General features: G+C 44.1%; 2 protein-coding genes and 1 long non-coding RNA gene across 12 annotated transcripts; all 3 read right to left on the bottom strand.

The window, feature by feature from the left end:
- Positions 1–3,595: 3,595 nt before the first annotated feature.
- Positions 3,596–5,034, bottom strand: LOC309542431. The gene is made up of 2 exons (XR_014224238.1): positions 4,928–5,034; positions 3,596–4,522 (listed from the first exon to the last, which is right to left on the bottom strand). It is a non-coding gene; the product is annotated as an uncharacterized lncRNA (long non-coding RNA).
- A 1,319-nt stretch (positions 5,035–6,353) lies between these two features.
- On the bottom strand, positions 6,354–37,758 carry TOM1 (target of myb1 membrane trafficking protein). 5 transcript variants are annotated; one of them, XM_082241201.1, is made up of 16 exons: positions 37,599–37,758; positions 29,239–29,323; positions 26,502–26,580; positions 25,894–26,043; positions 24,944–25,078; positions 23,138–23,281; positions 22,387–22,503; positions 22,019–22,152; positions 21,872–21,905; positions 21,314–21,419; positions 20,746–20,866; positions 14,671–14,746; positions 13,197–13,259; positions 9,063–9,122; positions 7,898–7,937; positions 6,354–7,485 (listed from the first exon to the last, which is right to left on the bottom strand). In XM_082241201.1, exons 1-16 carry the CDS (start codon positions 37,648–37,650, stop codon positions 7,337–7,339), a joined length of 1,545 nt encoding a protein of 514 aa, XP_082097327.1. In that variant the 5' UTR covers positions 37,651–37,758; the 3' UTR covers positions 6,354–7,336. The 5 variants fall into 5 exon arrangements, with proteins under 5 accessions (XP_082097327.1, XP_082097326.1, XP_082097329.1 ...); XM_082241200.1 differs by having other exon boundaries at positions 21,314–21,422; XM_082241203.1 differs by lacking the exon at positions 37,599–37,758 and adding an exon at positions 37,008–37,167 and having other exon boundaries at positions 21,314–21,422.
- Positions 37,759–39,588: 1,830 nt separating this feature from the next.
- Positions 39,589–65,418, bottom strand: HMGXB4 (HMG-box containing 4). 6 transcript variants are annotated; one of them, XM_082241188.1, is made up of 11 exons: positions 65,185–65,305; positions 62,217–62,322; positions 61,481–61,626; positions 60,635–60,710; positions 58,676–59,682; positions 50,148–50,229; positions 48,418–48,482; positions 48,002–48,107; positions 46,594–46,763; positions 43,997–44,119; positions 39,589–41,703 (listed from the first exon to the last, which is right to left on the bottom strand). In XM_082241188.1, exons 2-11 carry the CDS (start codon positions 62,245–62,247, stop codon positions 41,659–41,661), a joined length of 1,851 nt encoding a protein of 616 aa, XP_082097314.1. In that variant the 5' UTR covers positions 62,248–62,322; positions 65,185–65,305; the 3' UTR covers positions 39,589–41,658. The 6 variants fall into 6 exon arrangements, with proteins under 6 accessions (XP_082097314.1, XP_082097315.1, XP_082097318.1 ...); XM_082241189.1 differs by lacking the exon at positions 65,185–65,305 and adding an exon at positions 64,945–65,038; XM_082241192.1 differs by lacking the exon at positions 62,217–62,322 and having other exon boundaries at positions 65,185–65,418.
- Between the last annotated feature and the right edge of the window lie 78,761 nt (positions 65,419–144,179).

Here is a 144,179-nt window from a genome sequence, read left to right on the forward strand (position 1 = left end):
CTGCAGATCTCTCCAGCTGAGCAAACATGTTCTTAAAATAAACAAACCTGTACTGTTTGACTTGTCCTAAATTCAGGGACATATTAGACATGACCTACTCAGAGTCACAAAAGTCATGACATTGTTTAGTAAATCTGTATAGCCGCCTTTCTTGACAAGTTCAGAATCTCTTACAAAGCTTACTGTTCCTGCTCATGCTGCCTTGCATTAGGTTTGAAAGTTTGCCAGCTTATAAACCAATGCAACCCATCTCAGTTTTATTTAAAAAATACATTTTTCTTTCAACAGAGAACACAACAGGGTAAAAACTCTGTATAAGAGTATATAGGTGTAGTTTTATGGGCATGTATTATTCATACTTCCCCTGGAGTATTCATTAAGGAACAGAAAGAGTTAAAGGCACAGCAATCAGATCGCTTGGAAAAATAGTTGCTTCTAGATCATTCTGAAGGTTTAAAAAAGAAGAAGTAGGGATGTGAGCCAATGCATACAGCTGCAATCTCAGGAAAAGCAGCAGGAAACCATTTGATTCAATACAGGCTCACATGTTCTCACCACAGTGACTCAGCAAAAGTGGCCTCAAGACTGGAACAGCTTAGCTTATTCAGCAAGTGTGGAGAGGCAAACAAAGCCTACCATGACACAGCAAGATGTAGAGACAGATGCATGACTTGGAAGGTTCTTGAGAGGGTTAGTCAGCACATTTCAGACCATTAGCTCTTTCTCTGCACATTGTGCTGTTGTTTTGTAGCTGGAACTCATAATGCAGAAAATATGGCTGAAGGGCTCCTCCAGGCCTATGTGGGTTTTTTATGGGTCAGTAAAAGGGGACAGCAAATAGGAAGAGTTGGAACATGGGGATGAGTAGCAGAGCATCCATTTGTCCTAACTCCTTATTCCCCCTCCCCGACACTAATCCTGTACAACACATAAGGATCCTGTTGTTACACCTCCCCTCTGGAGGAATCCTCTTTGGAAGTTGACTTGGAGCTCCTCAAGGCAGACAGCACAGAGGAGCAATCTGGATTGTGAGGCACAGCAGGGGAATCTGGGGACTTCAGGGGTCACAGCAGCTCAACTTCTTCCTCAAAACAAAGATAACCCCTTCACAGAATCAGCAGCAGAAGCTGAACAGCTGTCAAATCCTAAGCAGTACAGGCACTTAAAGGTGAAGTCTCAGCCAGACACTAGAAGACCGAGTGTGTGCCTGAGGAGCAACTCCTCCAGAGTAAATGTATATGTGAGTAAGCTTCACAGGTAAGATGAAATATGCAAGCCACACAGGTATCTTGTGTGTTCTGGGTGAAGCCTTGGAAGGTCAGGTTTCAAAGTCTTCTTCTTCCAGGCTCAGAGTGGTGGAACAACATCTCTGCACCTTGCCACCTTGCTGGTCACTAGACCACCCCTTGTTTGGACCGTGGACTGTAAGAACATAAGATGAGCCCTGCAGGGTTATGCCAATGGCCTGTCTAGTCCTGCATCCTGTTCTCACAGTGGCCAGTCAGATGCCTATGGGAAGCCCCAAAGCAGAACCTGGGAGCAAAGCATTTTCCCTGTGATCCCCAGTGCCTGCCATTTAGTGGAGCCATCAAACCTAGTAGCCTCCGAGAGCTTTATCCACCAGATTGCTTCTGGACCTCACTTCCTGTGTTGTCCCTGCAGCTTCTTGTCCTTCCTTCTTCTTTCGCCCTCCCATTTAGACTATGAAATGGCTCTAATTCTTGGACTTTCTCTGTTAACTCTTAGCTGCTCACCTTGAGGCTTGGTCAACTAATCTTGGGCCATCATGAAATAATGATCCAGTTCTATGTGGATCATACAAGAGAAGAGGGGGAAATGACCTTCCTGTGGGTTAAAAACGGTCATGTGAACTCAGCCCTAAGGCCACTGGCAAAAATAAGAAGAGGAAATCATTTCCGCTACAAGCAGCAGTTATGTGAAAACGCAAGGGTATATACTGATGGACATATCACAAAAGTTGATACTCTCAGCAGTTTCTATTGAGTTCCAGTTCCACTCAGATATGCTCAGCACTTCTAACAGTGGCAGACCATGGCATCTCAGATGTCAGTGGCACTCTGTGAGGCGCCAAAATCTGCCCCTCCCCAATGCCTCTTGCCTTCCATTGGAGTAATAGTGGCAGAGCCTGATCCGGCGTCCCAGAAATTCCATGCCCAGTGTGATTGCATTGGCTGCACTCCCCAAGAGATGCCTCTGCTTCTGAAAAGCTAGGAGATAAATATCCAGTATTTAGGACGGGAGCAAAATGGGATAGTCTGGAGTGCCTAGAGTAGACTGTTCCACTTTAGACTGCAAGGAAGTCCTAAGACCTGAAGTCTGGAATGGTGTAGACCATTCAACTCTTTTCAGATTGTACCACCTCATTCTATTGCATATGTAGGTAAAGGACCCTTGTATGTTTAAGCCCAGTCAAAGGCAACTATGGGGCGTGGTGTTCATCTTGCTTTTCAGGCTGAGGGAGCTGGCGTTTGTCCATAGATAGCTTTCCGGGTCATGTGGCCACATGACTAAACCGCTACTAGCACATGGAGGACTGTGACAAGTGCCAGAGCACACAGAAACGCTGTTTACCTTCCCTCCACAGTGGTACCTATTTATCTACTTGCACTGGTATGCTTTTGAACTGCTAGGTTGGCAGAAGCTGGGACAGAGCAACAGGAGCTCACCCCATTGTGGGGATTTGAACCGCTGACCTTCCGACTGGCAAGCCCAAGAGGCTCAGTGGTTTAGACCACAGCATATGTAGAAGAGACTGAGATCAAATGAAATGCGTAACAGCTGGATGGAGGGAATAAATCAGAAAGAGCAGCAAACCAAAATGGAATAGGCTTGTCCCTGCCATTCGCATGTAAAATTTCTTAAGAGAAAAGGTCATTTGAATTCGGGAAGTTCTGATTTCTCAACTAAAGCTGTTGTGTCTCTACTTGTCTATTATATCTCTGAGAAGCCAGAAAATCAAAGTTTTTAGAAAAAAGGTCTTAGAAACCAGGATTTTTATTTTATTTTAAATCAAAGTTCTGTGGAATGCTCTTCTTGGGAAGACATGTCTGGCACCTTCGTGGTCAGTCTTTACATGCCAGGCTAAGACCTTTAGGCTTCCCCAGGTCTTCAATGTTGCCTCTTATGTTGGTTGCCACCTTTTAAGTTGGGTGTGTGTGCAAGACCCCCTCTCCCCCTCTGCTCACTGCTTTCCCCATTAGTCACTCTGAGCCAGAGAGGAGAGGTGTGATTTTGTGCCCTCTGACACACCCCTGCCCTCACTCAGGCCCATGACAGTTTTATGTATTTTGTACTATTACTGTTGGTTGTACAAACCATGAGATAACCATGAGTTATATCCCATAGACAAACCATGGCTTCTCTCCAAAATTCGGTTTCTTCTCCAGCTGCTAGTCTTTGGTGGGTGTCTGGGTTGGGGTGTCTGGACAAAGCACAGCGAAGGAAGGATGCTGGTTTCACATGTATCATGAAGCCATAGTTAAAACAAACTAAAGCTCGCAAGCCACCAATGAGCCATGGCTTTTTATCATGGTTTGTTGCCAGTAAACGAAGCACAGTTAAACCACTGGGCACATAACACTAAGTTATGATTTAATGAACCATGGTTTAGCATTGCGTGTGAACCAGACCATTGGATACAGCAGCAGTTCTACTGACCCTGCAACAACACATCTCTGGTGCCAGAACAATGCAAGTATAGAATTGCTTTGCCCAATGTTTACAGAATCATAGAATTGTAGAGTTGGAAAGTAGCCCAACATTGGCACATCAACATTTGGGGTGAAACTTAACCGCCTACTCATATTATCCCAGTTACTATAACCATATATTTGTACCCAAAGTATTAAATGCAAAGCTCCTAAAGGATTGCCCCTTAGGTGAATGCAGCCAGTGTTGCAAAACTGTAGTTACCCTCAAAATAATGAGCCAGCTTTGCTGTATTATAAAATTGCTTAATATTTTAAAATGACATTTGCAGTTTTGCTTCTGCTTTCTGAAATTTGCGCTGTGACACAAGTATTGCTCAGCAGTCAAATAGGGTACTGCTGCCACTGTTTTCTGGTAGAGCTCTTGTACCTTCAAAAATTCTTTACAAGGCAGGAATAACACAGGAGCTGTTTTCCCCAGCTTGGAGTAGTAGTCTTAAACATTTTTAGAACATAAAATTCTTGCAACAGCTTGCCTGAAACGCAAAATAGGCACACGGTCATATGCAAGGTAATCCATAAGAGGAGGAAGACAAAGAACTGTAAGGATTAGTCCAAAAACAGTATGCTGCTCTGTACATAGTACAGCTCTGCTGACCTCTGCTGGCCTGTTTATTTTGGACGCAAGCTCTTTTACATGGACAAAGAACAAGATTTATGCATGAAGAAAAAGTGAGAAAATTTTAAGTCTGTCACATGAAGTGGCAATCTTACCCGGATGTATTTCCCAGGAATTATGCAAGTGGATAGGTTGCGATTGGCCAATAGCTCCTAGCATATCGTGGCATGCCTTGCTGTTTAGTCGTTTAGTCGTGTCCAACTCTTGGTGACCCCATGGACCAGAGCACGCCAGGCACTCCTGTCTTCCATTGCCTCCCGCAGTTTGGTCAGACTCATGTTTGTAGCTTCGAGAACACTGTCCAACCATCTCGTCCTCTGTCGTCCCCTTCTCCTTGTGCCCTCCATCTTTCCCAACATCAGGGTCTTTCCCAGGGAGTCTTCTCTTCTCATGAGGTGGCCAAAGTATTGGAGCCTCAGCTTCAGGGTCTGTCTTTCCAGTGAGCACTCAGGGCTGATTTCCTTAAGAATGGATAGCTTTTATCTTCTTGCAGTCCATGGGATTCTCAAGAGTCTGCCCCAGCACCATAGTTCAAAAGCATCAATTCTTCGGCGATCAGCCTTCTTTATGGCATGCCTACATGTAGTGAAATAATGTGTAACTTTATGTACACTCTGTACACTGATTTATTGGGTTTCCCGCTCTAAACAGAAGTACTTTTTTGTGTGAGAAAAGTATAAAAGGGTGAAGCTGTTGCCTGTGAACACTGGCTTTCCCTCAGCCACTGGCAATGGTGCCTGGTTGAATGGCTTTGTGGAAGACAATTTCCTAGAGCCATTTTAAGAGGCACTGTGGCTTGGCCCCTCCATCCCCACCACAGGGAACTAGTTCAGCAGTCATGAATGGAAAGCTCTGGATGGACAGAGGCAGGACAGAAATCTTATGCTCTCCAGGCCTACAATATTTTTGATCAGGAGTAATAGATGATGGAAATCATGGAATACACAGAGAAGGCAAAACTGATAGCGGTGATAAGAGCCACAAGTTTAGAATCTTTCAAGGAGGACTGGAAACCTTTTCGGGTCTATCTAAAATAAAACTTCTCATATGCAAAGTCCACAGTGGGGTTTGAAGTCTAAGAAAAAAAATATAGCAGAACATATAAGAACTTTGTTTGAAAGGATGAAACTGGGTATGATGGAATTTAACAAACACAATTGCATGTAATTGCAATTATAAACACCGAGGTTGAGTGAGTGGGAATTCATCGATGTTGTAGACTAGGATGATAACTGTTGAGTGATGAAGTGTACCTTTGAAACGAAATAAAATATTAAAAGTGTGAAATTACTTTTAGTTTGGATGAGATGGCTCTAGTAGTAAATACAGATGGTGTCTGATACCAGCAAGAGCACCATTGTTCCTTTCCTTCCACTGCCTTCCCAGACAGGACTCTGTTGAGGATGCAGAGCCACCATCTCTTGCTCAGAAGCCCAGAATCTTCTCCTGCTCCTCCCTCTTCCGCACCTTGCAAGGTGACATTTTATGCCAGGATGCAAGGCCCACTGTAGGGATATCGCGGAGTGGGGCAGTGGGGTCTGGAGGGAGCACACTTCCCCACCAGCAGGCAGCCACGGTCGGCCTGCACGCGTGACCTTGGGGTGCAGGGCAACCCCCCTCCCAGACAAGCCACAGCTGTCTGTACATCGTTCCACCTCTGCCTGACCTTTCACGATCTCAGCAGTTTGCGGTGTCCTGTCTGTAACCCTTTTCCATGAGACCTCTGTCTCCATTCGTCATACACAGTGCAAGGGGAAAATGACGCTGTGGAACAGGTGCCAAAATAGCTTTTTACCACCCCCCGATATTGGGACAGAAGATGTGTAAAGGTTACTGCCAAAAATGTATCTGCCTAGCTTGCATATTTGTCTCAATAAAAAGAGGCTCCACAGGAATGGTGTAGCTCGCTCGCTTCAGACCACCTGTGTGCAGCTCACATGATGATCAACCCCTGTCTTGGGCCTTCACTTCAGCCCACACTTCAGTGAAAGCACGCACATCTCTAGTGAAGTCAAATATTGTCTTTAATAAGGAATATAAAAGGCAAGTCTCCCAGTTACATGGAATAATTCGGTATTTCACCCCAACAAGCTCCACCCATTAACACAGTGAACGCTGTTTCCTCGGTGTGTTTTCTGATAATGCACAAAAAGTGTCCAGCCTCTGCAGCAAAGAGGGATAGTTTGTGAGGAGGAGCTCTAAGGGAAGGTTATGGCAGGGATAGAGAGATCATGATCAATGGGGGCCATATGAATTCATTTCAGAAGAGAGGCTGCCTCCTGGATGTTCCTGTTTAGGAGGCAGGGAGAACCCAGTTTTAGAAGGATTTGGTACCACTGAGAAGACATATGCCTCCTTCCCTGTGGTGCTTCATGAGACAGGTACCTGGGCTGGCTACAGTAAACTTGGGTGTTCTCAAAGCAGTCCTTACACAACAGGCAGTGTTGCAACCGAGGCCCACTGGGGTTTTAACGCTATTCCCAACAGTGTTCTCTGGTCATTACAAAGGGTTTCCATCGTTCCTGCTCATCCAGGGGAGGGCAAAGGATGGAAAAGACATAGACGAGCTGCTTGGTTTTACAACGCAGTGCAGCTGCCTGTAGGGCTGGTAAGAAACTACAGAGCCCACTACCGATTTCCAGCATGGCTTCTTAATAGTCTCTTCATCATGAAAGGAACAACGAAACTGTCTTGCCCACAAAGAAGGAAACCCAAGCCCGTCGACTCACCAGGCAGCGACCCATTTGGCAGCTCTGCAAACCCTTCCCGCTTGTTTCTCTCTTGCGCCCCCAAATGCAGCAATGATTAATCTAACCCCAAAGCAGCCTAGAAAAGGAGGCAGGAGGAGAGGAAAGGGGTGGTGGGGGAAAGGTGTCTCTTCCCCAACACATTCTCCTTTTGCTTCCCTCCTCTCCTACCCCAAGAAAGAGGAGTGCAGTGCAGCACACAGGTCCTCTTGAAACCACAGCACACCAGTCCACAGTAGGGTTCATAAAGCAAACATCGCCTCCTCTTCTTTGTCCTTCTTCCGCGGAGGGCCAGAGCTGCTGTTGGAGGAAGGAGCTCCAGTTGGGGGACTGGGAAGTGTAGGCAGCCGTTCTGCCACTTTTGCTCGCTCTTCCAGGAACTTGTCAAACTCTGGCAAGGAAGAAAAAAGGGAGAATGAGGAATCAAATCAAGAGTTGGAAAAGCCCCGAGCATTGCTTCTTATGTAATCGTTTCCATGGACTGGACACATTTATAATTCCAGATACATTTGGAGATTGATAGTTCACATTCACTGTTCAGGGGTGCCAATTATAAACACAACACCTTCATTTCTACATGATTAAACATGGGAGCAATACATCCCAACAGATCTGTGCAAGGAGAGCCACATTTTGGGATTTTTCAAAAATCCCAAAGATTGAGAAGCCATTTGCACAGATGCTCATTCATAGAAATTTTTGCATAGACATGGAATCAATCAGCAGATAGCATCCTATGCCTGCAAGAATTCATTGGAAACGTAACCCTCAAAGGCAGGGCACAGGGTCTGCTAGCAACTTGCCTTCGCTGGTGACACCCTTTGGATCCACCGTGTCGTTTCCCTGAGAAAAGAGAACACAAGGAAGTGTGGAAATTATGGCAGATCAAATGAAAGTGTGCAGGGCTTAATTACATGGACAGAAAATCCAATTTTTATTGTGGCAGGGATCTAGTGTGTGCTTACCCATACCAGCAGAAACAGACAGCATTTTAAGGCAGAAACAGGATGACATATGGATACCAAAAGTCTACTTCCCCAAACTACCATTTTAGTCAAACAACAGTCACTGCCTTTCAGAAAAGATGAAATGCAGAGAAATTAGTTCTACACCAATATCAGAACAGACAAGACAGTGGAAAAAGCAGACCCTGTTTTAGCCAGTAAGTGAGGAGGCTGATTCACACAACCAACTTTCCTGTGGCAGGCAGCTTCAGCTATGGTTGGCCTGCATTTGGTTCATGGCAAACTAGTTATGTGAGAACTGAAAACTCAGGTCATGTTTGGGGTTTACGATGATGTAATCCTGGACTGGGGTGTGCGTAAATGAAATGACCCACGGCAGATAGTGTGGCAATGCAAACCACACCTTAGCTCAATATACTGCAAGCAGCGGGTGCTTATAGTAGTTTGCAAAGTAGTAAGAATGGGAAGGGGCATTAGAAGCAAAGGAAACTGCATAATGACATGCCAGACCACTGATGCATGTAGCTCAGTGAAGTTGGCTATAGAGGCAGGCAATGTAGTGCTTTCCAGATGTTATTGGACTCCAACTTCCATCAGTGTGGGCAATGATCAGAGATGATGTGAGTTTGAAGCAACATCTGGAGGGCATCACACTGGCTATTCCTGCAAAAGGGTTTCCGACAGGCATCTTCCAGCCCTACATGGAAATTCCAGGGATGTGAAACTGTGACCTTCTGATGTGCTTTACCCCTGAGCTAGGACCCCAACTCCAGAGACAGAACACCCAAAGGCTGATTCTAGGTAGCTCTGCTGAGCATCTATTACAGATATTTAAAAATAGAAAACTGCCTCATACCATGTCAGACCACTGGTCCATTTAACTCAGTACTGTAGATACTGACTGGTGGCAGCTCTTCGGGGTTTTAGGCTCTACCACTCACCTAATAACTACGTGCATAATCAGCCACCACTAATAAGTAAGTGCTTTGGCTACGTTACTTACCACATCAGTAGAGAGCCACTGCTCAATATCTTCCATGATGGCAGCTTGGGGGACGGGAACCTGGCAGAGAAAGGGAAAACAGCAAAGAAAGGCAGGGAAGAGCATGAATGAAACCCATCCTTGCAAAAATGCTCTCTTAACTGACAGCCGCTTATTTTACTTAGCACTGTTTTTAGGACCAGTATCTGATGGGAATCCATTTCTTAGCTAATTCCAACATCACTTGAGAATGGTTAGATGATTCTCAGGTTCACCTTTCAAATGGCCTAGGCCTACACCTGACCACGAATGACACTGATAAACAGCTACGTCATGCACTGGGTCTCATGGGTGGTCTCAATTAAGTAGTAGTTTCAGAAGTGACCCTCAAAGATGGCAAAGTTGTTCAGCCACAAGATCTATCGTGCATACATAGTATTATCCAATATTATGCCACCTTGGGCAACTTTGGGAAAAAGGGCAGGATATAAATAAAATAAAGTCAATTGGGAAGCCCTAGTTGTTTTTTAGTCCTTATTAACACAACATGAAAAAAGTTCTTATTTCGATTCTTAGCATGAAACATTCTGAAGGGGCAAGCATTTTTTAAATACAGGATTAGATTTTGGTGAATTGTGACAAGCTGCCTATCACAAACTGCAATGTATTCCAGTGAACTTCAAATACCACAGAGCAAACTCCCTGTAGCCATGGCATTTCAAAAATATCAATATTGCAGTCTTTTGCATTCCTGGTCAATTCAGGACACACCATCCTGTTTTTCGAGCTTTCCCTCCATAAATCAAAGAGCATCAGAAACTTCTGATTTTATTGAATGAAAGCAGCGAATTTGCACATGCTGAACCACATTCCAGTGACACAGGAAAATGCCTCAGTGGATTTAACATTTTGCCACCACTTCCTGATGTTAATGCCACTCAATGCTCTCTCTACCGCAACTGAAACAGGTACATCATTATTAGTCAATTGGGATGTGGCATGTCAGATCTGCTAAGGATTCTTCATTCACTTTCTCTCACCCTTCCTGTTCTTAAAGGGTTCGTTTCACTTTAAAGTAAAATTCAGTGAGATTGTTAAATGCAATGCTGTCTGGACCCCTGCCATTCATATTGTCACTTTAGAAAATTGCTATGTTTACACCTCCAATTTGGAGCACATCTTGGGTCTGGTAGTAAGCCCAGAATTGGTGGGCTGGCATGCAGGGTCCACCTGGCCTATCTGTGAACTCCTGGCTGTCTTCAGTGGATGGCATGCATTGGAGGTTGCCTTCCTGAATGTCTGCATCTTGGGTACTTGAATGTGCCTGCCCATCTCCAGCATGCCACCTTCAAGTTGCTTAAAACAATTTCATGGAAGATAATCTGCTTGAGACAAAGAGCAGCTAATGGCCATGACCTTCATATGCTCTGCTTGTGAACTATCAGCAGCAGACGCCTAGTTATGGCTAGAAACCAAACGCTGGATTATCACTTTATGGACCCTGGTGGGACCCAGGAAAGCATCTCATACAATCTTAACACCCATGGAAACATAAGGCCATGCTAAGACTACTGGACTTAGCTGAGAGGGTGAAGTTGACATGTGCAATTAAGAGAAAAATCATTGTCAATATTTACTAAAGATTGGAAACTCCTATGCATGAAAAAGAATTGAAGTGGATTTGCATGAAGATTGAAGAAATTATTGGTTTATAGAAAGAGGAATTGTTGGGTGTTATCCTGGAGTGGATGTCTTGAATATTTTTCTATATATAGCTGACAGATGAAGAATTGGAAGTTCTATTCTTTTCTCTTTTTTCTCTTCCTCCCCTGGCCTTTTTTCTTTCTTTTCTTTTCAATCTATTTTTGGATTGTGTTTTTATTTAGATTAGTTTCTTGGCTATTTGATATTAACCATTGTATACTTTTTATCAAACTTTAATACAATCTATTGAAAAAAAGAAAAAGAAGGCCATGCATCAATTCTTTGGTATTTTAGGTGAAGAGCTGAGCTATTGCTACTGAGCATATAACCTGCATATGCAGTCTAACAGAATTCTGTTTTGATCCTAAACAGAAGGGAAGAGCCTGTGCGATAACACTGGATTGTCTGGAATTATACTGTAATTCCAGGAAATGAGGAAGAGGTAGGTATGGCAAGGAGAAAGGCTTACTTCCTACAACGATTCCTTCCAAAATTGGACCCTGTGCTAACCCAAGTTATGGGAAACTGCTTAAGGTGAAAAAAGTGATCTCCATAATAGTGAATTTTCAAAAGTGAGATTTTCCCTTTCACTGTGAAGAACTTCTTCTCCCCCGCCTTTGTCAGCAATTAGATGATCTCCCAAATTCACAGATCCTTAAATGCAACAAGAAATTTCTGCTTAAGAGAGAGAGAGAGCACAAGAGCACAGAAGAGAACTAGTAATTCCCATAGGTTACCTTAAGGAGAAGTAAAAGCAAGCGGTTTCTTGCTATTAAGTGTAGGAAAGTTAGCTTCCAAATCAAAGAAAAAGTGTAAAAGCAAAATGTCAGACTCCATCTCACCCAAGAAAGAAAAGATCCCTTTAAAGCCATTTCTCAAGATCCTGAGCTATTCTTGCCTAACCGTCTTTCCTCTGCAAAGGTAAAAGCTCTCCATCAGACTGGTTAGCATAACTGGAGATGTGCTGAGGTTTGAGATGGAGCGACACAATTTAAGAAAATGAAACCAAGACCTCCTTTATCCCTAGAAGAGCTTTCCAAGACAGAGGAAAGACAGGCATACACAAGCCAGTTGGTACAGTGTGTGGGCACACCTTGGACAAAGCATCTCAATGGGTCTTCTAATCCTGTAGCTATTTCCCTCCACTGGTTCAACTGTATATATTGAATTTGGAACCACAGAAATCAAAATGACAGAAAGCCCAATGCTGATCACGTTATTAGTGTAAGTTCCCCTTGAGCTGGCTCTTATTGGGTGTTGTGGAGAAAATAAGCAAAAGTGGCAGAATCCTGAAAGGGTTGGTGCTTCATGGAGGATATGGAAAATGGTGTGTCATTCATGAGTTCCCTTCTGTGATGTGGCAGCCTAAGAGCTGGCCAGTAGTACAAACCGCTCATCCCATAGATGTTCTCACCTGGTGGGAGAAACATCTCTAGTCTCCAGTGCAGGAGGAAAAGACAGCAACGGATCATGGATATTTCTTGTACAATTGTGGTACAGATCCCTGGATTGTGAAGCTAGCTGAAAAAGGCTGGGTGGGGGGAGTTATGCTAATGGATTCAGAGTTCAGTTTTTATCCCACTAACACAGGAATGGAAAATCTCTAGCCTGCCAGGCCGAGGATTATCAGATTTCAAAAATTCCTGACACCCGCAAGGTTGTTGAGCTTTTTTTTAGGAAGACCCCCAAAATTGTTAAGCATTGTTGTTGAGCTTTTTTAGAGAAGGGGAGACCGCCCCCAAAAATAGTGATGTTAAGCTTTTGGACCTGTTTCTACTGCTTTTTCATATGTCCGTTTTTTCCCTTACATTTTGACGCTTGGGCAAAATTTCCCCAACGCCATTTTTACACCTGGAAGCCAGGACATATCAGGAGTTTTCATGACATATGGCAAGCCTAGCTAGGCCTCTCTTTGCTTCTGGCACTCCAATATATGTCCCCATCCCAACCGGCATTGAACTGGCTTCATGACCAGACTGCCATGTTTCAATTCTGTGTGCTGATGAAGGAGCTCTTTTCTCAGTGCACAAAAAGGAAGGCAAAGTAGAGGCATGTGTGTCGGACAGAAAGCATGTGATGTACATAAATATGCGTGCTTTAGCCCCATTCATTGTGTGTGTTGGCCCTGCCCACTTTGGGCATGCAGCCACAAACTACTTTCCTCTGAGGGAATCCCCCCTTAGAGGGGAAAATATTCTGCACTGTTGTACTATGTTGATGAGAATATAAGGCTTAAAAACGGTCCCTTGTTTTCTTCCATTGTCTTAATAAGACTTGTCCAGTTCATGAAGCCTTATGGACTGTGGATTTTATTACTGGGAGAGGTTGCTTGACTTCCATCCCAGCCACATTACTTTCTCTGATGTCTGTCCCCACACACTGTTCAGCCAACACCGCACCCTTGCATAGCAGCCTCTATTTTGCTCTTCCTTGGCAGCGACACATTCTCACCATTCCTTGGCGCATCATCCAGTTTGCAATTGGGGCTCCATCAGTGGAAGCACCTGGCTCCGGCTAATTGAGAGAGAGTTTGCTTTCAAAGCAGCTGGAAAAGGTGGGAAATGTGGGGCAGGGTAGGGAGAAATGCAGGTGCCTTCCAGGATAAAGGGCTCAAGAGCTCAGAAGGGAGAGCAGCTCCCCTCTCCTACACATTAAAGAGAGCTGGAAAATTTCCTTCCTCCTTCCCATTTTTGTTGAGACACAAACAGAGAACAGAGTGCAGGAGAACCCCAAACTGAGCTCATGGCTTATGACCACAAAGATATAGTTGCATTGCCTCTGGGGACGGAAAGATGTACAATCCCAAACCAGTTTCTTTCCCTATGGATGGGGAGGTCTGAGTTGAAGAAGGATGGCCTGCTAGCCTTCTAACCCAGACCTTGAAAGGAAGCAGGATTTTAAAGCCTGTGTGATCGTAGTTAGTCCAACCTCATATACTTAACAATGCACTGGCCCAGGGGCTAATCCGGCTGCATTCCTTGCCAGACTGCTCCACACCCTTCTCAAGTGGCTTAATAATATCTCTTGACAGAGAGACAAGAGAGAGATGAAAGAAACCTCTAATTTTGTGTGGCTGGAATGTAGCCTACAGTATGATGACACGAGTCATATCCTTTGGTCTGCCCACCTTTGCCTCTGGTCCCACCACTGCAAGCCCATCCAATCATTGGCTTGTGGCCCCTGGAAGGTTTCTTAGGATGGAATGCAGCCCTTGAACTGGAAAAGGCCCCCCCACCCTGGGTGGATCCCCTAGAAATTACACCCCCAAACCTCTTTTTACTGATTTTTGTGATTTTAAAATGATTATTTAGTTGCAGGCTTTTAAGGCTTTACATCTTGCGTTTTGATAGCTGCTACTAACTTGTTACAGCTCAGAACCATAATACACATCAGCAGTAACTGAAAATGACTGGAGCATTACTGAATTATAATTATTTTTACTTTTTCGTCTTACTGATCAAGAATTGTTTCGAAACGTTACTAGTTCTCCGTATTTACTGAATTCTTTAATAAACTGTTTGATATGCCGATGCTTGCTTGCTTGTTGTTGTTGTTTTGTGCTGTGCAATTAGGTACTTATGATTTAATAGTGTGCAGTTGCCTGTTCTGCCACTATTGCTGCGGGGACAGGGGAGATGTGTGAGTCCATGTTTAGGTGTTAATGAGATAGGAAAATACACAAAACTATGTAATTAACCTACAAAGCTGCTCTGATGAACTGAGTGAGCAATGACCTAGGTCCTACTCCCACTAGCTCCAGCCAGCATGGTCTATGGTCAGGAATTTTGGGAGTTGTAGTCCCCCCAAAAACCCCATATGGAGGGCATCATGGTATACATGGACCTACAGCTGACATCTTGGGAAGGCAGGGGGCTCATCGTTTACATTGAGTGCTCATGGAATATCTTTATAGTTAGCAACTCACCGCTGCTGTGTTCTGTTGCCGGGCATCCAAGGCTCCAGCTAGTCCTTGCCTGGCCAGAGGGTCTTCATACTTCACCCTGGAAGAGAGAAACAGGTCAACGACAAAAAAAACAAGCAGAGAAGCTACTGAAGGTTATGCACTATGGAATCTTCTTTTAAACTAGATATAAAAAATGGATGTGCCTGGGGATCCTGCTTTTCCTACGTACACAGGATCGTTTACATCCTTTGTCATAAGGAAGAATTACTGAAATCTGGTGAACGTCAACCCCACACTCTCTCATTGACAGCAGGGCCAAGCTGGAATAATTTTTGTGAAAATGTTAATATCAAAAGGCCACTTACTAACCATTCAGCATTTTTTCAGGCTGGATGCACATGTGCTAGCAAGAGCCCTAATGGGCTAGGATAGTCTAAGTGATCATTATCTGAAGTACTGACTTATTTCTAAATGGACACTCTTTGCCCTTCGTGACATAAGCTCATAGCCCAATCGGATCAATCGCAGCACCGCGATGCCATTGGGTCTAATATGTGATGCTGATTGGGTGGGATCACTTGAGGATGGAACGAAACAGAGAAAGAAACAAAGAGCACCAGGGCAAGAGCAGGGGAGCGGTTGTGAATAGTCACAGACAGCCATGAAAGGTTTATAGCATTATAAAAGGTTTTCAGGTTCCAGGTGGTGGAACCTGGACATTGCCCGTACTGAAGTAGGTCTGAACCAGCGGAACAAATGTGACGATTATCTATTTGGCTGCCATGAGTGCTCAAATGCATGAAAGAGTGACCAATGCAATTCATAAACAAATAATAAACAAATCCCTGCGAGGCAGGATAGTCTGAGAACCAGTGACTTGCCCAAAAGGATGCTCTGTGAGCATTATGGCTGAACAGTGGATTTTAGCATGGCTCATCTATATCTCTACCCAAAGCTTTTGCTATTATACTACCTTAGCTCACACATGTATATATGCCTAGTTAAGAGATCCCACTGAAACAGGGACAAGCCCTAAAGTTGCACCAATATTCCATGAGTTTGGGGAGAGTTTATTGTGGGTTTCGTCAACATGGCCCAGCGCTGTGAGTGTTAGCCTTGGTGCTGGTGTCAAACCCAAGCTCAGCCATGTGCCAAGTGGTTCTAGGCAAGCCCTTTCTCTCCATCCCAACCTGTAACATAAAGAGGGGCTGTCCTCAAGGGTTTGAAGGGAAGTAAAATGATATAAGGATATGTGTCTATCATGCACCTTAAGAGATAGGCTATAAATAGAGATTATCCCTTATATATATGCATACTAGGATACTCAGACCATACACAACTCCTTCATTGCTAATATACACCACACATCTAGAGTTGTGTGTAGAAGTAAGTAAGTGGAATAACAACAACAACAACAACAACTTAAAAAGAACATTCTTTGTCCAGACATTCCAATTTCTGGACCAAGAAAATTTCTGCACCCTATAGTGTTCAAATGGAGTACATATGCATAACTTCTCTTATTTTGTACAACAGATGCTGTGATCTTTACAATCTTGCACGCTTTTGTCTGGTATTGCTAATTATGAGCGGAGTCAAGGAAATATGGAGGACACTGAAGCTTTAACCCAACCACCGTTCCACCTCCTGAGATTTCTGCAAACACCGCCTCCATGCTTTCAAGCAGAGCTTTTTAGATACAGGGACTAGAAAAGTGCCATTTATATATGAAAAGGGGAAAAAAAAGAGAAAGCTGGGATTCTCAGAAAACTAAATTCTGCGCTCCTTGTCACATTTTGCACTTTTTCTATGCTATTGCAGAACTGTAACATGCACATAAACATGAATGCACTTCTGTTCTACCTAAGCACATGCCCTTAAAATACATTCTACATCCCTCCACATTTCTATTTTGTTTCAGGAGACATGGTGGGCAAACTTATGCGGTGCAGATGGGCTTGGACAGACTTAACTGTTTCTGATTAATCAGTGCATGCACAGCTACAACAATACCTCTGCAAACATCACGACTGCCCCATTTCCTGCAAGAAAGACCTTCAGTTTCAAGACCATTCCACCCATCCTTTGCCCTCACCCTCCAATCTATGCAGATTATTTCTTACACAGGAAGGCCAAAGTTTCCTTGGGCGATGACATCCCAGTGGTGAGCTCCCCCAAGCCATGTCTCTGTCCCTCCCATGGTTACCGGGAACTGTTCCCTGCTGGGGCCAAGGGGTTGGGCCACTTTTGCTCAAACTTTTCAAAAAAGAGCTCGTCCGTGAAGGGCCCGCTGTGCACAATGGCGTCAAGGATGAAGTAGAGTGCCACCACCATGCCGCTGATGAGGCAGAAGGGCAAGAAGGGTTTGAGGTGCTGCCAGAAAGTCTGCAGGCAGATGTTCATGGGGCTCTGGGAAGAAGCACGAGCCAGCTGTGGTGGTTGCCCACAAAAAGGGTCTCGGTCTGGAAGCGAAGCCGCAGGAAGGGAAGGGGAAAAAGGCACAGGAGAGCATGAGGGGCTGTAGAAGAGACAGTCCTGAGATGGCTTGCTGGCAAGAAAGTTAAAAGTAGGAGGCAGATAGTCCAGTTGGAGAAAGAGGAATAAATAGAAGGAGCCTCTTTATCAGAATGATCACACCCGTCACAGGAGGATCAGGTTTTGCTGGAGAAGTTAACAGCGCTCAGTTCCAGGGTTGGGAGGAGAGTGGCCGGAGTGTGCGCCAAGAGGTTGGGTTTCAGTATAAGATCAGTTGCTTCCAGCCTTCTCGCTCTCTGCCTTGTTTCTTCAAAAATCGACTCCACTCCGCACTCAGCAAACTGTTTGCTGAGAACATTCGGACAGCCTGGTACACAGGCTCACAGCATCCTTCTCCCTGTGTCTGGTGTGCTCGACTGGCTCTTTGGGAGGGCAATCTGTGAGTCAAGAATTATAAGCCCTTTCAGCGGCAGAAAGAGCTGCAGCAACAGCAATTAGAAGGATGCTGGCTCCCAGCCCGGTTTGCTAAGTGTTGGGGGTGGAGTGCATTTCGTGCTCAAGCGTAACCGCACATGCCCAAAACAAACATCTGTTTCTACAATCAGCAGGGGTCACTGAAAGGCTTCTTGCAGGTTTGCATTACCGAGCCTAGGACTTCTCCCTCAGACACATCTGTGGGTTTTGGAACTACAAGGCCGTATTTGCCAAGTACAATGGAAAAGACCAGATCTTCCACACCTAAGTCCTCTACAGAATAACCATGCTTAGCATTATATACTACAGTGGTGCCCCGCAAGACGAATGCCTCGCAATACAAAAAACTCGCTAGACGAAAGTTTTTTCCGTTCGCGATTTGCCTCGCAAGACGAATTTCCCCTATGGGCTTGCTTCGTAAGACGAAAACGTCTCGCGCCTTTTTTTCTTTGACTAAAAACAAAGACATGTTTTGTTTATAAAGTTAATTTATTTTCCCTTAAATTTTTGAACTGCTCTTTACAGTATGTGTGATTTTAAAGAGCAGTTAATAAACTGTTGTTGTACCAAATTTGGCTTTGTTTGGACTTTTTTTGACCATAGGAACGCATTAATTGATTTTCAATGCATTCCTATGGGATTTCGTGCTTCGCAAGACGAAAAATTCGCTAGACGACAAAAATTGCGGAACGAATTAATTTCGTCTTGCGGGGCACCACTGTACTTCCCGAGCATGCAGAGTGCTCTGCATAATTCTAACTAGTAATCCTTCAGGCAGCCAACCTGAAAGATAGGTTGCAATTATAATTAACCCCATATTGCAGATTTGGGGTGGAGGGGGAAAGGGTGGCTGTGAGAATAGTGGCTGCCCTGAAGCCAACTGGTGAATTCATGGCTGAGGTGAAATTGGCCTCAGGAACTTTCTCGTAGCGTTTAGCTGAAGTGCCAGACTCATCCTATTTGTGGGAAGTAAAGGAGATGGGGAATGTTTCAAGGTAAGATCCACTCACTAGTCACTGGCCATCAATTCCTCATCCCCTTGATGTTCCACCATGATGTCCTGTTGCACAGGGGAAGCGTTCTGGGGAAAACATTTGATGGCCCTTCTTCCCAGAAATCCCCACAGCTCAATGGTATATCATGGTATAGCATGTCAAGAGGCTTCTGGGGGAAAAGACTGTGGCTGTCAGAAGGAACACTGACTGCTTCAGCTGTTACTGCCATGTGGTGGCTGTGAAATAAGGCATAAGGATGTGAGCAGAAGGATGTGAACCCTTGAAATTGTCGCCAAGTTGCTCAAAACATTTTCATTGGAGAACTTTTGGCCTACTCTTACATTTCGGCTCTCAAGAAATCTAGATCATTGTGGCTGGGACAGCAGGAGCAAACAAGGTATGTGACTTAAGATACAGATAATGTATGGTGCAGGGGAAAGCAAACCTCCTCTTTACAGGAATATTCATTCCCTGCTTTAAACTCCCCCTCCCCACATAGTTCAAGTCATTTTTGTATGTGTGAGATTTGTTTTCAAAACTAAGGAGGAAAGGGAAATTCCAAAAACTTGAAATTTTCACTCTAGGTTACCCCAGAGAATTTTTAAAAATGCATTTATTTACTTAGTACCACAATAGCTATTTCCCTCTGGGGACTGTACAACAAAATACTAAAGCAAAATATAAAAATTATATGAATTCTGTAATGGAAAGAAGCAATGCTAAGTAAAGTAGGTGTGCATCATGAGATGAGGTTTGTCTCCTTTTCCAGGCTACAAGCATGGCCAACCATAAGAAGCAAAGTACAAGTACTGGGTATGGCTGGTGTTTACTCTCCTGGAGTATTATCTGCAGCACTGAAACACAGCTCTGCTCTCCATTTGGCCCACGCTGTTAACAATAAATTATCTATTTCACTGCTGCTAAAATTCCTGGAAGCCATTAGAGAATGACAACATAACAGACAAGGGGGAAAAAAGAGTAGTGGAGAGAGTTTAAGTGCTAATAAAAAGCCAAGTCTGCCTTCATTAGTTCTGGTGGGGATGGACAACAACAGCAGCAATAAACAAAACCAAAACAAATCAGTCTCCTAAAAGACCAGGGTTTTAAACAACACAGACAGTCTGCTCTTGAACTCCACCACCAAAGAACATTCAGACTGGAAAATCAAAGATGGGTGTGACACTGGAAGATTCACTCCTGCACTACAAGCAACCCTGCAAAAGGGAAATGGAAGCTGGCGAAAGAGCAGGGACAAACATGTAGGCTTTTTCCTATCCAGAAAAACTGGGCATAAGCAGGGCTGAGCCAACACAGTTTGGAAAACAAAATATCTAACAGCAATTCACTGGAAATAGAAACTATTTGTCCCCAAAGGGCTCTGTACTGACACTCAAGTCCCTAGCGGGCTTCAGCTACACCTGCTGAGTACAAGCTTGTTTGTTTGGTATCTCTTATTAAACATACTATTCATCCTACAAGCACCCTTGATTTCAGTTTCTCCTTTTCCTACTTTTGATACACGAGAATTTAGGACTTATCTATTTGCTTAATCACATGGAAAAAATATCAAAGGGCAGAGGGCCATAGTTTCTAGCAAAACAAGTCCTGCTTTTGAAAAAAATAAAAATTCTGCATGGATATAAACCATATTTTGCACTGAAAGCCAAATTCCTCTGTTTCTATACAGTGGTGCCTCGCAAGACGAAAAGAATCCGTTCTGTGATTTTCTTCGTCTAGCGGTTTTTTCGTCTTGCAAAGCAAGCCCATTGACGGATTAGCGGATTAGCGCTATTAGCGGCTTTGAGCGGCTTATCGGCTGATCGGATCAGCTGATAAGCGGCTTAGCGACTTAGAAAAAGGGGGGGGAGGAAAAAACCCCCGCAGGAACTCACAAGACATTGTCGTCTTGTGAAGCAAGCCCATAGGAAATTCGTCTAGCGAAGCACCTCCAAAACGGAAAACTCTTTCGTCTAGCGAGTTTTCCGTCTTGCGAGGCATTCGTCTTGTGGGGCACCACTGTACATTATGCAAACCTACATAACTTCTCTTGTTTTGAGTATGAATGAATGAACGTTCATTATTAAGCCTGAACAGCCAGCATACAACTCTTGTATACAACACCTAATTTGCTGCAGCAGGTGCTGTCACTTACTCTTTGCGCTGATCGGCCAAGTTGCTGCCTCGGGTCAGTGCAAACATGTCAAACTCTTCCTCCAGCTTGCCAGAATTATTGAGGGACTGCAGTCCTGCACTGACGCTGCCAGAACCCAGATCTGAAAGGTGCAAAAAGTCAAGAACAAGGTAACATCTAACACATGTTCAGATCAGCAAAGCATAATGTGATATACATAACTGTCTGAAAATAGGATCACAGGAGGTTTCATTTCTTTTTGCTGATAAGAATAATTTGATGAAGGGTTGCATGAGCCATGCCTCCTCTGTAAACTACCTCTCCCCTCCCTCCAACCCACTCATCCTAAGTGCTGCTATCAGGGTAAGTTATGAACATCAGCATACATTTGCTGGCTCGGCATGATTGATTCTGCTACCTTATATTAAATTAATTCTGAAGTTTTTAAAGCAAGGACTGAGGGAACATAAAGAAGAAAAGATACAGAAGCTAGAAGACAGGTGAGCTAGTGGCTCCCAGAATCATGGGGCTGGGGTAGGGGGCAGACAAGGAAACCACACAGCAGAAGGGACACAAGTAAGTTACTCACTCATTTCTGCAAGCTGAGATGAGAGCGTGGAGGCGGCTTCTGGTTTTTTTTCTACTGCATTAGGTCCCACATCAATCAAATTGCTTGCATTTTCTGCATTGTTTAGCTGCTTAAAAGACAGAAAGTTTGCGTCGCTATTTTGAAACTATTCTCACAGCATTTCTAACCAATCATCATCATTTATTACTTATACCCCACCCATCTCGCCAGACTTCCCCAGTGTGGTTCTGCTTTGGGAGGCCACGAGTTTTGAATAACTGAGGAAATCTAAAACAGCATTCATTACCCAAAAAAGTCTGAGAAATTTGGAAATAATGGAATCAGCCCCACCAAGACAAAATATCTGAATCCGCCACAATGAGGACTGTGCCCCTTGGTTCTAATGTGCTACTATATTACCCTTCTAAGAAACATTAATAATAATAATAATAATAATAATAATAATAATAATAATAATAATAATAATTTTTTATTTATACCCTAGCCACTCTGGGTGGCTTTCAACAGATCATTAAAAACCTTGTTAGCATGCATTAAAAGGAAGGAACACTCATTCACCTTAGCAGGCTGGCCAGATCGGAGCCGTTCGAACCTATGAGAAAGAGAGAGGTGAGCAGATGAGCTCAGGTGGAAGGCTTACACAAGCTGTTTTGCTTGCAAGGGGGTGTGGGCAGGGGAACGAGCAGGGGTGGGGCATGGGAATACCGTTCGTGGCGCAGGAAAATGTTGTTGAGGTTGTCATTGACAATGAGCAGCTCCTCTGTTAGCTGTTCATTGAGGATGCGGGGGATCAGCTCCAGCACGCGCTGCTGCATCGCTTTACATGTCCGGTTCAGCTCCTACCCATGGCAAGAGAACGTACATTGTGAAAACTGAACCAAACTGTCTAGGTCAACAAGTGGCAGCTAGTAACCAGCCCGGGCTAAAAATCCGTTCCTACTGCTCGAGTCACTGGCATGATGGGTTATTTTTGTCGGCATAAGCTAAGCCCACCTCAGCACTTGCTGGCCCGAACCAAATTAAGTCCTAACTCACAGCAGCAGAGGCAAACTTGTGTTGCAGCCGCTTCTTACCTGGAGCAGGTCAAGGTCGGAGGTTTCAGCTTGTCCTGGCACAAGCTCCGTGAGCATCTCAGACATCACTTTCACATTCCCATTCACCACTTCCAACTCGCTGCGTAGTTTCCCAATCTGAAAGCACAAATACACCCATTAAGTCCAGCTGGACTTTCCACTCTCAGAGAAGGACGCAGGAAATTACCTTGTATTATCAGACTATTGATTGACCTAGCCCAGTACGATCTGATTTCTCCAGAGACAGGCTTTCCCCCATCCTGCTGCCTGTGATGTATATCTGTGTATACATACACGTGTGTGTGTGTGTTTGTGTGTGTGTGTATTAGGACCTGGCCATACCCTTGCTAAACAAATGAGACCTCTGACACTGCTCCTTCAGGCACATTTTCATTACTGTTGTAACTGTGGAACTTGCAACCATGGAAGAAGAACTGGGGTTCCTTTTAATGAAACAGTCACTTCTCCATATGAGGAATCGAATGACTTGTGGAATATGGGGGGGCGGGCGAGAACCCCCCAAGCTGGATGTATTGCAATAATATCACTACACTGTAGAGATGGAAAGGCCTATAAAAACCCCAGAAAAATGGAATAGTGTGTGGAATATTCAAACTATATCAAACTGTGTTTTGTTTTGTTTTCAATTTTCCCGGAAAAAAATGGCTTTGGGGAAAAAACAGCCCCCCCCCCCAATTTTCCTGCCCCCCTCCAGGCCTTCCCATCTCTACTACGCTGAAGTTGAACCTACCTGCTCTGGTGTCGGTGTGATGGGGGCATCTGTGGCGGCCCCTGGAGAGACAGGGAGAGACACAGGATGCAAAATAGACTCTATTGCTTGAGGGGAGTCTGCTGCTGGTGAATTCCCAGTAGGGGAGCCCGAGGTATATACGGTCTAGAGAGGAATCCATAAAATAAAAGAGAAAGTGGTTCAGTAACAGCTGAAAAAAAGCAAAGGATATTTATTCCCCCCCCCTACTCTATTAATTCACCCAGCAATGTTCTACAGTGTTTTCTGGTCTTTGGTGTTCCCCTGAGTAATTTGTTTATTAATTACATTTATATACCACCTTCATCTTCCAAGGAGCTCAAGGTAGTGTACATGGTTCTCCTCCCCATTTCATTCATACAACAACCCTGTGAGGTGGGTTAGGCCAAAAGATGGTGACTGGCCCAAGGTCACCCAGCGAGCTTCAGGGCTGAGTGGGGATTTGAACCCTGCTCTCCCAAGGTCCTAGTCCAACACTCTAACCATTACGCCACACTGGCTCTCCAGTAATGAGCTGGACATGAAGCCTGCAAACCTTACATTCTCAGGGCTGACCATTAATCCTCCTCTATGGATTCAGGGACGCGGGTGGTGCTGTGGGTTAAACCACAGAGCCTAGGACTTGCCGATCATAAGGTTGGCGGTTCGAATCCCCGCGATGGGGTGAGCTCCCGTTGCTCGGTCCCTGCTCCTGCCAACCTAGCAGTTCCAAAGCACGTCATAGTGCAAGTAGATAAATAGGTACCGCTCCGGTGGGAAGGTAAACGGCGTTTCTGTGCACTGCTCTGGTTCGCCAGAAGTGGCTTAGTCATGCTGGCCACATGACCCAGAAGCTGTACGCTGGCTCCCTCGGCCAATAAAGAGAGATGAGCGCCGCAACCCCAGAGTTGGTCACGACTGGACCTAATGGTCAGGGGTCCTTTATGGATTCCAAAACAGATTGCCCTCACTGAGACGCACCCCAGCCACAGGTCCCAATGAGCTGGCGGAAACGAGGTTTTTGTCTCCATATGTGCAGTGAGGACTCTAGTAAGCTTCAATGTACTGCTTGCTTTTTAAAACTGAAGAGACTGAATTAGGTCTTGTACTAATGGAGAAACGGCTGAAAATATACTAGGGTCAAACCTTTCAGGCCAGCTTTTCTTCACCATTGTGAAGTAGGAAACCACTTCAGACAAATCCAAATGTTTCCAATAATCCAAATGTTGCTTTATCTTATAAAATAGCAAAGAAACCTATCAGCATTATATCTGAAAGCAACAGCAGCGCATACATTATTGCTGAAAATGCTGGAAATATTCGTAATTTCTACACATCTTGAACACAGAATCTGGGCTCTCAGTTTGTTCCCCCTTTGCAAATGCCTTTCCCTCTGGTTCTTCGCTCTTCACCTTACACCAGCTTTCTATTTAAGCCCTTCCCTTGTCGCCATAGACAAGAAGAAACAGCATGCAGGAGAGTGCCTGGGATTCCATGCAGGCTTGTGAACTGGATGGTGGAGAAGGGGGAGCAGTAGGTCACTGCATCTCTCCCCCCAAGCATGAAAACTAAGTGGGCTGCCAAAGGTGAGAGGGAATCCCCCTCCTCTGTCTCTAGAACAGAACTGCAGCAGGCTGGTGCAAGAGGAATGGACCTCTCTGCCTCTCTTCTGCCAGTCCCTAGCAAACTAGTAAATATGCTTGCAGGCTAGTAACTTTTTGTGGGGTTATTTGCAAGGCTGAATTATACTCTTCCAGGAGCTACGGGCTTAAAAAGACCCTCATGACGAAAGAAAAGTGTTAACCTTACCCTTTGTGGTGTATGGATGGGTGAGAGCATATCCAGATCAGTCATGGGAAACTCCAAACCTTTCCTCCTCAGGTCCTCATAAACAGCCACAACTCCTGTCAGGTCTGGTGTACTACGGAATGCATCTGCCCAGGACTGCAGAGACAGAAAACAGGTACCGCCTCACAGTCTCATAATCTGTCTTCCCTTTCTTAAATTCTCATGGGGGAGAAGAGCAGAGTGTGTTATTGCTAAGAATCTGTAAGAGCACAGAAAAATTGCATAATGTGGTATTGGGAGCTGGATTCAAGTTTCCTGAAAATCCCTGCTTTATTTATTTATTTAGCTTCTAGGCCTTATGGCGTCAAATATATGTATTAAAAAATGTGTCAACTATGTCAGCTGAAACCTCAGCCGTGGCTGAATAATATGTTTGGTAGCTGAAAGCAGGTTTCAGTGCCCTGTCTGCCTTCTTCCTCCTCCTACCTTCCTTCTTCCGACACCGGGATACATTATGCAAAACAGCATATGCTGCAGAACGCATTATGCAAATGAGATATTATATTATGCAAATTGAATATATCTATATATGTGTGTGTGTTGCCGAATTCAGCTTTTCTTGACTGAGGATTTGGATTGTAAAGAGTGTAACTTTTTTACTTTTAAAGGAATGGAATACACTCAGACCTGAAAAAACCTGGGTGTGTGCCTCAGCCCAGGTTCAGACTCAAAATAACTATATATATTGTGGAGGTCACATTTTAATTCTGTGACACTGTTTGCGTGCAGCATGCTAGGCAGCCCCTGAAGGGCAGACACAGCGCTAGAGAGATTAATGCACAAAGTAGCACCTTGCCATCCTTACATTTGAACTGACTTCCTTTGCTCCCTTCTGTTTAATTTGCTGGGAGTTATTCGCCTGCGAAAGAAGGCAACTGTGCACACTTGTGCAACTCATCTCATGCACTCACCTGTATGAGGGTCAGCACCTTGTCGTGTACAATGGCCGGAGGATTGTTTTTGGGAAGAATAGTTCGCACCAGCACACCTTCTACAAAATCCTGGCTAGCGACCAGCATGTGGAAGCGGTGGCCACAGTTTTTGACACATGTTTCAAGGACCTGTAGAACCAAATAAGATGTCAGTGAAGGGGTTTTCGGTCCTCCTTCCCATGCAATCTCAACTGGAAATATCAATCCCAACTGGAAATTCCAGTTCCAAATGGCAGGCAGGCATAAGGATATGTTTTGGTACCCAGGGTATTTCCACTTGCTTTTGACTAAATCAAACACGCACAACATACTTTTGTAGTCTTTTGGTGCTTTCCCACTACTTAATCCAAAATTTAACATCGCAGCTCAAAGGTTATACCCCCTTTTTTGGATATACCTCTGAAAGACTATCTCTGCCATTGATTTACCTACTGAAGTAAACAGAATCAAATGATTATAATGGCACTCTGCCCTATAACTCCCCCTGCAATAGATGACAAGAAGCAAATGCAGAATACTGTTGGGTTGGGGGGTGGGAAGAAATTGACGGGTTCTTGTGGTTATTGGAAAAAGGGTATCATACTCACTGTCAAAGCCAGCATCACCTCATGGAAGTTCTTATTCCCTACAATCCTTTTCTTTATGGCTCGGAAAGCATCTTTGGGGCTAAGAACAGAAAAAACAAGATTACAAAAGAACTAGCATTGGAACAGAGACAAAATATGCAGCTGGAATTTGGCAGGCCATAAGGTTTCATCAGTTTTGTTCCTCAGTCGCTACTGTTAAGAACCCAATTCAACCAGCCAATCGAGTCTGCCAAGCTAGCCATTCCTACAATATCAGTATCTTATCCCCAAAGTGTATTTGCTTGAATCAGAGGCAGAAATGCAGATATAAACAGGAACAAGAATTGCAAAAAATGCAAAGAGCAAGCTACAGATACGTACATCAATTTAATAAAAAAATTAGTAACAAAAAGATGTGAAAGGAAAAGTGTTATTTATGAAACATGTCCAGGTAAAGTCCTGTATTGTTGTCTCCTTTGGAATGAAATGAAAGAGTCATATATAGCATGCCAGTAAGGGACAGCTGTTGGGCAAAATCAGAGAAGAACATAAACAGCCCACCTACTGAAGAATATCCTGTTTCAAAGAGCACATTCATTCTGCAAGCTTGAGATCCATTCCACGAGTAGCTTTACAGGAGTAATAGTGAACATGCTATCTGTTGCCATGTTACGGAAGATGAAGAATTCAGAAAGCAAGACATACAAACCAAACCACCGTTATTTATTTCGGCATGTCTTGCTTTCTTGACACTTTACAAGTTTTCTGGATGAAACCCAAAACTTTAGGAACACCTAACAATCTTTTCTACACAAGGCAAGAAGCTAATTATCTTTGCATTACTGTGTTGTGGGGTGGTTTTTTTGGCAGGGGTGGGGTGAGAAGGTGGAACGAAATTCATTGTAGTATAGAGAATGAGAAGCAGAAGACAAATGTAACCATGCTAGGAGGCAGTGGATTTTGAGGGCAGTTAATGGTGGTTGGGGGCTACCCAGTGGCATCGAAGCCCAACTGCTGTGCTGTTGCCTGGTAGTGATGCCAGAAGACTCACAGATGTGGGGAAAGGATGGACCAGCAGATGACAGCTTGCTGAGGGTCCCCTCAAAGCTGGAGTTAGCCATGAATAGGATTACTAGCCTTCACATGAATAGGATTACTAGCCTACACCAGGCAGAGGGCCTTCTTGGTAGTGGCCCTGTGGAACACCCTCCCATCAGATGCCAAGGAAATAAACAACTATCTGACTTTTAGAAGACATCTGAAGGCAGCTCTGTTTAGGGAAGTTTTTAATGTTTGATGTTTTATTCTGTTTTTAATATTCTGTTGGGAGCTGCCCAGAGTGGCTGGGGAAACCCAGCCAGATGGGCGGGGTATAAATAACAAATTATTATTATTCTTCACATCACCAATGACACTTAGCATATTAAAAGTGCTTCACAATTTTTACCCCGATAACAAAAATTACACTAATGAGCCCTGCATCTCCTGAAAATAAATAAATAAAGGCAAACAACTGCCCACGGATTAGACCACACCATCAGATGCTCATCTTTTACTCTCACAACAAATTCAGATGGGGAGCTCCTGAGTAGCACACAGCTAAGCTAGGATGCAAATCCATTTCCCCCCAATGTCCAAGTAAAATATGGAACCTACTAGAACAGACCCAATGAGCCATGATGGTGTTGTATGAAAAACAAAATTGTGTGTGTGTGAGAGAGATGCAGTCATGCTGAGCTCACGGTGCGACAAAGGCCTAGGGTTGGAATAGACACAGGGGCTGCAAGGCAGGCGCGAGGAGATACAGCTGACAGAAACAGGACAATGCAGCCTGAAGCCATACCACATTGCAATAATGAAAAGAACAAGAAGGCTTCCTTTATTTTCTGTGTGGGGAGATATCTGCAGCCACGTAAGCATTGAGCTGCATTCCAGAGAGGCACCACTCCTATTGCATGTTGTTCTTGCCCTTCCTGAGGTCGCCAGCAAGCCCACTGAGAGTTATTTATAGTGTTCAGCATGGATGGGTTTGGCATTCCTCAGATTTCTGGATGCCTCAAAGCTGGGTTGCTCAGGGTATATGTATGAGAGAAGAAGAAGAAGAAAAGATTGGCAGGGGGAAATTAAGGATTTGGATGGATTGGAAACTTCACACTTCTTTGCACCTCTCGGCTATTACTGTACTATCCCTATACCTGAGAGAACCTCAGTTGGAACTGCATAATGTCAAAGCACTGAATGGGCCAGCTGAGATTTTTCCTGTCTCCGTAGTCACCAGCCTGGAGAGTATTAGACTCCCAGCGAGGGAAAAGAAGGCAGAAACAGAGGAAGAGAGAAAAATGAAGAAGGGAAAGGAGGACAATAAAGAAGGAACCCACTGAGCAGTAAGCTGTCCTTGTGAGAAAAGGAAAAGAACAAAAAAAAAAAAGGAAATGCCAGTGAAAGAATGCAAGACAGAGTTTAATACTATGTGGAAAAAATTACGGGAAAGGGCTAATGGCATATCTGGCAGCTGGTGGTTCAAAAGGCGGCTTCAAGCAGAACGTTGCTCTGGCAGCATTCTCTTCTGAAGGTGTCAAGGGACTTGGGCTTTTAAGACTAATGACTTACATTGTCAACCCCTACTCAAGAGATGTTTTCCTGAACACTTTTTCCACTCATACACATTAGCGTAGTAGACTGACGCAAGTCCGTCAGTGAGCACGTGCAAGCATGTGGATAAGGCCTCTTGTCTTGTAAGCAGCACTGGCTTCCTTACCCTTCTTCTGTCTCATTAATGATGTCACAGATCTCCATGTTGAGGGCCCAGTTTTCGTTCTGTAGGGAGCCATCAGTAGCTTTCTCTGGAGAAGGAAGAAAACAGACAACATCCCTAGATCTGCTTTTGAAGTATAGAATCATAGTTGGAAGTGACCATGAGGGTAATCTAGTCCAACCCTCTGCAATGCAGGAAACCTTTGCCCAGTGTGAGGCTCGAACCCACAACCCTGAGATTAAGAGCCTCTCTTTTTTAATTTTTATCACTTTCATTTTTACAATTTAAACAATAACAATAATAAAAATGTAAAACACATATTTTTTACTTCCCTTCCCCCTTCCATAGTTCATTTTATTATTTTCTTCTTCACTACATATTCTATTTCCCCCAATATCTTCTTTTTCATCGTTTTATATCCCAGTAATTCTTACTGCTGAATGTACTCTATCACTGCTAACTTTTTAATATGTTTACAATAATTGTCAAAACAATCTATAAAACATTCATCTTTAAATACTTTCTCATCCTGATCTCTTATTCTGTTTGTTAATCTTGCCATTTCTCTATTTCTCTATATTAATTTTGTCTGCCATTCTTCCTTTGTCGGTATTGTATCACCTTTCCACTTCTGAGCACATGCCATTTGTGCTGCTGTTGCATACATAACAAGAGATTTTTGGTCTTTAAATACACTTACATCTATTATACCAAAAAGAAAAAGGGTTTTTAACAAATTATCTTTTAAAACATTTTTTTTCCAGCTCATTGTAATGAAATTAAAAGTCTCAGGCTTTATGAATGGCAGCTGCAGCAGAACTAAGAATGGAAGAAAGGAAGAGGCAAGATTCCAAATATACACTCCTGCCCAACAATATTTTCCCACAACAGACCTAGAAATAACCTCCATATGGTCAGAAGCACTGGCAGTCTGTGAGGTCACCATGACATCAGTAGCCTGTGCTGGCCACCGCGAGCCACTCAGCTGCCTTGTACCTGAATGGTGGCAAACCCAGCAGCTGCTAAACCTTTGCATCACAACACCTTCTGGTACAGGCAACAGGTCCCCATCCCTCGTCACCAGATGCTGGTACAGTAGCCTATAAACAACTGCCTCCTGAGCCACTGCTGTTCCCAGGTCTCCACCTAGCGACAGCTTCTGACTGTAACCACCCAACACCTGAGCCCTATTCCAGCTTTCTCTTCGTGCTGCTGGCTTCAGGCCACTCACCCTCTGGCAGTGCAAGGATTCTCCTTGCAGTACAGCATCAAAGACACAGGAGGGAAGACAGTGACTTCCTTGTTCTTCTCTTGTGTTGCAAGGAGAATTGCAATGGGGAGCTGAAGTGAAGCAACAGACAGCTAACATGGCCAGCAGCTAGGAGCAGAATCTCCATGCTGCAAGGCCAGAGAGTAGGGCAAACAACAGGGGGGAAACACAGCAGCCTGTTTGTAAACTTCCAGAAATATCTACAGTGACTTTTGTCTTCTGGGTTTCTGGGGTTTTTCCTGTTGCTATTCTGTCTCTCACAGCTACAATAAACCTACCATTAAAATTATGGACTGGCCATTACTTCGTCAGAGGGCAAACTTAGCAGGGGATCAAATACTTTCCCCCCTCACTGTAGGCTCTTTCACATTCTTAAGGACTCCCAAAGAGGCCCCATAAATCAAGCCAAATCAGGAGTAAATATGTGTGAATGTATAAGGAGGAGGGAAAATCAAGCTTCTTATTTCCACATGGATCATGTCCTATGGGAGCCTTCTCATGAGAGGATAGCTGCTTGCCTTAGACAGCAAATTCTGGGATACTCATTACAAGGCAAATTGTTACATAGTATTTTCATTATATTTTTACTGGGGGGTGGGATGGGGAAGAGACACACCAAAATGTCATGGGTTAACTCTGGTCGTACAAAAATGGAGAAGCTGTTTAACTTCTTAGCCTCCAAATGAGTGGGATGGGTAACAGAATGCAATGAGGGCAAACCCAGTCTTCGTCTGATGGTGTCTCTTTCAGTTGGTGTTACTCACAGCAGAATGTTGAACAGCAAGTTGTTATTACCAGCGTCTCCACCCTGTAATCAGCTCAGCCTTAACCCCTTGTGGCAAGTGGGCCCAGTAAGTCTAGGCAGAATCCTGGACAGTGTACAAAGAGAAAATGGATACCAGCCTAGCAGCAGTGGCGCATGAAAGACTGCAAAATAATAGGCTGAAGGAAAGAGGGAAACAGAGAACAACTCTATCTATTGTTCACAGTAGCATGTACCAGTGGCCAGTGGAGTAGTGGGACAACTAAGCATTGCACTTAGAAGTACAGGTTAGGATGGCCATCAATTGTACATGGAAGTGCTCCTCTGCCTTTGACAGGTCTAAGGTAAGCAGAACTTCCAACACTTGACTGCGTTGCAAATATATATTTAAAAAAAGCTTTCCTGGGAGAATTTCTGAAGCTCTGATGAAAGGGATGGAGAGGCAGACCTATCACTGCTGTCTAAGGAGAAGTCAAGGATGCCAATGAGATAAGGAGGGCTGGAAGTAATCTGCACAGAAAAGGCTTGGCAACAATAGTCCTTGAAGGGTGGTACAGTTGTACCTTGGTTTTCGAACAGCTTAGTTCTCAAACGTTTTGGCTCCCGAATACCGCAAACCCGGACCGAGTGACTGTTCCGGTTTGTGAACTATTCTTGGAAGCCGAACGTCCGATGGGGCTTCTGATTGGTTGCAGGAGCTTCCTGCAGCCAATCAGAAGCCGTGCTTTGGTTTACAAACGTTTTCGAAGTCAAACACACTTCCAGAATGGATTCCTTCCAAGGTACGACTGTAAATGATAGGTAAAATATATAGCTGCTAAAGTCATCAGATCTTGATGATACACTGAAATTATCTGTATCAGAAGCTAGCAATTTTAGTACCTTTTTAAAACAAAACAAAACAAAACCCAAAACACACGTGAGATAATTTTAATTCTATTTTCAGAGTATACCATACTCAAATTTCATTAGGTTATTAAAGTGGGGGATACCACTTTTGAATACCTCTCTGTGTAAAAAGACTCACTGATTGAGCTGCTGAAAAGGGGGATACTTTAATATTCCTCTTCATTACATTTCCCTCTGCCTCGGTTCACTTTGCTAACCTCTACCCCAATGTGAAGAGATCTATTCAAGGTCCCAAAATATTTACTTTCCAGAAAGGAATGCAAACAAACTGCACATACTCCTCTAGCTGCTCAGGAAAGAGGCTTACTAATAAGAAGAAAAGTCCCAAGGAGCAGAACAACTAGATTACTATTAATCCATCAATTTAGAATCCAGTTTTATTATGGCCAACAGCAACAGCTTTAGAAGTTGAAATTTTGACGCATGTAAAGTACACATAGAAACCAGAGCAGAGACCAACACCAGCCAGTACATGGTGAGAGAGGAGTGAGATTAGCAAATAAATCCAAGGACAATGGGAGCAACAATATATAAGGAAGGCTGGGCACATGCTGCATATCCTAAGTAAAAAATAAACACAGAAAATCCAAACTGCTTTCAGAACTAAGGCTGCACATTTTCGCTATGCACACCGATTGTCGGACAGATAGATATAGATACAAATATATTGCAGTATTTCATTTATTTTAATGGAAGTAAATGTCCACATGTTAAACTCCACACAACTTTCCATGTGTTTGCTGGTCAGCACAGAACACACACAGGCAAAGTTTTACAGCGGGTGGCTAGCATTCAGTTCAGTGGGGTTTACTGCTAGGTTTATTGCAGCCCAAGAGCTTAACCATATTCTCACTAGGGACCATAGACTCATATTTTAGACTCAGCCGCATACCTGCAACACTGATATAATACTAGCATAGCTTATAGGATTGTTGGAAGCGTTGCTGTGCTAACAACTGGGAAGCATACTGAATCCAATTTTTCAAAGTGTCCTGTAATATTTATAATTATTATTATGATTATTAAGTTCTGAAAGGAAGTAAATGTGATAGAACAGACATCTGTCTGCGAAGATATAGGCCTAGGACCTATACCTACGTACCTATACCAGAAGTATATGGATGCCAGGATAGAACCTTTGCCACTGAAGGTGTTAGGACATGCAAACTAGGGACAGGGCTCAGCTGCCAGCTTGGGTAAAGGAAGGCCTCCATGAGATCTTTGGGAGAAAGGGGCTGTTCTTCTCCTACCTAGGTAAAGGTAAAGGGATCCCTGACCATTAAGTCCAGTCACGGACAACTCTGGGGTTGTGGCGCTCATCTCACTTTACTGGCCAATGGAGCCAGCATTTGTCCGCAGACAGCTTCCGGGTCATGTGGCCAGCATGGCTAAGCCGCTTCTGGCGAACCAGAGCAGCGCACAGAAACGTCGTTTACCTTCCCACCTATTTATCTACTTACACTTGACGTGCTTTCAAACTGCTAGGTTGGCAAGAGCAGGGACTGAACAACGGGAACTTGTCCCATTGTGGGGATTCGAATCACCAACCTTCTGATCGGCAAGCCCTAGGCTCTGTGGTTTAGACCACAGTGCTACCCGTGTCCCTCTTCTCCTACCTAGCATAAGAGAAAGGGTGACATCTTGTAGATGTAGACCTACCACCCCACAAACCCCTTTAAATTAATTTAAAATAGCATAAAATAGTTGACAAGTAAATTAACCCAACAAAATATAAAGTATATTATTACATTAAATTATTTTTCAGTAACCGAATATGAAGGAAAACAAATTAAAATCATTATCAAACACACTTCTCTTCCAGACCCAAACAGAACATGCTCTTATTACTACTAATTCAGCTTATCATCTGTTTTATGGAAACTGTCATTGCCATTTCCAGCAATTAACAATCTCTCTGACAGACCACAGGCATTCAAGTGGAAGTGGTTGTGGGTGAGTGTGGGTGGTCCAATTCTGACACCTGACAATCTAACTCAGAGGCTTTTTTAACTACTTGATAGGGAGTCTCCTGAAATACCTATATGCAAAACCCTTCAACGTTCACCTCAAATTGTATCATCTCATTGCTCCCATCCTTCATCCGAGTGAATGTGGGATTATCAGATGAAAAAAGAAAGGAGGGAGCATTACCACATGGGACCTCTGGAATGACCTTAAAAACAGAGAATGAGCTACACACCCACTCAAACACTGACTATCTACAAAAGAAGTGGGCCACAGGGATGCTGACAGTGCTACAAACCTCTTCTGTCACTCTAACTGAGCATTTTAAAGAGCACCTTTTTAGATGGATGCTTCATACAGCTGGAATTTTAATCAGTGCCAGATAGTTCCAGCTTCTTATTTGTAATAAATCCATGGGATGGATTTTGAGTTAGTGATGTTTTTTTTTTAAAAAAAGGGGGGGATCCTGGATTTTACTGCTTTGATGAAGATTTGCATAAACACAAAGGCTATTCATTGGTCACATGAAGGATCTGGATGCTGGGCTCTGCTTCAAGAGCTGTAATTAGAACCATCCACACCTTCTGAAAACTAACCCAGGGCAACATGGCTTCCGCAGAGAAGGGTGTATCAGACAGCAGACACAGGAGCACAAATCTCACTGACAACAAACATGCCAAATTGTAGGTTAGCAAATGGAGCACTCCAAGCTTCAGCTTGTGCAAGCGTCTCTGGCTTACTTCAAAGTCAGTTCAGGAGGGTGTCAGTTTGCCTCCAGGGTGTGGCAACTGGCAATTTTGTCGCACAACATTTAAGTGTTATGTTTTACAGGCTGGTCGGGTTATTTCAGATTTCAGGGGGCTCTGGTATGCTCTATAACTGAAGCATTTACTAGCTGTTCTCAAAATAAGGGCCAGGAAGGATGCATCAGTGAAAATTCTCAGTGCAACTATCAGATTAAGAATTTATTCTAAAGACAGGGTAGAACATCAAGGGCAACAATATATTGTTAACACACAGAACTGGCTGCAAATTTTGCAGTTGTAAAACTTGGATTTTAAAATCGGACTTTAACCCTAGGTATTCTCTGTGATATGGTTCAGTGCTGATTACATTGTTGTAAACAATACATGTGCCTCCCTTGAAAGAGGGCAAAGCTTTTAAGTTGGTTTTCAAACTACAGAATAGTGATTTTAGAAATATTACCTAGAAAGAAATATTGCAGCATTTCATTCAGTTTCAAATCACTTTTACTCAAATGATCCATCAGGCACTACTTCACGATGATCCTAATTGGATAGATTTAGTCTTCATTCAGTATCTTATACATTGTTACTAGGATATATTTTCTGAAGATGGACATTCTCAGTACAGTACAGTACAGCCAAATCAGTGTGTGCCATGGGAATGAAATAAGTAACTACGAAGAGAACTGTCATTTTATGCTAGCTCTTCCTCATGTTTCATCTTCTGAATCATCCTTCATTAATCAGTCACAAACCCATGACCAATAACCATTTAAAGGGATTAAGTCTACACTGGACAGAAAATGCACGATTTTAACCATGTAATATCTATATTGTCATCTTAACTTTTTTTAAAAAAAATACAGTAATCTCCACCTACTGGATCCTGACTCACCAGTTGGTCTGATAATCTCCAGAATTTTCCCCTGCACTATGGAAGCTTTAAGTGAACATAGCATTGTCAGAAGATGGATATGAATGACAGAACAGAGCATTTAATTTCTGCCAGCCTTTAGTGCATCCTTAACTAATGAAACCTGGAGAAAATATACAGGATTAGGCATCCCACTCCACTCCCCCCCCCCACTTTTTGGTGTGGGGTGCAGTGGCAGCCAAAATTGTGGCACCCCAAAGCTTTGTGCACAGTGCAACCAAACTGATCATACTCCCCTAAATCTGCCTCTGTGGTGTTCCTGTTTATGTAGAGTTTACAAGGAATCCCGAGGGATTTATCTGCCCTCAGCTTTATAATCACTTGTAGCACACCTCCTACAAATACCACTGGATTGCCTCAGAAATAAAAATTTCCCTGCCTTCCAACTCGGAGCCAATATCAGCGATAGTCATCTGCTAAACATCCTAGCAGGCCCGCCACCGGGATCCACCACTGGCTCTCTTTTTGTGGCTAGACAACCCAAAGTGTCAGGCATTTGGGTCTCACTGCCATTTAAATTTCCCACAATACCCAGTGTAACACTGCCAGCTACCCAGTGCTGCCCCTGCCATCCCAGCACATCAACCCATAGATGAAGGGCCACAACCTGTGCCTACGGCCATGTACACAGTGCCAGATTTACGTATAAGCTAAACAAGCTATAGCTTATGGCCTCACTCTCTTGGGCCCCCCCAAAAATGTATAGGGGAAAAAACTGGATGTACATTTCCAAAATATAAGATAAAAAACAAATAAAATAAAACCTACTTTCAGCAACAGTGTTTTGTGTTGTGTATTACTTTGATAAAATACATATTTTGTTATGTGCAAATGGCTTTAGATACCTATTAGGTCCATAAATTACCATATAGCATATATTCAACACAAAAAACAGCGACAATTTGTTGTTGACAAAGGATAGCTGGACATATAAAAGGCCCCATCACCTTCAGTAGCTTAGGGCCTCATCAAACCTAAATCCGGCCCTGGATGTACACATTTAGTGGTTCCTTGGAAAGAATGTCAAGCCTGTTTCTCTGGAAAGGCGCTTCTCTCTGTGTCTCTCCTCGGAACAACCGTATGTGACTAGCAACTTTTAGGACTGGCTTTTGAGATCTCTAGGTCAAAGACCTGCTTGCCTGGAGTGTTGCACGGAGGTGCAAGCAGAAGGCCAGAAAGCAGCACCTGTTTAAAGTGGCCTGCCAACAAATGCCGTTGCGACACCCGCAGCTTCCTCCACACCTCTACACAGAACCATTAGGTTGGCAGCCGAGGAGGGCAGCGGGACTTTCCTCTCAGCCAGGTACTTTACAACCTCTCCATATTGTCCTCAGGCAGCCCCTGCCCCCCACTCCCCTCGTTTTGGGAAGGTGGTCGGGGTGAGCAGCGAAGAGGCTTTGGCTCCAGGGGGCGTGGCGCCCACTCGGAGCGGGGCGCGGCCCCTTTAAATGAGAAAACTTTTTATCTAGTGCGCGAGACTCCTCCCGTCTCCCCCCCCTCACCACAAGCCCCGATTGGTTTAGGAGGGCAGCCCCGAGAACCCACCTCCTAGCTCGCTCCCTATTGGCTAGCACTCGTTGCCGATCAACATAATCACGTCCTCCCATTGGCCCAGGTACCCTGAACCCCGCCTATTCACCGTAAAGGTACCCCCCCTCCGCCTGAGGTAAGAACCTCGACGGGAGGGGGGAGGGAAGGGAAATACGCGCAAACGCCACAGAAGCGAATTTGCGGAGTTGGTAAAAGGAGGGCCGCGGCGAGGTTCGGCATTCTTACCGATGCGCTGCCCCACGGGAGAGCTGAAAGGGTTGCCCAGGAGAAACTCCATCGCCGCTGCCGCACAGCTCAGAAGAGATCAGCTGACATGGGCCGCGAGAGCGCGTCACGTGACCTCCTCGGGACCGAGAGAGGCGTGTCCGCGGACCTCTCTCCCACCGCCGCCCTCGTGACGTCAGCGCCCCGGCGCGTTCCAAGCTGAACTTCAAAGGCGATGTTGTTGGGGAGCTTTACGGAAGGGATGACTCAGCGGGCCAAGGGGAAGAGCCCGATCCCAAACATGCTCGCCAGGAGAGCAAGCCCTAATGAGTGTGGGACTTGCTTCTTTGCGAGCATGCTTGGGAGTAGAGGTTTTCAGCGGAGAGGTCGATTGGTTTATGACGGTGGCGGGTGACGTCACAGCGGATTGTTAACTGGGACACAAGCACGCCCACACACTCTCCACCCCTGCCCTGTGGTCTAATATGTTCCTTAGGCAGTTGCTGCTTTGAAATAGAAACGTGGCCAGTGCAGGTCTTTTGCAATAGTGCCTGCGGGTTTCATAGATCGTTGTGGCGCCTGCCAAACGAAAATGTTTTTCCTCCGTTACCATCCAGACTAAAGAAGCACAGGAGCAAAAACCTCAGCAGCTGCTGAAACTGTAGCAAACTAGTTTGGAACTACTCTTGGATTAAAAACAGGATACAGATATGATTGCTCACTGGAAGGACAGATCGTGAAGCTGAGGCTCCAGTACTTGGGCCACCTCATGAGAAGAGAAGACTCCCTGGAAAAGACCCTGATGTTGGGAAAGTTGGAGGGCACAAGAAGAAGGGGACGACAGAGGACGAGATGGTTGGATAGTGTTCTCGAAGCTACCAACATGAGTTTGACCAAACTGCGGGAGGCAGTGGAAGACAGGAGTGCGTGGCGTGCTCTGGTCCATGGGGTCACGAAGAGTCGGACACGACTAAACAACAACAACACCACAGATATGATTGGGAAAGATGATGGGCTTCTTAGCCTGGTGCTGACTAAAATATAGTTGGAGAGGCAGGTTTGTCTGTTAACACAGCAATTAAAAACATGCATAGAAATTTTAAACTGCTTCCAGCATTCTCGGTCACTAGAACTTCCTTTCAGAGTGTGTTTAAATCTTGCCTAACCACAAAAAACCTCACAAACAAAAGAATCACCCACAGGAATGTTCACTTGAAGAGTAAATGGTTTCCAGATTTGACAACATACAGTATATAGGTGAACCATTGTGTTCTTCAAATGAACACACTAGGATTCCTCATGGCTGTTCCATATCTAGGCACTGGACACTATTTCAACCTGGGCAGCAGAGGAGGCACAAAGTCATTCAGAATCACAGAATTTGTAGAGTTGGAAAGGACCCTGAGGATCATTTAGTCCTACCCCCTGCAATGGTGGAATATGCTGCTGTCGCATACATGGATCAAACCTGCAACTTTGGCATTATTTTAAAATATTTATATGCCACCTTTCTGAGTAGTACTCTTCCAGAGTAGTTTCATATTAAATTTCAAAAATAGTAGCAATGAAAATGCGTAACATAAAACAAATTAGTACGGTAGTTCCAAAGAACCAGCAATTCATGAAGAACAGGTTAGGAAAAAAGGTCTCCTAGCCAGTGTTGCTTATGTAAAGACAGCTTCTGACAAAGTCTTAAGAATTACACAGAAACCCAATTGCAATCAATGAGTTAACACAGTGACCGTTACTGGTAAATCACACTGCTTGCTTTCAATCTAAAGAAAACTGGTGGAATGAGTGAAAGTAGAAAGATAGTTATGGACTATACTGGGGCATGTAAAAATTACCAAATAGAGAACTTAGATAGTTGTGAAGTGTGGGGTTTATGAACAGGGATGTTGTAAAACTGATTTTTAAAAAATAATAAATAATAAGTAATTTGCCAAGACCAAACATCTCATAGATGAAATATTGGTGGTCATGAGGCAAATGAAATTAATCAAGATTCAAGTTCTGATTTTTAAAAAAGTTTATATACATTAGCAAAACATTTATACAATGCAATTTGGACTAGATGGCAGGAAATAACAAATGTAAAAAAGTATGAGGGGTATATCCAAAGCTCTCCAGTACCAAATGTCACACAACACAGATTATACAAATGTTTACAAATTTTAAATAAAAATACATCAGTACATTTATCTTTTAAAAAGTCAAGTTTGCCATAGTGCAGATGGCAGAACTGCAGTAGAGCCCCTTCGACTGTTTGACTCAAAGCCAAATGTTACACGTCTCCTGTAGAAAGGAAGTTTCTGACAATTATCCAGGTTTAAAGTGATTGCGCCAGGATTCTCTTCAAAGCTCAAATGTTACTTGAGACACAAAAGGCTCTGTAAAAATCAAGATGTTAGCTCCCAGCACATGGGTTTGTTTACAGAATAGCACCTAATACAGCTAGCCTGTCCCCCTTGGGATTAACTAGGGAAAACTTGTGAAGAAAGTGAGAACCTTTTTATTAAAACGTTGCCAAAAAGTTTGGAAAAGGTGGGCAGAAATAGTTTTCATACACTGAGCCTGTGATCCTAAAGTGGGTGGAGCACGTGGAATGCAAAGGTGGTTCTATTGCCATTGTCAATTCCCTACTGGGCTTGAGCCAGCTGGGCGGAATGTGGGTAGCGGCTTTTAAACTGCCAAGACCACCCTAGGGGTCTGAAGACAGAGCATGGAATTTATTTATTTAATTTGCTAGTCCTGGAACCAAAATTATCCCACTGTCTGCCACTTTTCAGTTTCCTAAATAACAAGTGGCAAGGGAACTTAGGGCAGAATATAAAGTTTTCAGTTTTTGTTTCCATCCACCATCCAAATCCCACCGCTACTATTTCCTTCATTGTCAGCCTATGCTTGAAAACGGCAGATAAAATGCAATTCTGGCAGGGTATCCAGGTAAAAACACATAGTTCTCATTTTCCATACATGTTTGGTGGAGGGAATTTTTGCTTTCATTATAGCTATATACAGAAATATACAATATAAATTAATCTACTACAGATGCAGTATATGAAAATGTTAATACACATGTTAAAAATGCCACACTTCATCCTAGGTGTGAGAGAAGTGCTTCCTCAAAGAGGCACTCAAAGCGCTAAATCCTGTGACTGGGATAAAGGACCTGCCCTCTCATTGTCTTCCTCTCAGCTAAAAGCCCTTAAATTTCAGCTTAATCACTGCCTCTACAACACACATTTCAGCACCATGAGAGGAGGACCACGTCAGTTCACTGCTGGTGATAAGCAATTATAAATCAGTATGTGAACTGTAAGGGAGCTGGAGGAGCCCCGGCCCTCAATCTTTTATGGTGTTACCTTAGGTACTAGTTTTTGAAGGGTACTGGGGGTGGGGGTAGAGAGACAGCAGAGGGGAAGAGAAATTAGCTAAATCAGGAGGAGTTGAAAGTAGGGCTTGTGGATCCTCCTCTTTGAATATCCCAGCAGAGTTCTAAAATATCACAATCCATTGATTAGTTACAACCTGTGAAGAAGTGATGCAGGCTTTCACTAGGATTTACTGCTTATCCATATTAAGAAGCCCTTGTTTCTCCTAAGAATTTGAGAATTCACTCACCACACCTGAATCTGTATTTAGCAACCTACTTACAACTGGAAGATTTAATGAGGATTCCTGGTGCCAGCACAAGCCCTCAGCAAAACACTATCCCCTCAACTTTCTTTCCCACCATTATTTTAACAACATGCAAGCCAACTCTTCAACCAAACTTGCTTGATTTTTCCAAGTAAAACAAATTCATTAAAAAAAAAACCACCCCAACCATATTAAGGCTAATCTATCAAAATATTTCCCAACTCTAATTGTAGACACATCCAATCTGAGACAAAACCGATTCCCACAAATTACGGTTGAAACTTTTCGTAAAATCAAAATAGTTACAATTCTATTTGATATATTACAGACAGAAAAACTCAAAGCCCTATACATTGTCCTCTGGAAGAATACCAGGATAGTGTATCTGTACACACTTCAGTTACTTGGCAGCATGTCACTTCCCATTATCCTTTTCCTGTCAGAGTCCAGGCATGATGTATGCAATGTTGTCCAATGTGTTTGACTGGAAAGGTGGTCGGGGGGAGAGAGAGAAATGCATATTAAATTGAATCAGTATCTTATAAAAAAACAAGCATGCCTTTGACATTAATGCAGCAGAACAAATGACTTAGGGAAAACCAAACCCCTAAAGACATGACGAAGGGAGACAGAGTGCTTCCTTTGGAGATGCACAAAAGCCTGTGGATCTTTCAGAGGTACTGGGGAATATTTTCATTTGCCCTGGGCTTTGAAGCCAATAAAGAAATATTTCAGCACCAATGATTTTATGGCACCCAATTCTATAGAAGCCAGGGCCACAACATTTGGCTGGCCTTGGTATCTGGACTAAAATCTGTGGTCCTCAGGACTTACAGCACATGAGCAATAAGCTCCATGATGCTTGCAGAGGTTTGCACCCAGGAAACTAGCCCTAAGATTGCAGTTAGGTCCTATCTAATTCACTTCTGAGTAGACAGTAAGACTGGGTCACTGACGGTGTGCTTTATCTTTGCTACTCATAGCCAAAATGGCCACCTTGCCCCCCAGAGCCAAAGGCTTCATACTGATCACAGAGGCTCAAAATGGCAAGACTCAGCCCTCTGTAGAACTGGAAAGGGGGACAGATATCTTCCTGTAGTTCTGTTGTAACCTCCAAAGCTCACTGCAAGTCTTAAGAGATGATCCCCACTGCTTCCTCAACTCCAAGCTGGAGAAGAAAGGACAATGGAACATTCACCATGGTGAGCGAAACTGGACTGCTGCTCAGAATTAAGTTTTACTGATTTTCTGCTTTTTAGCACTGAATGTATTAGCTTGCTGCATTGCGCTTTAATTTTTAACATGGAAGGTGCCTTGAGCATCCTAGAAAAGGCAGGATATGAATATTTAACATAAATTCAAGACATGTTTTTATAAAATTGCAGTTCTTACATAACACAGCCGCCTGCTGGCAGAAAATATTAACAGCAGGTTGCAGGAGGGACAGCCTTTAATAAATGTTTCAGCTGCCTGGGACAAATGAAGCAACTCTGCACATAATTAGGTGTGCTCCACAGCCAATGTGCTGTGATGGTTAAAGGGTTAGTTTAGAACGGGGGAGACTTGGGTTCAATTCTCATTAGGTGAACTTGAGCCTGCCACCATCTCTCAGGCTAACCTGAGTTGATTTGATAAGGGGACGGGGGTACCATCTATGTTGCCTTGCATTCATTCGAGAAAAAGTAGGATGCGGATGCCATATTGTTTTCTAAAATGCACTATCCTCTATTTATTTTTTTTACTTTACACAAGCTTCATTTCAATAACAAAATCATTATTTATTTATATCCCACCTTCTCCCCCCATGAGCTCAAGGTGGCGTACATAGTTTTGCCCCTTCTCATTTAATCATCACAACAACATCCCTGAGAATTACTGTATTTTTTGCACCATAACACTCACTTTTTTCCTCCTAGAAAGTAATGGGAAATTTCTGTGCATGTTATGGAGGGAATGCCTACGGGTGGCATGCCTACAGATTTTCCTCCTCTAAAAACTATGTGCGTGTTATGGTCGGGTGCGTGTTATAGAGCGAAAAATACGGTATGTTAGGCTGAGAGACAGTGGCTAGAAAGGGCTCAGGTCCTTTCCAACTCTACAATTCTATGACTGACCCAGGATCACCCAGTGAGGTGCAGAGCAGGGTTGGGATTTGAATCCTGGTCTCCTAAGTCCTAGTCCAGCAGTTTAACCACTACACCACACTGGTCCTCTGAAGATTCTATTCATATACAATGAATATAAAATCCGGCATGGAGTGTATATTGCATCATCTCACATACAAAAAAAGTGTGCTTTGAACACAGGGAAAGGTGGGACTGAAGTGCAACAAGGAAGACATATGGACACCACCAACAAATTACATACAAACTGCATGTTCAACCCAGACAATGGGTGCCAATATTGCACCCTCCATATGTTGTAAAGAATACAACTCCCATTGTTACTGACCATTGACCATGCTTGCTAGGGCTGATGGGAGTTGGAGTCCAACAACAGTTTGAAGGCACCATACTGGCTACTCCAGGACTAAAAATACATGATTGTGCAGAAGGAAAAAAAGACAACTTGAATCTTGCTAAGTTCAATCAGCATTTCCTTTCTATAAATTCCTTAAGCTGTGAGAGAAGAGGGTACTAACACGGGAGTATCCTACATATAAAGCAAAGTGCTGAATCTGTGCTACAATTGTGGAAAAAACCATGCCTTTCATGGGCAGAGGGAAGCTGTAAGAAATAGTGTGAGACCTTGGCATTCCAAAACAACACAGAACTTACCAAAACGTGTTTGGGGCAGCCATTTAGTTCAGGGAGCTGGGACGTCAGGCATGCCAAAGGGCCTAGAGCACAAATGATTGAATCCAGGAGCACTGATAAACTTCCTGATACAGCTACCATACCCTGGGAAGGAAAAAAGGAAGTAGTAGTAAGAGATTTGTCTTGATGTCAGTTTGTTATCTTTGTCTTAGGCCCAGCACAGATTCTCTCATTCTCAGGGAGCTGGCAACCCTGATTTGCTTATTGAAGCGCTTGTCAGGAGCTCGTCCTACTCTTGAGTAGGACCCTGGCAGAGACACATGCCCAACTGGCATGTTCTCTCCCTCCTGGTCGTTCGTTTGGGAGCTTCAAAAGCTTTCTTCAGCCTGAACATCACAGCAACCAATGCCAACAGACACCAGCACTTAGGGATCCGCAGAGTCTGCGCAGTTCGCGTGACAGACCTCTGCAACTCAGCATTTTGGCTAATCTACTTTATTTACATATAAACACACCCGGAGCACTGCAACATGGCTTCTTCTCTCTCTAGCATCAGACAGCAAAGAAGAAAAGAACAAAGGACAATAGTCCCACTTCATGGAACACAGTAACACAAACATCCTGTCTCTGTCACTTCCCACTCTGTGGAGTCAAAACATACACCGTCATGTGAAAGACAGCAATCCCATGACTGCAATCACGGAGCAAGAATTCTAACAGCGCTCTTCCCTTAGCAAAGATGAAGCTCAAATGCAGGAATGAAGGAATAGAGATGGATGATATACTTTCTCATTTTTGAAGTTATTTCTGGCCACTTCTACTCAACACACCATGGCTGCAACCCTGCGCCCTATGTCTAAAGCACCAGGCAGAATGATAAATATGGGAGTGCAGCAGATGACAAAGCAGCTTTGCGCAAGATACCAGTAAGGTGCTCCCACCTTGTATTTCCTTACTGTGATGCTTAAATGTTTGATGTGCTGCTGCTGTCCTGCTGTGCACTGTACCTGGAAGCTTCCATATAGTCATCATGACTACAAGCCACAAATTAATGGCTATATGAGGGGTTGGAAAGCCTTTCCAGCTCAAGGGTTTCATTCTGTTCAGGGTGGGGCAGGGGACACATTCTAGCAAAGGGCAGAACAATTAATGTAAATCTTATCTCTGTACAAGAGGCTGGTTTTTTTGAAACTCCCCTCAAGTGCCCATCCAGGCAAGCAAGCAAAAGTCCTTCTCAGAATTCAAGGACTCATTCCAGCCAGACAAAAACAAGCAAGAAGTCTATCAAGCAGGGCTGGTGAGAGGCATCGCCGGGGAAGAGGGTGTATGGATTCACGGACAGGACTGGAGGGTTGCATTTGGCCCCTGGGCTTAAGCATCCACACCCCTGGGCTATGTTAAAACTTCCATGTTCAGAGGCAATAGATCTCAGTTTCATATCCCAGCAGGGTTTCCCAAACTTGGGTATCCAGCTCTTTGTTTGTTTTTGGTCTGCAACTCCCACCATCCCTAGCTAGCAGGACCAGTGATGATGAGACTCGTAGTCCAAAAACTGCTAGAGACCTAACTTTGGCAAAACCCTGTCTTATACTAAGAACATAAGAGGAGCCTGTTGAATCAGGCCATTCTGGTCTCTATTCAGTGTCCAACCACATACCCATGGGAAGCCCAGAAACAGAGCCTGACTATAGCAGAAGTAAGTCATATAAACAAAGTTGGAAACAAAAAAATCACCTGAAAGCAAAAAGTAAATAAATAAAGAATACGAATAAAGGGAAATGTACTCAGGAACTGTATACCCAGACACGAAATGTAGTTAAACTAGTAAATGAGGGTAAAATCAATTTGGGTGGATTGTTACTTCATGCTACTTTACAATGCAAGAGCTTTTCACTCTTAATGGATTCATCATTTCAGGGCAAACTGTTTGGGTAGCTGCCAAAATCCCCATTTGGGCATTTTAATTTAATGTCATTAGCAGTAATGCAGGGCGTGTCATCTTGTTCTGCAGAGGCAGTCATCCCAGAATGATGCCATGAAATGGCTGCGGGTAGTTTGTATAATAGACTAATGTGATCAACAGTTTCCATCTAATCCCTCAAACACAGCAGTAGCCAAGCAAGAGCTGTGTCTTATATGTATTTTGGAAAACATTTATTCTGCTTTATATACCTTAGTTCAACCAAACATCTTGACATAGAATTGGAAACCATGAGGTTTTTTTAAATGATGGCAACTCAGGAATGAAGCTTGCTTAACCTGCAAAAGTGGAGTCTTGATACAGTGGTAACGCAATTCGTTTCAGGGTGCTGTTTGCACCCCAAAAAGTCCATAAGTAGAGTGTCGCTACTGCACGTGCGCTATAGAGTGCAGTTCGCTTCACGCGTGCTGCGAACCCAGAAGTAACCTGAAAAGCCGCAACGTGAAGCAAACGTAACATGAGGTAAGACTGTACACAAATAAGAGCCCTTCGAATAAATAAAGTTTGTTCAATGCAGAACAGGCAAACTTGTCCAATTCAGTTTATTCCAATTAGTTATCTGAACTTTGTGAATAAAATAGCTCTGTTGTTTAAAAATGAAATGACTACATTTGCGTGCGAAGGTTCCTGCACCTACCTCTGTCTCCTGTAGCCTGTGGCCAATAAGACTTAGAGATTCACCCAGTAATTGCAGATGTGCAGCTACATCTATGGGATCCGTTTCAGGAACTTTGACAGGTGATGCAGATAGCACTACAGTGCTAGATGGAGACTTCTTATGGGGTGAAAGTGCCCCTGTTAGAGAAGCTGAAAACAGAAAGTAAAACACTTATTTCTGCATTTTACATATTATGAAAACTCTGCATCAACTGCACAGTTTACATAGCCAAACTGTATGGCCATAGAAGTTTAGCCCACACTATTTCTTTAACTTACTTTATTTTTAATGCAGTTTTATTTATTTATGAATCATCTCTTACATTTGGCTCTAGCTGATTCACAAACATACCACAAAACAGCTAAAAAATAGTTTTCAAAACACTACAAAAAGCAAAAGATAGGTGTTCATTTTTTTACTGTTTTAAACCTTTCCATCCAGAGAGAGAAGCTTGTTGAAACAAAAATGTGTTCAACTGTTTTGCAGCTACAGTAGCAACAGCCTTAAGGAAACTGAGAATCAGTCTGTCCTTAATTATTCAGGTTTCACATTGTTGGCCTAATTTGTACAATCTATTGGGAATTTGCTCCAACAGCATTTGTTGAGCAGCTTTATATTCTGTACCATATACCACATGTGGAATAACTTTCCCCAGAAAAATCTTTTAAGTGCAGATCTTAGATTAACTCCTGAAAGCAAGCATAGTTTAATATGGCCTTACTTATAGGTTTGGAAGTCCTGTGGATACCCAGGTATGATTTTCATTAAACTGCATTCCTAAATATTTTAAGTCCTTAAAGTATTCCAAATTACAGTGGTACCTCTTTTAGGAACTTAATTCATTCTGGAGGGCCATTCTTAACCTGAAACCGTTCTTAACCTGAGGTACCACTTTAGCTAATGGGGCCTCCCGCTGCCACTGTGCGATTTCTGTTCTCATCCTGGGGCAAAATTCTTAACCCGAGGTACTACTTCTGGGTTAGCAGAATTTGTAACCTGAAGTATTTGTAACCTGAGGTGTTGTAACCCGAGGTACCACTGTAGTATTACTGTCTGTGTATGTGGCCTAGGCCTTTTATCAAGCAAATTAAGTTTTGTTTTAGCATAGATCAAAGGTAGATGTTCTTTTTTTCAAAATGAAAAGAATTCAAAATCTTAAAAGGGTCCCTCATACTAAGCATGGATGAAGATACAAAGGGCATGCCATCTGCATAAAGCAACATGGAGGGTCTGCCATCTAAAGCTGTGTGGGATAAATACTGAGGATCTTTGAAGATCCTGGATTACACACACACACTCATAATGGACTAACAGACACCCTCGTCTTACACTTGAACAGCCTCATTTTAAGAATGGTATATAAGAAACAGTGGAATATAGAGGTTACCTTTCAGTTTTGGTGCACCCTCTGATGAGGTTGCTTTCCTCTTCACTGTTGTAGCCTCTGCTTTATTCTGCTTGTGTTGCAAATACTGCGCCTTCTGCTTCCAAACCTGAAAAGAATAGGGAAAACAAAACTAGTGTTAAAAAAGGCAACATCAGCTGTCCAACCATACAGATGGAGCAATTGTAAAGCACGTCTGGCCGTGTGTGTGTGTGTGTGTGTGTGAGTGAGAGAGAGAGAATGAATGAATGAATGAATGAATACCAAACATTTCCCATTTGCAAGCAGGGGTAGGTGATATGCAATACACAGATTTGGAAAGTAATAAATACAAGAACCATGGTGGCAGTATTCCAGGACCAAGTCAGTTTTCTGCCTACACATGTCATTTTCTGTACAAATGTTTATCAGATATTTACCAGCTTATCTTTCTCCGGAAGCTGCTTCCAAACTTCTGCCAGCTTTTTGCTCAGATCACCAAAATCTAACGGGAAATCAGAGAAAGTAAGCCATTCAGAGAAAAGCAGAGATTTTCTATGTACATTCAGTTAACTACTTGAACCGTTATAGGACTCATTGTTTACAATACACATGATGCTAAAATATCTCATTATTGCCTGTATACATGGAAAAACAATCCATGGAACAGTTGCAAAAAAAATCACAGCGAGGAATTTGAGCAAGAACATAAGAAGAGCCCTGCTGGAACATACCAGAGACCTAGCTAGCCCACCTCTTTCCCCCACAGGGGCCAACTACATGCCTATGGAAAGCCCCCTAGGAGGACATAAGTGCAGCACCACTCCCACTTTTGTTCCCCAATAAACAATATTTAGAGGTATACTGATTCTGGAGGTATCACACAGCCATCATGAAAAGTAGCCTTATTCTCTATGAATTTGTCTAATCCCCCTTTTTAAAGCTCTCTTACATTAGTGGCTGGTCTAGTCCATCCCACACAATGTTGTAATGCATGTTACATGGTCAGGATTTGGGACAAAAAGTGGAAAGGAGCAGGAGCCAAGAAATTCAGAATTCTATGCTTGGGAGGATATGTGACAGCAGAATGGAAGGTAATTTCTACTGCTATACATATATTTGGCATTTAATCCTGTCATCTACCTAGAGAAAAAATATTGTACGTTTGCCTACCCTCCGAGTATTCACAATTTAAATGTTAACATGTTTGTTCCTAGCAAGGGTGCTAATCATTTTTTGTTTATGACATAAGCCACAATTGCCCATTTCTAACAGAAGAAGAAGAAGAAGAAGAAGAAGAGTTTGGATTTGATATCCCGCCTTTCACTCCCCTTCAGGAGTCTCAAAGCGGCTAACATTCTCCTTTCCCTTCCTCCCCCACAACAAACACTCTGTGAGGTGAGTGGGGCTGAGAGACTTCAGAGAAGTGTGACTGGCCCAAGGTCACCCAGCAGCTGCATGTGGAGGAGCGGAGACACGAACCCGGTTTCCCAGATTACGAGACTACCGCTCTTAACCACTACACCACAGATCTGGAGGTCTGATATGGTTGTATTTCTTAAGTTTGAAAAAAAAACAAACCTTCAGTCCCTTTCATGGGGTTCTGCAGAGGAGACATGTATGCTGATCTAGACTCCCCAAGCTCCAAAAGTCATGTGCACAGAGCCATCTTGAATCTTTTGAAAAAGCCTGAGTAAAGTACTTTTGAATTCCCTGCTTGATAATCACACCTTGACCAAGCAGTGAAGAATGGCATTTGCATTACAACTCTTAGTGCCATTTTTATTTCTGCTGCCACTTTAATACCAAAGAGACTGCCCAGAATGATTGGTTATATGCTTTCTGAAAAAGTGTATTGCTCAGATTCATAATGGGAACACAGAGCCTTCGCTGGAGCAGGCAGAGTTCTTTCAAACATTTCTTCTCTGCAGCTTTCGTTTTGCAGTGGCCCAATGGGCAGGATCCAACATCATGCCAGTAAAGATGCCAGGCATTCCCCTACCTATCTCTCCCCTGCCTCTCCTTTCCAAAAGGTCCCCCAATTCTCTGGAGCAGATTTGGGGGATATACAGGTGGGCTGCAGGGGGAAAGTGAGAAAGTGAAGTGCAGTGTGTCCAAGCGGGATGCCACAACTGGATATCTCCCAAACCTTACCGGATACTTCTATTACCTATTCCTGGATGCTCAGCCACAATGTTCACACGATACTCTTTACAGAATACTTGGTAGGCAGACATGTTCTTCTTCTTTGGCTAATCAGGAAGAGGAAAAAGAAAGCAAGAAGTTTCTGTTGGAATATGTTGTAAAATATTCAAGCTCCTTTAGAAATCCCCAAAGAAAATAATCTCCTGGTGCATTCTCTTAGACAAGTTAGGAGTGGGTTAATTTCAAGCCGACTTTTTGTATGATGTATGTTATCTAGCTACTTATATTCATACTCAGTCCTTGAGGTCATTGCTGGAGACCTCTCTGAGTGCTAGTGCCAAATGAGACCCAGAGGATGGATATGAAAGGGAAGGTATTCTCTGTGGCAGCACTGCACCATCCTTCTCAGAAAGGCATGCCTGGTGCATACTTGGTAACCTTTTCAGTACCAGGCAAGTACTCTCTTATTTTCCCATGCTTTTTAATGGATTTTTAATCAGTAGATTGCTTAGTATCAAAGTTATTTATATCAAAAAGGAAAAAAAAGTCAATGTAAGTCTGATTTAAATCAACTGATACTTCTTCCTATTTCCTAAACAATGGTGGAAATCTGACTATTAAAGCATGTTAATTTACAACTAAGCAATACCATTTGTTGTTACTATTTTTAATGCATTTTTACAACTTATATATACATCATTTATCTCTTATCTTCAGACTTCCCAGTCCATCTCTCTTCATGGCATTCTAGGTAGTCTTTTGTCAGCTGCATATTCTATTATTCCACCCATTCCTTTAGTTAGTGTGTGTCTTCCTTTAATTAGTGTTATCTGCTGCTCATATGTGTTCATTCCTACTTGTAGGTTAAATTGACTATTATACTGTCAGGGAACTGACATCAGAGGAAAGGGAGTTGGTAGGGCTCCCAGAGACTGGGAGAGAGTCAGCAGCCAAAGCAGGGACCAGTAGGGGGAGCGAGGGGTCTCTGGAGGAGGATCTCAGTAATGCTGAGAGAGACGCAGCAGCCCAGGCAGGAAACAGCAGGGGAGAGAAAGGGGTGAGAGACACATCCAGCGAAAATAGCGGGGAGGTGTCAGAAGCAACTGTAGGGAGACCCATAATTCGCCGGAAGCTGCCACATCGTGAGTCCAGGAGACGCGTTTCTGTTAAGGAGCTTCTTTGCTGGAAGCGCTTCCGCAGGCAGCCACTGTCAGACTCTACTAGTGACTAGAGTAGACATGTCTGAGGAGCTCTGTCACACACAGAGGTTTGTGGAGCCGCACAAACTCTGAGGGGGCACAATTTTAAGCACAAGCAGCTAATCATCCCCTGACAGCAGTCTGACAGTCTCTGTACGCTGCCTGTGCAGGAGAAAGCATCATGAGCAACCCAGCCGGAACCGGAGAGGCAGGGGTTGGAGCTGGTCCAAGCTTGGAAGAAAGGTATCAAGCTCTGGAGGTCCAACTTGCGCTGCAGACGGCGAGGCTCGAGGAGAGAAGGGCTCAGGATGCAGACAAAAAGGGGAGAACCACTCAGTTCCCCAGAAAGGTACCAGGATTGGTGCAGAAGTTTGGGGGGGACCCCAAGGATTACCATGCCTTTAGGACAGAGATGCAATATGCCCTTAATGTGCAGTTTGATGAGTTCCCTGATGAGGAATCGCGAGTTGCTTTCGTAATTGGGCATCTTGAGAAGGGGGCGCGAGACTGGGTTCGACCCCTGATGGCAACGCACAATGATATCCTAAAGGACACTATGAAGTTCTTTCGTGCAATGGATATCATGCTTTCCAGCGATATTGAGGAAGGGGTGGTGCGCAGACAGCTAATGGCTTGCAAGCAGGGAAGCAGATCTGTCCGTGAGTACTGGACTGAATTTACCATGCTGATTCACAGATTGGGGTGGGATTTATCGGCGGCACCCATTCAGATGCTATTTGAAGAAGGTCTTTCTTCGGCTGTGAAAGACGAGCTGTCCCGGAGCCCCAGGGCGGTGTCTATGGATCAGCTGACCAAATCTGCGCTGACCATTGGAGCGCGCCAGGAGGCAAGAGCCTTGGAGAGGCGGGAAGGGAGAGGGGAACGTTGGAAGGAGTTCCGCATTCCAGACATTCCTGAGCCAGCTTTCCCGCCGGCAGAGCCGATGGAAATCGGAACAGCCCGCGCGCGCGCAGTTTCAAAGCCCAGTGAGGGGGCTAAGAAGGAGGGAAAAGGAGCCCGGAAATGCTATCTCTGCCAACAGCCAGGCCACTTTGCCAGAGTCTGCCCCCAGAGGAAGGAATGGCAAGGGATGGTGGGAGCTGTTGAGGGGGGAGAGCAGGGAGAAACGGAGCAGGTAAAAGCCAACGCCTGGTTGCCACCGTCAGGGCACTGCAGCCAGGCCAAAGAGCAGTGAAAGTGCCCGTGCCAGAAGCTCCTCGACCTGCTCTAGTGATTGAAGTGTCGCTAGAGCTGCAAAATGGACACCCCCTAAAAATAAAGGCGCTGTTGGACTCAGGCAGCTCCTGCAATTTTATGAGCAAGGAGTTTGCTGCTGAACACCAGATACAGACTATCCCTTTAAGCAACCCCCTGCAGGTGACCACGATCGATGGCAGGGAACTGTTGGGAGGAGGAGTCAGCTTGCAGACCGTCCCAATGATAATGAGGGTGGCAAGGCACACAGAACTGATAGCGTTTAATGTGGCCACCTTGGGAGGCGCTCCCATTATTTTGGGAATGAGCTGGCTAGCCCTACATGATCCGCTGGTGGGCTGGCATCAAAGAGTGGTTTCCTTCGGTTCAGCACATTGCTTAGAACACTGCAGGGGGGAAAAGGGTTCAGCAGGGGCCCAAGCCACCCTAGCAGGGACTGAAGTAATGGAGAAGGTGAAGGTGCCACCACAGTATGCAGATCTCAGCGACGTGTTCAGCGAGAAGGAAGCTGACCAACTACCCCCGCATAGGCCCTTTGATTGCCAGATCAATTTACTCCCTGGAGCACAGCTTCCTGTAGGCAAGTTGTATGCCATGTCAGACAGGGAAATGCAGCAGTTGCGAGAGTTCATTGACAAGAACCTGAAGAGAGGCTTCATCAGAGAGTCCAAGGCAGCGGGGGGTAGCCCAGTGTTTTTTGTGGATAAAAAGCACACGGACAAGCCGAGACTTGTATGTGATTTCCGGAAGTTAAATGCAGTGACAGAGCCGGCGGCTTTTCCTATGCCCAGGATTGATGATATTTTGACCAGGGTGCGGAAAGGAAAGATTTTTACAAAGCTGGACCTAAGGGGGGCGTACAACCTGATACGTATAAGGAAAGGGGATGAATGGAAGACCACCATGTTCACCCCTTTGGGGGCATTTGAATACCTCGTTATGCCTTTTGGATTACAATCAGGCTCCGCGTGTTTTCAAGCCTTCATGAACCACGTACTGGGGCCTTTGCTCTACAAGAATTGCGTGGCCTTCTTAGATGACGTGTTGGTGTATTCGGAGAATGAGGAGCAACATGTGAGAGACGTCAGAGAAGTGTTGAGCAGGCTGCAAGCCAACAGGCTGTGGGTGAAACTGGAGAAGTGTCAGTTTCATACCAAGGAGGTGGAATTCCTGGGGTACCGCTTGTCAGACAAGGGGTTGGCCATGGACCCCGGCAAGGTTCAAGCAGTGCTGGAATGGAAAACACCCAAAACCAAGAAGGATGTGCAGAGGTTCCTAGGGTTTGGAAACTTTTATCGTAAGTTCATCCGAAACTTCGCCCACCTGACGGCGCCCATCACGGACTGTCTCAGCAGTAAAAAGAAGTTTGTTTGGACGGGGGAGGCGGAGCGAGCGTTTGAGGAACTGAAAAGGGCCTTCGCCTCTGATGAACAACTTCTGCATGTGGATTTACAAAAAAAGCTGAGGGTCGAAACAGACGCTTCTGACAGAGCCATAGGGGCGGTGCTTCTTCTGCAGCCGGGGAAGGAGGAGTCAGAGTGGCGACCGTGTGCCTTCTTTTCGCGAAAGCTGAACAAATCCGAGAGGAACTACACGGTGTACGACCGGGAACTTCTTGCGATTCATGAGGCTTTCCGGAGATGGAGGCACCTGCTAATTGGTGCACAACATAAGGTGCAAGTGTGCACGGACCATAAGAATCTAGAGTATTGGAGAACTGCGCGAGTGCTCAACCAACGGCAGTTGAGATGGGCCCAGGAGTTCTCCAAATTTAACTTTGAGATTTGTTACGTGCCAGGCCCAGAGAACGTTAGGGCGGACGCTCTCTCACGCAAACCTGAATATTTGGAGGGGGAGGGTGCACCCGAAGAGACCCATGTCATTCCCGAGGACCGCTGGGTGTGTGGGGCGGCATTGGTGGGGCAAAGGGAACTGGTAGAGGGAACGGTGCAGGATGAATACGCCCAGGACAAACTCAGGGGTCTCAGGAGGGAGGGAGACAAACCCGGGGGTTTTGAGGAGAGAAACGGGGCGTTGTACTACAAGGGAGCGTTATATATACCTGAAGGGGAATTGAGGGAAAAGGTACTCAAGCAACTGCACGATAGCCCCACAGCAGGGCATTTTGGGCAACACAAAACCATGTGGCTGGTTACCAGGGAATTCTGGTGGCCCAAGGTCAGGGAAGATGTGCGGGAGTATGTGAGAGGGTGTGACCAATGCCAACGAGCCAAGGGGGAGAGGCGGGCACCGGCAGGTTTATTAGAACCACTACCCACGCCGGAAAGGCCATGGGAGGCAGTGGCAATAGATTTCATGACTGATCTGCCAAGGTCCAGAGGGAAAACAGCCATCATGGTTGTGGTAGACCTGTTAACCAAGATGGCCCACTTTATAGCCTACTCACATGCAGTCACAGCGGAAGAAACCGCTAAATTGTTTGTGGAAAATGTGTTTAGGCTGCATGGCGCCCCCTTGAGGGTGGTTTCTGACCGAGGGAAACAATTTACTTCCAGGTTCTGGAGGAAGCTCATGAGCTTATTGCATGTAGAGGTGAATTTCTCAACTGCCCGTCATCCAGAAACCAACGGGCAGGCGGAAAGAGCTAATGGTGTCCTCCAGCAATATTTGAGGTGTTATGTGAATGACAGAGAGAATGATTGGGTGGAGAAGCTGGCGTTGGCAGAATTTGCCTACAACAATGCAGAGAACGTGTCCACGGGGATGAGCCCCTTTTTGGCTAATCACGGGTGTCATCCCCGAGCCTTCCCAGGGGGGGAAGGGGAGAACTGGAGCGTTCCAGCTGCAGAACAGTTCGTTGAAGAAATGGAAGCGATCCATCGCCAGCTCCAACTTAATTTAAACAGGGCGAAGGAGGAATATAAGAGGCAGGCAGACAAAACCAGAAGGGAAGGGGAAAGCATTAGGGTGGGGGACCAGGTGTGGCTGTCCACCCAAGGGTTACCATTCAAAGGGGGTTGTAAGAAGTTAAGACCCAAAAGGCTGGGCCCATTTGAAGTCACGCAGCAGGTCAACCCAGTGGCTTTCAGACTCCGGTTACCGAACCACATGAAGCTGCACCCAGTGTTCCACAGGTCGTTGCTGTCACCGTATAAAGGGGACAGAGAAGGGAGGGTCAATAGGGGACCAGCTATGGAGGAAAAAGAACACAGCTACCATGTAGCGGAGATTCTCGATTCCAGGTGGAAGGGAGATCAAGTAGAGTATTTGGTAATGTGGGAAGGGGAGCCGGAGTCGGAAAACACCTGGGTCAGGGCAGAGGATGTAGATGACGAGGTTTTGATAGAAACTTTTCATCAGAGATTCCCTCGTAAACCTCAGCCAGTGGCGAGGTTCCGGAGGGAATACTTCGCCACCACCGACGAAGAAGAAGAGTTGGAGGGGTTCTCTGATTCCGAGGCGGAGGAGGATTCAGCGAGCCGGAACGAAGACCGATGGAGGGAAATGTTCGAGACGTCTGAAGATGAAGAGGATTCTTTTCGGGGTTTCAGCTCCTCACCGCCCAGAGGAGAGAGTAGGGGCGGGGGGGAAGGGGGCCCTGGAGGGGAGGTGGATGTCAGGGAACTGACATCAGAGGAAAGGGAGTTGGTAGGGCTCCCAGAGACTGGGAGAGAGTCAGCAGCCAAAGCAGGGACCAGTAGGGGGAGCGAGGGGTCTCTGGAGGAGGATCTCAGTAATGCTGAGAGAGACGCAGCAGCCCAGGCAGGAAACAGCAGGGGAGAGAAAGGGGTGAGAGACACGTCCAGCGAAAATAGCGGGGAGGTGTCAGAAGCAACTGTAGGGAGACCCATAATTCGCCGGAAGCTGCCACGTCGTGAGTCCAGGAGACGCGTTTCCGTTAAGGAGCTTCTTTGCTGGAAGCGCTTCCGCAGGCAGCCACTGTCAGACTCTACTAGTGACTAGAGTAGACATGTCTGAGGAGCTCTGTCACACACAGAGGTTTGTGGAGCCGCACAAACTCTGAGGGGGCACAATTTTAAGCACAAGCAGCTAATCATCCCCTGACATATACCCTCTAAGATACTCTTCAAAGCACTTCCACCCATCTTATCTGTGACTCATCCTAATTTCAGTTACTAATTCTGTGTATTCTATCAATTTATTCTGCCAAATTTCTTTTGTATCTCTCTTTCAATTTTTTTGGATATACTACTCTAGCTGCGGCAGTCATAAAGAATACCATTTAAACCACTCTTTCTTACAACTAGGCCTTGCATTGCTTTGTTGCACTGTTCCTTCTCTACCGACAGCTAGAATGTATTTAACCCCTTCCCACATAGACCATCTTGGCTATGAGTCCTGGAGGACTTGCTCCCTGCCTTGCAGGCCTTTCTCTACCTGCCCTGGGAGGACAGGGCTGTGACTGACTCCTGCTACAAAAGCTGATGCTGCTGAACAGAATCTTGGATTGAGGCATTGTTTAAGTGGTTTTTTTTGGGGGGTGTTGCTGTTATTTTTTTGTATCTTATGAGTTACGTGGAAATGGTTCAATTTGGTTGTGTACTTTTTGATGTCTTGTTTATTGTTTATGACTACTTTTGCTAGTAATTTTTTATATGTTGTAAACCATGGCTTGAGTGTGGTTTAACTTTAGAAAGGCAGCATACAAGTAAAATAACCGATTGACTGATATTGGGTCTTTCTTACAATAAACCCCATAACAGCATACAAACAAAGTTAAGTATGGGGATATACTGCACAGTGGGCATTTTTGTTTTCTCTTCTTTCTCTTCTCTTTCTCTTCTCTTTCTTTCACTCTTACCTTGATAGGTAGACATCTGATATGTACCGGGCAGACTACAGCAATTTATTTTCATTAGGTTAAATTGATATGCCTATGTTTGGCAGGTAGAATATACATATTCATATTTCAGAAAGGATCCAATTGGTTTTTCATTTACATAAAAGCCTTATTTTCAAACTCAGTGTGGGCTATATCTCACTACATCATGACTTAGTATTATTAATTTCCATGGGTATACTCTGCATAACTTAGTTGGAGAGCATCCTGTATCTGGTAGAGACATTGATTGAACTTAGATATTTACTGTAGGGCCAGTGTCCGAAACTCCCATTGTTGTAGTTGCATTTTGCAACAGGGAATTTCATTAGCGCGAGCAGCTTCTGAGCTCTGGGAGCAGTACTGAGCCTAAGATTTCAGATTAAATCTGCAGAGTGGAAAGAAAGGAGGAACTTTTTCTGCCTCTCCACTTCCAGCTACTCTCTGAAGACCGGAGAAAAGACCTTCTTAAGAATATTAGGGCAGTGGGCAGGGGAAGGACTAAACCATGTGAAAAATGGGCATAATATTTTAGTTGCAGTTCATTCATTTTCAGCTTTGTATTCTTGTTATTAAAAATGCAAGCCTAGACATTCCATTGTTGCACTCATAACCTAGATTTAAGGTGCCATTTAGCTCATAGCTTTCATATCTGTTTCTAACACTATGTAGGGCTATCATGCTTCTATCAGGCCTAATCATTATTAGTTGTTATTGTTATTTAGTTATAGTTATTATTGAAGAGAAACAGAGTAGATATAATTTTTAAAAAATGCAGTGTAAACAAAAAACCCCTGATTTATTACAAATGTAGATTTTTATCCACACTGGTTTTTTGTGCATTTTGAGGTTTTGAGTTTAAAAGTTTCAATGCTATTTGTATTTAACTTTTATTGATTTGTATCTGGTATGTTGTGTTTTATACTGCTATTTTAAAGTTTCTTATTTTATTCTGTAATTGTTTTGCTATTCTCATTGTCTTTTATCAATGTTTATATACATGACTCAAAGAGCTTCAGCTACTGGGCAGTACAGGGCTGCCATCAATGAATAAAATAGCTACTTCTACCAGCTACTTTTACCTAAATATTTCTAAAGCAGAAACCAATTTGTTTCATTCAGGGGGGGCGGGGGGGGGAGAAGTGTACTCCTTGAGAGTGTTTCTGCTTATCTGCAGTTCAGGAAGACAACAATCAAGATAATTTATATATTTGGTTCCTATTTCTGAAGTTGGTAACTAACAAAACTGCAAAGAACACTCTAGCGCCCTCTATTTTGGGAACAACAATCCTCAGCATTACTAATTACCCACTTGTGCTGCCACTTTTTCCTTTTTACCTTTTCTTTGTCCATTTTTTCAACCTTCTCCTTTTCTTCTTTCTTTTTCTTCTTCTCACTCTGGCCATCTGTATGGAAAACAGGTGGCGGTGGAGGCGGTGGTGGTGGAGGGGCAGGAACGGCAAACTGAGCATTGGTTGGAGAGACTGGGAGTGGAGCTGTTACTTCTGCTACTGCCAGTGAAGAGGAAAGCCCAGAAAGCCCAGAACTCTTCTTGGATTTGGAATGCTTCTTTTCCTTGTGTTTCTCCTTGTCCTTCTTCTTTTTGCTCTTCTTTGATTTCTTCTTCTTCTTTATCTCCCGGTACGAATCGTCAATTACTAGCTCTCCAGCTTCCAGTTCACCTCCAGAGGACGAACCTGATTCCGCTTGTGGTTCCAGGCCTGAAAGCTCAAATTCACTGCTTTGGCTTTCAGGGAAGAGGGGTGTGTCTGGGCTAAAGCTCTCAGCAGCTGGAGAGGGATGCGGATCCTTCTCCAGTGGTTTGTGCTTCTTTCGGGATGATTTCGAAAAGCCGTGTGAATCATGACTTGGGAGAAATGATCCCTGTTCGTCCCGAGCTGACTTCTTAGAGGATTTCTTTGTGGCTGACGGATGTGGAAAGGGCTCCTCCGTTGTGCTTCCCCCCTTCTCCTTAGGTGAGAGGATGAGTTTCATCTTTAAGCCATCAGGTTCACGCAAGGTCAACATTTCAGTGTTCACATAGGGGGGCTTCACCTTTTTGGACTTGTGGAAAGCACTTTCATCCAAGGACAGGTCACTGCTACTGCCACTCAGTTTTTTCTTGTGGTGTTCCTTCTTGCCTTCTGAATGGCCAGAGGCAGAGAGTGAAGAATGAGATGACTTTTCAGATGTTTTCTTTGAGGACTTGGAGCTTGTGGCCAAAGGCGAGGTGATGGCCTTAAGCAGATCCATGGCAGTGTCAGCAGAAGGTGGGCTTGTCACTACTTTTTTCCTCTTCTTTGCAGACGATTCCAAAGGCAGGGATAACTCAAATGAAGAAAGTTCTGAAAAAGTTCAGAGAAGAAGGATCAATGGAAGTATACCCAGCAACAAACCCATCTTCACTTGCACATCGTCATAACTTCACGGCTTCATGTCCGGGTGAAGATATTCGGTCTTGAACTGCTAAGAGCTATCCTACTGTAAATCAATTTTGGTTTATAAATCAGTGAGGCCAATTGGTGAGGCTGAAATAGAAGGACACATTGGTTTTTAAGAGGCTATTTTGTTTCTGGTGTATTCAGTAATGGTTGGCAGCTCTTACCTGACCTGTGAGTGGTGTCAGTGCAATGTTCTGGGAGAGGGGAGGTGGCAGTGATAAACAAACACACTGACAGCTGATCTTGCCTCTTCTCCTATTGGTAAGCCAGTGACACCTGTGATGGGAGGCCAGGTATGAAAGTCGACTTACAAATAAGTTGGTGAGGCTTATTTGACAGCAATACAAAACCAAGTCTCGACCGAGCCCTGTGGAATACTCTGCCAATAGATTTATCAGCACCTTCCGTTTCAACCTTTAAATGCCTGCTGAAAACCTTTCTATTCAACCAGGCTTATTCAAGCAATTCAGAATGCCTATTTCCATAACAGTTACCTGATTTTTGACTTTGTTAAATTTTATTTGTTGTTTATTGTATGGTTTTATGTGTGACTGTTGTAAGCTACTCTGATGCTATTTATGAACAGTGGTATATAAATATTTTTATAAGTAAATGAAAATAAATCAGCTGTCAAAGTGAATATGCAATATATACAGCTGCCTCCCTTTCACTGACTGGCCTCTCCCTTATTTATCTTTAGACTGGAAGCTTTGTGGGAAATGACCTGGCCTCTCACTTTACCTCCAGGAAGCACAAAGCCTATTGGCAGAACCTTAGAAATACAAATTGAACCTTAAAATCACCTCTCAACCTTTCTCCTTTGCCATATCCTTTCCTATGTTGCTTCCACTCTTACCTCTGTAATAGTACTCATTGGAGTGCTTCCTCTTCTTCTTATAAGTGTCTGTCCCCAGCAAGAAAATGTCACTTTCCTGCAAAAGAAGATAACAGCATTTTGGAAAGAAGAAAAAGAAGCAAGTATTGAAGGCATATACGTATTCATTTCTAATACAGATGATCATAGAAGTCACATTAGCTAACAAATATGCTCTCTATGGCATGGCATTTCTGTGCTTTGAAACAGAAGATGGTCTGAGTTGCCATGTGAATTTTAGAAATGAGACTCTCAAGAGAAAGCAGAACTTCCCTGTTTAAGAGCGGAAAACAACTTTTCCAAGCTGAAGATTTAGAAGAAAAAAAAGCAAAGCTCAAATAATCACCTCTAGACTAATAGGAGAGATTTCAGGTCAAAGGAAATGTTTTGAGGAAAAGCTGTCTGTGTTATCATCCCCAGGGAATTGAATGAGATAGATCACACCTCATTATTTTTCAGGCTACCTGCAGAATCAGGCAAACAACAACCTATCAGTTTGCATCCTGCAACAATATAATGATGACCTATGCATCCAAAAGAATAATTTCTATTCTGTAATGATCATTCAATCTCTAATTCAAACAGCAGTTTAAGATGAGTGGATGATAAAAAGTTACATTCATCTCATCCTAGTTTTTAGAACTTTTACTGAACTTTCTAAAATAGGGAAATAGTATGACTTCTACATCTGTTTCTATAACCCCAAGAATCCTGTTCTCTCATTTCTCTTAATGTGGCATTTACTACCAACAGAGCAGTTCAAATTGGGCTGGGAGAGGCAAAGTTGGACTGGCAAGCTTTTCCCATTCTCTTCTCAGACTCTCTCACCTTCAGCCTCTTCTGTGAATTCTTCCTGACCTGAGCAGCTATTTCCTCCTCTTCTCGAAGCAGGTCCTTGTAGGAACGTTTCTTTTCTCGCTGGGTTCTGCCAGCTACTAGTCCCACGCCATCAATTCGGTAGCTCTCTAAGCAGTCTGAAGGAGGAAACACTGGCGTGGTCAGAAAGAATCAAGGCACGCTCTCACAACTGTCACTGTGGCCAAAGATAAAACACAATGCACAAGAGGAAGCAAGCAGTCACATATACACACACACATACACACAATCTACTCACTACTGTAAAGCACTGCCCCAAACCTTTAGGGAAATGCTTTAGGCAGCCGTATCAAAGGCTTTAGTTTTATTCCTACTCTTGGGTTTCCCCCCCTTGGATAGCAAGAACTGAAAAGGCTTCTCAGCCAAATCAGGACCTAGGCATCAGTGTTGTGCTGTGTTGAAGGTCTGGATCCAGGCCCCAATCCAATTATAATTCTACGGAGCTGACAAGGGTTAGGAAGTGTCCCTTGTGGCCAAGCCTGATAAAAATTAATCAGCACTTTGGAGCTTGTGAGACTCATGTTTCAATCCAGGTACACTTAACTTTCTGAGTACAAGGGAGGGATCTGGAATGCTGCAGAAACCCAATCCATGCAGGACACTGGCTTTCTTTCCTAGTCTCTCACTCCACGGACTGGGGGAGTTGTACTTTCCTCGTAACACCTCTCAGATTATGAAACAATCCTACCTTCTTTTTTCTTGGAGTCATCATAAGCCATGGTGGTCCTGCAGGGGCCTGGGAATGTGTTGCCACGCCTGGGCTCCTTCCCCCGTTCCCGTCTACAGGACAAGGTCTAAGAAACAGAGAATGAGAATAACCCTCCCATAAAGTGGAATCATAATGCAGAAAGGGACTGAATGAAGATTTTTTTTTAAAGAATGAAATGGGAAGCAGGAGGGTGAAGTGGTGTGCCTTCTCAGCAGTTTATCTTTATCCTCCAGACATTCCAGGGCTTGGAGAAAGATCCCAGATTCAGCAGGCAGTTTGGTTTAGCTGATTTTCATGTTAAAAGGCAGGAGAGGAATGTTTTTCAAGGTGAGAACCAAGCCTCTGTTCCACTAGTTTTAAACAGATTAACACCATGTGATCTTTTTCAATGAAACACAAGGACAGTGACCAAATAACTATATTGGGCTTTTGTATTGTTGCAATATGTTCAGGGTGAGTACTGTATTGAATCCTGCATTTTTTAAAGGAAAGTGTGTAAGAGCCATGGAGGTGAGGGAATGAGAGTTTTATAATCTCTTATTCTAGGATAAAGTGAATTGACTGGAGAGAAGAATTTAATTTTTCAGTCCTGTGTGATGTTCAACGATATCAAACTTTAGAAGCTAGTGATGGTGCAGCAATAGTAGGCATTAGTCCTATTATTCCCACAGGTGTTGTTCAGAGTACCAAACTGGGGAAGGAAAAGGGAAGGAAAAGGAGGAGAAAGAGAGAAGACTGAAAGAAGCAGTCCTTTTTCCAGGGCCTCTGCAGCATTTCCAGTCTCTGTCACCTCAGATGCTCAGGATTTCCCCAACCTGCCTCAGGAAGGATACTGATTCAGGAAGTGGGGCACTTGCTATTTCTGTTCTTGAATAATGCTTTATCCCCCTTAAAATGACATTCATGCAATATCTCTCAAAGCATAGTTGTGCAGTTTTTATTTTGAGTCTCACAATAATTTAAAAAGATTCAGCTCCTGAATAAACATGATTTCCCCTGTATAAACTATTTGAATTTTGAATGCATTTATACACAGCTGTCATAAAAATGCCAAATTAAAGCATAGGCTCTTAAAAAGGGGGAGTTTTGACCTCCTTATAGTAATGTATTTTACAAATAATACAAAAATACAAGATGTTAACCAATGTCAGCTGTTAGAGATATTAATGTAAACTAGTGGGTTAAGTTCCTGAAGAATATTTCAACCTGTGAATGGAATATTTCATCTGATGAAGAAGACTTTGAAGAAAAGTTATCTGCATATTAGAATTCCCTCATTAATTGTTTATGATGCATTCATAACAAATTCACTAACAGAATAAAGGGAGCTCAGAAACTTTGCTTTTGCATATAAGCTAGAAAACAAGCCTCTGCTTCTTCATGTAGCGTACTTAAAGGTCAAGCCACACACAGACAATCATACAATAAGCTGTAACTCAGCAGAATTGGTCCCTGTACAAAGCAGGGCTCCCTGGTTATAGGCAGAAAGGACTGAACGATTTACAGGATTGACAACTCAATTCTATGGACACTTATTTAGCAGTAGGTGGGCTTGAACAAAGTAGGATTTACTTCTGAGTAAACACTTGGAGGAGGACGCTGCAAGTCCTGTAAAAATGGGTGTTTCACAAGCAGCGCTTGCAAGTTACCTCTCAAGTGATTTTAACAACCCCAGCAATTTAATTTTGTTACATCATGCAGCCATCTTTCATAGGAATACTTCTGAGGCTTCCAACTTGCCAGTAGTGGATAGGCTATCAAGCATTTAACTACAATAGTTATCAGCAACAGTTTTAAATGACATGGTGCCTGGAAGAGTGGTATACCACAAGCAGTATGGGAACAGTATCACCTATACCATGAAGTCCACACAGGCATTGGTTATTTATGTGAAGAAAGGCATCCACCCATTACTCTACTGCAAGGGACTTACAAAGTCGCATGATTTTATAAGATCAGAAAAGGGCAACTTATGTTTCCAGCGTTATTCTCCTACTAACAGCTCTATTTGTTCATATGTCTGGGTTAGCTCAGTTGGCAGAGCATGAGACTCTTAATCTCGGGGACACGGGTTCGAGCCCCAGTTGGGCAAAAGATTCCTGCATTGCAGGGCTGTTGGACTCTTGGTCCCTTCCAACTCTACAATTCTACTAGCAAGCGTCTGCTAGGGTCAGCAAGGGCCAGCCTAATAGAGAGCATAGGTGGACACCCAAGCCCTTGTGGAGCAACACAGCCCCATGCGGCAAGTCCTGGGCCAGCTCTTTACTCTTGACCTGGAGCCCAACCATGCCCCACTGCTTCCTTCTGGCCGGGCCAATGTCTGCATTTCTCCCCCATTCAGCACCAGCCAGGCACCATCCCATTCATTCATTCATTCTGGGCATCCAATCGAAGCTCCACAAAGGCCACCGAGTTTGGAGCCCGGCAGCGGAGCACATTCCGGCTTGACACAAGTCACCACAAAAGGATGCCAGAGATCCAGGAGCAACGACACCCCTTTTGTCTGGGCAAATCAAATCAAATAGTTTTAAAAAGTAGGGAGGATCGTTTCCATCGCTCCCGACAAAGGACAATGCCTCGATTATGATCGCCCCAGTGGCCGGAAAACAGCAGCGGGCGGAGCCTGCGGGCCGCTGCACGGAGCAGCATCCGAACCCAGAGCTGGCAAGAGCAGCGGCCAAGCCCGCGTCGCCGGCCGCTTCCTCACCTGCGGCTGCTGCTGCTGCCCATTTCTGAACTGCACCTGGTCCAAGCGGCGCAGCGACGCCCTCTGTCGGCAAACCCCGCTCGCCCCCGGGCTGCCCAGGCGCCACGCCCACTGCGCATGCGCACCCGCCCCTCGAGGGGGTGGGGGCAAGGACCCCGCGCGACCCCTTTCCCGCCTCCTCAGTTTGAACTGGCCCCGGCCGTTGGCCGCCCTGTGGCCCCTCGCCCTTCGCGCGCTCACCCCAGGCGGGCTTCAGAAGCCTCCGGAACGGGGCGGAGGAATTTGTCGACGCAGCGAGTGGCGGCGGGCAGATAACGGAGCGACCTGCCCCCTCCCGGCAGAAGGTTGCCTTCCTTCCCCCGCGGCGGAAGGGGGTGGGGGAGCGGCCAGCCTCAGATCGCCTCGCCGCTTCGAGCGGCCGCCATCTTGGTGTGGGAAAGGGACACCCGCCAGTTTCAGCCGCTAAGGCGAAGCAGCCGAGCGCCGAGCTCCTCCGCTCTCGACTCCGTTAAGAGAGCAGAGGCTGAAACCTGGCACCGAGTGCATCGATTTGCCAGGTGTTTGGGCTTCTGCGAGCGAAAAGCCGGTGCTCAGGATGCTATCGAGCGGCGGTTCTAGGACCCTTTTGAGTTGCGATTTTTATTATTCTTCAGAAAATAATAAAAGTAAATGTACATCAGAATCTGGGGAGCCTGTAGTTCAATTCTAGGCATGCCTGCTCGGAATCAAGTCCCCGTAGATGTACAGAAATGGGACTTTCCCCCCAAGTTTTGTGCAGAATTTCGGTAACTACAGTTGAATACAGTGGAATTTGCTTCCTAGTAAACCTGTGTAGCGTTGCTCGTTCTTAAATACAGTACGTGAATACAAAGAGGCATTTGCTAGTGATTTGTCTTTTTGTTCAATTGAAGGCTTCCTCGTGGCGGTGTGGCATAGGTCTCACTACGATTCTCAAAGGAGGTTTAAGCAGTTATGTATAGGGAAAAACAGGGAACTCAACCTTAGCCCAATTTGTGATCAGCTCTTAATTGGATCAGGACGTGGAGTAGGTATGGGAAAATAAGAGGAAGGAATAATTTAACCTGAACTCTCAGGCATACTATGTTTCCCTCGGTGTCCAATAAGAGAATGTTAACGCCCCCCTTTTTTCAATCAAGTGTTCACCCAGTGTTTATTCTCTGTTGGGGTTCACCACTGTTGCTACTCAAAACTGAAAAATGTTTACACTAGCACATTACATCATTACTAACCACTTATACATCACTCCCCCCAAAAAGATGAAACGTGTTAGCAAAAAAAAGGGGGGCACAAATTTGCACATCATGATTTATCTAAATCTATGCGCTTCTCATAACAAGTAAGGTAAAGGTAAAGGGACCACTGACCATTAGGTCCAGTCGTGGCCGACTGGGGTTGCGGCGCTCATCTCGCTTTATTGGCCAAGGAAGCCGGCGTACAGCTTCCGAGTCATGTGGCCAGCATGACTAAGCCGTTTCTGGCGAACCAGAGCAGCGCATGGAAACACCGTTTACCTTCCCGCCAGAGCAGTACCTATTCATCCACTTGCACTTTGATGTGCTTTCGAACTGCTAGGTTGGCAGGAGCTGGGACCGAGCAATGGGAGCTCACCCTGTAGCGGGGATTGGAACCGCCGACCTTCTGATTGGCAAGTTCTAGGCTCTGTGGTTTAACCCACAGTGCCACCCATGTCCCTCGTAACAAGTACTACAATTTATATTGAAATGCAATACATTTCGCCATAGTGGAGAAGAAAGTGACCTAGGAGCATGCTTAGTCTGCTGTCTAGCTTCTAACATTCAATGGGCAACTTCAGGACCCCGCCCTCCTTTCTGATAGTTCTTTATCTTTAATCTGAGTTGGACCAAATAGCCCTTTAAATGGAGGACTCGCCTGACATTCATTGCCTATTATCTCTTCTGAGCACAACCCTGAAGGACAGTTTTCATAGGTGCTGTTTTTAGGGAAATGATGTCATGGGCCAAATTTGTTACCCTCTAAGGCCAAAATTGACTCCTGGGCTGGATGTTTTTTACCCTGGGATAATATAATCCACTATGGTTTACCTGTCAGTTTTCCCCTTAAAACCACTTCTGCCTCCAATTAGTCATTATCATGTAAACAAATCCAGAACTGCTTCAAAGTACAGGGGCTATGTAGACAAGCTCGCAATAAACACAAGTGCAGGAAGCAATTCTAGCATTAGAGGGTGAAGGAAGTGTATTTTGTATCACATTTGAAAACCAGGATGATGATGACATAGGATAGCTAAGACAGACATATGTTTAGTGAATAGGGACAGGGAATGTGTAGAAAGCTTTTCTCTCTGCTTCCAAGAATTAGACATAAATGTACTTCCTTTGAAGGTTAGTTATAGCAAATGGTTTAGAGGCATGGTTAGGTTGCATTCCAGATTGTATGTGGGTGTGAGAAACCATATGTTTTCCTTTCAGTCTTAATCATAGAAATGTCTCATTTCTTTGAAGGAAATGAATTTTAGTCATTAGAATTCAAATCACTTTGCTACACGAAGTTACTGAAATGCTGTCTATACCACACACAAAGCTTACATGATGAGCTCACTTTTTGCTCCCCTAGTTTCACAGAAGCGTTTTGAAAATTCTATCATGTGTCTTCCAAGCCAAATTATGAAAATGAGTGACACAGGCTATGTCACTATTGCAGCAACATCACAGAGAGTGGCTTCCTACGTTGCAATTCTGTTGCAAATACATAATGAAAGGTTATTTCCAAATAAAATGCACATAGACACATGCTGACATATGTGACTTCAGAAAGTCTTTGGACAACTAATACCGTTTTGTAACTAAGCCAAAGTACACGTAATTGAAATAATCACATACCCTCTCCCCCAACGCTTATCTCCACTTCCCTTCTCTTGCTTCTCTATGTGTATTTTTCTCCTGGGGTGGGGATCTGACCTGTTCTTTATCTTCTTTTTTTATAATAATTTTTATTAAATTTTTCCTTTTACAAATTCGACATCTCAAACAATATTCACAAATTTCAACTTTTTGGACTTCCACCAGCTTCTCCACCAATCATCCATATTTTCTATTTTTACGCATTCTCTAAATTAATATTGCCGTTTAATATTATCCTTTCAGTTCTATTTCTTTTTCACAATACATCTTTAACTTTCACAAAGCCTCTTTAAACCCCACTAGCGTTTTCTGTTCGGCACATAATCTGTAAACTTTCCCCAGTCCTCGATGAACTTGTGATCCCGTTGATATCTAATTTTCCCAGTCAATTTGTCCAATTCTGCATAGTCCATAAGTTTCATTCTCCACTCTTCAAGGGTCGGTAACTCCTCTTGTTTCCATTTTTGGGCCATTAATATTATTGCTGCTGTTACTGCATATTGAAAAAGTTTGTAGTCCCTTCTATTTATCTCTCTTCCTATTATTCCTAACAAAAAGGCTTCTGGTTTCTTTACAAATGTATATTTAAACATCTTCTTCAACTCATTGTATATCATTTCCCAGAAACTCTTTACCTTCTTACATTCCCACCACATATGGGAAAAAAATCCTTCTTTTTCTTTACATTTCCAACACTTATTACATGTTTTAAACATTTTTGCTAACTTAACCGGTGTTATATACAATCTATATACCATTTTCATAATATTTTCCTTTAACGCCGTGCATGCAGTAAATTTCATATTTTCATTCCATACTTTTTCCCAGTCAGCCAATTGTATATTATATCCAAAGTCTCTGGCCCAATGTATCATAACCGACTTTACCTCCTCATCCATCGTTTGCCATTCCAACAACATTTTATACATTTTTGACATTATCTTATAATCATTATTTATTATCTCTGTTTGAAATTTCGATTCTTTTTCTGTATATCCACTCTCTTTTAAGTCCTTTTAAAACATTTCATTTACCTGAAAATAGTGCAACCAATCAAACACATGTTCTTTTACTTGTTCATATGGCTTCATTTTCCATTTCCCCCCTTCTTTAATTATTAAATCTCTGTAAGTAATCCAATTCCCTCTCATATTAATTTTCTTTACACTCATAACCTCTAATGGAGACAACCAGTGTGGAACTTTGGGTTCTAATATATTTTTATACCTATCCCATATTTCTATTATGGAACTCCTGAAGATATGATTCTCAAAGCCCTTATGACTTTTCTTCTTCTCCAACCACAAATACAAGTGCCATCCAAATGTGTTATCAAATCCTTCTAAATCTAACAGTTTATTGTTTTTTAATTCTGACCTGTTCTTTATCAAGTGCCATGTATGTATGGTTGCCAATAAATAGATTATATGGCAGGTATATCTGTACCTGCAAAAGGACAATTTTGAGCATTATAGTGTGCTCCCAGTTGATCCTCTGCAAGTAGGAGTTGAATTTAAATTTGTCACCAAATACAAGCTCTGCCTGGTGTTCAGGAGCTCCTGATCAGGGCTTCTAAATGCATCTGATCCCAGCCACAAGTTGGACTTGCTTAAGGTGCTGACTTTAAGTTTAGCACTGCATACAAGCCCTGCTGAGTTAGCTGTATGTGGGAAATTGCACATTTCCCACATGCAGCTGGTAGAGGGCAGCTGATCCCTGCCACAAGCCATAGTTCGCCCTTTTGGTTTATGCACCGCTATTTTAAGTTCCAGTGTCAGTTAATGAAAGGTAAATCCCTTGGCCACCATAGGTATGAGAACCAGAACAGAGTCCAGTTTAAGTTTCAATAACATTTGTAGATGATTACCGAGGGAGGTTCCATTGAATTCAGTCAAATTTACTTCTGAGTAAATATACATAGAATAGGGCTGCTAGCTAGCATGATACACTTGCATCCAAACTTGCACCTTCACTATAAAACTGGTATATCAATTTCCATCTGTGTAAAGCCATATTTTATTATGTGCTGCAGCAAAACAGTTTTACACTCTTCCACAAGTATTAAATCAGCTTGAGAGGCTTTTGGATCTGCTCCTTCAATAACACTGCTCCTTCTGTCTTATTCCTCCACAATAATAGTGCTTTTTTATTCTATGGACATGAACAAACAAATAAAGAAATCAGAAAGTCTCCCACACACTGCCTATTTTGGTCGTTGTTAGTTTGCTTATTTATTTTCCATTCTGTAATTGTTTCTGGTTGAAGAAACCTGAAGAAAAGATTATGATGACTAATAGATTTGCACATTATCAATGCTCAAACACCCCCATAAACTGCTCTAGTAAAATTAGTAGGATGAGCAGCTGTTGTCATGCTTTTATTCCAATGACAACTGTAAATGAATTTTAAGGCTTTGTTCACATAGAACTTGTCTATAATAGTCAGAGAGGTGGGCAGCTGACTGAGCACAAGAACAGCAAATCTTAGGAAGAGGAGGAGGCAGAAAAAAGGAAAACAGATTTCCCCTTCCATTCTGGGTATGTACATCTCTACTTGAGATAAGGCAGCACAGCACCTGTTACCTTGTCTTATCAATATAGAGCTATCATGATATTTTCTTAATTTGCATTCTTCATTCTTACCTGAAAAAATTAATTTTAAAGAAATCATTCACAAATGTTCCCTGGGCTCAGTAGCCAGTTGTTTCTAGTAGACAATGAAACTAAACTTTCTCACTTTCTATCTATTTTATTTCCTTATATTCCCTTCCCATAGACCATTTTAAAATAATGCTTACAGCCTAAGATCTGTGATACAAGAAGGAAAAGAAAAAAGCAAATTCATGTTCCAACTTTTTCATAATACATCATCATGGACTGGGCATCACACGGGTGGGCTGGGGAAACCCAGCCAGATGGGTGGGGTATAAATAATAAATTATTATTATTATTATTATTATTATGGGCAGCCAAATGGCAATCGGGCCCAGCTGAGCCAGTGGAGAGGTCCTCGCATAAGGAGCTGCCTTATAACACATCACACCATTGGTCAATCTAGCTCAGTATTGTCTACACTGACTGGCAGTGGGTTTCCCTGGTTTTAGACAAGAATATTTCCCATACCCACTTGGAGATGCTGGGGATTGACTTTGGGCTTTTCTGCAGGCAAATCATGCACTCTGCTGCGGAACTATAGTCTTTCTCGGTGTTTCACCTCTTGCTCTGATGCAGCAAGATTGAAGAACTGCTGACATTCTGTAACAGCAAAGTAAGTGTCTGACAACAGAGGTGTTGTACAATCTCACCCCTCCAGTCTGTGACTGTTACTGCATTTGCTTACAAGGCACAGTTGTATTGGCTGAGTGAGCTTCGGAATAGATTTAGGATAGGTTTAAAGCTTGCAACCCACCAAGCCAAATGCAGCCTAACCTTGCACTGTGGTCTGCTAATTGCTTGAAGGTTCCCAGTGTCTACATAAAAAATGGGATTTTCTAGGCCCAGTGAGAAGGTGTGTGCAGGAAGTGTATATGTGTACAGTAGGCACATACCTATTTGGAGGACCTAGTAATATGAGAGTGCTGTCTCTGAAATATAACAGTCAAATTCTACCTTTGGAAATAGACAAAGTAGTAGTCTAATGCCCTGTGAAAACCAATGAATCCATTTTGTACTGGAAGTTGACTGGTACTAATTATGGCAATGTATATGCAGTGTTTCTAGTTATCTCTATTCTTGATCAATGCCATATTAGCTCCTTCAGGGCAAGCTGGAATAGATTTAATCGTGCCTAGATTTTCTTATTTTACTCATATCATAAAATGTATATATTGCTTGATTGTAAAAACTCAACGTGGTTTACAAAGAGAAAAAAGTGAAAAGCAAATATTTAAATATTTCAAAAAATTAGTATCAGCAATGTCAGGGGATGATTAGCTGCTTGTGCTTAAAATTGTGCCCCTTCAGAGTTTGTGCGGCCCCACAAACCTCTGTGTGTGACAGAGCTCCTCAGACATGTCTGCTCTAGTCACTAGTAGAGTCTGACAGTGGCTGCCTGCGGAAGCGCTTCCAGCAAAGAAGTTCCTTAACGGAAACGCGTCTCCTGGACTCACGACGTGGCAGCTTCCGGCGAAGCATGGGTCTCCCTGCAGTTGCTTCTGACACCTCCCCGCTATTTTCGCTGGATGTGTCTCTCACCCCTTTCTCTCCCCTGCTGTTTCCTGCCTGGGCTGCTGCGTCTCTCTCAGCATTACTGAGATCCTCCTCCAGAGACCCCTCGCTCCCCCTCCTTGTCCCTGCTTTGGCTGCTGACTCTCTCCCAGTCTCTGGGAGCCCTACCAACTCCCTTTCCTCTGATGTCAGTTCCCTGACATCCACCTCCCCTCCAGGGCCCCCTTCTCCCCCGCCCCTACTCTCTCCTCTGGGCGGTGAGGAGCTGAAACCCCGAAAAGAATCCTCTTCATCTTCAGACGTCTCGAACATTTCCCTCCATCGGTCTTCGTTCCGACTCGCTGAATCCTCCTCCACCTCGGAATCCGAGAACCCCTCCAACTCTTCTTCTTCGTCGGTGGTGGCGAAGTATTCCCTCCGGAACCTCGCCACTGGCTGGGGTTTACGAGGGAATCTCTGATGAAAAGTTTCAATCAAAACCTCGTCATCTACATCCTCTGCCCTGACCCAGGTGTTTTCCGACTCCGGCTCCCCTTCCCACATTACCAAATACTCTACTTGCTCTCCCTTCCACCTGGAATCGAGAATCTCCGCTACATGGTAGCTGTGTTCTTTTTCCTCCATAGCTGGTCCCCTATTGACCCTCCCCTCTCTGTCCCCTTTATACGGTGACAGCAACGACCTGTGGAACACTGGGTGCAACTTCATGTGGTTCGGTAACCGGAGTCTGAAAGCCACTGGGTTGACCTGTTGCGTGACTTCAAATGGGCCCAGCCTTTTGGGTCTTAACTTCTTACAACCTCCTTTGAATGGTAACCCTTGGGTGGACAGCCACACCTGGTCCCCCACCCTAATGCTTTCCCCTTCCCTTCTGGTTTTGTCTGCCTGCCTCTTATATTCCTCCTTCGCCCTGTTTAAATTAAGTTGGAGCTGGCGATGGATCGCTTCCATTTCTTCAACGAACTGTTCTGCGGCTGGAACGCTCCAGTTCTCCCCTTCCCCCCCTGGGAAGGCTCGGGGATGACACCCGTGATTAGCCAAAAAGGGGCTCATCCCCGTGGACACGTTCTCTGCATTGTTGTAGGCAAATTCTGCCAACGCCAGCTTCTCCACCCAATCATTCTCTCTGTCATTCACATAACACCTCAAATATTGCTGGAGGACACCATTAGCTCTTTCCGCCTGCCCGTTGGTTTCTGGATGACGGGCAGTTGAGAAATTCACCTCTACATGCAATAAGCTCATGAGCTTCCTCCAGAACCTGGAAGTAAATTGTTTCCCTCGGTCAGAAACCACCCTCAAGGGGGCACCATGCAGCCTAAACACATTTTCCACAAACAATTTAGCGGTTTCTTCCGCTGTGACCGCATGTGAGCAGGCTATAAAGTGGGCCATCTTGGTTAACAGGTCTACCACAACCATGATGGCTGTTTTCCCTTTGGACCTGGGCAGATCAGTCATGAAATCTATTGCCACTGCCTCCCATGGCCTTTCCGGCGTGGGTAGTGGTTCTAATAAACCTGCCGGTGCCCGCCTCTCCCCCTTGGCTCGTTGGCATTGGTCACACCCCCTCACATACTCCCGCACATCTTCCCTGACCTTGGGCCACCAGAATTCCCTGGTAACCAGCCACATGGTTTTGTGTTGCCCAAAATGCCCTGCTGTGGGGCTATCGTGCAGTTGCTTGAGTACCTTTTCCCTCAATTCCCCTTCAGGTATGTATAACGCTCCCTTGTAGTACAACGCCCCGTTTCTCTCCTCAAAACCCCCGGGTTTGTCTCCCTCCCTCCTGAGACCCCTGAGTTTGTCCTGGGCGTATTCATCCTGCACCGTTCCCTCTACCAGTTCCCTTTGCCCCACCAATGCCGCCCCACACACCCAGCGGTCCTCGGGAATGACATGGGTCTCTTCGGGTGCACCCTCTCCCTCCAAATATTCAGGTTTGCGTGAGAGAGCGTCCGCCCTAACGTTCTCTGGGCCTGGTACGTAACAAATCTCAAAGTTAAATTTGGAGAACTCCTGGGCCCATCTCAACTGCCGTTGGTTGAGCACTCGCGCAGTTCTCCAATACTCTAGATTCTTATGGTCCGTGCACACTTGCACCTTCTGTTGTGCACCAATTAGCAGGTGCCTCCATCTCCGGAAGGCCTCATGAATCGCAAGAAGTTCCCGGTCGTACACCGTGTAGTTCCTCTCAGATTTGTTCAGCTTTCGCGAAAAGAAGGCACACGGTCGCCACTCTGACCCCTCCTTCCCCGGCTGCAGAAGAAGCACCGCCCCTATGGCTCTGTCAGAAGCGTCTGTTTCGACCCTCAGCTTTTTTTGTAAATCCACATGTAGAAGTTGTTCATCAGAGGCGAAGGCCCTTTTCAGTTCCTCAAACGCTCGCTCCGCCTCCCCCGTCCAAACAAACTTCTTTTTACTGCTGAGACAGTCCGTGATGGGCGCCGTCAGGTGGGCGAAGTTTCGGATGAACTTACGATAAAAGTTTCCAAACCCTAGGAACCTCTGTACATCCTTCTTGGTCTTGGGTGTTTTCCATTCCAGCACCGCTTGAACCTTGCCGGGGTCCATGGCCAACCCCTTGTCTGACAAGCGGTACCCCAGGAATTCCACCTCCTTGGTATGAAACTGACACTTCTCCAGTTTCACCCACAGCCTGTTGGCTTGCAGCCTGCTCAACACTTCTCTGACGTCTCTCACATGTTGCTCCTCATTCTCCGAATACACCAACACGTCATCTAAGAAGGCCACGCAATTCTTGTAGAGCAAAGGCCCCAGTACGTGGTTCATGAAGGCTTGAAAACACGCGGAGCCTGTTTGTAATCCAAAAGGCATAACGAGGTATTCAAATGCCCCCAAAGGGGTGAACATGGTGGTCTTCCATTCATCCCCTTTCCTTATACGTATCAGGTTGTACGCCCCCCTTAGGTCCAGCTTTGTAAAAATCTTTCCTTTCCGCACCCTGGTCAAAATATCATCAATCCTGGGCATAGGAAAAGCCGCCGGCTCTGTCACTGCATTTAACCGCCTAAAGTCACATACCAGTCTCGGCTTGTCCGTGTTTTTTTTATCCACAAAAAACACTGGGCTACCCCCCGCTGCCTTGGACTCTCTGATGAAGCCTCTCTTCAGGTTCTTGTCAATGAACGCTCGCAACTCCTGCATTTCCCTGTCTGACATGGCATACAACTTGCCTACAGGAAGCTGTGCTCCAGGGAGTAAATTGATCTGGCAATCAAAGGGCCTATGCGGGGGTAGTTGGTCAGCTTCCTTCTCGCTGAACACGTCGCTGAGATCAGCATACTGTGGTGGCACCTTCCCCTTTCCCATTACTTCAGTCCCTGCCAGGGTGGCTTGGGCCCCTGCTGACCCCTTTTCCCCCCTGCAGTGTTCTAAGCAATGTGCTGAACCGAAGGAAACCACTCTTTGATGCCAGCCCACCAGCGGATCATGTAAGGCTAGCCAGCTCATCCCCAAAATAATGGGAGCGCCTCCCAAGGTGGCCACATTAAACGCTATCAGTTCTGTGTGCCTTGCCACCCTCATTATCATTGGGACGGTCTGCAAGCTAACTCCTCCTCCCAACAGTTCCCTGCCATCGATCGTGGTCACCTGCAGGGGGTTGCTTAAAGGGATAGTCTGTATCTGATGTTCAGCAGCAAACTCCTTGCTCATAAAATTGCAGGAGCTGCCTGAGTCCAACAGCGCCTTTATTTTTAGGGGGTGTCCATTTTGCAGCTCTAGCGACACTTCAATCACTAGAGCAGGTCGAGGAGCTTCTGGCACGGGCACTTTCACTGCTCTTTGGCCTGGCTGCAGTGCCCTGACGGTGGCAACCAGGCGTTGGCTTTTACCTGCTCCGTTTCTCCCTGCTCTCCCCCCTCAACTGCTCCCACCATCCCTTGCCATTCCTTCCTCTGGGGGCATACTCTGGCAAAGTGGCCTGGCTGTTGGCAGAGATAGCATTTCCGGGCTCCCTTTCCCTCCTTCTTCGCCCCCTCACTGGGCTTTGAAACTGCGCGCGCGCGGGCTGTTCCGATTTCCATCGGCTCTGCCGGCGGGAAAGCTGGCTCAGGAATGTCTGGAATGCGTAACTCCTTCCAACGTTCCCCTCTCCCTTCCCGCCTCTCCAAGGCTCTTGCCTCCTGGCGCGCTCCAATGGTCAGCGCAGATTTGGTCAGCTGATCCATAGACACCGCCCTGGGGCTCCTGGACAGCTCGTCTTTCACAGCCGAAGAAAGACCTTCTTCAAATAGCATCTGAATGGGTGCTGCCGATAAATCCCACCCCAATCTGTGAATCAGCATGGTAAATTCAGTCCAGTACTCACGGACAGATCTGCTTCCCTGCTTGCAAGCCATTAGCTGTCTGCGCACCACCCCTTCCTCAATATCGCTGGAAAACATGATATCCATTGCACGAAAGAATTTCATAGTGTCCTTTAGGATATCGTTGTGCGTTGCCATCAGGGGTCGAACCCAGTCCCGCGCCCCCTTCTCAAGATGCCCAATTACGAAAGCAACTCGCGATTCCTCATCAGGGAACTCATCAAACTGCACATTCAGGGCATATTGCATCTCGGTCCTAAAGGCATGGTAATCCTTGGGGTCCCCCCCAAACTTCTGCACCAATCCTGGTACCTTTCTGGGGAACTGAGTGGTTCTCCCCTTTTTGTCAGCATCCTGAGCCCTTCTCTCCTCGAGCCTCGCCGTCTGCAGCGCAAGTTGGACCTCCAGAGCTTGATACCTTTCTTCCAAGCTTGGACCAGCTCCAACCCCTGCCTCTCCGGTTCCGGCTGGGTTGCTCATGATGCTTTCTCCTGCACAGGCAGCGTACAAAGACTGTCAGACTGCTGTCAGGGGATGATTAGCTGCTTGTGCTTAAAATTGTGCCCCTTCAGAGTTTGTGCGGCCCCACAAACCTCTGTGTGTGACAGAGCTCCTCAGACATGTCTGCTCTAGTCACTAGTAGAGTCTGACAGTGGCTGCCTGCGGAAGCGCTTCCAGCAAAGAAGTTCCTTAACGGAAACGCGTCTCCTGGACTCACGACGTGGCAGCTTCCGGCGAAGCATGGGTCTCCCTGCAGTTGCTTCTGACACCTGCCCGCTATTTTCGCTGGATGTGTCTCTCACCCCTTTCTCTCCCCTGCTGTTTCCTGCCTGGGCTGCTGCGTCTCTCTCAGCATTACTGAGATCCTCCTCCAGAGACCCCTCGCTCCCCCTCCTTGTCCCTGCTTTGGCTGCTGACTCTCTCCCAGTCTCTGGGAGCCCTACCAACTCCCTTTCCTCTGATGTCAGTTCCCTGACAAGCAATAAACAAAAAATAGATGCACATGCCATCTCAATTGGGGGGGGCACAACGAAAAGGGCCTTTTTGCAGTGGCCCCACATTTCTGGAATACTTTACCAGCTGTGCTTTGGTAGACCCTATCACGTCAAGATTTTTTGATAATCCTTGCTTATGTGTGCTTTTTTCAACTGTGTTCTTGCTTTTTTAAAATAGTTTTAAAAAATATTATTTGGGCTGGTTGGTTTATTTTCCCTGACCTCTAATTATTGTATTGTATTGCATTTGAACTTTACAGCATCTTGGGTCATTTTTTAAACCTTAAAGGTGGCATACAAATATTTTAAAGGGGAAAAAAAATCATGCTTATGCACATGGCCCATTGGTGGTGCTGTTAACCAAGGTTTCCACTCCTCTGTCTCTTACACTGCAATTCTGATTAGGATCACACACTTTCTTCCCTGCCACAGTTGCCTAACGTATAATCACAGCAAGACACGAACGCCCTTCCAAACACTGAAAGTCTGCATTAAACATGAAAGTGTGCATTAAACATGAACCAGCCCTACTGAGTAAAGATTCCTTTTTAAACAAATATATGTTTCCCCACTATATTACTGTGATATTGGTCTTTCCTCCTCAATTTCCTCGTTTAACTAGATTTCAGATACTGGGAAATTAGAACAACAGCACTAAGGGGCACAGAATGTTGCTCTACCTGTATGCCAGGAACTCAATTTTTCACTAGGCTATACTTAACATGATTATGTTATGAGAGGCCAGCTGTACTGAGAGGTCACTATATTTGGCCCATAGACCAGAAGTTTTCTACCATTGCTGTAGACTAACAGTACTACATTTGGAGGAAGATTTGGGAGCACTTGGCCAGAGCAGTCTGAGTGTGCTCCAGTAGGCCTCTCTTGTTAAAGAATGATAATAATTTTAATAATATTTATAAAATTTATATCCTGCCCACCTTGCCAGGTTTCCCCAGCATCTCTGGGAACTTACAACATAAATAAAAACACAACAAAGCATCAAATATTAAAAAAACAAAATATCCTATACAAGCAGCAAACAAACCAATAAATCAATGGAAACCAATAATAATAACAACAGTAATAACAATACAGTGGTGCCTCGCAAGATGAAAAGAATCCGTTCCTTGATTCTCTTCGTCTAGCGGTTTTTTTGTCTTGCGAAGCAAGCCCATTGACGAATTAGAGGATTAGCGCTATTAGCGCTATTAGCGGCTTTTAGCGGCTTATCGGATCAGCTGATAAGCGGCTTAGCGGCTTAGAAAAAGGGGGGGAAAGGAAAAAAAACCTGCAGGAACTCGCAAGACATTTTCGTCTTGCGAAGCAAGCCCATAGGAGATTCGTTTTGCGAAGCACCTCCAAAACGGAAAACTCTTTTGTCTAGCGAGTTTTCCATCTTGCGGGGCATTCGTCTTGTGGGGCACCACTGTAATAAACAGTAATATCCAAATTAAGATAATCACCAACCCCAACTAAACGTTTAACCAACATCAGCATCAATAAACAGATGACTCTTTGGGCCAAATTATAAAGCATATTATCATAAATGTGCAGCTACTGTCCAAAATGGTGCCCATGCAACTTGTTCATAACTTTTACTCAATAGTCCCAGCATCAGGATGATCTTCTAGAAGATCTTATCTGATGCATTCTTCAGTTCCCCATCCCAACTATACATGACTGCTGATGCTTGGAAGGAAAGGGAGGGAGGTGTCAGGCATCAGGGAATCCGACCCCCCCCCCCACAGTAGGCTGCCAGGAATAGATAAGACAGGGAAAGTTCTTACCAATGTCTTTTATTCCATATTCACAGAGAGAGGCTTAGAAATGCAGCCTCTTGGAGTAATGGTGTTGCTCCACTTCTCTCCACTTCCTCAATTGTCAACAGCACCACCCACCTTATTGTGGCCATTTAGGGTCATTTGTCTCCAAGCCCTTTGCTCTCCTACTTTCAATGCCCACTGGGTTCTGGAAGAGGGATCCAGGTCTGGAATGCTAATGTGTCAGCCAGCTGCTCCGGCTCTGCCTCCTCCTCGTTGTCTCCCATTATTTCCCAACTTTGCCCTTCATCTGCCTCTGTGCTGTGACCTCCCACAAACCACTGTTGTAAATCTATACTGTCATCCTCTTCTCTGGAAGGTTCAGGCTGGGGAGGTGGTCTCCACCACTCCCTCCTCTGTCCTGTCTCTGACATGATGTGAAACGAGTTCTGTTAAAAGTTATAGAGGAAGGAGAGGAACTAGATGAGAAGACACTACATCTTTACTGTCCCTAAAGTTTTGCAGTGTTCAGTTCAAGTGCTATGTAGTTGGACTTTCTCCCCTTAATATAACTTTCTAAAAAACTTAGGCCTTTTCCAACTCACACACCTTTGTACCTGAAAACCTATTCACTCTGGTGGTTGAAATTGACAAGATTTGTACAAGTTCCCCCCTTCTAATAACTGGTTTTAGACTTTCTAATCATTGAACATTACTAAGAAATTAGATTATTCAGCCATTATTGGTCTAAATGCACTGAGTACCATCAGATTTTGTTTTCCTTTAACTAAATAAAATGTTATTATTATAATAAATAAGTCTGCCTAATATGTCATATCATCTAGCCTTCAGGGCTGTATCCAAGTTCATCAAGAGGAATCAGACTAGATGAAAATTTTCTACCCTTGAGGCTTCTGATGGAAAAGAGGCACTAAAATGAGATACGAACATTAATGGAGACTCATCAGCATCAGAATAAACTCAAAAATAGACATGACATCTTGCATTTGCATAACGCTGTCAGCTGCTACTATAGAGACAGGGATCTATTACCTCTGTTTATGCTGCTGCTAACATAATTTATAGCAATTTATTCTATAAAAGTAGATTGTAACTGTGTTGGCTGGGAGGGGGAAAAGAAATCACCTTAGCTGCTCTGAAAATAAAAATGGTAATGTGTATAATAGATTTCTGATAAAGTAATTTGAATGGTGAGCTAATATCTAGGCTTGGCTAAATGCATTTTAGTGAACCTCATCACAACCCAGCAGCTAATCTAGATGCATTTATAGACAGAAAGATAATTCCGTCTCCTGACCCATGCAACTTTTGTTGAATGGGGCATGATATCATTCCACCCACAATAGCATATTCTCTAGAATTCCGGAGAGCAGCTCACATCTGAAGAAAGAGAAAGTGTGAGGATACAGTCAAGTTTCATTTCATTTCATGTATGCCAGCTATAAAACAAACTTCATTCTTATGCATTTATACAGTTGTTGAAGCACGATTCAAACGGCCTTAGAGGTTAGGTGCTTCTGGGAGCTATCCAGGGTGCTGCCCATTATACTTGTCCATCTTTTGGTCTTTTACATTTGCTTTCCTTGGCCTTGCTTATCTGGGCCTGCCTTTTACTTTGCTTGACCTTGCCTTGCTGAAGCCTGGCCTTTGCTTGACTTTGCTTTCTGGATCCTGAAATAGTGGTATGTGACCTGGTGCCCCAAGACTACGGACTCAGCTATACAGCTGCAAATAAAATGTTTTAAGTGTGCTCTAATATAAGGGACACAGGTGGCCCTGTGGGTTAAACCACAGAGCCTAGGACTTGCCTATCAGAAGGTCGGCGGTTTGAATCCCTGCGACAGGGTGAGCTCCCGTTGCTCGGTCCCTGCTCCTACCAACCTAGCAGTTCAAAAGCACGTCAAAGTGCAAGTAGATAAATAGGTATTGCTCCGGCGGGAAGGTAAACGGCATTTCCGTGTGCTGCTCTGGTTCGCCAGAAGCGGCTTAGTCATGCTGGCCACATGACCCGGAAGCTGTACGCCGGCTTCCTCGGCCAATAAAGCGAGATGAACTCCGCAACCCCAGAGTCGGCCATGACTGGACCTAATGTTCAGGGGTCCCTTTACCTTTACCTTTAAGTGCAATATACCATGTGGCATTAGATGGTGATGGTGAGCCTTAGGGAAATTCAATGTATTTTTAAAAACACTTTAAAAAACAACAAACCCATTTACAGAATGGGTTTTTTTTATATGTGTGTAGATTCCACTTGAGTCTACTACATGCTCCCACTTGGGCTGGAATCCTGTCCCAAGGGCGGGACCACTTCTGGGGCAGAATGCTAACTAGTTTCCAAAAGCTCATTTACCATGATGCAGTTAGATTCCTCAGAGATCTGGGATTGGCTGCACCTCTAGTTAACAAGTTAGTGGCTAACCTGAAGTTGTTGCCATGTAATGTGCAGAATGGCTCTTACGCCTTTCCTGTTTTTACTATTCATTTCAGCACAGCTGTGTGGTACCATGCTGCAAAGCATCCCCAGTCCCATTGAAGAGGGTTTGCTGTTACTGATCTAAGCTGGAGACTTTTTAGCTTTGCTAAGTTAATACTTCTCTAGCCCCCCCTCCCCTCCCAAAAGGTCATCGACACCAGGAACACCCAATCTAAGGGTGGGACCAAAAATGTATTTATGGCAAGACAACATGGGGCAGTTGCCCAGAGTGATACGTTTGAGGAAGAGGCATTGCACCATCAGACATGCCTTTTAATTGGAGCTCTTTCCCAACCATTGCTCTTGCGGGGGGAGGGGTGCACACACAAAATGCAATACCAAGGTCACAGCGCCAGTTCCTCCTTGGTCAGAGTGACAGAGAGAAAGCAGGAGGGGCAGCAGGAGAGAATGTGTGTGCATGGGGCGGTGTGTGTTTGTGCTTTGAAAATATTGGCAGGAGGGAGACAGATAAGAGACTTTGAGCTAACTCACAGGACATAGAGAATGTGAAATGAGTGATGGGCTCTGTTCTCACACCAGTCAGAAATAAATGCTACATATATAAGACAAGTAGGCTTATGGTGTGTGTGAGAGAGTGTGTATACCAATGCTCTCCTTAATCCTATTTAATTTATTACTTAGCCAGCAGAGTAAACAGTGGAGTTAAAAGTTCCTTTTTTTCTCCCCTGCCTTCTTAAACAACCAGCTGGATGATATGCGATACCAACCACAAGATGGGGAGTGAAGTGTCCAGCCTGCCAAGATCAGGCTGGCAGCACCAGCACGGAAACTGACTAGTTCCAAAGCAACTCTAGAGAAGCTGCTTGTTGGCACAGTGGCAGCTAAGTCCTGCACAGGAGGGAAAGTCTGAAAATAGGATCTGTGCCTTGTGCGAGGGATTCCTCTCCTTGCAGGCTGAGCTCAAGTCACAATATAGCAGGAGCATAGAGTTGGGGAAGCTGGTTCCTCAGAAAAGTCAATTCCCAATTAAGCTGAGACAGCACTGCCACCATGGTTTGCAATAAAGCTGTGACACCATTGGGAATTGAGAGAGGAGATTTTGAGTATTTAGGAAACTAACAAAAGAGTAAATGTTAAGTTGGGCTTGTATGCAGGAGGAAGGGAAAGGTGTATGCTTGAGAAAGCTGGAAGTGAAAGAGAGATGGGTCAGAGTAAAGGACTCAGGGTGTGGGTAGGTGGGGGTCATATACCATCAGAACAAGGTGGATGTTGATTTGATTTTTTATATATTTTAGTCCATGTATTTAGTCCACTTCCAATGAAACATCTTGTAAGTGATTAGCAACAATATCCTTCTCAGAGGAGAGTGGGGTAGAGCCAGCATCTGACATGTGCTTTAAGGTGCCATTAGGACACCAATATTCTAAGTTTAAGTGGCTTCATTATGGGTCACGTTGGCCATCCCTGCCCTTAAATATCAACCACCTAATCTGTCCCGTAAGAGATGCAGGGCTCTTACAGTACACTTTCTCACTAAGGACTTCGAATAGCCTTAACCAATAAGAGACACAATTTCTACCCTGTTGACACAATGTGCTTCCACAGTGCAAGTAAGAAAGACAATCTTGCTTGACTGTATGTGGAGCATTCCTTTAAAAATACAGGCTGGCTCCTTTTGAACAGCTTTAGCTTCATGGCTCCTATAGCTCACTGTTTTGTGCCTGACTTGCTCAGCTGAGCTGCTTTGCAAAAACGAACTAATATTGATACTTGTTTCTGAGCTGAACGGATAATGCTTTAATCCTCTTAGGGTGGGATTCTGACTCCACTGAAATCAACAGCCAGATTCCCAATGGTTTCCGTGGGAGATTAGGTTTTTGAGGAGGGATTTGAATGGGGTAACTTGACAGAGAGGGGATTTTCTAAGCAGTGGACACAACATGGACACAGGCACAAATGAGGTCTGTAGGGCAATGAATCTCTTTAACCTCAAAGGCAATTTTTTTATGACCTGAAAATATTCATTTCCCTCATTATTCTTACTGCCTTCATAGTCCAAAATATTATTAGCAAACATATATGATTAGCCAACCCTCTTTAAAATCTAGCTCCAGTGTTGGATTGGAGTGACCTCTTAGGGCAATGAATTCTATAGGTTAATGCTATGCTGCACCAAGAATTATTTCTTGTCTTATTGGTTCACAACCTGTTGCCCTTTAAAGTCAGCAAGTGGCTGCTGCTTCTCGTAATGTTGGGGCACAAGGTAAAGAGAGAGAATCAATCTATTTTGCAGCAAACCTTTGATCATCCTGAATGCCTCAGACATGCCACCTTGTAACCATTCACCCTTGCAGGCTAAATGGCTCTCATCCTGCAGTCCTTCATCTTATGCAAATTCATCTGCTTTGCTCTGTTGACCTTCACCAAACCTTCCCAATGACTTCTACATATCTTTCCTTCACTAAACACCCTCCTGAAAAGCAAACTATTCTGACCCACAACTTCTTGTGTTATTCAAAGGGTCAATTCCTATGTCTGCACTGATTCATAATGATGAATGTGATCTCCCCCACATTCCTATTAATTGTCCCCTAATCTTCAAAGAGATGCAGATGCTCAGCTTCTTTAAATTCAACGCAGATGCACCAACTTCTGTTTTTTAAGTAAAGGGATTTCATTTTGTTTGTTTGTTTATAAAATCATTTGGCCCTGGTAACACACTGTGGTCTTGAAGTGTGCACGCAAACTGGCTCACAATAAAAGAAGAGAAGCACAATAATATCCAGTTACAATACTGTAAAACTGTGCTGAAGATAATCAACCAAAACACTATCTGCAAGAAGACAAGACATTCAAAGCCAGATTAAAAGCTAGGTAGAATAAAATCTTCTTAGCTGATTGCCTAAGCTTAAAAGAGAAGGAGGCAGCCGAATCTGTTGAGGTTGTTCTAGCTCTGAATTTCCTATTCTGAGCAGGAGATTGGACTACTTGGACCACCAGCAACACTCTAGGAATACTCTAGGAACCTCTTTATGATGGAAGTTCCACAGTCTGGGTGCTGCAACTAAAAAGGCCATACTCCAACCAACCATATTTCATAGATGGTGGGTCATGGAGCAAGGCCTCTGATGATGACTGCTATGAGCACATTGCAAGCAGGCACCTGTTAAACTTTGGTTGCCTTTCAGGATCCCCTCTAATCCCAGAGTTCCCTCTCCTCCCTTCACCTGGAAGGATCATCTCATCCAAGCTCTGATGATGCATTCAAACACATCAAGGGATTTCTGATAGAATCTTCTCCTTAGCATAATTAACTTGTGGCCCTCCAGGTATTGTTGGAATCCAGTTCCCATCAGCCCAGAGATTAATTAATTTAAAGGAATGTTATTCCACTCTTCAGCCACAAAGGCTTTCAACGCAACTTTCAGGATCACTAAAAAAAAAAGTCCTGTCAGTCTTAACATCTAAAAAGACACAACCTAAGTGGAAAATGGATTGGGAAGGAGGAGGAAATGAGCAAATTCAGCTACAAGTTTTAATTACCAGTTCTTCCAATGACCAGCTAGGTGGAAAAGTTCATGGAGAGAATGTGCTAAAAACGCAGTTAATTCCAGTGCTGTCTTTCTGTCCAAAGATTTTCAGATGACAGCACCTCTAAAGTGCAGCTTAGGTTTTAGAACATGAAATAGGAATACAAGCTTTTTAATCTCAACCAGTTCATATATGAGATAACACTTATTTCCCTCCTCTCTCTCCATTGAGTGGTATTTGCATTCAAATTTCACAAAAAAACCCCAATCAAAATCTAACACACAGAAAACACACAAACCAATTTCCTCCCATTTAAAACCTAATTGCAGTGGAACAGCTGAAAGAAGAGACTGACATAACTTTCTTCTTCAGGGAGAGAGGCGTTTTCTTGTATTCATTCATGAATGTCAGACAAGCAATTGGTAAGCTGTTCAATTGCGCAAATCTCCATTAAATGCAGATGTCAGTCGGAGAAAATATAAATGTTCTGAAGTTTTTTAAAAATGCAAGAGAACAATTTCTGCCCCAAACGGTCAATGGCTCAGGGATTCATAAATTCAACTGCACAGATGCCAGTGGTGATTTAAAAAATTGTGTCTGGCAAATAACACCCCTGAAAAGGCAGAAAATAGACTTCCATTTCTTCCATGTGTGCAAGACCTGGCAACTTTTAATATGATTTCCCCACCCAATTGTCTTCCTTGTCATCTTTGCTAACCCTGTGTCACTTTGCCATCCTTTATCATCTCTGCAACCATTTTGCTTATTCTTTTTTGCTCTCCTTTTAGACTCAAACTGCTGTTTCCCTCTTTTCTCCTAGTTCCCAGTCAAAGCTATAGCCACTGTAGGCTCAGTCTTGGAGTTGGGTGTATATGTGTACAATCAGAAGATACAAATATGTTGGGGAAATGGTGGGTGCAGCTGCATCGTCATCCAAGGAAATGCAGCTGGACTCTCAACTTGTGAGCCAACATAATGCTCCATGGACACAGAGGGAACCAATGTGTCCATGGAATTGGGGGGGGGGGGTGAGTGCATTCTGCAACATTGGATTCACCCAACATGGAGAACCAGGTAGAAACACCAGTTGCAGACAGAGGAAGATCTGAGCTACCCTCTGCTGTAGCGGCCCTCCACACTTGCTCCTAGGATGGCTAGCTTGAATCCCCTTGTGACAAATGTGACAGACTCTCACTAAAGATGGGTAATGAAAATGACTTTCTGGGTGTGCAACAGGTTCAACTCTCCCTGTTAACAACACTAGAGAAGTCTGTTTTAACTATTTGTGGTAGTGTTTTATTAAACCACAGTCAGGTGTTTTACTTCTGTGAAGGATGCCCTGTGTCCACTTATTCCCCATTCAAAAGTTCACAGTAATGAGGAGGCATTTCTGGAACAAAACTAGATTAATAATAATTTATAACAATAATAATATTTTTGTACCCTGCCCACTCTGGACAGTTTCCAGCATAATATACAGAAACACAACAGAACTGCACACATTAAAAGCATTCTGATACAGGGCTGCCTTCAGATGTTTACGGAAGGTTGTATAATGATTTTTTGCTTTGACATTTGATGGGAGGGCATTCCACAGGGTGGACTCATCTGCTGAGAAGGCCCTCTGCCTGGTTCCCTTCTCGTAGTGAGGGAACCACCAGGGAACCGTTGGAGCTGGACCTCAGTGTCCGGGCTGAACGATGGGAGCTTGATATTTATTTACACTCAATGAGGGTTTTTAGCTTGATGACTACTCATGCAAGGCACAATTCTTCGTTCCAGGCAAACACTATTTTCAGAGAACTTTAAAACCTTAATCAGCACTCTTATTTAAAGTTTATTTCAGGTTGGATTATTTCCACCTAGAATGTGTACCCCCAGACTGCCACTATTTTGCAGGAGGGGTATCCAGTACATACTGGGAATTTTGTTGAGCAAACAAAGTAGATTAAAGTTCTCTTGCCCAAGAACAGCAAATCCAGCTGCTTAAAAAAGAAGAAAAACCCTGATTTTTGCAGTTAGGAAAGTGATGAGATAATGAACCAAAAATTGTGGGAAGACTTATGAAGTTTACACTGTTGTAGAACATCCCTGAAAACAAATCAGGATGAATACTTAATAAAGACTGGACTAAAGGTGCTTTCAGATGGCCACTATTTTCAGGTGAGATTCAACCACAGCTTGACAAATTCAGAAAGCACAATTAAAGTTGATTTGGGGCTCTGGCAATAAAACAAAACAAAAACAAAAAACCCACTCCCCCAGTATCAGACTTTTTGCAATAAGGAAAACTATGGGAAAATGCACTGGAAAATGTGAGATAACTCTGGCTTTGAAAGGTCATCTAAACTCCCCACAAACAAATGGGCATGACTGCTCATTAAACAGGTAATGCCGTCTAATCTCTCTGCAAACAAACCAGGTTGAATGCTCATGAAACAAGTCATCTGGGAGCAAACATAGCCTCACCTTTGTGTCAGCTTTGTACAATGAGATCAGGATGAATGCTCAATAAAACAGGTTGTCTGGAAGGGGCTAGAGGAGGAGGAGGAGGAAGCTGAATGTGTCAAAGGAGAGCTCAAACCCAGGCAGGGTTTGCCAAGGCAATGCACCACCACCATCTGGGCTAGAAAGCACACAGGAGCATATTACATCTCTTCTGATGGCTGGGATGGGAATGAAGTGGTATTGAGCAAGATGCATATGCATGCAGGTGCAGGAAATGACATACAGGCAGGAAGACAGTGCACATGCCACTCGAGAAACAAGTCACTGTATGCAATCCATTGGGCATGGGGAGGCAGCCAACTCCACCTTGCCTGAACCCAGGGGGTTCTGTAGATGTTTTTGTCATGGCAATGGTTTATCTGGCGTTCTGCTGCTCCTGTAACCCCTGAGCTGAGGGCTCTTTGGTACATGGTTGCCCCGATTAGATAGCAAGACTCTTGGGGTGAAATTATTATTTTGCAGCATCTTTGATTCCCGTGGTAGTTCGCAGTGCACTCTTGGTTTTCCTTGTCACTTACGCAAGGCACCCCACCCCCCGCTATTCCAAATGAAACAAAATAGTCCGTAAGGAAAATAGTTTATTCTGTGGAAAATCACAGTCTGCCAGCAGTGCACACATTATAGAGATTACAGCATTAAAAATTTAATTTGAGAAATTCTAAAGCACTTTATATTAAAAACTCCCTGAGATATACTTAAGAGAAAATGCTTGTAGAACTCATAAGCTAAGCAATGCTTTAGTTATGAAATGTTAAACTATGCTTTAATTTATCAAGATCAAGTTTGTGTCACGAATATTACATTTCCATTAATGCAGGATATAATTTTTTGTTCTTTTACTTTCGTCTTTTTTGGCAGCTCCCTGCTGTAATTTTTTTTCTTGAGTTGCGGGGGGGGGGGGGGAGGTTAAGGGAAAATATATACATGCTTCAATTATATTAATGTACCATTGTATGTTTTTGGGAGAATCAGTGATACCCTGGGTCCCTTCCAAACCTGTGATCCTGTATTTGTGAGGATACAAGGGACCTTGGAGAACCAGTCAAACTAGTTCCTTTGTTAAGGTAATGGCCCAAGCCAGTCAGTTGTACTCATTGTTCACATCTTAAAAAGGGGGCTCTGTTGCTATGGAGACAAATGGGTGGGCCTTTTCCCACCTCACCTGGCTGGATGCCACATTATCCTAGGATGAAGAAGAGGCCAAGATGGGGAGGGCTGTATATGTGAAAGTTGTATGAGTCTGGCTCATGCTGGAAGCTGGACACACGGAGAAAAGTGTGCTCTGTGCTGAACCCCAACTGTGAATGCAAAATCTGCTGGTCTGTTAAAAACTGTGAGCCCTTCCATCTACAGGTTGTATTTATGTGTAAATAAAACCATATGTCCTAAAGACACTGCAGTCTCTGCTGACCTTCATTCCAAGGAAACTGAACACTTGGTAATGGCAGGAACCCTTGCTTGCAGATTGGAGTGGCACTCAAAAGTATTAATGCTCAATTCAGTGAAGACTGATTCATAATGAAGTACTGCCTCAGTCTGCCCCCATCTGCCTGCCTTCTATTTACAACTGGTCCAGTGAGCAGAACTGCCTGTCAGCTTCCTTCTCCTGCTTAGTCTCGGAGTTGACCTTGAAGAACTCAGCAGAAAGGAGGATGGTGACAAAGCAAGAATGAGTTGGTTCTGCCTGTCATTGGCTCTTGGCTCCTCCTACTGTTGGCCTCTGCCTTCCTCCCTACTAGTCCCAATGGGTACCAGCCACCAATGCAACTTGCCTATGAGCAAGTTACAGGTATGCATGTGGGGTGTGTGTGTGTGTGCGCGTGTGTGCGTGTGTGTGTTTGTTTGTTGTAAACAGTGGGATCAAAGAGAAATGCAGTGCAGAAATGGTCATTAACAAACCAGTAGTTGATGGGTTACACGGACATCCCAACCTTTGTGAGCTTATCAACATAAGTATTTCAAGCCATGGATGATAGAGCTAGACCTCTTGATGAACTATAGTTCCTTTGTTCGAATATAGCCACTTTCAAGGTCAGTTACAGAGTGTCCTGGGAGGCTGAAATGTTTCTTTAATTTTTTTTTCCTGATGCCAGATAAAAGTCCATTTATTCGTTTGCATAGAGACTGGCCTTTCTGTCCTATGTAGAACGCAGAAAGGCAGTGCTGGCAGATAATGGCGTGTAACACATTGCAAGATGAACACTGCTAATTATATAATTATCAGTTCTGCATATTAATTCCCTCTGAGCTTACTATTCACAAGTCCACCCAGGAAAACCCATGTGTATGTATTTGTGTGCATCTGCTTGTAATAAAGGATAACACATTCTGCAACTGATGAAATGCAACGTGTAGTCCACAAACCCTTGTGTTATAATTTGTGAAAGATGCCCAAGACTCTTTGCTGTACGAAAAATATCTCTCACCCCTGCCTTGAACCAGTCCTTGCAAATTCTAAGAACTGCCCCCTTGCACAGTTTCCCCAGTTCTCTTGATCTCCAAAGACCACTAGCTCTTTCCAAGTCCGTAGAGAGCCTGTGTGACTAAGGACCAGTTCCAGCAACCTTTGTGACGCTTCCCTCCCTAAGGTAGCTAGTAGCTGGACCAATTAACCTGAACATAACAGGAGAAAATCAACCTGTCTACACCTTCCGCAAACAGGATTCTGCTTGCTCAGGCCACTGCAATCATTTGGGTGAGGGTAACAAGGGAAAAATGAATGTAAAGTAGGCTGAAAATCAATAAACCTGGCATATTCCTTCTCACTTGTCAGTCAGGAGGGAATGAAGCTATATTTAAAGCTATATTGCTGTGCCTAGAGCCAGATGCTATGGTTGCTTTTGTTTGGTGGCAGGTTTCAATGCCCCAAACCCCCTAAGTGGGCTTGTGTGCTTCTCTGCAATTCCCCCCTGAGGAAATCAAAGCCAATGCCAATTATTCAGATGAGATTATATTTAGGGCTGGCAATGTTCCTGACATGGGTTGCCAGTGAAGCACCCATGGATGCACAGCGCTCTTGGAGGCCTTCCCAGGTGCCCACAGGGCCCTATCCTCCTGAGATTCGGCTTGAAGGAAGCCTAATGTAGCTAAGAGAAGGCATCTTCCATACCCTCCAACATTTCTCCGATGAAAATAGGGACATCCCATTTCATAATGATAATTTTACTATTTATACCCCACCCATCTTACTGGGTTGCCCCAGCCACTCTGGGCGGCTTCCAACATATATAAAAACATAATAAAACATTAACCTTTTTTTAAAAAAAACAACAACAACCCTTCCCTATACAGGATTGCCTTCAGACAGCTCAGGGGTCAGATAACTCCATACCCTTCAACATTTCTCCAATGAAAATAGGGACATCCTAAGGAAAAGTGGGGCATTCTGGGATTAAATCAGAAACCGAGATGGCTTCTCTAAATCAGGGACATTCCTGGAAAATAGGGACACTTGGAGGGCCTAGTCTTCAAGCTTAGTTACAACAGGGGAGGGACAATTTCTGGGTGAAGTTATAGCTGTGGAGGGAAGTAGTAAGCTTTCCCTCCCCAATGGTGACCCCTTACACCTAATTGTGACAAAGGGAGGGTGTGAACATCCTAGATGTTCAGAGTCCCAGCCAGTAGAACGAGCAGGAAGGATCCCAAATGCAGCAGGGCTGAATCACCCCATTTGGAAGGAACATGGTACCTTCTAAAGAACAAGACCCACAAGACCATTAAGAGTAGAGCAAAAATTACCTAACAGCACTGTTGAATTAGCTCAGATGCTGTCTGGTATGAGCTTAATTTATAGAGAAGGAGAAAACAGCAACTTCTGGAACTGCTGATCTGGTACGTTCCCTGAGTGCTAAAACGCATGTGCCATTATTAGGGTTTTGGGGAAAAGATGTCTGAGAACAGCATGATCATTTCTATTATTTTAAAAATAGCTTTTAGATTATGCCCTTTATTGAGTTGGTGGCACACCAGCCTGATGGCCATTGCATTTGAATTTCCCGTTACATCCATTTTGTGCCATCAAGGCAAACTCATATTTGCTGATTAATGCTATAAGCCGAGAGATTTGCTCTTCCCTTTTGTTTCGTTATTTTTCTAAATTGAATTTAGCACTGGCAAACGGCCGCACAATAATGGATTTAGAGCTGGAAATATTTTTCTTAATCTCTAGCACACAATGTCTGTGTGTTTACAAGATATGCAAATTTCTTTACCACTTCTCTCCCCACCCCCCAAATACCTTTCCATAATGTGAGTCACAAGAACATCCCTCTGAGTTCACTGCAAGTTAACTTAGAGAGATGCTCATTGAATTACATAACTGGAATGAACCTCCAGGTTATTTAGCCTAAACCATTGAATTGAGGCATTGGAATGTAACATTTTAACAGCACTGCCTCTAACACCCAAACACAAGAATATCTTTCCCTGCCCTGGGCAGTAGTGTAGTGGTAAATTTTGAAGTGCAAGGCATCCAAAAGGAGTCCCCAAAAAATGCAGACCGCAGATTACATACATAATCTTACATGTATCTATATACAGTACAGTGGTACCTCAGGTTAAGAACTTAATTCGTTCTAGTGGTCCGTTCTTAACCTGAAACTGTTCTTAACCTGATGTACCACTTTAGCTAATGGGGCCTCCTGCTGCTGCCATGCCTCTGCTGCATGATTTCTGTTCTTATCCTGAAGCAAAGTTTTTAACCCGAGGTACTACTTTTGGGTTAGCGGAGTCTGTAACCTGAAGTGTCTGTAAACTTAAGTGTCTGTAACCCGAGGTACCACTGTACCTAAATATATATACATACAGGACTGTAGCCAATGAACTCATCCTGGATTGCTCGCCTGGAGGATGCGGACCATTTGGATCCCTTCCAATCGGGATTCAGGCCTCACCATGGGACTGAAACTGCCTTGGTCGAGCTGGTTGATGATCTCCGGCAAGCTAGGGACAAAGGTGAGAGCTGTTTCCTAGTTCTGCTGGATCTCTCAGCGGCCTTTGACACCATTGACCATAACATCCTTCTGGACCGTCTAGAGGGGCTGGGAGCTGGGGGCACTGTTATACGGTGGTTCCGCTCCTTTCTCCTGGGCCGTGTCCAGAAAGTGGTGGGGGATGAGTGTTCAGACCCCTGGGTTCTCAGTTGTGGGGTGCCTCAGGGTTCCATCCTCTCCCCCATGCTTTTTAATATCTATATGAAGCCGCTGGAAGAGATCATCAGGGGGTTTGGGCTGGGTGTTCATCAGTATGCAGATGACACCCAGCTCTACCTCTCCTTTAAATCAGAACCAGTGAAGGCGGTGAAGGTCCTGTGTGAGTGCCTGGAGGCTGTTGGAGGATGGATGGCAGCTAACAGATTGAGGTTGAATCCTGACAAGACAGATGTACTGTTTTTGGGGGACAGGGGGCGGGCGGGTGTGGGGGATTCCCTGGTCCTGAATGGGGTAACTGTGCCCCTGAAGGAACAGCCTGGGAGTCATTTTGGACTCACAGCTGTCCATGGAGGCACAGGTTAATTCTGTGTCCAGGGTAGCTGTCTACCAGCTCCACCTGGTATGCAGGCTAAGACCCTACCTGCCCGCGGACTGTCTTGCCAGAGTGGTGCATGCTCTAGTTATCTCCCGCTTGGACTACAGCAACGCGCTCTACGTGGGGCTACCTTTGAAGGTGACCCGGAAACTGCAATTAATCCAGAATGCGGCAGCTAGATTGGTGACTGGGAGTGGCCGCCGGGACCACATAACACCGGTTCTGAGAGATCTGCATTGGCTCCCAGTACGTTTCCGAGCACAATTCAAAGTGTTGGTGCTGACCTTTAAAGCCCTAAATGGCCTCGGTCCAGTATACCTGAAGGAGCGTCTCCATCCCCATCGTTCAGCACGGACACTGAGATCCAGCACCGAGGGCCTTCTGGCGGTTCCCTCATTGCGAGAAGTAAGGTTACAGGGAACCAGGCAGAGGGCCTTCTCGGTAGTGGCACCTGCCCTGTGGAACGCCCTCCCAGCAGATGTCAAAGCAATAAACAACTATTTTACTTTTAAAAGTCATCTGAAGGCAGCCCTCTTTAGGGACGTTTTTAATGTTTGAAGCTGTACTGTTTTTAATATTCAGTTGGAAGCCGCCCAGAGTGGCTGGGGAAACCCAGCCAGATGGGCGGGGTATAATTAATTAATTAATATTATTATTATCCTGTTAGTGCAAGGACTTTCTCTTGCACAATGGAACTTTTCCTTAACTCTCCCAACATGCCCTCATCCACTCCAGAGAGTAACCCCCCCCCCCAAACAGATAAGGGTGTGTTTGCCTGGGGGGCAGGGCAGGGAGAGGAAGCGGAAGTTCCATTGCACAAGTAGAATTCCTTGTGATAATGGGATGGCTCTGTTGGCTACAACCCATTACAACCCTCTGTTCCCCCGAGCAATGGTACCTAGCACAATACCAAGTTTATTAGGATCAGCCAACAGTCATTGGATACTATGCCGGCAAATAGTTGTTAGCAGTTAGCCTGTTGGATTTGGGTTGGGTGACCTGGGACTGATGGGAGCTGTAGTTCTTATAATGCAGTAGCTCTCATTTTTATATATAATGCTTGGTTATACCTGAGTCCCATGTGCTCCATAACTGGACATGTTCCTGCTACTGTGACTGATGCTGACTCTGTTGAAAAGTCTGATCACTCATCAAGCTATGCGCAAGGTGCACTGCATTCAGAGCATCTGATACCTGTAAGCTTACAGAACACCTGTGCCTATACTCATGGTGGTCTTTGCTGATCCAAACAGCAGACTGGAGTGAAAACAGACACAACAATTTAAGAGTCATATAGTGAAGGTGGTATGATAACTCCTCTTCGCCTTGTAAACAAACATGTGAGGTGGGGGGATGATTCTGAGGTGTCTCAGCCCAAATAGGGAAAAGTTAGCAGTGAAGGCACCCTAACTGGCTACTCCCTGCAGCATCACCAACATACCTCCATTCTCCCCAAGCCGTGGAGAAGATTTGCATCTATTTTAAAACACATTTCTGAGTGATGAACATAAATGTACAAGTGATGTTCATAAAGGTGGCAGACAGCCCACCTATGAGGGGAGGGGCAAGACTGAAGGCCAGTGTGCATTCTATAACTAAAGTTGCAAAACTAGTTTGTGGATAAGTATTCATTGAGGGGCACTGGCTAGCGTAATCCATTGCACAGAATCCTATCCAATTTTGTATTTCTTTGTAGTTACTATTTTCAGCATTTGTGCTACAAAACTGCACCAGGCCACCGGAAATGAAGAAATCAGTTGTGTGGGTACACTCTTAGCTATTTTCTGCTCCTGCTTCTATAAACAGGAAAGATCAAGCAAAAGAACACAGGAATTTGTCTTGTAGTGATTCAGACTACTAATCCAATCACTACATTGACTGGCAGCAGTCTCCCCCAGTTTTCTGACAGGATATTCCCAGCCCAAGCTGGATAATTCCAGGGATTGAATCTGGGACCTTTTGCACGCAAAATGTGTGCTCTTATCACTGAGCTACAGAAAGGTATATTGCACCTAGGGCATGTGATGATGTGTAAGGAGTAAGATTCCTAGGGGCGGGGAGGAAGAAATTGCAGGGCAGATTTTACAAAAAGAAATGCTAGTGATTTCATGTCCCTCCTCATACATTAGTGACATTTTGTTATCACAAGTATTATTTCAAAGGTTCTGGAGTATAATCAACAGTCGCCATCCCCACAAATGCGCAGAATAAAATGTGTCTAGCACAAGTGAGAATCCATTTATTGCCTCCGAGTTGCAGGAAACTGAAATTACCGCTTAAATAGCCTCTCAGTTCAAGCAAGGGTAAATCGATGCTGACCGCAGAGAACAAACAGTCCAGATTTTCCCAAAGCTGCAGACCATCATAATTAATCTATTCTTGTCGAATGAATATGGAGGTGTTATCTCCTTTTCCCCTGCTTGCATCTCTTTGATCGTGTACGGTAGGCATTATACTGTACTTGGGAGGTTTGTCAAGTTTTTATTATTTGGGTAATTTCATATTAAAAGGGAAGGTGAAGAACCTTGATGGCAATTTGGCTGCAGGGCTAGAATGAATTCTTCAAGCAAATCACTGCGGAGTCATTACTCCTGCCTGCTAAATATCTGGATCAGCTGATACACAAATTGTACTTCCAGTCATGCCTGTACAAGATTACACTGAAAAGATTCTGAATCACTCTCTGGCACTTGTGACATAACATCTGCGGCAACTCTGTGTATCCTCATTTGGCATGCACATCCACCGTGGTTGAAGCCCAAGTAGGGAACCAATGTGGGCCATTTTTGAAGTACTCAGATCTCCAAAAAGAGTAAGCTGATACAGTCTAAAGCAGGGGTCAGCAAACTTTTTCAGCAGGGGGCTGGTCTACTGTCCCTCAGACCTTGTGGGGTGCCGGACTATATTTTGAAGGGGGAACAATGAACGAATAATAATGAATGAATTCCTATGCCCCACAAATAACCCAGAGATGCATTTTAAATAAAAGCACACATTCTACTCATGTAAAAACACGCTGATTCCCGGACCATCCACAGGCCAGATTGAGAAGGCGATTGGGCCACATCCGGCCCCCGGGTCTTAGTTTGCCTACCCATGGTCTAAAGCAAGGTAAAGGTAAAGGTAAAGGTACCCCTGCCCGTATGGGCCAGTCTTGACAGACTCTAGGGTTGTGCGCTCATCTCACTCTACAGGCCGGGAGCCAGCGCTGTCTGCAGACACTTCCGGGTCACGTGGCCAGCGTGACAAGCTGCATCTGGCGAGCCAGCGCAGCACACGGAAACACCGTTTACCTTCCCGCTGGTAAGCGGTCCCTATTTATCTACTTGCACCCGGAGGTGCTTTCGAACTGCTAGGCTAGCAGGCGCTGGGACCGAGCAACGGGAGCGCACCCCGCCGCGGGGATTCGAACCGCCTGACCTGACGATCGGCAAGTCCTAGGCGCTGAGGTTTTACCCACAGCGCCACCCACGTCCCGGTCTAAAGCAAAGTAGCCCACTATCTGAAGCAGTGAAGAGGGTTCTGAACCCTGGGGCCTCCTCATATGAGAAGCAAAGGTAGCAGGACCCTCTATAAGATATCCACACTGCCAGTAAACCTGTGAAAGCATCAGATCTGGACATCCTGCCTCAGTACATAAGGTTCCTCACAACCGTGGCCTGGGTTTTGGGGCACTCTCTGATATCTCCTCCAGAGCTACAGGATCATCTATCTCCGGAGTGTAACCACCAAAGTGGCTGGCTAACTGCAAATTAAGCTTCTCTGGGGCATGGGGCAGTGAATAGGAACTGCTGCCCAGATCAGTGCCTGACACAGTCCCAGTCTGAGCTGCTCTATTGCTTGAAGCAGCAGCTCTCATCCTGGCTTCAGGTTCCAGCCTTCCCAACCTGAGGAATAGGGCTTAGCTTCAGCAAGGTGGTAGCCTCATATCCCTCCAGATTGTACCCCAATGCTTTCCCTCCCAGTGCTTTTCCTTCCCCCTAAAAAATGTTTAGGGGTACTCTTATTTTGACTCAAGAAAATCACCATTTTACAGTTCAAATCGGGAAAAATAAATACAGCAAATTGACAAAAGTACAATGATTCGCAAAATGTTTAGGGGTATGCGTACCTCTACGTCCCCCCAGAAAAAAGCACCGGTCCCTCCCATTTGAGAACTGCCACAACTGCAAGAAGCTATTGAACAGCCTTCAGTGTTTGAACTCCTCAGATGCTAGTTTGGAACATTATTCCTATTCATTATCCCTTTGCATCCCTTCTCCTCTTTCTTCTAGATTTGCCACTGGTTCCTATGTATGCCTTATTGTCATTGAGCCAGTACATGCATAATTGAAACCAGCACATATTTCCCCCTTGCCATTTTCCCCTTCCTCTGTGGTTGATTTTGGATTGCGAACTGCTTGGGGGCACAGAGGTGTCATGCCTGCTTGCTTGTTGCTTATTTATTTATTTATAATATTTATTTTCAATATTTTTAGTGTTCCCTTCTCCTGTGTATATAGATGGCTCTATATAAATAATAGATGCCATTATAAATGATTTATACATGGTGATACATAACAATAATGAAATAATACAGCCAAAGTCAAGCACCTTTAGACCCCATTGATTTTGATGGGAGAGTTAAGCATGTGCTCGTTGTTTGGATAATCCTGTGCTATGTACATCTTCCATAGTTTATACAGACTTATCCATCCATCTGATCTTTCTATTTTTTTTTTCTACTTTAAAAAACCTTTATTATATTCCAACAGTTAAAAAACATATATACATCTTCCATAAAAAACAAAAACAAAAAGCGAAAATAAGAATATACAAACCAAATTTAAGTTCCTTGCTGCTTAAATACACAAACCTTATACAAATCCATTACATTATTTGACTTCCCACCACCACGTTGAGAGCCATAACTCAACAGTATATTCAGCAGTGTCTTCATCCAATCGTTATTGCTACCTCGCGGTTTTTATATCATACCGACTGAGACTTTAACATTTCCTAAAATCGATTCCATGTATGAGAGAAATTTATTCCAATCATTAATAAATTTATTGTTTCTTTGTTGCCTGATCTTCTGAGTCATCATTGCTATGTCCATGTATTCAATTAATTTATTCTGCCAATCACTAATCGTTGGAATGTTAGGTGTTTTCCAACTCTGAGCTAACAGTATCCTTGCGGATACTGTTGCATATTGGAAGAGGGTTTGGTCGTCTTTTTTAATTTCTTCTCCCACCATTCCTAAAAGGAATGCCTCGGCCTTTTTAGGGAATGTGTATTTTAGGACCTTTTTTAACTCATCGTAAACCAGCCCCCAAAACCTTTTTACTTCTTCACAGGACCACCACATATGAAAGAAGTCTCCCTCTTTCTTCCTACACTTCCAGCACGTCTTTTCCCCGGTTTTATACATTTTGGCTAATTTTACTGGGGTGATGTACCACCTGTACATCATCTTCCCCATATTTTCTCGGATTCTGACGCAAGCTGAAAATTTCATGTCTTTAGTCCAGAGTTTTGTCCATCTTTCATATTCTATGGGGTGTCCTAAATCTATGGCCCATTTAATCATAACGTCTTTGATTTCCTCATCCATTGTATCCCACTCTAATAGCTGGTCGTACATTTTAGATAGGAGTTTAGACTTTCCTTCTATTATTTCTAGTTGGAATTTAGATTTGTTCTTGCTCATTCCGGCTTTTTTATGTTCCCTCCAAACAGCATTGATTTGGTGGTATTGTATTCATCCCGTTAATTTGTCTTTTAATTCTTCGTAGGGTCTAATTTCCCATCCTTTATCCGATCTTCTTAGGAGGTCAGCATATGTCCACCTTTTACCTTCCATATTTAGTTTCTTAGTTACTAAAATATCAACGGGTGACAGCCACCATGGGGTATCTTTTTCTACTAGTCTTTTACACCTATTCCACGCCTCCAGCAGCGCTCCTCTTATAATATGGTTAGAAAATCCTTTGTGTGTTTTCCCCTTCTCCTGCCACAGGTACGCATGCCACCCATGTCTAACATCAAAACCCTCCAAATCCAATAGGTCGGTATTGTCCAAAACTATCCATTCCTTGGTCCAGCAAAGGCACGAAGCCTCGTAATATAGTTGCAGGTTAGGGACCGCAAACCCTCCTCTGTCCCTCCTGTCGGTGAGCAACTTATACTTAATTCTGGCCCTTTTACCCTGCCAGATAAATCTGGAAAGGGTCCTCTGCCAGTCTTTGAACATTGTTGTGCCCCTGACTACTGGGATATTTTGGAATAGGAATATCATTTTTGGAAGGATACTCATTTTAATGGCAGCCATTCTCCCCTCCCAAGAGAGTTTTAATCTGCTCCAGCTTTCCAAGTCTCTTTTACACTCTCTCCAAGTTCTATTGTAGTTATCTTCCACCAGATTTATATTTTTGGGGGTGATCCAGATACCCAGGTATTTAACCTTTTTTGATACCATTATCCCGGATTCCAACTCGATTTTATTTTTTACTTGTTCATCTACGTTTTTTACCAACATCTTCGTTTTAGTTCTGTTCAATCTAAAACCAGATAGTCTACCAAACGCTTCCATTAACTCAATCACTGTGTTAATCCCTTTTGCGGGGTCTTCTAATGAAACTACTAAGTCGTCGGCATAAGCCTTAACTTTGTACTCTTTTGTGCCTATTCTAATCCCTCTTATTTCCGATGTTTCTCTTATCTTGTTTAGTATAACTTCCAAAACCAAGATAAATAGCAGGGGTGATAAAGGGCACCCCTGTCTTGTACCTTTGGTAATCTTAAATGAGTTAGTCAGGTTACTATTAATAATTAGTTTCGCTCTCTGGTCTGAGTAAATCGATTTTATACCTCTTAGGAATGGCCCTCTTATTCCTACCTTCTCCATACACTTTATGATGAAGTGCCAGGATACATTATCGAAGGCCTTCTCGGCATCTATAAAGACTAAGGCTGCGGGGATATCGATTCTGATATCCAAGTATTCAATTATATTAATTATATGCCTTACATTATCTTTAATCTGCCTGCCGGGCAGAAATCCGGCTTGATCTCTGTGGATCGCTCTATTCAAGTATTTTTTTAATCTGCTCGCCATTATTCCTGCAAAGATCTTATAGTCAACATTAAGCAGTGATATTGGTCTATAGTTCTTTATATCGAGCGTATCCGAGTCTGTTTTCGGAATTACCGTAATATATGCCTCTCTCCATGAATCAGGTATTTCCCCCCCCCTGTAGAATATTGTTCATTACATTACACAGGACCGGGGCCAGATGTTCCTCTAGAATTTTATAATATTTTTGAGACAGGCCATCCGGGCCTGGAGCCTTCCCCGGTTTCATTTTCTTAATTGTAATCCTGACCTCTTCCACCGTTATTGGTTCGTTTAAAAGTGCCTTTTCTTCTTCTAATAGTTGTTCGCCTCTAGTACTTTCCAAATACCTTCCTATCTCATTTAGATCTTCATCTTCCTTCTTTTTATACAGGGTTTCGTAATACTGGAGGAACTTTTCCTTTATCTCATTAGGGTCATCTATTGTTTGAGTTTCCAATTTAATTTTATTGATCACTCTCTGTTTTTTCCTTTTCCTCAATTGCCACGCTAGTAATTTACCTGTTTTATTTGCCGATTCGAAATATTTCTGTTTCATCATTTTTATTCCCCATTCTATTTCTTGATTTATCAGTGTTGAGTATTGGGTTTGTAATAATTTGCCAAGTTGTTTAGCCTTCTCATCTCCAGGGTTTTTTGTTAATTTTCTCTCTACTTCTTTTAGTTGTTTAACTATTTCGTCCTTTTTGGCCTCTCTCAAGTTCTTTCTATATTTATTCTGTTGGGTCAAGAAGCCTCTAAGTACTGCTTTACTTGCATCCCAGACCACATCAATTTTTGTTCCTTTGTTCAGATTTTGATCAAAATATTCTTTCACGGTGTTCTTAGCCTTATCGATGACGTCATCCTGTTCCAATAAATAATCGTTCATTCTCCATCTATAAGGTCCTAATAGCTTACATTTTATTTCCAGAAATATAGGATTGTGGTCCGAGAGTGTTCTGGGGTCTATTTCGCATTTCACCGATCTTGTAGAGAGCTCTCTAGAGACCCAGATCTGGTCTATTCTACCCCAGCTTTGATGGACTCCTGAGAAATGTGTAAACTGTTTTTCTGTAGGGTTTTTGAGCCTCCAGATGTCAATTAGATCTAGATTTTCTTGGAGGTCATCAAAGGTTTTGGGGAGTTTCCCCTGGTTCCTTTTCCTCTTTTTTTCACTTCTATCTATCTCAGGTTCCGGGACTCCATTCATATCACCAAGTAAAATTAACTTATGATTTTCCAATTCTAGTAGTACTTGTTCCAATTTTCTAAAGAATTCAGTTTGATTTGTGTTAGGAGCATAGACTGATACTACATTGATTCTTTCCCCTTGGTAAGTAATTTGGACTCCCAGAATCCTCCCTTCTTCGTCTTTGCAGATTAATTTGGGTTCCAATTTCTCTTTCACGTAAATTACCAAGCCTCTCTTTTTATTCACCTCTGAGTTTATAAATTCCACTCCTAATTTTTTGTTAACCAATATGTGCTTGTGTTTTTTAGCTATGTGTGTCTCCTGGCAGCAAACCACATCGCATTTTTTATTTCTCAAGACTTTCTCTATTTTATTTCTTTTTAATTTTTCATTTAAACCGTTAACATTCCATGTTAGAAAAGTTAAAGACATTGCTAAAATTAAATATCGAGTCTATTACGATCTTTCAATTCCTAACTTCCTCCTCTTCTTCTGTATTCTCCTCTTCCACCTCACCTTCCTCCTCTTCCCTCCCCTCATCTACCTCTCCCTCCCCCCTTCTCAACCTTGTCCTTTCCTCCTCTTCGGCTTTCCCGTCTCCTACTTCCTTTCTATCTATTGCTCTGTCCTCCTTTTTGCCCAGCTCCCTTTCGTATCTCCTCAGAAACTTTTCTATCTCTAAAGGATTAGTCAATTTAAATCTTTTGTCCTTTAAAAAAAAAGCAATTCCTTCGGGGAATTCCCATCTGAATGAAATATTATTCCTTCTGAGGACACCTGTTATGTATCTATATCCCTCCCTTTTACGTAACAGTCTAACTGGGATCTCTTTAAGTACAATTATTGGTCTGCCACCTATTATTAATTTTTTGCGATAACTCGTTTTAAGTATCAAATTCCTCATTCCTATTGAGTTGAACACTACTAAGCAGTCCCCAAGGGGTTTCTTAGTCCTGTTCTGGTACGTTCTTATTTTAATTCTGAATGCGTTATCTATCGTGTATGCAACCTCCTCCTCCTTCACCTCTAGCCACTTCGCTAGTTCCTTTGTTATTTTCTCTCTAACATTCTCATTCATCTCCTCTTCTATACCTCTGAATTTTAGGTGCATTTGTCTTTGTCGCATTTCTGTCATTGCAATGCTATCCCATATCTGTTCCTGTGTTTTGTTCAGTTCTCGCATCTCCTCTTTCACTTTTTCTGTCTCCCTTTTTTGTTCTCTCACCTCTTTTTGAATTTTTTTGTTAGTTTCCTCGAATGTCTTGGTTTTGACCGCTAGCTCTTGAACCTTGTTTGAGAGCTCCCCTATTGCTCCCTCTATTCTCCTATCTATCCTCTCCTGTAGTTCCTCTAGTTTGTTTTCTATGTGGTTTTCATTTTGCTTAAGTTCCTCCTTAATTTTTAGCCACAAAAAGTCTAAATCTTTGATTTCTTCCTGTCTGGATATTTTCCTTTCACCTGGGGTGCCCCCTCCCCTTTTTCCATTCTTCCCCTGCATTTTAATTTTAGCTGTCTGCTGTAATCTTTTAGGGCTAGTTCTCTCCCCTTGGGGGCGCACAATCTGCTTATTTCCGCTCTGTGGGCCCGTTCAGCCTTTCTGGGCAATCTCACTGGCTACGCCAAAAACGTAGTCTTGGGGTGCCACTCTCCCTCAGTCCTCCTCCCCTTCTTGCCTGTCTAAGATGTCAAATATATCCACCTTTGTAATTAAACCACAGGTACTCTTGATTGAAGTAACCCTAAGGGGAGGTCGCAGTAGGTGTACTGTTCCAAAATCTTATCTAAATAAAGGAAGCAATTCAGGTCCACAGTTTGAGGTGATTGTCCTAATTGGTGATTCCAGCTATGTTGATAATCTCTCTCCAGCTACGCTTGAGCTTTCCAGTCTCTCCAATGTCTCTCAGTCCAACAGGGGAGTCTCTATCATGATTCACAATCCTATCCTTTTCTCTCTCTGTAGTTGGTAGCTTAATGAAGGTAGCTTAATAAAGTGTCCAATAACAAGATAGCAAAGCATATAGCAAAATAACAAATAACAGCGACCAAATGTCCAAATATCGTAGAATAGATAATATGATTATTGGGCTATTCCGACGGTCAGTGAGTTCTTACTAATAAAGGGGGGGAGGGGAGGCGGGGTACTTGGCAATATAAAAATTACAGGCTGGGTAAGAGAGGCGGGGCGGAGGGTGAAACACTGTCTATAAAAAAAAACAGTAAAGAAAAAACATAAATCAGGTGATATGGGGGAAGCAGGGATCTTTCTAAATAGTTGTGGACTAATATTCCTTTCCTGCTGCAATATTTCTAGGGCTGTCACCTTATTAGAGAAACCATCAGTGGATCATCTACATGAGTTTCTGCTGATCTAAGTGATCCATCAAGTTGGAATATGCATAAAACCAATAATCCACAAGCAAACAATGCTTTCTTTGTTTAAAGATGATGTATGCATGTTGTAGTGAGCATCATGACAGAAAAAGGCATTGCTTCATGTCAGTGTGAGAATGCTTGCCACCTGCAGCTTTTTTATATGCTTAAGATTATCATCATCATCATCATCTCCCGAATTTATCAAAATAGCCATTTAGTTTTGAAATAAATTAATCAAACCAATTAGTCAGTTAAGGCTGCAGTTCTATGCACTGACTAGGGAATAAATGTCATTGAACTTGGAGGGCCTTATTCCTTAGTAAACAAGTATATGATTGTGCTGTATCAGTTACAGCCCTAAATATTTCCATAGGCAAGTTTCAGTTTAATTAATATATGCAGCACAGCAATGGCTAAACTCCTGCTTTTGCTGCTTTGCCCCATGGAAGTTTGAATGGGTAGCAACTTATTTTGGGGGAAGAGGGAATAGCCTCTTGCTACATTTAAAAAAATAATAATTATGATGAGTACTAGACACCTACCTGTCACCATATATGCATCTTGAATACAGAAAACAAAATCAATTTTCAGGCTGGTGGATGATCCTAATTAAATAAAATGAATAATTTATTCAAATAAAATGAGACGTGCTGAGACTCTCCAGGGAAGCTATAAAAATGATAATGCCTTCTGTTAGGAAAGAAATGTGCCAATGCTTGCCTTACACTTAGGCCTTTTTATCTCCATGGGTAACTTAAGACCCTTTAGATGATGGAGCATCAATATTGTGTGTTTTGGACTGTGCCAATTTTTGATGTATAATTATGGGTGCTATTTGCATGAGACAGATAATCACGAACACCTTTCTTCTTCTTCTTTTTTACAGCTTGTTTTCTTTCCCCCACAAACAGGAAACATCCACCTCCCCCATGCCCAACTTTTGAGATTCTGTTTGCAGCCAGGAAGTCAGCGATGCCAAGAGGATAATTTTTCCATGACATGTGCTGAGCGATTCTTGCATAAAATTGCTAAGCACTTGACAAAGTCATAATCGCTAGTTAATGATCCATTATGCAATTGCCATAATTAGCATTCTTATTGATATTACCTTACTGGAATAATTGGACTAGTATAACCTTTATTTGCAGAAAGGGAAAATGGTCCATCACTGCTGTCAAAAGACTAGCATCATTTGGACATTGTCTCTTTTGAATGGCTTGTGCAAACAGCTTAGATAATAACATGACGGCAACTTGGAATTTATTGCTAAGCACATATACAAAAAGAAACAAGACAATGCATAAAACATTCTAAGTAGATTTCATTTTAACATTCCCAAGCCTATTTCCTGGTCTTGTGACTGTGATTTGTTTTAAAAGTTTTTAATACTGAATGTTAAATTGTTGGAACCTGCCCCAGGACTTGCTGGTGAAGGGCAGGTGAAAATGATTATGATAATACTTAAGGCCAAAAAAGTCCATCATTACCAGGAGCTCTGAATTTCGGTTAAGAAATTTCCATGACCTGGAAAAGAATAAATTCTGCAACCTGAACTCATGCAAACCTGGTAAATTATTATCATTTCAATCGGAAACATTTTTTCATTGTAGTTTTTGACTTTCTTATTTGCAGGGGGACAGAGAGGGAAGCAATGGAGGGAGAAAGCAGCCGTCAGAGGAAGGAGTGGAAAGTTGCACCAAATGACAAAGCCCTGCTTCTTACATGCTGCAAATGCTCCCATACTGGGGCTTCTCTGTGAAACCGTCTTGCCAATGTGTGCAGCCTGTACCTGCCATTAGTGTCAGCTGAGTTCCGCGTTAGTGGTTGAAAGCAGACCAGCTTCTTCACTTGCTAAAAAGCTGTGATGTGAAGTGCTGCAAACTGAGCTCACGGGCTTCTACCTTTCAGCAAGTGCTCAACACACACGACCCATTCGCACTTTTGGTAGCGGTGGACATCAATGACCTGTCCACCACCGTTCTCATAAGGCATGTGTGCTGCCATGAAAGAGAATGCAAGGTCGCGGCCCCATCTGCACCATACACTTGAAGCAATATCATACCACTTTAAGCAGCCATGAGCCATGACTTCCCCCAAGGAATCCTGGGAAATGTAGTTTCTAAAGGGTGCCGAGAGTTGTTAGGAGGAAAAAAGCAAACCCGTTCTCCTCACAAAGCTACAATTCCCAGAGTTTCCTGGGAAGAGGGATTGTTAAATCACTCCAAATTGTAGCTCAGTGAGGGGCTTCTGGGAGTAGTAGTCCAAATCCTGGGCACCAGGTTGGGAAAGGCTGACATATAGAGAAGTAATTCTGTATCTATGGTGCATAATATATAGGCAAGCCCAAAGTGATACCCATCTCTTGTCTTCTCATGGGACTGAATTTCCCTGAGAAGAGTAAATCAGCAAGCAGACAGACCGTGCTCCTTGCCCAGCCAATCCACTGCTTTGCTGTATGATATATGCTCCCCTGGCTCTCCTTATATTAGGATAATGAGCCAGCACTGACATTTCTGTCTCTGCTGTCAGGCCAGCAGAAGGCCTAGATTGGTCCTATTCCAATATTATCAGGCAATTAACCTTGACATAAGTCTTTTCTTTCCAGAAGCCTGTTAGTGCTCTTGGAAATTCAATTTTTTTCTTGATAAGGGGGATTCAGAGAAGGGGTGAAAATTTATCACCTACTACGAAGGATGTTAGTCTCTTAAATAAGGAGAGTGCAGGTATCGTTAAGCCACTCTTATCCTCACCAACGCAGGGGTGTGGGGAACTGCTAAATGGAGGACGTTTTTGCCCTTTTGTTACAGAATCTATTTGGATTAATATCTACAAAGGGAAGATCACATTTGTGTCCTGGTAACTTCTAGTTTAAACTACTGCAATGTGTTATATGTGGGGCTGCCCTTGAAGATGGCCCAGAAATGTCTGTTTGCACAGAAGGCAGTTGCTGCGATATTGGCCAGTGGTTGGGAACATATCTCCAGATGTTCAGAAAGAACTCCACTGGAGAGCCAGTGTGGTGTAGTGGTTAAGAGCGGTGGACTCGTAATCTGGTGAACCGGGTTTGATTCCCTGCTCCTCCCCATGCAGCTGCTGGGTGACCTTGGGCTAGTCACACTTCTCTGAAGTCTCTCAGCCCCACTCACCTCACAGAGTGTTTGTTGTGGGGGAGGAAGGGAAAGGAGAATGTTAGGGGGGAAAAGAAAAAAAGAAAGAACTCCACTGACTTCCTGTTCACGACTGAGCTCCATTCAAGGCTCTCTCTTACCCATAAAGCCCTTCATGACTTGGTCTACTGCTCCCACATCAACATGTCCACGCTTTAAGGCAAGCTTCCCCAAGCTGGTGCCCTCCAGTTCCCAGCTACAACATACATTTAAAACACATGGCTTCCTCCAAAGAATTCTGGCAACTGCAGTTTCTTTAGGGTGCTGGAAATTGTAGCTGTGCGACAGGAAAACTAGAAATTGCAGTTAACTTGAAAGCCAGCATGTAGGAACTTTACATGGACTAGGACCTGACATTGGTCAGGGCTTAAAAAGCACCAAAGGCTTCCAGTCCATTTTGGAACACAATTCAAAGTATGGGTGCTTATATTTAAAGCCCTACATAACCTGGGACCCAGGAAAATGTGGGAACACCAACCTGCCTTTTCAAGGCTACATTTCTGGGAGAGCACCTGGTGTCCCTATTTTCCAGGGACAGTCTGGGACTTACAGAAGCCGCCCCAGTTTCTAATTTGATCCTTGAATGTCCTGCTTTTCCTTGGGATGTCCCTATTTTCATTGGCAAAATGTTGGAGGGTATGATAGGATGCCCCTATTTTCATCAAAGAAATGCTGGAGGGTATTGGAGTTATGTGACCCCCAACCTGATAAGTAACTATACAACCTTTAGAGGACATCTGAAGGCAACCATGTATAGGGAAGTTTTTAATGTTTAATTTGTTTATTTTTTTAATATGTTGGAAGCCTTCCAGAATAGCTGGGGCAACTCAGCCAGATGGGTGGAGTTTAACAACAACAACAACAACAACAACTGAATAGGACATCTCTATTTTCATTGGAGAAATGTTGGAGGGCATGCGTTTCCTCTGAGCACACCTGCAACAATCCTTTGCATCTGTGAAACAGAGGGCAGATCAGCAGTGACAGGCAAACGGTCTCATCTGCTGTGACAAGCTTCGATCTAAAGGAAACCTATAACTTCCCAGAACAAAGCTTGAAAACCACCACTACAGAACAGAAAGACCATGGGGTAGGCAATAGCATCATGATTTGTGTTTGCATTTGTCTGTACAAATTCCACTTTAATCAGGGTCACCAACTCTCCAATTGATGGAAGAAGACTTCATTTGGGCACTCACTCAGTTGCACAAGCCTAATTGATAATCCAGCGTGATATAATAATACTGCTGCTGACGTCCCACTGGAATGCTACCATGGTGCTGGATCCAATAAATCACTGCAATCTTTAAAAGGAGCGTTAAATGAGCACTGCATTATAAACCACAAAGCACATTAATCACCCTGCTACAAACCGTAAATATGACAAGTACATCCATCAACCCAGCACCTTTCTTTCAGGTCCACGTACGAGCACGTTAGCAAGTTAATGGCTTTAGAAAGCCCGCCTTTCTTTAATATACACCCTTGGCATACAGAGTCTTTTATTAATCATGGTTATGGGAATTAAGGTCTTGGCTCAGCTTTTCACAAGTACTACTCAGGCACTAAAGTAATTTGTGGGCTCCTTTTTCTGAATCAAGGCCATCTATGAGAAACCTCTGCCCATCTAAGGGTGATTTGGCTTATCGATTTGGCTCAAGTGCTCAGTTCCCTTGTCAGTTGCATTAGCTTGAGTCAATAGTCTGGTGTCAGAGCTGCTTCCTAGCCTGTTAGATGCAAATCCGAACTAATGTAGGAAAAGCACTTAAAATTGCTCTGCACGGCTGCTGTCCCATGATCGGCCACAACAGTGTGCCACCCCCATGCCAAAGCACATGGTATTTAAGAAGGTCTGTGACTGTACTTGTATGTTTGTCTCATGTCCGGAACAAAAATCAATCCAGCAAATACAATCAGTATTCACTGTTGTTCCTGTCAGTTCACCAACAATAAGGAATTTATTATGCCCCTCCCGCAACTTGCATTGTTTCCTCTGTGCTGAGAAGAACAGGGTGGAATAAGGTAATGGCAAGGTAATTCACATAATTAATTACATAAATTAGGTAAGTTATATCATTTCAGCACAGGGGACAGTGAGACAAAGAAAGGTGTTTTTGGCGGATGCTGAACTGCAGCAGGACGGAAGCAGCGCTGCATGCGATGGATACAGAGTGGAGCAGGAAATGGTGCATTTTTACATCCCTGTCCTCCACTCCCAGCTTGCATTCCTGGCAAAATATTATGGCATGTCAGGGGTGAAAAAGAGGGAGTTCCCAGGATGCTAAAAATACTACAGAGTATCTCCTTAACCACCTCATGAGAAGAGAAGACTCCCTGGAAAAGACTCTGATGTTGGGAAAGATTGAGGGCACAAGGAGAAGGGGATGACAGAGGACGAGATGTTTGGACAGTGTTCTTGAAGCTACCAGCATGAGTTTGACCAAACTGTGGGAGGCAGTGGAAGACAGAAGTGCCTGGCGGGCTCTGGTCCATGGGGTCACGAAAAGTCGGATACGCTCATCTACAACAGGTGGCAGGCCTGCATCATCCACAACAGGGGTCTTTGCCTGCATCCCACTATCTCCCTGAACTATGCTGTCAGGGACTAGCTGGAAAATGAGGAGTGGTGAGAGGCCCCAGAAGACGAAGGCTCAGAGCCAGGGGAGGAGTGCTGGTGGAGCACTGAAGAGGATGAAGCGGGGTGGGGAAAGAATGGTTGGATGCTGAAGAAGCAACAGGCTTGAGCGAGAAAGAGGAAGAAGAGGCAGAAAGCACTGCAGATGTAGAACAGGCGGCTGAGGAGCGGAGGGGGCTGAGTTAAGCACCAGATTCACAGGACCCTGCCAGTCCTACTGTATTCAGCTCTCCTCCTCCCTTGTCTCCAGAAGCAAGAAGGGCTTTGCATGTAGCAGAACAAATAGCACAGAGAACACAGGGAGCCCCTCCCAGAAGGAGTTAAAGACTGCAGAGAAAATAGCTGCGGGAGACATTAGGGGGAAGTGGGAGGCACAGATTAATTCTGGCAACTGCTTTACTGAGGCCAGTCTTGCCCATAGGTTTCCCTGTTTGTAGTCTGTTTCCTCGAATAAAGAATCAACTTTATTGCCTGTCTCTGAGTCTCTGTGCTGACCTACAGCTGAACCAGTCTTGACAGATGCCAACTTTGCTCCTTCTACCCTCTTCCATAGGAAAAGCAACTGGTTTTTTTCCTCCCTAGTTTGCAGTGAAGAGATGGAGGCAGCTGGAAAATGCTGTTACTAGACTAGAGGTGGGAAGCTCAGGGAACATATGTTTTTCTCTCTGTTCAGAGCCACATTGTCTGGGGGGATAATGTGTGTTGGGGGTCACATGTGGGCAGGGCTGGAGTGTGGGACCAAAGGGGGGGCAGACAGGGGCAGCGCTCAAAAGTGGGCATGCCACATCCTTTCCACTCTCTTCACACGCTCTCTCGGATTGCTTTCAGAGGGCTTTCCCCTCCTCCTTCCATCCATTTTGGTTTGCCCTCTTGCCACTCTCCTTCTCTGGGCTGCCCTTGCCTACCTGAAATCAAGCTACAGGTTTTGCATCCCCATGCCTGGACTCATTAGTCTCATCACAGGCAGATGCTCCAGCGCAGTGGGAAGATATCAGGGAGGGTGATCTTACAGCCCCAGCTAACTCCAATTTCTATGAAAAATACCCCGCATTAAGCAGGAGTGAAACTTCAAAATGAAATGTCAAAGGGAAAGTTCAGCTCTTGATCTCACACTTCGTAGCTCAGGCCAGCATTTAGAGAACACCTGCTGAAAATGGGGAATAATTAGAGAAAATTCATGTCCATAATTACAGAACCCAGCAGCTCGCGCGTGCTGTAACATAGTCCAGAGGAAAAAAAATACACACACAACCACTGTCCTGAGAAGTGAACCAATTCTTGCATATCTTAATTGGCCTTCGTGGACTGGAGGAAGAGAGAGTTGTATGTGGGGGTTACTTTGCTTATCCTGAAATTATCTGACCAGAAATAGTTGTCTCTGAGTGCCTGACCTGCCAACATTATATGCATTCCAGAGGGCCACATTCTAAACTATAACAGACATTGCTGAACACAACCTGACAAAATGTAATAACCCTTAAGCAGCTTTGCAGGGCAAAGCCAGCCATCCTTCCGGGATGAGGCAACCCGGTTAATGAATTGTAATGTTTGGTGGCAGATGGGAGCAGAGCAGGTTGGAGTCTTGTTAGCCCACCTCCGATCTGTCTTCCTGAAATATCTTGGCACACTTTTCACACCAAAAATGTTTCTCATCTTCAGGATGGAAACTGACTTTTCTCTCTTTCAGTCCTCTAAGAAAACAACACATTTTCCTTTCAGTGTACTTGAACATATTACGGTACAGCATGGAGCTCCGCACTAACCCCAAAATATTCCTATGTAAAAGCTATTTCTTGGCTTTCTATCATATCCTGGTCCAGAGAAGGGAAGAGCGGGGAGGAAGGGTGGGTCAAATAGAGGGAGGGAAAGGAAAGGAAAGGAAAGGAAAGGAAAGGAAAGGAAAGGAAAGGAAAGGAAAGGAAAGGAAAGGAAAGGAAAGGAAAGGAAAGGAAGCTGTCTAAGAGAGAGAGAAGGAGGTGTCAGAGAGAGGAAAGGAAGGGTGAGAGAGGGGGTAGAAAGGGCTGTCAGAGAGAGAGAGAGAGAGAGAGAGAGAGAGAGACTAAGGAGTGACAGAAAGAGACAGCAAGACAAAGAAAAGGTTACCTCACCTATTTTTGGCTCTGGACACACCTACTGCCAGTACAAAATTCCTGACAGATTGCCCCCAAGGAAATGTGTCCCTCAACAGTAAAAGTTTGCCTACAGTTGCTCTGGTGTAACAACCTGGCATAAAGCAAGGAACAAAACTAAGTTGAACACTATGTGGATAAAAAAGCCTAGAAGAGATATTATTTGTGATTCCCAAGGATCTGCTTCTTTAAGACAGGCTGAAGTCTGGATCTAGTATTGGGCCAGAAAGAAAGACCTGGGAGCAGGCAGTGGCAAACTTGGGGCTTTCAAATTTCAGTAGCGCCCTGTGAGACACTAACATTCCATGCCCCCCACCTCTTGCCTTCCATTCTACATTGTTGTTGCAGTGCCCCTTGTGGCTCCCTCTTGGCTCAGCGCCCAGTGTAGGCAAGTCAGTCGCACACCCCTAAATCTGCCTCTGGAAGGGACAATATCTGGCCACCAGGCCTGAGGCTCCCACCCCTGATGTATGCCATATTGAGCTACATGTTGTGGTCCTCCTTGGTGGAAGGTAGCCTAATATACCTCACAGGGTTGTTATGACTGGGAGGATTACGCTGGGGTGTGTGAGAGATCTGTGTCTTCCACCCTCAGCTCCTTGGAGGAAGGACAGGCTAAAAATATAATAATAACTGAAGAAAAAAAATCACTCTAGGGATCAAATGGGCAGAATGAACTTTTCCCAATATAGCTGCACTTTAAACACCCAATAGCACCAAGTGAGAAGTGTGCAGGGGAGCCTGATTCCTACTGTGAAGTCAGTGCGTGGGGAGAGGGGGCTTATCTCTTCACACACACCCCTTCCCAACTCATGATCAGAATGGAGAGTTTGCGACTACCAAAAAATGTCTGCCCTGGCACCAATAGAGACACCACCTCTCAGGCTGCTAGCTATGCCAGGGAGCAGGATCTTGGTTCTAATCATGATGGGGAACTGAAGAGATATACCTCCCATCTGCTGCCTTCACAGTAAGAGTTGGGTTCCTCATGCTTGTAATTATTTACAAAAAAAAACCCAAGGTGTGTTCTTGCCACTGTGTACTAAGCAAGTGCCCAGATTGGCAACAGGGAGCTACTACTGCCTGTGGGAAAGGGCTTCTCTGCCGCTGCCCTGAGTATGAGCAGCGGCAAGGAAGATGGCATCCTCAATTTATCAAGCACCCTAATAAGACGTCATGTCAAAAGGAAATGGAGAAAATTGCATTTGGCCTTTGTGGAGCGAGACGGCAGAGAGGCCACCGGGCTATGTAACAACCTGCCATTGGATCCAGAATTGAAATGGATGACAAATGGGCTCGGGAGATCAAACCCCAAAATGAGTGCATGTGACCCCCCCATCCTGGATAGGTTTTGCACACCCTTGACAGAGACCTAAGGGGACGTCCTTTTCCGAGACTTTTGCTTGTCAGGGCAACAGAAGGATGATTGAATTAAATTAAACTGAATTGCTTCTGTCAGTCTCTTGTCACTGACACTTCCTGCTATTCAGTCAAGGGCTCTCTTCGGGTTCCCAGAAGCTTCTTTTGACCAACTAAACTAGGTGACAAGGTTCACAAGTCGGAATGTCACTCCCAGGAGATGGCATCAGCACTAGAGATTGTCTGGTTGGCCTCTTATGGAGTCAAAACCACAGTCGGGCCTGCAGTTATGACAGGAATACACGACTTATGGTGCTCACATATCTGTATATTGTTCTACTAAGTGAAGCCACAGCCATGAAACAGACAGGTGGGGCTCATTGCTCTACAGTGTATTCCATCTATACCTTGCTCCCTTAAGCCTTTTTCTGAACCAACATTAAATGCTGAAAATTTTTCATGAGGACTTCGCTTTTTTGTTTTAAATCAGAATCTGAAGAAGGAACATGGTAAACTGAATTTAAGATTGGTAAAATGAGAAAGCAAGAGAAACTGAATTGAACAGATTTGTCTTTCCCTAGAAACATGTACCTCAAAAATGACAGCACACATTCCATATTCTCATGTGACTTGCATCAAGAAATACAATCCAAATATAAAATCACACACAAATTAAACATCTTAAAAAGAAGTTAAAAGTGATTGTACAATAAAACCCCAACCTCCCCACGACACCAGCACAATCACAACAAACTACCAAGCAGCAGGAAAACAGAATTAGTAGTAAAATGACTGGGAGAAAAGGAAAGTATTGGCCTGGGGCTTAAAGGAGGATAATGTCAACACCAGGTAAAGCTTTTTAGGGAGAGTTTCCACAGGCTGAGAAGGACCACTGGTGTAAAGGCCCTGTCTCATCAAGGGCCACCCTCCACACATCTATAGGAGATTGACAGGCTGACAGGGAGAGAAGAGAAATCAGACTCTTTGGATAACTCATCATTGTAAGGTTTCTGCTGTAAAACTGCTGTATCACTCATATAATAGCTGTGCTGTCTGTCTCCCATATGGCTGATAGGAAGGGTCATGCCTTCTGTTACTTAGGCTGACAAGCCTACCACCAGTCTGCAAACACAGTTCCAGATTTCTCTCTCTCTCTTTCCCCCACCCCTACCGCAGCTGATCTTAACACAGTAGTAAGGCGGCAAGGAGGGTCAAGTTTATAAATGACTATGGAAAGTTGGTTTCCATGGCTGCCAGCAATTACTGTGCAGCCTTAGAAGAGTGGCGATTACAGCCCAGAGCTGTTTTTTTTTTCTTAATGCTCATCAGTGAGGCAAAATAACAAATGACAGATTTAATTCAGTGTTGCAGAAAGGTGGAGACAGCTCATTTCCGGAACTGAAGACCTCTCTATCAGAAATGCTCAGACAGATGCCTTTGGTCAGATGCTCTCGTCTCCCCTGCAAAGCTGAACCACTTGAACTCTGTTTGGACCTTCTAAGGAAAATAATGTGAGTGCAAAGGACCACTCTCCATGGCCACCCATTGACCTCCATGTGTTGGAGGGCAAAGGTTTGCAGTGAAGAGGGAATAGTTTCCCCAAACGATGCAGAACCTCAAGTGCACAGAGCAGGCAAAGCAACTGGTAAGCAGAGCCAACTTCTCCTGGTTTTGGTTCCCATCCTCCTCCCTGTTACTCCCTACAAGGGTAACATTGAAACTAAGGAAGAAGCTGACAAAGTGCCATCCCTTGGATTGGTTGTAAGTAGGAAGACAGGAAGTCGGGCAGGTGGGAGCTGGTTGAGAGGCAGGCTGAGGCTGGTGGGGGCAGTGCCTTATTTGTCCTAATGGACCAACCTCCTGTGGCTAGAATTGCTGAATGGGCTCATGCCATTCTTAGAAAGGTGTGTGCAAATGGGAATGCAACAAACTTGTGCAGAATGGAGCAGAATCACCTCTGCTGGCCATGCCCATAATTTCCATGTGTTTGTTGTGGGTTATATTCAATGCTAGTCATACTTAGAGTAGGCAAGACTAACTTTTACTCTAAGTAGAACTTAGTTGGATGCAACCCTATGTCGTGTCAGTAGACCCAATCTGTGTACAAAATATATGCACTCTCTATCCAGCAGAAATGTTGGTTACAGGTTATGTAGACTAGGGCCAGCAGGTGCATCCACATCAGTAGTGGTCTTATGCTCTGATGTTCTTAGTACTGGGCCAGGGCTCCTTGCTGATCAGCCTAGCCAAAGATGATGTGTGAGTTCTGCTTCCTCTTCCATTCCTGGTTTAGGAATATAGGATGCCTGCCTTATACTCACTCAGACTATTGGTCCATCTAGCTCAGTATTGCTGGCAGTAGCTTTCCAGGATTTCAGGCTGGGTTTCTCCCAGTCCTACCTGGAGTTGAGGGAGGTTGAACCTGAGACCTTGTGCATGACCCTTCCCAAGGTGGGCCTGCCCTTCTTGCCCCTGCCTCTCCCTATGATGAGCCTATTCTATGTAGATGCAGGGACGGCACAGCACACACATCTTCCTAGTGAAGGTGGTGGTGGTAGGAGTTGCACGGACCCAACTTTGACTACTTGAGACACCCTTGTGCTTGTTCAGTTCTCTCTTGCATTGGACACCAAAGCCACCATGGCTGTGAAGAATGAAAGGAGGCATGCAAGTGGAAGATCATCCCTTCTCACTCTAAAAGGGGCAAATGCTGTGTGTGTGTGTGTGTGTGTGTGTGTGTGTGTGTGTGTGTGTTTAAACTGTGGGCTAAATGATAGCCCCTTTCATGGTCCTGGGTGCCAGCTTGCAGGTCATGTGGTCAGGGAGCAATGCTCCCACCAGAACATTTCCGCGTGCTGCCTCCCATTAATATAGTTGTCAGATGCTTTATTTATAACATTATAAACCCATATTGCAGGGCCATTCATTACTATTAGCAATCAATTAATAACAGATTACCATCTGTGCTGGTGCAACTTGGTATTGCTATTTAAACCACAATAAAGGTTACCCAATTAAGCAATGTATAGTGATTAATACTCCTAGCTGTGGGACTTTACTAGGGCATTTCAAACTACCTTCACACCATCTGTGCCTCACTGAAATGAAGGAGAGAGAGAGAGAGAGAGAGAGAGAGAGAGAGAGAGGCAGTTCTGCTGTTGTAGGAAGAAAAGCATTATGAAGACTGAGAGCTGAAATATGCCGAATAATAGCAGAACTTTACAAGCACCAAGGTGGCAGTTCTAAATGGGATTTAGCCTAGATTTAACTTCAGGCACCCTACCACGAATGCTGAAAAAATGTCTTTGCAGTGGCATGGTGAAAGCTGGAGGCTATGCCTGGCAGATGCACACAACTGGCACACTACAGATTGATGCAGGCGAGAGCCAAGAGGCTAGTTTTATCCCATGGCCACAACGTGATGCAATGGCCATGAGAATAGTTATGTCACTGGACGGTATCAGTGTCTTCACATACTGTATCCATCCAGAGCCTTCAACAAGCAAGTAAGCTGAAACTTAAAATATAAATAAATGCATCCTCATAAGCAAAACAGGGAACTCAAAAACCAGTCCGTGATCACAGAGATATTACTGAAATGTGAAATTAAAGGATGGATATTAGAGTATCTAAGATTGCAGACCCTGTGGAGGTCACTTGGGTGCTGCATATGCAGCAGTCTGACATCACCCCCAGAGGCACACTCCATTGCCTCTGAAGACAGATGGATGCCAACAAAGCTTACCTTTGGATATGATGCTCCATCACGACAATTTTTATCATACAAGTGCAAAGGGATGGATGAATCTGTTAATTTCAGTTGCTCATTTTTCCAATTTTAAGTTTCCAGCTTTTTAAATAGTCCTCACAAAGGTTCACCAGCCTTTTCGCTTGAATTTCTCCCAATACATACATTGTTGTATCCAATTTTGCGAGATACACACATTCTTGCAAAGCGTATTTTCCCTAATATTTATATTTTCCCTAATACAAAGCATTTTGTGTGATGTTCAAACTAATACATGCATTTTTATACACACTTTGCTTTAGTACATACCTCTTTCTACTCATTACTCATCTGGAGAACTTCATTGCAAAATTCAGAGAAGTGCAATTTCCAAAGGACTGCTGTGTTTTAGTTTGCATATTGCTTTGGAAAGTGCAGATTAGATTGCACAGAATTGCACTAAGGGAGGGGCATCAGTAAGTGGAGGTAGGGCTGGGCTCATTTTATTAAGGTAAACCCCTCTGTGTCTGCAGCACTGGAGATACTTCCGCACGCTGATGCCTTTGAGTCTTAGTGGAGGGGATTGCCTTCCTCTGGGAAGTGGGCTCCATGTAACTGCTTAAATGGCAATATAGAATGGAGGGTAATTTCAGGGCACACGCAAAATGTCAGCACTCACACTGCCTGTTTTAATGCAGACATTTCAAAAAGGCAAAAGAAAAGATCAAGGCATTGATTTCCTTTCTTCAGGAGGAACTCGAAAGGACAGAAAGGCAGTTGCTTGCAATTTATGATGCTTCCTCTCTAGCAGCAAAATGGATGATACAAAGAGAAGCATCATGGCTATTGCATAAGCATCAGTGCATCTACACTAGCTTGTGAAATCTGCACTGGGACTAATGGCATAATGGACTTTAGGAAAGGATGATGATGTTGCTGGACTCCAAGTCCCATCACCGCTTATTTTAACCATTGAAAGTTGGAGTCCAGCAACTTCTGCAGGGCCAGAGGTTCCCCATCCGCCCTCCAATTCTTCAGCGCAGGTAATCTCTGCTTGCTTAATCCCAAAGCAGATGGCTAGAAAGAAAAATTAGATTGCAATCCTAGGCAATAAACATAACTGAGTGCAGTGGGATTTGAATAAACACAATACGATTGTTCTGCATATCCCTCATGGTATTAAGTTATGGAGTTAATAATCTCTAGGATCTATTTTAGCTTTTAGGTAGCTAAAATTTAGAATTATATTCCATATAAAGAACGGGGGTAGAGGCAAAAAGCAAAACAATCTTGCCAGCGGCATGATCTGTAAACCTGGAGCATGACAGAACCATTTGACTCACAGGTTTTAATTGTTTCTCAGATTACCTATGTGGAAATGGTCAAGTACATACCTGAAGAATGGTACAGGGCAAATCTAATAGGAAGGGGATGTTGAAACAAGTTCATTTCACCATTAGCTGCAGCCACTTCATCATTTCTAGAAGAACTAATGGAGTTTAGCTCAATTAATATAAATGCATTCCTTTGCATTTAAAGCAGAGCAAAATGCCAAGACTTCTTGTATATCTTCATTTTAATGGCACTTTATTGTGGGACTACAAAGGATGTCAAGGAAGCCCATTTTGAAATCTGACTCCAGCAGTGGAGGAAAGTGGTTCTTGTGGTACTGTGGCTGGAGTAGCCCTAATCCCTACTTAGTCACCCTCAAAGTGTTTATTTCCCCATTACTACTGGGTTGGAGTACCGTAGAGTACCCTCCAGACCTCTCTCTCTGGCTCTTTGAGTCCTCCTCAGGCATGCAGGGAGGCAGCTGCTCCCCTAAATCAAGTAAATCAATAAAAATAACTAACTGAGGTTCTTCCCTCACTAACATGAAGCCCAACCCACCCCACCCCAGCCCCCAACATAAATCCTGCCGGATGAAGGATAGAAAAGTGTGTTTGTAGAAATAATCCAACTGTAGGAAACCAGTGCATTCATTGTTTCTCTGCTCACTTTTTGCCTCTCGCTCTATCCACCACCAGCTGGCAGCATGTGGTCCTCACAAGATTGTCCAGAAGGGAATGCAGCCCTTGGGATGATAAAAGGGTTATTCAGCCTTGTATCACTGATACATGTGAGATACTTACCCTCCAACATGTCCCAGCAGAAAACTGGGACACTCGTCTTCTGGGGCTTTGCTCCTTCGCAAGTCATATGACCTGCAAGAGAGCAAAATACTGTGCTCTCATGCAAGAGCGCACCAAAAATGGGATGTCCTGATTTAATTGGGACAGTAGAGGGGTATGGAGATATAGGCTCTACACTCATGACTGGATCAAAGCACAGCTAGATCGTTCTTTTTCTCAATTCAGATTGAAGCTGTTTGGAGGGGGGGAGGGGAACACATCATGAAAAACATTGGGATAGATCTGGCTTGCAACTAACATCCCAAAACAGCACTGGATACTGAGTAAATGGGAGTATGTATACAGACTTTATCTCTGAGGAAATAAACCCTGCATTAATCTTAGCTTTCTGATATTCAAAGGGTGCACTAGAGAGGAGAATTTCTCTGCGTAGTTTAGCATGCCCTGTGTGTATATTCTGAGATGCCAGGACAATTACTTCCTCCCATCAGCTGGCATTCTTGTTCTGAAGCTGGTTCCAGTGAATCAAGGACACTGTGACATGCACAGGGAGCACTGCTCTACAATTGCCAATTGCGTTAAAGATTTAAAGTGCCGTATAAGTGCTCAGTTTTATCATCATCATCACCTCCACTGTTTCCCACCCTGCGTCGTCTCTGTTTATTGATGTTTGCATGTTTCTCTCTGCCAAAATGTGCTGTTTCTTTACACCATGGATTAGGGAGACTCAAGGAACATGAATTATTCTTGCTGTTCAGATAGTTCCTGTTTGGTATTCTGGTGACTGTAAAGAAAATGGATTTGTCATGTAGCTAATATAAACAGTGAGAGGGGGGATTTTTTACTTTGAAAAAATTATGAGAACTACCTTGATGCTGTCTCTTTAATTATAAAATGTCAGTGCTGCAACGCTGTCTAGGAGGGAGAAGGGATGGCTCATTTCAAGCATGCGACGCCATAGCTCAGAAAGGAATGCTCTTGATCAGTGCGCATTGCGGGATGCCAGCAGCTCATTAGGCAATTGCATGTTCCCGCAGACCCAGAGGTACTTTGATTTCCATAATCATATTGTTTTCATCTTTTAATTATTGATAACGTTCTTAGATGAACATAGACTTTCAAATATATATTAAGCCATGTGGCCTTTTTCCAGGAACACAAACAAACTTTGGAGGGACCAGAGCTTTTTTTCCAGGCGGAATTCATCAGAACTGCGTTCTGGCACCTCTCAGGTGGGTGCCATTGCCATGATAAGAGAACAAGGGAGGCATCCCTGGTGAGTTCTGGCACCTCTTTTTCTAGAAAAATAGCACTGGGAGGGACCCAGCGCAGATGAGATACAGTGTCTGTAAACTGATCTTGCCCTTTCTCAAGGAAAAGAAGTATTGGTTGTGGCTAAGTAGCGGCATCATGACTTGGAGTAAGCCTGCACAGCTGTGATCCACCAAACCAAAATATTGATGGACTGTGCTCCAAGAAATGGTGCTGGACTACAACTCCCATCAGCTCTGATGCTTGGCCATGCTGACTGGAGCTGATGGGAGCTGGGAGCAAGGCTACTCTGGAAGCTGCAGCTGGTGCAGAATGTGGCAGCTAGGCTGCTAACTAGAGCCAATTACTGTCTCCCAGTAGCACCCTCATTGAATGCTCTGCATTGGCTGCCAATGTGCTACAGGGGCAAGTTTAACATTCTGATGTTAGTATACAAATCCCTTAGCAATTCCAGAACCAAATACTTGTGAGACTGCTCCCTAGTTGGGAATAATTGTCTGGTAGAACAATGATTCCCCATCCCTGCTCTACACCACTTTCCATGTTAGGTGGTGACTAAATGTAAAACCAATAGCCCAACAGGGCTTGATCTATAACCTTCTCTCTCTCTCTCTCTCTCTCTCTCTCTCTCTCTCTCTCTCTCTCTCCACCTTCCTCATTCTTGGCAGGACTGATATGCTTTTAACAATTGTGTGTCAGGAAGGGATGTGTGTGTTGGGATGTGTCCAGGGAGACAGGGGCATATGGCAGGCCCCCAGCTGGCTCCAGCCACTGGCCGGCAGCTGGGCGAACTCCGGTTCTCAGAACAGCAGCAATCAGTGACTTGAACCTCAGAAGCCTTCAGAGACTGAGCACGCTCTAATCAGCAGAGTGAATAACTTTTCACAATGGAAGTGGCAGACAGAGACATGTGTAAGCATATTTACAGCAGCAGGACAAAAGAAAAACATGTCTGCTTCCCTTTGTGTCCAAGCAAACAGCAGTATAGCCAAAAGCAATATACAGCAGAAGTTCCCAGCAGACTGTGCTGGAAGTAAACAGACATGTGGCATACAACAATCCACACATCTGTTCTAAAGGTGGAATGGAACTATATGCTAACAGTGCGTTCTCTGAACATCAGCCTGCACTAACAGAAGAACACTCTTCACCAGCTGAATTGCTGACTGCCGTGCAGCCCTTAGGCACAAGAGCCTGGCCTGATTTAAGGAATAGACTTTCCGAGCAGCGTGTGTGTCATCCTCTCAGCCTCGAGCCACATTTAATTAACGAAGCACTGGGGAAATGATAGTTTCTCAACATCTATGTGCTAATGTGTAGCCTTTTGCATTTTGTTTGTTGATTGCATTGTTTAAAGAGCGACAACAAATGAGCTCTAAATTAATTCCAGCAATCATAAGAGGAGTCTGCTGGATTAGACCAATAGCTCATGTAGCCCAATATCCTGTTCTCACAGTGGCCAACTAGATGCTCATGGGAAACCCACAAGCAAGACATGAAGACAAGAGCATTCTCCCCCTAACCCCTACAAAACCCCTACGAAAGAAAGGCCTTAGTTGTGCTGCCCCTAAGGAGTCCAAAAATTCAGGCAGCTGTGTTGATACATTATATACCCTCAAATTCCAGCAGGTTTTTGACTAAATATTGCTACATAATGACAATAGTACAATGGGGCTCCTTCACTATATCCCCAAGGAAATCAGTTCCATGTCACTAAATACTATCTCAAACATAATTTAATACTGTTTGCTTTCCCAGTCCCCACAACAGCATTCTGTTTCACCTGCAAGCATCATGCGGCCTCCACAGACTGCACCCTGGACAGGAAGGGTGCATCGCTTAAGGAAACAGCTTCCAAAGCTAATCTGATTATTCCTTAAAAAAAAAAATATGCAAAGGAAAAGCAATAATCCTTTATGGCAATTAAGTGCTTTAGATCAGGCAGGGCCTGAGTGGTTCAATCTGGCTGCTCTTTGGACAAGGATGCCTGAAGACCAGTGTCAGAAAGTGACCACTAGGTGTTGCTATTGTCTGAAGGTGGGCAGTACGGACAAAGCATGAAAAATTATGCAAACCATTCTCTCGCCCTGTTGCATTTTCAGTAAAAATGAAACAAAGCAGAACTGTGTAGTAATTTAAATCAACATTTTAAATAAAAAAATCTCACTCAAGATGATTGCACAATGGTCAAGTTTGCACATAATTCAAAGCCAAACCATGCCATAGCATGAAAGAGCAAACATGCAAGCGCTGGGAAAGGACCATAACCAGTGGTAGACCATCTGCTTTGCATACAGAATGCCCTGGGTCCAGTCCCCAATAGCATCTCCAGGTGGAACTGGGAATGTATCCAATTTGAAACCCTAGAGAGCCACTGCCTCTTTGTGTAGACTAGACAGTGCCGGTCCTCTCATGAGGCAAGGGGCGGCAACTGCCTCAGGTGGCAGAATCCACAGGGGCAGCAGATCTTGATGAAGATCTTTACTCCTCCCTTGTTCCTGATGTAGATCTTCACTGGCCCCTTCTTCCATGGCAGGGAGCTGGATGCCAATTTGTGGTTCGCCTTAGGTGCCAAAATGTCTTGGGCAGGCCCTGAGACCAGGGCTGGCCCACCCATTAGCCTAGATGAGGCGGTTTCCTAAGGTGGCAGGCTGGGGACAGCTGGGAGGGGGCAGAAAATCAGGGCTCCTGAGGAATGTGGCTCCTCCTCCTGATCCTCCTTTTTTCTCCCCTGATACCTTCAGAGCACCAGGGCTTCCCCAGGTGTCCTGCAGCCACATCAGGTGGTATTGGGGAGACAGTGCCATTTTCAGTTTCACCTCAAGCGGCAGAGTATCTTGAACCAGCCCTGGTGTAGCTAATAGTGAACTAGATGGACCAAGTGTCTAATTCAGTATACGTCAGCTCTCCACATTCCTATATGAAGGAAATTTCAGCTGTTTTGCTCCTCCTTTGTGCTAGTTGGAGAAAACAAAGGTTTCCTCTCCTAGGCCTGGGTGTTTCTGCGCTTTGGTGAATTACCTTTCCTCCCTATGTCTGTCTCCAGGGTCAATAAGATGTACCTTCCTGCTGAGGTTCCCCTTTGAGGATTGTTTGGTCTTTGGTGTAATTGTGGCAATAAACTCATAACATGGAAAGATAATGTAATTGGGACAATAAGGCGTAGAGATATACTTAGCTGTAATGAATGTTAGTTGCCATGAATGCAAGAGGGGTGTGGTGGGAAGGCTTATTCATATATTTGTGCTCCTGGCAACAAAAAGGCCTTAGTGTTTGCAAAAGCCACATTAGTTCTGCATGAGGAGATGGGCTCTTTCTCATCAACGACTGACCTGTGACCTCAGAGTCCTGCAATGCCAGGACTGAGATCAGGATGAAACAGGACCAAATGCTATTGAATTGCCCCAATACCCTTATAGTATGGAAATGAGGTTCTGGTACTGATCTGTTTTCTGGTAGAACACCAATACATCTGCATGTTCTAAAGCAATATTCTACAACCACCTGGTTTAATTTCCCACAGTGCCTCAGAGTGACACTAAGCAGTGCTATGTTTCTAGAAAAAAAAGGTGCCAGAACTCCATGAACTCCTCCCTTGTTCTCCTGAGAGGTGCTGGAACTGAGTTTGGGTGAATTCTGGCTGAAAAAAGGCTCTGGCGCTATATCGGCATCATTCTGAGAAGAGAGTATGCATGATGTCGTGGTTAAAATGTTGGAATAGGACCTGGGAACTTCAAACCTCCACTCAGCCAGTGACTTGGGTCAGTCACTGTCTATTCAGCGGGGAGTTGAATTCAGCAGGACTTACTTCTGCATACATATGTGCTGTTAACTGCCCAGTCCTCGCATTTGAATGCTCTCTCTTTCTTTTCAGGCTGAGTTTTCAGCAAAAGCAGCCTTGTGCATTCCAGCCTACTAATCGACAAGGAAGGGATTTAGCACCGATGCAATCTCATCAAAGTAAATAGCTTCCATCTCTGAAAGTGCACAGCCAAAAATGTCTCCTTTAATCACTGGCTTGTGCGCTTTTATTTTCTTTTTCTTCTTCTTCTTCCAAAAATCAAGCTAAATCACAACACGTGTAAAAACCTGATTGCTCTTAAGTAGGACATGCAATCCTGGGCCAGGTTGTCTAGAGAAGGGCATTGGTTGTAAAGTCCTTGATGTCTTCATATTAATTTTGCTTCTGCACTGGCTAGTCTGTGCTTTTAGGGAAACATAAGAATATAGGATACTAGGTCAGCTCTGCAAAATATCACTGGAAATCTCTTCCCCTGGCACTTCAGAATACAAAGCGTATTCTGTTTACTTATCACATTTATGTACCACCTTTTCTCCAAAGTGACAGGTGTTCTCCCACTCTAGCCTTATAACATCCCTGTGAGAGAAGCTATGCTGAGAAAGAGTGCAGATCCTCCAAGTGCCCCTATTTTCTAGGGACAGTCCCAGATTTACAGAAGCCTTCCGGGTTTCTGATTTGATTCTGGAATGTCCCACTTTTCCTTAGGACATCCCTATTGTCATCTGAGAAATGTTGGAGGGTATGCAATTGGAAGTCCCTATTTTCATCAGAGAAATGTTGGAGAGCATGAAGTGACTAGCCCATCTTGGTCACATTCACAGAGTGGTGATCTCTCTCCACAGGAAACTCTGGGATTTGTAGTTCTGTGAGATGAGTTGGGGTCTCCTAACAACTCTCAGCACCCTTAACAAACGACAGCTCCTTTGGGGAAGCCCAAAGAGTGTTTTAAATGAATGGTGTGGATGTGGACTTAAAGAAATTGGCTGAATAGGGAATTAAACCCGGTTTTCCCCAGTCCTAGTCCGACACTTTAACCATCCTGTGAGTGCCTGCAGAGCCATCCCTGGGCAAGGTTCCAAGCCCCAAGGCCTGGGGCGGATTTCAGGTCCTCCTGCATAGTTTTGCAGATGTTTGCCATGTATAATTCATGGCTGGCAGCAGCAAAATGAATTATGTTCAGTATACAAATAGAGTTAAGACGTTTGTGCTGTAGAATTCATCCTAGAAACCAAAGGGTTGCTTCCGAATGGGAGAGGTGGTGGAGATTTCAATAGGTTTATCAGAGTTGTATGTGCTCAAAGCAGGGGGCAGATAAGAACATCTGCCTGGGAAAGGATTGTTAATGGCTCAAAACCAGAAAGTTACATTTCTCCCTTCTTGGACAGAATGGCTTAATAAAGTTGGAGATTTGGATATAATGGCCAAAATAATGTGTCTAGGAGAGAGAACTGCAAATGAATCTAGAACTAAACTATGGAAAAAAACTGGTTGCTCCTTATACAATATTATAAAGAAAATGACTACCTCCTGTGAAAGCAAATTCAAGCAGGTTTTTGAGTTTTCCTAGATGAAATGTTGTCATATTTTCCTGCAGAATATTATGATCTTAAGTAATTTTTTTCCACACTTCCCACTTTTCTACACTTTAATGCCTAGGCAGGCATTAAAGTCTCCAGTCAAGATGATAGGTAAGTCAGGGCAGATGGAGTCCAGATTCTCAAGCACATGTGTAATAAGATCCCATTGTAGGTTCTTGGCTGTGGCAGTGGGAGTAGGAGGGAAATACACATTGAGCAATAACATTTCCTGGCCCTCTAGCACTATCTTCGTTACTAGTAATTTACAGCTAGCATTTGTCGACATTTTTCTGGAGCAGTTTTGTTGATTATTGTTAATAATTGTGTGTGTGTGTGTGTGTGTGTGTGTGAGAGAGAGAGAGAGAGAGAGAGAGAATTTAGTCTGAGATAGTGGTGGGATGTTTTGGATGAAATCCTGAGAATGCATAGAATCAGGCCCAGTGACAACACACAGAATACCCCCAGCCCTGGGCAGCTGCAAGGACCCCACACTGCCATTAAAATTTCTCACAATGGCCTAGAGTGGTGCTAGCCACCCTGTGCTGAGAACAAACATCAAATGCATGCCACCAATAATCTGAAAGCAAAAATATTTGGATACATGGTCAATCTTTGTTTGTGCCATTGACTATTTCTAGCAGAACCTGAAATGCAATGTAACTGACACCAGCTCATTATTGTGATGTCTTCATGTTTCTTATTTGGACATTTGCAGACCTCCGGCATCTACCGTGATCCAGATGGGCAGGATGGCAAACATATGAAGGGCAATGGCCTTCGATGCAGTAACAAAAGCCAAAACACTCCTTTTTCATCAGCAGCATTAAGCTTGGACTCAGAAGCTTATGTAGAATTTGGCCTGCACAGAATATTTAACCATATTATACAAGCATTCCAGATGCAGTTGTGGACATGCGGCAGATGCTGATCAGTCATTCCCGGAAGCAATGACAAGTGGGGAATAGGGAAAGAGAGGGAGGGAATGATTTGCATCGACTCGTTCCAAGAATTAGACTAGCCACCTAGAAAATCATTTCTGTTTTCTCCCATCATTTTACCCTGCAACACACCTAATTGAAAAATCTTAGGTTTGACATTTTGAAATAGCTTTTGCATTATTTCACCTGATTATTTTTAAATCCGTTCAAATCTTATATTTGTATTTGGCCTGCCCGAGGCAGCACTTAGGTGTAGTGGCTGCAAACTAATATGATATCACTGCTTCAAAGGGAGGTGTTGTCAGCTCACTTCAGTATATGTAAGACAAGAAGCAAGAAGACATTTGTTGCAATCATTGTCTCAGTTTCTTGTGGAAGAACAATCCTTTGACTTCTGAACAGTCCAGATCTTCATGTTGAAATCTGTTCTTTAGCAGGAGAATCATCATATAAATGATTTCCCCAACTGCCCAGTAGCAGACACCAGGGCTGGGGAGAAATTTAGTTCAGTTCACATTTTAACACAAGTCTAGATAATTTGCACCTCTCCAAAACAATATATGAACAAAAACAGAGCTACAGTACACTTTGCAATTCACAGCTCTATGAATTTTGCAATGCAGTTCTCCAATACCCCCCCCAAACCATAATGTGTATATTAACGGGAAGTGTGTATAAAAATATTAGTGAACACAACAAAAATGCATTATATTAGGCAAAATTGCTTTGTTAAAAAAGTGTGCATTAGGCAAAATTGCATAATATTAGGAGAAATGTGCACTAAACTGCTGATGAATTTTCATGAGGACTTCTTAAAAAAATAAAAATAAAACTGATGTGAAAATGTAATGAACTGGGCTTGAGATTGGAAAAAAATAAGGAAGAAAATGCAATGGACAAATTAGTTTATCCCTAGAGATCAAGTGTAAGTGCTCTCATTTTGCACTATAAAAATCTGCATAATGTTAAGTGTTAACCGCTTTTATTTGATTCTTCTTCCAAGCAGCTTGGGGTGATGTCTTTCACTTGCATGATTCACCTACCCTATGCACATGACAAAAAATAGATAGGCACATTTTGTTCTGATAGTGTCTATTACGCACATGGCGACAGAGTTCTTCTTCTCATTTGGTGATCACTCGTAGCCGAGTAAGATTGTTTTCCATGAACATGGTTTTAACAGTGAGTCTGTAAGTGACGGTGGAGGGCAATTCTGGATCCACACACCCTTCCACAGTGGGGACATAGGTTTCTGGGCGGGAGTTGATCAAGGTGAGGGTTTGCCAAATGTGTCTTCCTCTTAGCACGTTTCTCCCTTGTGTCCTGAGTTTGAGTGTCTTCAAAGTCTATGACACCTTTGGTAAAGGCTGCTCTCCAATTGGAGCACTTGCAGGCCAGTGTTTCCCAGTTATCAGTGTTTATACTACATTTTTTTTTTAGATTTGCCTTGAGAGAGTCTTTAAACCTCTTTTGTTGACCACCAGCATTACGCTTTCCATTTTTAAGTTCGGAATAGAGTAGTTGCTTTGGAAGATGATAAGCAGGCATCCGAACAACATGACCAAGCCAATGAAGTTGATGTTGAAGAATCATTGCTTCAACACTGGTGATCTTTGCTTCTTCCAGTACACTGGCATTAGTTCATCTGTCTTCCCAGGTGATATGTAAAATTTTCCGAAGACACCGTTGATGCAATCTTTCGAGGAGTTGGAGATGGTGTTTATAAGTGGTCCATGTTGCACAAGCATACAGTAAGGATGGTAGTACAATAGCTTTGTAAACAAACATTTTGGTTTCCCTGCAAATGTCCCGGTCCTCAAACACTCTCCAACTTCAATCAGGAGAAAGCTACACTTGTGGAGCTCAGGCGATGCTGATTTTGGCATCAATGTCAGTCCTTGTGGAAAGATAGCTGCCCAGCTAGGAGAAGTGATTGACATTTCCCAGCATTACACCATTAATCTGGATTTGTGGTGCTGCAGAGGGGTTGTTTTGTGCTTGTTGGTGCAGCACTTTGGTTTTTTGGGTATTGAACAATAGGCCAAGCTTTTCGTAAGCTTCTGTGACGCTATTTAGGATGGTTTGGAGGTCACCCACTGAGTGGGCACACACTACGTTATCATCAGCATATTGAAACTCAATGATGGAAGTTATGGTAAACTTATTCTTTGCTTTCAGCCTACTCAAGTTAAAGAGCTTTCCATCCGTTTGATACAGATTTCTACCCTGGTGGGGCATTTCCCTTTGACAATGTGTAGGATAATGGCAATGAAAATAATAAATAGAGTTGGGGCTATAACACAACCCTGTTTACACCTGATCCCACTGTGAATGGTTCACTTTGAGAGCCATTGTTATCTGTGATTGTTGCTGTCATTTTATCATGTAATACATAACCTAAAACCATCCTAATTTGAGTGGGACAACCCAGAATTACAGAAGCTGTCTCAGCTTCCAGCTAGATCATGGAATGTCCAATTTTTGGTCTGGCGCTCTGGTGTGAATCAGCTGGCTTGCGCCAGTGTGCCAAACTAAACAAGATGCTCATTATTTTTTTTGGTCTTGTGTGTGAGAGCTCAGGACTAAAAAAACAGTGTCCTGATTTTGATCAGTGGAATGTTGGAGGAGTTTATGGTAATATCCCCCACACCTTTGTGTTATTAATCAAGATAATAAAAAAAGAATGTCATCGCATTCACACAAAAAGCCTGCAGAACATTCCCTGCCAAAATGTCAGCTCCTTCCATTTTCTTCAACTTATAGTTCTGCAAGATATGAAATAGTAGACACAGTTAACCATAAGCTGAAGAAAATGGAAGGAGATGGCATTTTGACAGGGAAAGTTCTGCAGGCAGGCCCTGGAACACTGGAACTTAGACTTCTTTCTCTCTCGATTCCCTCTCCAGAAAATGAATTTTTTTAGCACACTAGTCATAGATTAGAGCTTGAAACTGCAAAAAGTGTGGTGATCAAACCCCCATAAATTGCTGCATATTTGGTGGCTGATTTTTCAGGGGTGGGATCTGGTGAGGGGAAATGGTTAGAGCAGTGGTAGGGATCACTTTTCAGTCTGAGGGCCATATTCCCTTCTTGGGCAACCTTCCAGGGGCCACATGCTAGTGACAGGGAGGTGGGTGCAGCAGAAAAAGTGGGCGGAGCAACAAACATTAATTTTACCTTTGCACAGTAGTTACAGTAGTCTAGTTTCAGGTTCCCCATCCCCGAGTTAAAATTTAAATAAATCTGTGGCCCTGATCTACCCTAATGCAAGTGCCTCTTGCCTCTTTATTCCAGGTGTGAGTGCAATAAGACTTCCTTTGCAGTTCCTTTTCATTAGAAGGAATAAACATTTGGCATCCCATTAATCTTCCTCTCCTTCCTCCTTCTCCATCCAGGAAGTGCCAAGTCATTTTCAAGACACATTAAATTGCCAGAAGAACTCCCAGACAAAGCCACTCAGCCTGCTGCTCGTTTGGATAAAGTTAATTACAGCGAAGATTAGAATCTACGGGGCTTGATTAGTGTTGTGGAGACTTAGAGAATCACACCATCCTCTGAGAGCTGCACACCGCCTTCCTCCCACCTCCTTTTTTTTTTTTTTTGGTCTCTTCTTATTTTCTTCTTGTTGTTGTGCTCTTAATTGTTTTGTTTTCTCATATCTCGCATATTTGGCAAGACGTCCAGGATTAGTGAGCTGCATTGCCCCAAGACGGAATATGCTGCTTTCTCGATTCAGCTGGAACGGTTTCAATTTGGAGAAGAAGTGCAAAGCTACATCACTTCCCTCTGTTTGTTTTGAGATATATGTTCGCTTTAATCTCAAATCCACGGCTAGGCAATACCTTTAGGACCCACTAAAAATGTTGCAAAGAAACAAGCAAGGTTTTGAGCTTCTCAGAGCTCTTCACCAGACACAGTGTCAAGCAAAACAGGGGGAGAGGAAATAAGAGTGTGAAACGGTTGTCCCATCAAGACTAAAACTTCTGCAAGTGCAAACAATATAGAAAGTGGGATTACATCTAACTGCCCCAATACCATCATGAGTACAAAGCATCACAAATAAAAAGGACACCTGGAGGGACGCAAAATAGCTGCTGGGGTTTGCAGTAGGAGGAGAGTCAGAAATAAGTTTTAAAAGAAGCCAAAAGAGTTGGGGACGATGACAGCTAAGCCTGAGCCCTAGCTTTTTAGGTTTTCCCCAAATGTAACAAGTATCTCCCTGAAAATAAGGACAGAAGTGTATCCTATCTTTTCTGCCTGCAAATAGAGTGGAGGGTGGCGTTTTCAGCTCCGCTGTAGCATGTGCAGGTACCTTTTCCTTTCCTTTAATTTTTTTTAAATTTTTTTAATTCATTTAACATAATTGTAACAAAATATAAGCAAAATTTTGCAAATACGTACTGTCAGGGGTTCAGAGACAGAGGCACAGGTGAGGGAGGAGACGGAGAGCGACGAGGAAGAATCCCAGGACAGTGAGGAAGAGGATGACAATGACTTGAGATCTTCCATGAGTCTCTCAAGTGAATCGGAGGATTCTCAGGAGGGGGCGCCCCTAGTCAGGACAAGGGGGGTCACAGGGGGGACCTGCCAGGAGCAGGGAAGCAGCAGGGAAACCCCGAGCGGGAGTGGGAGATCGGGGCCGGCTTCCCAGCAGGAACAAAAGGAAGAGAGGGGGGTTCCCAGTGTGACACACGGAGCGGAGCAGGAAAGAGACAGGGGAAGGAGATCGGGGGAGAACGTCCTGCCGGAAGAGGCGGAGAGTAGTACAGGGAGTAGTGTAAGTGTCAAAAGGAAGGTCAGGGGTAGCGAGCGCGCACCAAGTTCAAATGTGGAGGCGCGCGGAAATGGAGAAAGCCCGGAGGAGGAGCCCAGCCCCAAAGCACGAAGGAGGGGGGAACAGGCATCTGAGGGATCCGCTTCAGGAGAGAGCAGGAGGGAAGGAACCCAGGGGGGCAGAAAGACCCTGCGGAAAAGGAAAAACAGGAAGAGGTGGTCTAGCACAAGCCTCTTAAGTTGGTGTAGAGGCGGGACCGATTCAGAGTGGACTTCAAATGTCTGACGTTAGAGACTAGGGGCTGCGCGCCTCGGTTGTGGAACCAATAATGAACTGCAATAAACATCCTTGTATATAAGAAGAGCTTGGCGTTGGTCTTTTGTGAGCTGAGACCTGAGGCAGCCGCTGACACATACATACATACATACCGGTATATATTTCAAATAAGCACATATATATGAAAAAAGGAACAAAACAGAAAAAGAAAAGAAAAAATAAGGCGAAAAGAAGAAGAAAAGTTGGAAGAATTTCTTCCAAATTTATTCTACAAATATCTCAATATGAAAATAATAATAATAATAATCCATTGTTTGACTTCCATCGCTTACACTCTACTTCCTATATACATTTTAAGCAAGATTGTATCTGTTACTCCGTATTTTTCCCATACAATCTCACACACATATTCTAATCAATAAGTTTTCTAAATCTTCCATAAATCTACTCTAAACACAACCAATACCTTTTTCAGAACAGTGGTAGTTTAATTAGGCATAGGGATGAAGGCACTAGTGGACTTTCCAGATGTTGCTGAACTACAACTTTCATTATCCTGGACAGTCGGCTATGTTGGCTGGGGCTGATGGGAGCTGGAGCCCAACAAGTATCTGGAAGGCTGCAGGTTCCCCATCCTTGCTCTAGCAGTAAAATCTGCAGTGAAGTACTGTCCACACTGCTGATACAGCAGAGCAGGCACTCCGATGGGAAGGAAACAGGAGTGAGCGACTTATTCCCAAGGTTCTGCCATAGTAAACTATCAGTGCTTGAGAGCACATGTATGAAAGAGCCCTGAAATGCACCTGTGGTGATGTGGAGCAAGTCAGGGGCGTGGGAGGGAGAAGGGAAAGTTTTATGCAGTGGGAAAAGAAAAGAAAGTGTGGTAACAGACCTGGTGGTAGATGCAAATTAAACACTTTTCACTCTCCTGAAAGAAGGTGTAAAATATTTATGCGTAAGAGTACGTGGGAGTTTTGTGTATGTGCCGGGGCTGTTTATATGCAGAGTAAAAGATTTTTAATGGATGTAAAGTGCATTTAGAAAAACCATAGGTGTGAAGGTTTCCCAGTATTTAAAGTACTACAAATTGGTGTTTATTTGGTGCAGCTGCTCTCAGAGTGTGAGATACATTTTCCTAGAAAGGCATGGCTAGCTGCCAGAAGACTGCCTTTATAACTCCTCCAACCAGAGCTTTAAAAAAATCACAAAACCCCCACTCCCAGGCCTTAAATTATCCTGTTAGTCCTCTGCTGAACAACTTGGAAGCCCTTCTTCCAAGTACGAGATGAGTAGTAGATGTACTTGACAGGCACATTGCATGTGTTCAGAGGTACTCTTGCCTTTATATTAACTTTACCAACAAAGGACCCAGCATCCATCAGCTTCTGCAGGAGAAAATAAAAGGAATGTAACCAGTTATTTTACTTATCTATGAGGGGTTTCTTTTCAAGTGACAACTTGGCCTTCTCCCTGTAGTCTTTGTGCATCAATGATCAAATAGTGACTTACTGAATGTTTAGGAGAGAGGTGGGCAATTCCCCTCAGGCCTGGTTCATCGGTGGTGGTAGTTGCAGTTCAACAAAATCTAGAGGGGCAAATGTCCCCCAACTCTGGCTTATGATATCTGTCAGGGTACTGCCATCGAAAGGGAGGAGGGGGGCAGAAGAGTACAGGGAGCCTCCAACTTTGCAGTAGCGCTTCGTCAGGAGTGGAGAGAGTGAAGCCTCCGAAGAAGCAGAGGAGGAAAGGAGGGGCAAAGCGAGGCAAAGGCTCACAGACGTTACTGTGAGCCTTAGCACCTCTCTTGGACAGGCTGGTCGGGAAATAAACATGCCACTTCCGTCGCCCAGTTTTCACAAGGGGTTTAAACATAAGGAAAGGAGGTGGTGATTTGTCTAAGTTCTTATGCTGGGGGTGGGGGGTGGGGAACAGGAAGAAGCCACTCCCGGAATCTGCAAGTGACTGAGACAGACATGAACTTTGGATCTCTGAACTGTACATAGTTGCACTAAATAAAACCTGGAAAAGACAGGTCGGAGTCCTGGCTGTTTACTTGCAAGCAACCACCTACAGACCTGACAATATCCTATATGTTTTCTTATTAAATATAAAATAATATGAATCATCCCCAAAATCTGTTGAAAAACACAGGTGTGAATTTGGATATAAGTAGTGAACACCAGGTCTTTAATATTAAATAATAGTTGGCTAATGAGCATACTGCATCAGAAGATATTGAAGAACTTTTTTCTCCCTTTGGTTTAGTTTTTCTTTTCTGGATGTGCCAACAGCATTTCAAATTGAAAATAACAAATCCAGTACATTTCTTCTCCTCCCAAACCTCCATCCCTCCCTGACACATTTCTTTGTCACAGATACCATTTCACCTCTCCAAATCATTCAGCTTTAGAGATATCTTTGACACTTTCCTTCCATTGCCCTCCTTACTTCCCTATGACAAACAAGTTCTTCCACCTCTGTAGCTCCACAACCTGCCCTTTCCTTTTGGCACCTGTTCCTGAAACTTTCATCTCTGCTCTGGAATCGAGTCTATCCTATTATTGCTGCTGTCGCTTCAGTCACTGAAGCTACAAATGTGGAACTGAATAACTTTCTCCCCAATTGCCCTCCAGATGCTGTGGGAATCCAACTCCTATCAGCCCCAGTAAGCATCAGGAATGATGGGAGCAGCAGTCCAACATCTGGAGAGCACTGCACTGGCTACTCCTCTCTAATGCTTGGATAGAAAGAGGGAGAATAATTTCCTGTCTTTTCCTGTTCCCCTTTCTGGGCTCTACATAGTGCTGAGTTCTGCATAATGCTACCCCTAAATAAATGTTAAGTAGTACCAGCAGTATTTAGAAATCTTATAGCATCATACCACTATTACTCAGCAGAACCAATTGCCTGGTTTAAGGTTATATTACATTGAACTTTCCCTTGCATGGATTATCCGCTTGCAAGTACTTTATCTCTGCTTTTCCCACAGTCACATTTGAACTCTAGCCTCAATACGGAGACTACAAGCCTTTAAAGAGTAAATCCAAATGTGTGTGCTATGAGGAGAGGTGATAGGAAAGCGAAAAGGGGAAGATGCAAAATGTGAAATCAATTTTGAATCGCCTAAAGCCACACTTCTTCTTTGATGGCTATGAAGACATCAGGGGATATAGCAGCATATATATTGACATATTCTTCAATCCACAAATGAAGATGGAAGGGACTTCTTGAAATTCCTATGGTAGGAGCTTTCACAGGGAAGACAAGTGTCCAAAATGAAACAAAGGACCCTGTAAGGAGATTTAATTAAAACAGGAACATTAAGGGAACTTTACATAATCAACCAACCAACCAACCAACCAACCAACCGAACAAACAAACAAACATCAGAGAGAATTTGTGCTTAAATTGTATAGTATTTCAATGGCTGGTTTCTACCCAGATGGTAGAAATGCAAAACTTTTAGAATTGTTACAGTGGTGCCTCGCAAGACGAAATTAATCCGTTCCGCGAGTCTCTTCGTCTAGCGGTTTTTTCGTCTTGCGAAGTAACCCTATTAGCGGCTTAGCGGCTTAGCGCTATTAGCGGGGCACCACTGTACTGACCTTGGGAATGTTCCTCAAGACAAGCACCAAGGATATATGTCTGCTGATCTACTCTTTCAGAAAAAACCACATTGTATACTTCCGGGAGAAGGGTGCTACTATCAAAATGTTGGTGCAGTGTGCGAATCCCTTGCAGATGACTGTGGTGCCTGGAGACAGGCAGTCAGTGTCAGGAGCCCAGGCTGCCAAGTCGTAATTAGCTTGAAGATTTATTGCAATACAAACAATTGGTCTCGGACGTCTAACCAAGCGTCCATGCCTTACGAGTCAGTTGACCCTTCTGAGGAGTGCTTCCTGGTTCTGCAGAATATCCTGAACCTATGACCCTTACGTTTCTGGGTTTGTTTCCTGTCTAATACCTTTCCCATACGTCTACTCTTTGGGCTCAGGGGATTAATTGCCTCCTCTTCCGGTGAGGAAATGCTACCCCTCCTACTTTCCGAAGCTGCCTGTGCTTCTTGAGCGAGCTGATTTCCCTCCCTCCCACTCTCTGCTAACACCTTATCTACATCCCATTCCATGTCAGGGGGAGGGGGACTGCTCCCAGCTGTCTGACTGCTTCCTAACTCATGCTGTGTTTCTCTACTTGGGGCAGGTGTGTTCATGACAGTCAGGCTGTGCATCCATATCCATGACCAGAGGAGGAACGACCACTGGGAGGAGCACAGAGAGAAGAAACACCATGGTGCATCTGCATCAGCAGAACCGGACACCTTCATCTGCCCCAGTTGCAACAAAACATGTCTCTCTTATATCTCTACAGTCACACAAGGCACTGTAAACTTCCAACAGTTTGACTTCAGCTCCAAAGGCTCACTCCTCCATTGTCTCTTGAGATAGATGGATGCCAACAAAGGCCATTCCTGCTACAGGATAGTAAGAGTCATAGATGCCTTAAGGCCATCAAGATCTAACAAACAAGCTTTTTTTTGGCGGCATCAGGATCTTCATGTGGGCTCTAAGAAGGGAGCAGAGGTTTGTAATAAATGGGCTCCTTGAGTTAATGAGGAGCTCGTGACTACAGTGCACCTCAAACTGAGAAATAAATCATTTAATATCTTTTTCAATCAAGTCATGTATTATAGAGAGTGTGTGATGCTTCTTATTTGGGGATAAAAAAGCCCTGTAGACTATGCTGGAGCTAGTCCTCACACCTCAGGTCTCTCATGGCCTCTTAATCTACTTCGGGCTAATATGTTGCTTTATTACAGGGTAAACCAAGTTGTGCAGCAATAGGAATACCATGCCTCTCAGCATTGTGGGGAAGACTGTTACAAGGGTCCTGTGTGTCTGCTAACTTCCAGGTGACGTTGATGAGCAACTTCGGGGACCCTGCTCTCCTTTCTTAGGGTTTCATCCTTCAACTGGACTCATGCTGGACATTCCTTCATATACATGACACCTTCAAATAGAGCAGGACATATGGCCACAATTTCCCTCACAAAACCCTATGAAGTCATGGTGTGCCACCCCCCTGGAGTGGCCAGTGGAGAGGGGTGGCTTTGTCCCTCTCAGTAAGTGGCAGGGATGCCTTTGTTAGGAGGCAATGTCCTTCCCCGCCAGCCAGTTTCTGCCATCTCCCTTTGTAGTGAAAATGGAAACAGGAGTTGAAAGATAAAATGGTCTCCCTGGGAAGCTCTACACAGAGCCAAAAACACACTTAGAAGAGTTCCGTTGATTATCTGGTTTTTATCAGGTATTTCTTTTGGCATATATCACTGTACTATCTGAGAGCCTTAGACCATGCCATCTAATCACGAAAGCAAGTGTCTTTCCCAGTTCTCTGTGTTCCTTGACTGCTTGTTTGAAAGAGGAGGGATCACAGCATTAAGCGTCATTGCAAAGAGCAAGAATTTGCCTGCTTCATTAAAGGACAATGATCAAAATTCTGTAGGAGGGGGATGTGAGTATCTCAACCCTGTATCCTTTTGTCTATTGTCTTCCCTTTGTCTGTGTTGAAATGCAGGGACACTGTTAAGCACAGCAGGCGCCCCAAATGCCGTTGGATACTCCCAGCTGGGTTTCTGATCACAGGAGGGACTCTCACTGCAAGGAGTGCTGGCTCTCACATTGTCCACCTGTTCTGTTTCTCCTGGAAGGCAGTAAATTGAAATAACAAGAATATCCTTATACTGTACAACCCGAAACTGAGCAAAGCAGAAGCAGTGGGGGGTTCCAGAGGAATGCTTAGCTATATTCTCACATTTCAAACATAGCTTCTCACATTCAGTGTTGTCTGCATAAAAGAAAATGTGAAAACGTACATGTAGGTAGCTGAATTCGGCACTCCACAAACACCACACAGATCCTGCAGTCTAGATTATGCAAATTGTGCACATTTGCATGCTGCTTACTTATTTTGCCTAATTTATGCTGTTTCTGTTAATTGCATGGGAGAGACAGAGTTGTGGATGGTATTTTCAAGCTTGCTGCTGCTGCCCTCAGAGGTAGAAACTTGGGTTTTAGAAAGGAGAGCTGGATTTTTCAGCATGATTCATTCTGAACCAGATCCTGCACCTGTAGCTTTGGACAGGCTGATAATTATATCCTAGGTAGCATCCATGCAACTCTGCTTTCAAGTAAGTTGGCAGAATTCACTACTCTTTCACAGAATTCTGGACTGAATGATAAAAAGTCCATAAGCAGGTACATATTTTGCAAACTTGCATCCCTCTGACTTGCAGACAAAATAGCGTCTTCTACCTGTATATAAATGATCACAGAAAGCCGGGTGGAAATCCTTGTCCTGCAACCATATATTCATTGTGTTCTTGGGTGATGTGGTATCTCCAGTGCCACACAATGTCATGCACATGCATACCCACATGCCCTATTACAGCAAATTTAGCAGGACAGTTACACATCTCACTCTGTGCTTAGTTGCAATGAGGACTTTGTAGCATAGGAAGCTGATGATAGGAAGCCCATGACAGCTGCCCATACTCATAGTAAGGGTTGTCATTCAAAAAGGCAGACACTTCATTGGACCAGCAACCAACATCTAGTCATGAAGATCTCACATCAAATGAAAGCCATGCTGTTATCTCCACTGGCCTCATGGCTTTTGGGGTGGAGGGGCAGATGGAAGGGCAAAGCAGTGTGGGCTAAAACTCTTGGTACATGCTGATTGTGGGGCTCAGATGTGCTGAAACAATGCATTTGACACCCCCACCTCCAGATCCATGCCATGCACATGTGTACTGATGACACAAGCCATCATGAACCAGAAATGTTCTCCTACTGGAATGAAGGTCTGCAGTGGAGTGCCCCTTTTCCAGTGGATTGCCTACCTACCCACAATGGTTGAAAAGTCTTCTGTTAGGGCACATGTTAAGTCCTTAAGAGCTGGGTGGATTATGATCCTGCATTGTCCTGTTCATCCTGCTTATCTTAATAACTCATCCAAAGCACTTCCACCTCCTTGTTTTTGGGAGATTGCTCCACCATCTAATCCATCTTGCCGTCAAAAGCCAGTCAACCCTCCCGGATATCCAGCCTAAATTTTTCCCTTCTGCTCAGTTTAATCTCATTAGTCTTCATTTCTGTGACTTGGTCCAGCCCCCACTATTTGCGTCTTCACCCCCACCTTTATCTTTACCCTTCAAGCCCTTTCAGAAGGTGATCTGCTAATCTCCAGGTAGTTGCTGTTCAGCCGACCTAAGCATACTCTTAATTTCCCCCCTCATCAATCAAGACTTCCTGTCCTCTTCATCATTTTTACAGCTCTTCTCTGGACTCTCTCCTGCTCATCATCTTCTTTTCAAGTAGCGAGGGGCCTTGCGTGAAACACAGGCTTGAGTTCTGGTCTCGTTGCTGACATCAAGATGAGCTATCACCTTCCTGCTCGCGTAGGTCAATAGCAAAACAAACTCTTATTAAAAATAAAAACCCTGTGTAGATTCTGTTCTTGTCCTCGCTTGCTAGAGCAGTGAAAAACCATTTAACCAAGTGATCTAGAACAGTTTGATTTCAAAGTGTCAAGGAGTTGCCTATTGTCCTCCCACTACAAAACACCCTCATTCTATAGTGCAGAAACAGGGAACATCCCCCCCCCCCAGTCTAAGGGCCTATTCCCTTGTGGGCAACTTTCTACTTGGAGTGCACTGTCAAGACCACATCATCCACAAACAACATCTCACAGATACTTTTGTTTTGGCCTGGAGATCTGGCAGGTTGAACACACCCTCTTCACTCTTTGAATGGAAGTCCATACTTGTCTCCAGTCGAGCTGAATGCATAGATGAGCACCAGGGAAAGACATTTGGAGCGAGAACACAACCCTGTTTCACACCTACTTCCATATATCCACAGTGTCAAGAATACTTTGTGTATTCTCTTATCAATAATAAGACAGTCCCTGCCCTTAAGCTTACAATCTACAAGACACGACACAAAAGGAAAATGAATTGGGAGGCATAAGGGGGAAAAGCATTGATTTCAGGCACTAGTTCTTAGATACAGAATTCTTCTAAGAACTCAGTCTGCTGTCTAGGTGTTAACTGTTGATGGGCAACTTCAAAACCCTTGTCCCCCCTTCCTATGGCTATTCTTCTTTTTAAACTGGACTTGGACCAAGCAGTCCTTCAAATAGGACTGCATAGTAGGATAACTAGGTAGATCCAACTTTCCTTGCTCTTCAGCTGTTGTGGCCCAGCTGTCTGCCTATCCTTCTCTATCATCTCTACTGTAGAAACTAGGTTTGGGCTCCATATGGTTGGGCAATGGTACAGCTCAGCAGCGCCAAGCTTAGTTCCTCTTCACCCCACCATGCGTGAAATATCAGTGTGTCAATTAGCACACAGATCTTTCAATACGGTAGGCAGCACTAGGCTTCCATTACCATGAAGTCGGTGCGGAATGCTTCCAGCACCCACCAACAGTCTGTCAAGGGAAATTTGGCTGACAGTTGTCAGTAGCGGCTCATCTTCCTTGTGTAGCTATGACTTGGACCAAAGTCCACCCCACATTACCCTTATCCGTATTGCCTTGTGTAGTTCTAGTTAATTTGCTCTCCTTTTCCACCATCCAAAGCCACTTCCAGCAATAATTGCAGCCTGGGTTCCTTTCCTGCATAGACTTTCTCTGCTTCCAAATTGCTTCTCAGATGAATTTCACTTCATTATTTTCTCACTGTCCCCTTTTGAGTGTTACATCTCTATCTTTACTGGTATTTGCAATGCCTATTGCTTCCCTGCCATCTGTGGAAACAATTCATGTGAAGCTTGTTGTTTTAAGGGTTTCCCAGGTGTAGCTATGGCACAATGCTGTTTAGAAATGCTTGGCTTTGTAAAAGAGATATCATCTGCCGAGGGCTTGCGGCCTGTACATTGAAGTCTGGCATAGCTGAGACATCTGTAAAACACTGGCTTTTGCTGGGGTGGGGGACCTCAGGCCTGAGGGGCAAATGCGGCCTCTCTGTCTACTTCCCAGGCTGCATTTCACCCAATGTCACACACCCCTTACTAGCCCTGATCCACACCATCCTTGAACCCCATTCCTGTCTGCAGCACGTCTATCCATAATAATATGCTTGCCTGCTTGAACTGTAGAAACTCCTGAACTGTGCATGGGTTGTTGGAAGCCTACCACACAGAGGGAAGAGTTATGTCCACCTGCTTCTCTATCCGCTGATATGTGGCTCCTGGAAGGTTTGCCATGACTGGAGGCATGTCAGGGTTCATCTAGGTGAGGCATCTGCTGATCGCCATCCCAGTAAGGAGGCAAGACTTCAGTGGGTTGTGAGGAAAAAGCCTGTGTTTGACTTCATCTCACTGGCTAGGAAAACAGGTTTTGCATATGTAAGAGAGTGATGCCATCAGGGTGGGGTTGGGGGACATAATGAGCAAAATCAGCAGAATGGTTGAGGGCAGGCCTGATTTACCCCATTCTGAAGTGAAATTATTTGCATTAGCATCTAAAGAAAATGGCTCTCAGAAGACCATTAAGTCCGGTCTAAAATTACCTAACTGTACCACTAGTATATAATCCCATTTACAATCCCTGGCATCTCTTAATAAAATACATCAGGCAGCTGTGTTGGATAAGACCCTGAGGCCCTGACAAGCCACTCTGAGTATATAACCGATCAGTTCTGACTTGGTGTAAGGATCCCTCCATTTCCTGAAAACAGAATCTTAACAAGGAACAGAGGAAGCCCCCTCTCAACATGCCCTAGTTAGGGATGGAGGAGAATTTAATTTGCTTTATTATTTAAAAAGTAAATGAATCCAATTTGCACCTTTTAGACCAATGCACAGATTGGAACACAATTCTTTTTCAGATTTTTCACTTCTCTGAATTTTGCAATATAGTTCTCTCCTAAAACGAACAGAAACCAAAATGAGTAAAATGTATATTTTAATATAAAACACATCCCTGAAATGTGCACACAGGAAAAATACATGTTTGAATGCTATTTTGTAATAAAATATGCATGTTAGTGCATACTGCATATGGGAATGGGGATGGAATTGACTTATGAATCACCTGCAAAGTTGGCATGGATCAGACAGAGCAAAGTAACTAATTATTTCCCGGCCTCTATCATCTTTGGGATCTTGATTTTAACACTTGGGGATCAATGAGCTCTTTCCTCTTTAAGACCCAGGCTTAGCTTCTGTGGCTGGAAGCATCAAAAAAAAAGTTTGTGGGCCTGTTTCCTGGCTGCCAGAAATTGTGCAGACATTTTGGCATCTCTGAACATGTGGGTTCCTAATCCAAAGAGCTTTGCATATGGAGAGATCTCTTGGAAATATTCCCTATTGCTTGTGCTTGCTAATGACTTTTTTTAAAAAAGAAGCTCAAAGAACAGGTGGGGGAGAGGGTCAGTTTGGTTCCATTTAAATTCTTTCCTCATACAATTTTAAAGCTATTTATTCTCCAGCCCCAAAATGTGATGTTCTTTCCTACGAGGCTACCTAAGCTGCAAATCTCAGCTGCCAGCTGCACTTCTTCTAATGTAAATATAAACAACATTACAGCAACTCCTGGTCCCAAGGTCTCTTGGCAAACTGTACAAATAAAGCATTGTCTGAATATAGTTTGGTTTCAGTCTATGGTAGGTGCAGGAAGGAAAAGAAGGAAAGGGGAAACAATGCAGGGAAGGCAATTTCTACAGTCTGCATCTCCAGGTGACAGTCATATTAAGAAAGCAAAATGCAAAACTGGAGCATGCAGGCAGAGTGCTCCTGTTCAGGATATTCCATTCCATTCCATTCCCCTTCACACCAGGCTTTCCATTCCCTGCCCAGGCATTCCACAGCCACTGAGCATGCTTAGTAGGCTGTTTGGGAGGGGGTTCTTACCTAAAGCTTCTTTGTACTTCTGTAAACCTTTGGATTCCTTGAAGTCTGCCAATACCACCATGTTTTGCATGAATAGCGGGCTGTGATACTCAGAGAGCTGAGGGCAGTGGCGTAGCATGGGGGGTGCCAGGGGTGCCAGCCACACCGGGCACAACATCTGGGGGGGCGCGAGTCCAGAGGGAAGGGACAAGTTCCTTCCTCCGCCGGGCTCCCCGCCACCACCGCCAGCCTTGCGCCCTAGCGCGCACGCCCCCCGCCGTCGCTGTGGCTGCGCTCCGCTCACTGCTCGCAGGAGGAGCAGCCGCTGCAGCAGTGCCGACGCCGCCACCGACGCCTGGCCGGGCACGGGCAGCCTCTGCACCCTGCCGCCGCCGCCATCCCCTCGGCCCAGCCACAGGCGGTGGCTGCTTCTGCCTCCATCCTCCTCCGGGCAAGCAGCGTTGTTTGCGCGGCAGCGCCAGCGGCAACTCGCAGGTTAGGGGTTGGGGGGCGCAAATTACTTGCCTTGCCCCGGGTTAGGGGGCGCAAATTACTTGTGTTGCCCCGGGTGCTGACAACTCACGCTACGCCACTGGCTGAGGGCAAGAGAGGGGAAGTCTCACTGCATGAGTGGAAGCTTTAATATAGTGATGGGTGAGCCCTTCCCATCTCACTGCAGATTTGCTTGAGTAGTAGCCATGCCATGTTCACACCTACATTGTATTGTACTGCTTCCAACATCCAGAAATGACTATTGTGTGAAATAAGATATGAGGGCTGAATGGACTCATTGATCTGCTTCAGGAGGGCTACAGTCTGCCCAGTTACAGTACAGATCTGCAGCAACAGTCATTTCTGAATTTACTGCAGATAAACTCCCCCCCCCAAAAGTGTGTGTGGGTGTGTGTTAATGTCATTCCAACAAATCCTCCCTGACCGTAAACAGATTGTGTGGAAGTTAATTCACCTGATACAGAATGAAACCTTCTTCCACACAATCTTGTTTAGGTTAAGAATTTAAAAGGGGAAAGGTAGAGCAGCCTGTATTTTGGCTGGAGGCAAACATTTCAGAAGCACAACAGACTCCTATTAATGGTGCCATTGGGAAAGATGATTGCCTGCAGTTTCATTAGTTGTATGCGTAAAGCAGGGCTGTCTTTAGCATATGCAGCACTGGGGTTCAAAAAACTGCCCAGCACCCCATTTTCGGGGGGCAGGCCAAAGTTGTTCAGCATTTTTAGGGGGGCAGCTCAGAGCTGTTTGAGCTTTTTTTGGGGGGGGACACAACTCTCTCCCATGCCACTGCGGGTGGAGGGAGTAGAGCAATCCCCACAGAGGCTTGGGAGGGAAGCTGCATGCCTTGTGTGAGCAGTGTGTGTGCACTGGGTGGGCCTCTCAATGGTCTACCAATCCCAGGTGCGCAGGAGGGCAGAGCTGGCTGGTTGCCTCTGCGCCCGCAGCAGAAAAGCCTGTGGCGCTCCGATGGGGTCTGCTCCACTCTGCAGCAGCTGTCAGCTGGCCTGGCTCCTCAATCCCCGCACTCCAAATCTCAGCCCCAGACTCTTGGCCCCGCACCCCTAGCACCTATGGGTAAGCCGGCCCTGGCGTAAAGCTTGCATATTGTATTGCAAAAGACTGCTGAAGCCAGACACCCACAACTCTCACCATCCCCCATGATTGGCCATGCCAGCTGAGGCTGATGGAAGCTGGAGTCCGATGA

This window comes from Podarcis vaucheri (genome assembly GCF_965113315.1).
Source record: "Podarcis vaucheri genome assembly, chromosome: 10".
Lineage (NCBI taxonomy): Eukaryota > Metazoa > Chordata > Lepidosauria > Squamata > Lacertidae > Podarcis > Podarcis vaucheri.

Excerpts from the sequence above, each read along its gene's own strand:
- TOM1 (XM_082241200.1), bottom strand. The coding sequence starts at position 37,650 with ATGGAGTTTCTCCTGGGCAACCCTTTCAGCTCTCCCGTGGGGCAGCGC. Across the intron at positions 21,423-21,871 it reads GATCTGGCCAGCCTGCTAAG|CAGCTAAACAATGCAGAAAA; the intron begins GTGAATGAGTGT and ends CTGTCTTTTAAG. Across the intron at positions 7,486-7,897 it reads AAAGGGTGTCACCAGCGAAG|AGTTTGACAAGTTCCTGGAA; the intron begins GCAAGTTGCTAG and ends CTTCCTTGCCAG.
- HMGXB4 (XM_082241188.1), bottom strand. The coding sequence starts at position 62,247 with ATGGCTTATGATGACTCCAAGAAAAAAGAAG. Across the intron at positions 60,711-61,480 it reads ATTCACAGAAGAGGCTGAAG|GAAAGTGACATTTTCTTGCT; the intron begins GTGAGAGAGTCT and ends CTTCTTTTGCAG. Across the intron at positions 44,120-46,593 it reads ACAGGCTACAGGAGACAGAG|GGTATGGTAGCTGTATCAGG; the intron begins GTAGGTGCAGGA and ends TTTCCTTCCCAG.